At 36.8% G+C, this 144179-nt stretch overlaps 3 protein-coding genes and 1 non-coding gene across 4 annotated transcripts; 2 read left to right on the forward strand and 2 right to left on the reverse strand.

Moving 5' to 3' along the window:
- Positions 1 to 27502: 27502 nt before the first annotated feature.
- Positions 27503 to 64355, reverse strand: LOC105856201 (tripartite motif-containing protein 64-like). The gene is made up of 7 exons (XM_012737694.2): positions 64129 to 64355; positions 37318 to 37604; positions 33755 to 34169; positions 32412 to 32642; positions 31232 to 31254; positions 29142 to 29239; positions 27503 to 28035 (listed from the first exon to the last, which is right to left on the reverse strand). The coding sequence occupies exons 2-7, from the start codon at positions 37362 to 37364 to the stop codon at positions 27542 to 27544; spliced, it is 1308 nt and encodes a 435-aa protein (XP_012593148.2). The 5' UTR covers positions 37365 to 37604; positions 64129 to 64355; the 3' UTR covers positions 27503 to 27541.
- On the forward strand, positions 59390 to 59460 carry LOC142870813 (small nucleolar RNA SNORD56). The gene has a single exon (XR_012919144.1). It is a non-coding gene; the product is annotated as a small nucleolar RNA SNORD56 (small nucleolar RNA).
- On the forward strand, positions 62668 to 108816 carry NAALAD2 (N-acetylated alpha-linked acidic dipeptidase 2). Its single transcript, XM_012737692.3, has 23 exons — positions 62668 to 63240; positions 63368 to 63447; positions 63527 to 63598; positions 65260 to 65381; positions 68237 to 68370; positions 69090 to 69201; positions 73604 to 73790; positions 74949 to 75050; positions 76100 to 76225; positions 77673 to 77859; positions 83252 to 83345; positions 84358 to 84456; positions 87133 to 87218; positions 87528 to 87647; positions 87751 to 87833; positions 92261 to 92324; positions 93296 to 93363; positions 96060 to 96151; positions 97757 to 97847; positions 99448 to 99712; positions 103474 to 103555; positions 105631 to 105723; positions 108583 to 108816. Exons 4-23 carry the CDS (start codon positions 65317 to 65319, stop codon positions 108773 to 108775), a joined length of 2343 nt encoding a protein of 780 aa, XP_012593146.2. The 5' UTR covers positions 62668 to 63240; positions 63368 to 63447; positions 63527 to 63598; positions 65260 to 65316; the 3' UTR covers positions 108776 to 108816.
- An 11549-nt stretch (positions 108817 to 120365) lies between these two features.
- CHORDC1 (cysteine and histidine rich domain containing 1) lies at positions 120366 to 143169 on the reverse strand. Its single transcript, XM_020286649.2, has 11 exons — positions 142967 to 143169; positions 139426 to 139475; positions 135621 to 135677; positions 134512 to 134669; positions 132529 to 132632; positions 131945 to 132003; positions 127826 to 127896; positions 126545 to 126650; positions 124684 to 124803; positions 124164 to 124226; positions 120366 to 123915 (listed from the first exon to the last, which is right to left on the reverse strand). The coding sequence occupies exons 1-11, from the start codon at positions 143028 to 143030 to the stop codon at positions 123769 to 123771; spliced, it is 999 nt and encodes a 332-aa protein (XP_020142238.1). The 5' UTR covers positions 143031 to 143169; the 3' UTR covers positions 120366 to 123768.
- Positions 143170 to 144179: the final 1010 nt, after the last annotated feature.

The following is a 144179-nucleotide window of genomic DNA, read 5'->3' on the forward strand; positions in this document are numbered from 1 at the left end:
CAGGAGAGGGCTGACCACATATAGCAATTAAAACCAATCAAGGAACCATATAAAAATCAGAATTCTTTGAAATCCATTCCCAAATTCCACAAACCTTGCCTGGACAAGGGGCAAAACCTCAATGCCTTCAGCTATTTGCTTTTGTGTGGGGCAACAGAAAGCATGGTCGATTAGTGACATCAACTGAGTGTTACCCCAACAAAGTTAACTTCCCTGGCAACAGTTTTACTCATGTTGGATAATTCTTCAGTGTGGATAGTATTCCTCATGACACTGATGAGAATTTTACCCTATATTATCTACTAAAATGGTAAAAAAAAAAAAAAAAAAAAAAAAAAAAAAAAATCTCCCAAAGATGGGGACACTGTGTAGAAATAAGTGAATCCCACAAACAGAATGGTGGGAGTCAAGGAGCATGTGTCACTCAGCTGAGTGCTGGTATCAGCAGGTAGCATTTCAACATCCTGGCCACATCGCCCAGCAAAGATTCGTGTCTCAGGATGGCCCCTCCCCCCACACCTGCAGCAGCTCCATGTCCGGCTTGTGGCACATCTCAGTCAGCTCTCTGTACATGTCTTTCATCCTTTCTTTCTGTTGGGCCATTCTCACTTCACTGTCTCTGAGTTCCTGGAAAATCTCCTGCGCTTCTCTCTCCAGTGCCTCCATGTGGCTTTGCTCCTCGTCATGGAGAAATTCATGCATCTTCTGATACTGGATGTTGATTACCACCTTCCTCAAGGCCACATAGTCCTACAAGGATATTCAATTCAAAGGATTACATGCGCTCACTCTCAACAGAAAACCTAAAACTTCAAATTATTTCCTTACTATCATCAATCTAGTAATTTGTAAAATTTTTGCCTCACCCCTGCAAACAGTCTTCAATATTTTCTAGTTCTTTCTGTTCATTGTATTTCCACATCCCTATTCTCTCTCCCTGTTTATATCAAAGTGTCTAAAGGGTCTTAGTTTTCTCTCCGTGATACTTCTCAAAGTTTTTACTACATTAATTATTTCCTGATTTACCTGAATCTTCTTCCATTTCTACTGTTACCTTGCCTGATTTTCCTAAATATTAAGAAATATTTAGGCACACACCATATGATACAGATTTTAAAAGTTTACTATATTTTTATTCTAAGTACTCATCTTTTTCTCTCCTCTTCTTCACACCCAAATTTAGCTCAATGTTGTCTTATCTTCTGTGTCTGAGACCTTTCCTCCAAACCTTCAGATTTCTACTAAGAACACTCATCATACCCTGTCCGTATCAGCATTCTTTGCACTAGTTTGTGTTGTCCTGTATATTTTTTCTGATTCGATTTATGAAATCCAGATAGCCTTGCTGTAAGCCTCCATATTTTTTATTCCTGATTCATCATTTGAAATCACTACCTTTTCCTGGGAAGAAATCACTATCAATGTGTACAACTGGTAATATGAATTTAGCTGAAAATGTATCAGCCACTCATATGTCAATCTTTTTTTTCTTTAATTTCTTTTTTTTTCTTTTTATTTGCTTGGGGAGAGATGTAACAGCCATATGTCAATCTACATAAAAATACATTTTCATTCTTACCTCTAATAACTCAGTTTTGCTAGTTTCTTGATTTAGATCATTTTGAGCTTCCTGAGTCATTTGCCATAAATATTCCGTTGTCGTTAAAAGTTCCTCCTACAAAGTAAACAGGACCTTTAGCAATAATAAAGACGATACTGCAGATTTCATCCCCTCCTCTATGGGAAAAGACTATAGTTGAGAGAACAGTAACTTTGAGTTAAAGTGGAATGGTCAGAATTTTCCATGTTAACCAAACTGGATTCTAAAATGTGGGATATCATAGATGACAGAAACCTTTAATAGAAAATTCACAGGGACCCTATGGATAAAACAATCCATATTTCAGAGAAATTCGTTTTAATTTTTCTACCCTAGCTGTGCAGCAGTCTGGCTTACAGCAGAAGTCACTGTTCCTAGTGCTGTCACCTGAGCCACACCTGCACCAACTGAGTACATTTGACAAGTAAGGAAACTTCCTTAGTGTAGGATCAGCACAGTATGATCGGAGTGTCAAATTGGTCAAAATATTTTAAGGACAAATTTAAATCTTGGCATTCAGTTAGAAATCTCCATCCCCACTGTCTCTATTCTCAACTTCATTATAAGCCCTCATCTTTCTCTATGATTTAGGATCCTGTAGATTCCAAATGTCTTCAGGGGCATCACTTACCCGGCACTGCTCAGCAGCCCATTCGACAGGACGGTGGCCATGAGCCGCATGCTCTGGTGTCTCTGAGCAGGGCCCACAGAGCAGCGTCTTCTCAGTCTCACAGAAGAGCCCCTTCACCTCCATGTGTGCCGCACAGATCTGCTCCTCTGAGATGTGGCCCTGGTGAGGTCCGGCCTTCCTGGCAAGGGAAGCCAGATTCTGGAGTACAAAACTGGTTTCGAAGTCTGTCCTCTCCGATATTTCCCTGCACTCAGGGCAGCGCCTTGGAGTCTGGGATTCCTCCCAGCAGAGGCGGAGGCAGGGCCTGCAAAAGCTGTGCCCACAGTCTATGGTGACAGGGTCTATGTAGAAGTTCATGCAGATGGCGCAGGTTAGTTCCTTCTGGAAGGTTTCAAAGCTGTCTAAATCCATGTTTCTGAAAATAAAATCAGAAAAAAAGAAAGATAGGAAGAGAGTTACTCTTCAGTCATGATGAGCTTAAGATAAAGGGGGAAAAAAGGTTTTGGGAAGTTCTGCTTGAGTTCCGTTCAATCTACCTGTTACCTTCCCCCCAACCCCAGTAAAAACATGGACATGGTAAACCTAGACAGGCCGGATTTATACAGACATCCCTCAATAGCCATGGAAGGTTGGTTCCAGGATTCTGTGATAACACATCCCTTATATGAAATGGACTCGGGTTTGCATATTACCTAAGCACATCCTCCCACATGCTTTATACATCATCTCTGGATTACTTCTGCTATTGATACAATGTAAACGCTATGTAAAGAGTTGTTATAAACTGAGTGTGGCAGCTCATGCCTGTAATCCCAGCACTCTGGGAGGCTGAGGAGGGCGGATCATTTGAGCTCAAGAGGTCGAGACCAGCCTGTGCAAGAGGGAGACTCTATCTCTACTAAAATACTAGAAAGAAATTAGCTGGACAACTATACATATATTAGCCAAGCATGCTGGTTCATGCCTTGTCCCAGCTACTTCAGAGGCTGAAGCTGGAGGATCACTTAAGCCCAGGAATTTGAGCTAGACTGATGCCACAGCCCTCTAGCACAGGCAACAGAGTGAAACTCTGTCTCAAAAAAAAAAAAAATAGTTGTCATGCTGTATTGTTTAGGCAAAATGACAAGAACAAAAAGTCTCTACAGGTTCAGTACAGAAATTTTTCCTACAAATATTTATGATCTGTGATTGGTTGAATCCACAGATGTGGAGCCTATAGGTACAAAGGTCAACTGTACCATGATACAAAGGGCAAAAGGAGACAAGGGAGTCCTTGGGGTTCTTTTTGATAAAACAAGCAGGGTTCTCAATCATACCTAAATTATGGACAAGTTTAAAGATTGGGCAGAGGGTCAAAGTGAGGAAGATTCCAGGAGTTACTTATATTAGCTGACTGGTGCAGAAGCACATTCATTATATCTCTGTCTCTCTCTTTCTCTCTCTCTCAATGACTCCATGATTGGAACATACAAAAGACACTTAGTATATGCTCCCTGCCTACCAATTCAGTGATGGACTTTTTGAAGACAGCTAAAATTGACAGGTCTCATCTAAGCTTCACTAATTTATTAGCATTAACTTCAACTTTCAACTTCTATAACTATAAAGAGTTGAATTTATCCTTCTAAGTTCAATGTCAAAACTCTTCCTTTCAAGAGATGAAATGGAAAAATTATCTATTAATTTGAGTTTAGGAAAGTCTTTCCGAAGTCAATCGAGATGACTAGGGAGAACAACTTCACAATCTGAAATGAGGAATATTTCAGCTTACAATGATTAGCAACAATTAATCAACTGTCTTGTAAAACAAAACAAAACAATGAAGATAAGCACTGAGCTTTTCTCTCTACACTATAGAAGCCAGAGATGCAGTTAGTGGAAATGTGACTGACAATTTTGCTTATTTCCAATATTTCTCCATAATGACCAAGGAAACTTCTTGGGAGTCCTTACCATTTAGTTGAATCTATATTGAACACTTTTAAAATCTCATCTGCACACTGAACGTTTTAAAGGGACAAAAAATAGTACCTTTACAAGAAGTCTTTTTCAATTAATTCAACATATTTATCTTTTACTTTGATGTTTATAGAAATTACTATATGTGTTCATTATATTGAACATTTTTGGTGTTTTATTGGCTCCATAATTGCTTAAAACATGTGAAAATATATCTTTTAAGACATGAAAAATCAAGGCTGGATGCAATGGCTCATGGCTATAATCCTAGCACTTTGGGAGGCCAATTAGGGGGATTACTTGAGGCCAGGTCTTTGAGATCATCCCTGAGCAAGAGCGTGACCCCATCTCTACAAAAAGTAGAAAACTTAGCCAGGCATGGTGGTGCATGCCTGTAATCCCAGCTATTCAAGAGGCTGAGGCAGAAGGATTACTTGAGCCCAAGAGTTTGAGGTTGCAGTGAGCTATGATGATGCCACTGTACTCTAGCCCAGGCATTAGAGTGAGACCTTGACAACAAATAAAAACAACAACAACAACAAAAAAAAAAAAACCCAAAGTAAAATATCTGTCAATAGAGAAAGTAGTCAAATAAAAATGATCAAATAACAATTGAAGACAAACCAATACATTACAAATGTTCTAGTTACAGATACTTATTTTGATGTCATTTTTACTAACTATGAAAGCCACTTGTTTGTTGGGATAAAACTTGAGCCAGCTGACAGGTCAAGTTAAAGTAAAATATAAATGTTATAAGAGTCTCTTTCACCTCTTTCCCCTTCCACCACGGGATGATGCAGCAAGAAAGCCCTTGACAGATGCTAGCAATTTTTTGGACTTCCCAGACTCCAGAATTGTAAGCCAACAAATCTATGTTCATTGTAAATTTACAAAAAAATGTTATAAGAGAAAGTAAGCAACAAGAGCTTGACTTTCAATTCCATACGCACCAAAGTCTATTGTCGGTGGTCTCACTTCTGGAAACTCTGAAGAATCTACCAATTTCCAGGTCAGCAGTAACTCTTGGCTCTCCAAAGCCCAGCAGCGACTAATGCAGTGGGTCTTCTCTGGGGAAGTGTCTCCAAGTGTGCACCAGTGGGCTTTTATATGATTGACTCACCTAAAACCACCCCCACTTCCTGTGATTGACTACTGCTTCCAGAAAGGATTATGAACTTTTGCTTAAGTTACGTGGGAAGGTGTGGCATTGATTAATTAGATTAAAAGAGGATAGAAAACCACACCTGGAGGCTAAGAGCCTACCATAATGCAAAGGTGTTTGTCGTGAGATACAAGAAACTTGAGGTGATACATGTTGTTCAAAGAGGAACTTTCACTGAAACAATTATTTCACTAAATAATTTTTTATTCTACATGTGATGACCTCACAATTCTTAAAATTTGGACTCTTCTGCTACTTTTTTTTTTTTTTTTTTTTTGGAGACAGAGTGTCTCACTCTGTTGTCCAGGCTATAGTGCCCTGGCCTCAGCGTAGCTCACAGCAACCTCAAACTCCTGGGCTCCAGCCATCCTCCTAACTCTGCCTCCCAAGTAGCTGGGATGAAAGGTATGCACCACCATTCCTAGCTAATTATATACATATATAGTTGTCCAGCTAATTTCTTTTAACTTTTTTTTTTTTTTTTTTTGAGACAGAGTCTCACTTTTGTTGCCCAGGCTAGAGTGAGTGCCATGGCGTCAGCCTAGCTCATAGCAACCTCAAACTCCTGGGCTAAAGCAATCCTACTGCCTCAGCTTCCCGAGTAGCTGGGACTACAGGCATGCACCACCATGCCCGGCTAATTTTTTGTATATATACTTTTAGTTGGTCAATTAATTTCTTTCTATTTTTAGTAGAGACGGGGTCTTGCTCAAGCTGGTTTCGAACTCCCGACCTTGAGCAATCCAGCCGCCTCCGCCTCCCAGAGTGCTAGGATTACAGGCGTGAGCCACCGCGCCCGGCCTTTAATTTCTTTATATTTTAAGTAGAGACGGGGTTTTCTTCTTGATCAAGCTTGTCTTGACCTCCTGACCTTGAGCTCTCCACCCACCTAGGCCTCCCAGAGTGCTAGGATTAGTTCATCATTCTATTTTTTGAATTTATAATTTCTTGTTAAGTTCTTAGTCATTATTTGTCTGAATATGCCCAACAATGAGACATTAACTGAGATAACCAGCACATCTGTACTGTGTAACTTTCTCATCTAAAAAAGTGCACCAAGGACCTCAATTGTATTTTAAATAATTGTATGTATAATAGTTGGTGAAATTCCTTGTATTACTTAGAAAGAGGTGGTTGTCCTTTTACTAAAGACATAGGGTTATAAATAAAAATGCGTTCTGAAGTTTCATTTGGCCCTCCTTGTACTTCAAATGCGTATCCTTAGGAGATTAAGGAAAGGTTAACATAGAAACATAGGTGAGGACTTTTCATTCTTCAAAAACTGTTTCAAACCTTTCTTAAAATGTTGCATATCATCTACATAAGTCTAAAGAGGAAAGACTTTCCAGTCTTCTCACTTATTAATAAAAATTAAATAATTAGTTGTGTAGGATGCCTCCTTCAGTGCTATTAAATGGTGCTCTCCTGTGAGAGGCACTCATACCATATTTTCTTGCACCATTATTTCCTGGCTTCGGATGGCTTCACGCATTATTTAAAAGTTTTATAAATCAAGCTCTGTGACCTCAGCTCTATCACAAAGATAAAAATAACAGCAATTAGGTGGTTGTGAGCCTTATTGAGTTTTTCTACATGCCATACTAACTTCTCTTTCTACTCCCATTAAACCCAGTCTTCATAGATAAGTAAGACAAAACCATTAGGATCTGGTGATTATACTTTCGTAGGGAAGTTGAAGGCATATATTATAAAAGTTAAAGAATTATAAAGTCTTCAATAAGGAAGAATTGACTGTTTACAACTGCAGAAAAAACAAAGTAGCTAAATATACCTGAGATTTTTCCCTCTCTCTCCCTAATCATTCCCTAGTAAAAGACCCCAGAAAAAGATTGATTTAAAAGGCTTGCATCCGTGCTACGGTACCACTAAGCCTATCAAAAGGAATTTAAAAATCTACTCTTTTGCCAAGTGCTAATTTCAGAATATGTGGCAGATGTAAATTCACCAAGGTATATGGGCTTAGCTTGATATAAATCTAATATGAACATAAATCTAGGCCGGGCGCGGTGGCTCACGCCTGTAATCCTAGCACTTTGGGAGGCCGAGGCGGGTGGATCGCTCAAGGTCAGGAGTTCGAAACCAGCCTGAGCGAGACCCCGTCTCTACTAAAAATAGAAAGAAATTAATTGACCAACTAAAAATATATATACAAAAAATTAGCCGGGCATGGTGGCGCATGCCTGTAGTCCCAGCTACTCGGGAGGCTGAGGCAGAAGGATCGCTGAGCCCAGGAGATTGAGGTTGCTGTGAGCCAGGCTGACGCCACGGCACTCACTCTAGCCTGGGCAACAAAGTGAGACTCTGTCTCAAAAAAAAAAAAAAAAATCTAATATGAACATAAATCTAAAAATGAATAGTTGAAAAAACATATACTTTTGAGGCTAAGGAAATATTAATCTCATAAATAACAGGCAATCAGGAAACAAAGTACAATTGGACCCAAAACTATTTTCAAAAGAACACTCAGAGTCTGAGAGCCCCAGACATTCCCATGGAAGATCAGCTGGCAGCAGGTAGGTGATACAGGCCCTGCAGTTTATTCTTCTCGCTAACAGGGACTGAGACAGATGGAGGACGTTATGAGAAGCCAGGGCATTAGCAGTAACACATCCTTCTGGACTCTTACATGGATTTTGCATGTGTCAGATTGGTGTCAGGCGCCCATTAAATTTTGTCATCTCAAAGTCTTATGTGACACAGCACGAGTTCTCTATTGACAGTCATGAATTCCAGAATTCCCACCAGTGTGGTTGGTGAGATAGAGTTGGAGAGTCACCTTACTGAAAGCTGGATAAAGAGTTTATTAATTGCTGTCAGTGCTACTTAAGACATTTAGAAACACTTGCTTAGGAAAAACATCAAAATCAGGCTCACCTGGTCATTTGCTTTGTGCCTAACGTAGCTTTTAAGCAGAAGGTTTAGAGCAGAAACAGACCTGACAGCCAGTTCTCAGCCTGGCATCATCAGCACCCTGGACAGCGAGAACCTGCATGCAGAAGCCACAGGTCTGTCAGAAAGAGACTTCTAATGTACATTTGAAGGTCTTGTATGGCATAGCCTTCTTCAAAACACAGTGTATGACTTAGCATGTCTGGGATGCAGGTACTGCTTACTATCTTCCTAGGGATCTAGCTTAAAATATTTTAGTGTGAAAGTGCTACTCTTTCAGAGGCACTCAAGACACCTGGCTTAGCTAGAGTGAGGTGGGACAGCGAATGGGAAGCATAGATGCTTTCTGACTTGGGAAAGGCTTGGTGGTTCTCTTTAAATTTTCCATGTTCTCTGAGGATTAAAAAGGATCTCATTATCTTTTAAATCTAGAAATAGTTTCATGAGGTGGGAATGAGTAATGAATACAATTGTGACTTACTGTGAATGTCAGTCTACTGCAGATTTTAAATCCACCATGTTCATTCGAAATGAGCTCAGACTCAGGACTGGACAGAGTGAAAAGCTGACAAGGCTCTTTTAAGACAGACCTTTATGCCCTGTTTCTACTAGAATTTATCACCTCTATGCTACAAATGCCCTTCCCCTCACGGTACAGTAGCAGTTTCATTTGTGTCTTTTAAATATGGAAAGAATTGTGTTAATGAGAATGTTAATGCAGGACTAATTCTTCTGTGGTGTTGTGGTCTGTCTCTTCCTAATTCTCTCAAGTCTAAAACGTCTTCAAGGCCTCCCGCAGTGGCTCACACCTGTAATCCCAGCTCTCTGGGAGGCCAAGCTGGGTGGATCACTCAAGGTCAGGAGTTTGAAACCAGTCTGAGCAAGAGGGAGACCCCATCTCTACTATACATAGAAACAAATTAATTGGCCTACTAAAAAAAATATATAGAAAAAGATTATCTGGGCATGGTGGTGTGTGCCTGTAGTCCCAGCTACTTGGGAGACTGAGGCAGAAGGATTGCTTGAGCCCAGGAGTGTAGGTCGCTGTGAGCTAAGCTGAGGCCATGGCACTCTAGGCCGGGCAACAGAGTGGAACTCTGTCTCAAAAAAAATAAAAATAAAATAAAATGTCTTCAAGGAGCCCCAGCCACACATACATATTTTAAAATCAACTTCTCAATTGACACATACACACACACACACACTAGCTTATATATTTTCAATTTTGTCTTTCAACAATGTTTTATAGTTTATATGCATAGAGGTGTGCATACTGTATTATGTTTATTTCTAGGGATTAGATATTTTTGATATTTTAAATGCATTTTTATTTCATTTTCCACTTTTCATTGCAGTTTATAGCAATATGCTTGATTAGATTTCTTCTTAATTTTACTAATTAATCCCATAGAGTCTAGATTTGAGGAAATTTTCTAAGCATACAGGCATGTTGGTGTAATAATTCCAAGTATGTTAGCTTTATTCCTTTCCAACACTTATATATTTATCCGTTTTTCTTGTCCTACTACATCACTAGGACATCTAAGAACAGTGTTGAACATGGGTGGTAATAATGAATGCCTCATCTCATTCCATTCTTATTGGGATGCTTGACCTGGGGCTGCTTCCTGCCTCTTCCAGCAGTCGTGTGGTGTCATTCCACGTGGGCAACAATGAGACCCACCCAGGGATGTCAACATCTATTACTGAAGATTCTATACTTGTTCCTGAGATCACATCAGAAGAACAAGCACAAGTGCTTTGAGGAGAAGGAAAGAAGAGATATTTATTTGCTAGGAAATGAGGAATTTGGCAGACTCCTGACTCAAAGAACCAACATCCTCAGAGAAAACATTTTGACTTCTCAACACCTTAACTCCTGATAGCCTACTATAAGCCTTACTGATAATACAAACAGTAGGTTAATATACATTTAGTATATTATATATATTATGTACTATATTCTTACAAAAAATCAACTCAAAGAATGGAAATGCTATTAAGATAATCATAAGAAGGAGATAATGTATTTAGTATTTTTTAAATGGAAGAAAACCATCATAAAGTTTTTCATCTTCCCTGTCTTCACACTGAGGAGGCCAAGGAGGAAGAAGAAGAAGAGGGGTTGGTCTTGCTGTCTCAGGGGTGGCAGAGGCAGAAGAAAATCTGTAGAGTTCAAACCCTGTTCATGAGTCAACTGTATTTGTTTTGAGCCATTCTAGTAACATTGTTCTTTTGCCTATTATCCATTTTATTTCAAACAAGACCCTGAGGGCTTCCTCTTTAATCTCAGAAATTTCCTTCTTTTGTAGTTGAATTCAAATAAACCTAACAATAACATGCTATTCTGGACTATTCTTCAGTATCCAAGACAAGCCCCCTACTCTAGAAAGATGGAAGGTGACAAAAGACAAAGGCAAGAGGAGAGAGAGAGAGTCCCTAAGGTGAGAAAGGGAGTGAAATTTTGGTCCCACGAGTAGCCGTGGCCTTGCCCTGCTCCATCACAGCACATCCCTGGTTTAGGCAGGACCACAGAGGACAATGTCTGCCCTCAGGATCCTCAGCATAGGCCGGCAGGCTCAAATTAGATTTCCTTGCTGGTAGAAAAGATCAAAAACTTCTGGCTCACTGGACATTTTGTTTGTTTGTTTGTTTACATATTGTGTTTAATTTTTTAATGAATTTAATTTTTTATATTGGACATTCTTTTTAGATATTGCCTTTTTTCATTGGTGACTGACTCCTGCTGACTGAAGTCCCAAAGGCTTTGCCTGAATTTTCTTCTCTCTGTAAGATACACAGGATCTAAGTTAAATTTAGGAAAAAATAACATTTTTTATAAAAAGTAGTATTTCTTGTATCCCCAAGAGTGTAGAATAAAATGTATAGCCAATTCACTAAAAATGGGAGAATTTTGAGGAAATGCTTTGTATTGAAAACCAGTATCTTTGTAATGATGCGTGATTAACTTTGGCCTGGAGTGTAACAGATGCCATTCTTTACAGAACTGAGTTGGTGCAGGTGCAAAAGCCCCAGCCAGTGAATCCGGAGCTCACTTCATGGCACATCACTGGAATCCTACACGTGCTGAACAGCTTCAGGGGTGAGAGTCGGCTGTTTGGTAGTTAGGCCTCAATAACCTTATGAGTTTCTTGAATGAATCAATTCCCATTGATATTTAGTTCTTACATGAAGGTGATCTATATTTTCCCAAAACTTGTGTAACTCCTCTCCCTGTATAGTCATATTACAATGATAATATTGAACTTTTTTTTTTTTTTTTTTTGAGACAGAGACTCACTCTGTTGCCCAGGCTAGAGTGCCATGGCATCAGCCTACCTCACAGCAACCTCAAATTCCTGGGCTGGAGCAATCCTTCTACCTCAGCCTCCTGAGTAGCTGAGACTACAGGCATGTGCCACCATGCCACCATGCCCAGCTAATTTTTTCTATATATTTTTAGTTGGACAATTAATTTCTTTGTATTTTTAGTAGAGACTAGGTCTTGCTCTTGCTCAGGCTGGTTTTTAACTCCTGACCTTGAGTGATCCTCCTGCCTCAGCCTCCCAGAGTGCTAGGATTACAGGTGTGAGCTACCATGCCCTGTCCAGGATTACCCTCTTATCTCCAGGTAGCTATAACTTTCAGAAGTCTCCACATCCCATCCAACTCCAAACATAGAGGTTCCAGAGAAGAATGAATTAGCTCTTTACATAATGATTTATGCTGCAGGGGTCCCCATATTTTTGGCACTAGGGACTGGTTTCCTGGAAGAGAATTTTTCCATGGATGGGGGTGGGGTTTGGGGGGAGGCAGCCCTCAGGTGGTGATGTCAGTGATGGGGGCTGCAGCAAAGCCAAAGCTCCCCTGGTTTGCCCACTGCTGCAGCTGCTTGCCCCCTGCTGTGCGGCTCCACCCTCTGCCCCGCCCCCTTCCTAACTTCCACAGCAGGGGGCGCTTTAGGGGGTGGGGGTGGGTGGAGCTATGGAGCCTGGTCCCTAATGACCTTGGAGGGGACCACAGGTTTATAGAATCTCTATAACCACCCTTTTCCCTCAAAGTAATTAAGTTACCAAGCCCTTAGAAAGGTGTTGGTAGGTGAGGCACAGTGGCTCAGGTCTGTAATCCTAGCACCCTGGGAGGCCAAGGCAGGTGGATCACTTGAGCTCAGGAGTTCAGACCGACCTGAGCAAGAGGGAGAGTGCTGTCTACTAAAACAGAAAAAATTAACTTTACTAGAAATTGGTCTCCAAGAGACCTGAACAAAATTAAACTCCCACATCAAGAGGTAATGTGGGTTTCTCCATACATCACCAAATCTTCATATTTATATTTTTTTCAATATTCATCTAAAGCTAGTAACTTTTCATTTTGTACTTGCTATTTATCTGATTACCAATGAGTTTGAGCATCTTTTTATATGTATTTCAGACGTTTTTTTTTCCTGTGAATGAATTCCTCTGGACGCTTATAATCGGGAGAGAGGACTGTATGTGTTTGTCTTGTTAGTTTTCAGATTATACATTCTGGATACTTATACTTTGTTGGTTTTGTGTATTATAGTATTTTCCTGGCAGTTATCTTCTATTTTTGTTTCTTAGGTAAAGAAAGCCTTATTTTTTCTAGACAAATTAAATTTATCATTATTTACATTATTTGGTACATGCTTTTTGTTTGTTTGTTTGTTTAGAAACAACTTTGTAATATGAGGTCAAAGGATATACTCCTAATATTCATTTTAGATAAAATGGTGAATTTGCCATTCATGTAAACTAACTCAATGCATCTGAAGTTTTTTTGTGTGGATATCAGGTCAGAATCACAGCATATTTATTATGAAGTCCGTTCTTCTGACACCCATTTGCAATACCTGACTGATCAGTCGTGCATCAGCATCCATATATCAGGAGACTCTGAGCCTTTTTCTTCAGTTTCCGGGGATTTCTTTCTCTGACCCTGCACCAAGGGCCTATGGATGAATTGTAACAGCATCTTGAGACCATATCTGAGACTGATATCTCATATCTTCTGAGACTGATATCTCAGAAGACATATGTCATATTTCAACTCAGAACACTGCTCTGACATTGCTGGCATCCATGTCAAGTAGGACATTTATATGCATACAGCAAGCCCTTGGAATCCTCTTGTAATTCAATGGTATTTTCAGACAGGTAAACAATTTTTTTAAAAGGCCAAGTTTGATGGCCCACACCTGTAATCTCAGCACTTTGGGAGGATGAGGGGAAACAATTGCTTGAGGACAAGAGTTCAAGACCAACCTAGACAAACATAGTTACACTCCCACTGTTATCACCAAAAAGTAAATAACTTTTCTACCTCTGTAATATTTTGAACTTTTAAAAAAGTAAACAATAGGTAAGAAAAAATGTCAGGAAAGTCATATTTGATTGCAATGCCTTCTGTAATATTTAAGAAGGTAAATTGAACTCATTCTTTCTTTGGTCTATTTATATCTGGATTGTTTTTTGACTACTGTGGTTTTCCTATATTTTCTAAACTCAAGAAAGGAGATTTGTAGTAGTATGTGAATGACTCAAAATAGTAAAGACCATGTGTATGCTCTATGAAAACAATCTATTATCCAAAGGGATTCACTTATTTTCTGAATCCCCAAAATTCTATGTAAGAACTTAATCTCTCATATTTTTTTCACTAAGAAATACTTAATCACTCCTATTGATCAAATTGAGTCTAGTGTTATTTTGGTTCTCAGGTGTAAGAAATATACTGAAGCTTTTTCATGTGTAAATCAGCTTAAATCAGAGTTTCTCAAATATTAGCATTCATTAGATTGCTCTGAAGGGTTTGTTAAAGCACAGATTGGGGCCCCTATCCACTTAGTTTCTGATTCAGTAGGTCTTGGGTGTGGCCCCCAAATTTACATTTATAACAAGTTCCAGGAGATATTGATGCTGGTGGAGCTGATAGCAAACTTGGAGAACCACCAGCCTCAACCATTTATTCAAGATTGTCCTTAACATTCTTTACCCAATTGGTTTCCCTGTATTTAATGTGTAATAGCCTTTAATATTTTATAGAAGACTAATGTTTAATATATATCACTTCTTTTTATTACTATTGTCTATTATTAACTGGAAATCTTAGGAACCAGGTTTTTTCAGAAATAACATTCTTTCATTCAGAAATCTAATTCAGTGAAGATACTGTATTTTATGTAACATAGCAGAGACTATGGAGCAACACACTGTAAACTAACATTGTTGAATAGAAACTAGTTTTCATACTCATTTATTCACTTATTCACCCATCAAATGTTTGTTAAGTGCTCATTATGTCCTAGACATTATATTACCTACAGAAAATATAGCCAGAAAATGAAACACTTTCTATCTCTTTTGTAATTTATACTATTAGAAAGTAAGCAGCTTCTCTGTGTCCATATATAGAAGGGCTATACTCTTCTGGAGGGTCAGTGGAGATTTCATCCTAAAATAAATTTTTTTCCCCAAAGGTGAACTGATGTGCAGAATGTGCTAGATTGACAAGAGGGAGACAATATCAGACTGATAAATGTAGTGTGGCTAACCAGGAGGGTCCAGAATGTAGAAACTGTGTTCATTAAATTGGAGTCACACACCCATAGACTTCCAGAACCCCAGTAAGCTCACAAAGCAGGTGAACGAGTACAGTATATATTTAGGTAATAGACCACAAGAGATTATTTTAATTGAAAGAAAATGGACCAAACAAATTTTGCATTTCACACTATCTTCTCATTTAATAACAGCATAATGAATTTACATTAAAGTAGAAAAATTTAGAGGACAGTAAAGTATGATTGATTTGCTTCAACTGAGAATGGGTCCCCAGCACATGGAGTTGCCAGCCTTGCAGGCAGGTTCCTGACTCGTCCCTGCTCATCTGTGGCCAGTGAGAAAGAAAGGCCTGGCAGGGAAACAGAAGAAGCCAGCAGAATACTTCCACATGAGGAAACTCCTGGCAACATTTAAACTCACACTTCCACTCTCAAAATGAAGAAACACACCAACCCTGCCCTGAGGTTTCTCCACATAGTGAGAAATCATTGGGGACGTGGTCAAGAGACTGTAGTGACTGTCCTCCTTCATACATAAAGTAGAAATATGTCCTCAGATTCAAGCAGTGTGCCAAGATTGCTTATCCAGGATCCTTACAGACTCCTACAGCCCAGTCCCAGTAGTAGTTGACATCCAGCTCCCAGGAATGTTTCCCAGAGGTGAAGCCCTGGGCTCCTCACACAGCGAAATAGAGAGACCTACCGGAATGCAAAGATGCATCTTGATTGTAAGATCTAAACCTGAAGTTTCTCATATCGTCAAACATGTTGACATTTGTTACTTCAGTATTGAAGGAAATCTCTGCTGTGGAAAGAAGAGAATATTTCAGTCAAAATCTATTTTTAAAAATAAATTACCTATGAGATAAGAAAGTCTATCTAGATCATCAGTGGAAAAAATTGGCCAAGACCATGAAGGCATTTCTGGCTGAAAAAATATCAGATTCATGTGCTACCCATAAATCTGCAGAACAAAGAAGTACCTAATCATGATGGAAAAAATTCCTTAAAATTCAGAGATTATGAAGAGGGAGGCCGTGCCTATGTCTCCCTGGTTACTTCTCATGGCAAATGAAAAACTTGAGACCTCTGTATAGCTGTAATTCCATAGCAATAAAACTTACCCTCATTTTCCTTCCTAGGGTGGGAAAAGGAGAAGATTCTTAGACCTATCAAAATGGTGTTGGCTTTGCCAGTGTTATTCTATGCTAGTTAATGTACCCTTAAGAAAAAAACCCTAAATATGCCCTTGTGAAAGTGACTTCCTACTAGGAATTTTATTCCTTTCACACCTGGTATATTTAATGCCTCATATTCCTCTACCTGCTGGGCTATCTATTAGGTTTAGATGTGTAATAGAACTCTAGGTCCTGCCTTGTGAATGACCAACTTTATTTTTGTTGTTCATAAAATACTACTGTCTGTCTGCATGTGATTATTTACTTTATTCATGCATTTTTATGATAATATCAATTGAAATACACATTAACAATTCCATTAATACAAAATTTTAAAGGAAATACATTTAAAAATGCAGGATCTTATCTCTATCACTAAATAAATGCATTTATTAATAATTAGAAATTGGAAAAAAAAATAATTAGAAATTGGAGGGTCCTGAATAAATTGACAGTTCTGCAAAACTCATTGTACTGAAAAGGTCTCTAAGCATAATTCTAGTGATCAAGCGCCCCGAATCTCAGTGTTTCTTTGTTCTTGTATTTTTTTTTTACCAGCTTTCTTGTATTTTGTTCACATTACTATAGTATAAATATGACTATAAACTACAATCCTATTGACAGGATTATTTTCTCTCCTAAATGAAAGGTCAATAAAGAAAGAAACACTGGCTACAGAAAAACGCTATGGAAGTGGATGTTACACATTCCCAGTCACACCACAGGCTCACACTCACCTCGAAAGCGCCTGTGTCTGTGGATCAGGCCCGTGATGGGTCTGGCACTGAGCTCTGGATGAAATAGAAGCATAAATAAAATAAAGTACGGATATCTTGCAGGTCTTTTAAAACTAGCAGGCATAATTTTGCATTGTGAAAAAATTATAATTACCATGTAATAAAATTTAATCTTCAAAAAAATTGGGGCCACCATTTCTACACTAGATGATTACATTACTGAGGTTCCTCATGATCACCAATGTCACCCTTTCCCTTGCCTATACATTTTCTGGCTTCTTTAGAATTTAAGTCAGTAAACTGAAGCTTCTAAAGAGGCAAAATTACCACAATCAAAGGCAAAATTTTCCTAATACTGTTATCAATTATTTGACTTTCTCTTCTATGTGTACATGAATATACCACATCTAAAGCAATATGTAATGCATATATGACCTACTTATAGAATAAAATGTTCCTAGCCAATTTATAGGATCTACAAAAAGTATAAAATTATAAGTTATCTGGCAATTATTTTTGCATATTACCATATATAAACAATGAAGAAATATATAAAATAGAGAAAAAAATCATCATATTAACTAAAAAATAGTAAGATGAGATGACAAAAATATTTATAAGTTATAGGAATGGAGTCATTTTTACTAAGCAAACAAAATCAGTTTATAAAAACAATTTCAGTTTGCTCATTTGTAAATTAAAATTATGTTGTTTGTTTCAGTGTCAGAAAGTAGTAGGTAGGAACTCCTATAGGGTGTACTCACCTAAAAAATCTGTGATCTCACCAATACTTGCTGTAGAATCAATATGAGGTCAGTTGAGGGATCAGGACCTCACAGAGTAAGCAGTGGTGGCTTTCTGAAGTGTCAGCAGCCAGGCTAGTTCCAAACTTAACTCTGCCTGTGGTGGAGAAGAATGATCTTGGCTCCTCGAGTGTCGTTTTATGGGCTCTCTGAAGACCACACCCATAACTTCTAAGTCAGGGGTCCTTAAACTTTTTAGACAGGGGACCAGTTCACTGTCCCTCAGACCATTGGAGAGTGCACACTGTTGGCCCGGGACGAGTCAGCTGCTAAGCAGGACAGGCAGCGGTGGCAAAAACACCTGGAGGGCTGGATAAATGTGCTAGGTGGCCTGCATGTGGCCCATGGGCCATAGTTTGAGGACACCTGTTCTAAGTGATTGCCTTTCTGGGCTCCTCAGATGGGTGTTAATATGAATGATTAGGTTTTCTCAAGATTGGTTTACCACCTTGACTAATCTCTATAAACAAATTTCTACAAACAAAATCTCATCAAAAAATCACAAATTTTGCAACAAATGAACTCCCCAGTGGTGACTTAGTATCTAAAAAGTTTTTTTGGATTGATAGTTTTTATTGTTAACTTATTTTAAAAGGTAGAAAAATTATTTCATCAGTTAGTGATTTTGGCAAATATTTCAGAAACTTTGGGATATTTTGTATGAGGTTGACTTTAAATATATTTTGTTACTTTAGGAAGTTTTTTATTTCTTGTATTGATTTACTTTTGTATTTTAATGTAAGAATTTAATATAAATAACTTTGGCCCTTACTTCAGAACAGAGATTTCTTTTGCTCCTCGTACTCCAGATAAAGGCATCTAAGGTTTTCTCTCAAGAGCAGGACACAGAATTCTCTGCCAGGCACTCCTCACCCCTTCTCCAGGGGGGTAAAAGAGACAGACTGGGAAGCCCCAGTTCAGGGAACCCCTGCATCGGATTGGGGAGAAGAGGTTGTATCCAGGTAAATCAGAGTTTATTTCTACCTCAGAATATAATTATGATGGAAGCTTTTTGCCAACAACACATTTAGTTCACTACTTATGGGGTCGGAAGAGATGCCACTTTGGAGTCTTGAGAAAACCCCCTCCTACTTACAATTAACTCCAAATGTCTTTCATGTAGTCTGAGAGAGTCAAACTGTGGATCCTGAAGATGCATCTCAGACTCATGCACAAGAGTTTGTAGAGAACTGCCTTGGCTGCACAGAGAACATTGAGATAGTGGAATGATACAGCAAGACTCTGAGGAGTTGGGGGAACAAATCACTGGGAAGAGAGAGGAAATTGAGGCAGCCTTAGCTTCTACCTTCCCTCAATTTGTGAATAGGCCCAGATAGATGATTCTACCATGAGTTTTTTGCTAGAATCCTCTGAGATCAGGGAGTTGAGGCATCCAGGGGTAGGACAGGAGGTTTGATTCTGGGGCAGAAGGCAGGGATTTGGGAGGGAAAATCCCTATGGGAAGGGAACTCAGGTGAGCAGATGCCTGGATGCACGGGGCAGGGTGGAGGTAAAGTGGGAAATAACTTTGTAGAACTGAAAGTCCCAGAAAACTGGTAAGGATCCATCACCAATGGATGGAGCCAGTCAAATGGGGAAGGAAAAGCCAAGGGAAATCTGGAAGAAGGCAAGTCAGAGACTAGAGGGCACTTTTACTGTTCACTGGACAGATCATCCTCTTAGTTTCAGAAACAAGGAGTACAGGGTGAAAGAGTTGCTCTTACTCTGGGGCCAAAACAGTAGAGCACTTTTCTATGGTTCCTCCAAAAACACCCAATGTAACCCCCAATGCAGAGAAGTCGGGGAGGATTTCTGGCACCTAGAGTCTTAGTTTCAAATCCCAAATTTCCTGTCTGAACCAGGAGCTGCCCAAGCTTTTCTCCCTGGTTTATTTTTCTCAGAGCAGACAAAACAACATGGGCTCTATGCATAGGTTTGACAATTCTAAACTCCAGTCCAGCCTTCTATGTCATGAAGGTATAGAATATTTCTCAAAGCAGAAGGATAAGGTATTTATTGACAGTTTATTACCTATAGTTATGCATTTTAAACATGGGGACATTTGGTATGTGGGCCTCAATTTTTTTATTGCCCTGGCTTCACATATACTAGTATGAGAAGATATCTGTGGAAAAGTCCTGCTGAAAGTTTCTTTTCTGCAAGTTTCTTTTGACACCCACCTCTCCCCAGCATAGTTCCTGTTTCCAGGGTGGCTTCTTTGAAAAAACATTTTTTTCCTTATTTTACTATTTAATTTTATAATTTTCATTGTAACCAAAAGGGTCTAATAATGGGAAAATGACAAATAATACTTTTCAGTGACTAACTCATATCCAAACTCTACCAAAAGTTAATAATTCAATTTGGAAGGCTCCCTTTCCTGAAGCTTTCCCCACCAAAAGCTTTAGCTCCAGCCATAAAGAGTTTTTGATAGGTTGTAATGTGTTCATTAACAAAAAGTTTTTGAAAGGAATGAGAATTATTACCTGGACTCCAGACCTTTCATAACATACCCATATATATTTCAGGTACATGATGTGGTTATATTTCTGCCAGTGTGCTTTTAAAAAGTGACCTTGGATTTCAAAAACTCAAATAATCTCCCCTGGGGCCCATGATCTTTATAACTATTCCCAAGGTCTTCTGTTTGTTTACCAATTATTTTAGCCCCTTATTTTCCTCAGTGAAGTACAGAAATATGTACTTATTACTAAAATAATACATGTTATTCATAACTGTTCATAACTATTCTTTATGATGATGGGTAGAACACAGAAAAGACTTGCGTCAGCAGCAGGGAATAATTATCTCTAGATTGAACTTTTCTCCAGGCCAGGCTAACATATCTTAAAAAGAAGATCCAAAAGGATCAAATTATTATATTTCCCTACAATGTAACAGTGATTCCAAATAACACTCAAAAATATTACGAAGAAAATAAAACTATACAAGACTAATCAAAATATTCACTATATCTGGAATCCAATAAAACATTTATCAATGATGCAAAGAAGCACAAAAATAATATCAGTGAAGGAGAAAAAAACATTCAAACTGAACCAGAATTGACACAAATATCAGAATTAGCAGACAAGGACATTAAAACATTTGTAATAACTCTATTTCACACATTCAGAAAAAGTAAAGATATGGAGGATATAAAAAGATGAACAAATTATAGAGATAAAATCTACAACTTCTGGCTGGGCGTGGTGGCTCACGCCTGTAATCCTAGCACTCCGGGAGGCCGAGGCGGGCGGATTGCTCGAGGTCAGGAGTTCGAAACCAGCAAGAGCAAGACCCTGTCTCTACTATAAATAGAAAGAAATTAATTGGCCAACTAATATATATAGAAAAAATTAGCCGGGTATGGTGGCACATGCCTGTAGTCCCAGCTACTTGGGAGGCTGAGGCAGGAGGACTGCTTGAGCCCAGGAGTTTGAGGTTGCTGTGAGCTAGGCTGACGCCATGGCACTCACTCTAGCCTGGGCAACAAAGTGAGACCCTGTCTCAAAAAAAAAAAAAAAAAATCTACAACTTCTATAATGAGAAATACATTGGGATTAATGAGAGATTATACATTACAGAAGATTAGCTTAGTAAATATAAAGACAAGACATTAATAACAAAAGGAAATAGAGAGAAAGGAGAATTTAAAATATGATCAGAATATCAGTGATCCATAGTCAATTTCCAGTGGCCTAACATGAGTGCTGTTGAAACTTGCAAAGTTTAAAAAATAAAATGAAATAAAATAAAGTCAGGACAGAAAAATATTTAAAGTAGTAATGAGCCAAAATTTTCCAGATTAGATTACAAAGATTGAAGAATCTTTTCAACAACATGGATCAACCTGGAGGCCATTATGTTAAGTGGAATAAACTGAGAACAGAAGGACAAATACTACTTGATCTAACTCATATGTAGTATCAAAATTTTAAGTTCATAGGTGTAAAAAGTAGAATGGTAGTGACCAGATTCGTTTGTAGTTAGGAAGAATGGGGAAGCACTGGTCAAAGGATATATAATTACAATTAGCTAGGAGTTATATTAAAAAAACATCCAGAATAGGCAAATATGTAAGTACAGAAAGCAGATAAGTGATTGCCTGGGACTGGGAAGTGGGGAAGAGGGGATGGGGTTGAGGGAAATGGAAAGTGACTACTCATAAATATGGAATTTTTTTTCTGGGCAATAAAAATACTCTAAAATTAATTGTGGTGATGGCTGTACAACTCTGAACAACCTATAATGATTGGATTGTTTGATTTAAATGTGTGAATTTTATTACATATGAATTATGTCTCAATAAATTTAAGAAAAATGTATAAGATAATGCTCAAGGCCACTGGGAGAGCAGTCAGGACATGGCACTGTATGGTGTCTACCTGATAAGTACACCTCTTCCTAGCTCATACTTCTAGGTTACGGCCCACATGCTTACAGACACAAGGATCTGAGAACGAGCACACAAGTGCTATGGCTGTAGCTGTCCAGAGTTTCAGGAATTCTCAGATTCACCCTAAAGTAAGAAGACAAGCAGATTACCTAAATGTGGCACTGCTTGGCTCTATGTCTATGTTTCTATTTCCCAGCACACCCACATCTGGGACATCTGAAGTTCCACAGTCACCAAGGGTACTGTAGTCTTAGAGGACAAGTGTCAACTGCACTTTCCCACTGTCCCTGAGACTTTCTACTGCCACAGAAAACAGAATCTGCAGCGAGAATTATGCAAAAATTACACTATCCCATCTTTAAATTATTTATATTTTGTAAATGGTTCTTCTTTGTGTCTTCTACATCCACCCTCAGTAACTGTTGTATGAAATCATCCTTTGTGATCATCTTTGACATAGTAGATACTATCAGGAAAGCCTGCAGAAAAAGCTTTGGTGGGGCAGAAAAAAGATGCCTTACTTGGTTTTTTTGGAGTGTTGGGGAGCAAGGTGTCTAATCCTATGATACAAATTAGTGAGAATTAAAATAATACTTTCTTTCACAACACCCAAAACTTGTACTGTGTTCTGCTTATGGCCAAGCAATTCTAAGGGATGAGAAAAACTAGACTTGTGAATATTTCCCCTTCCTCTCCTGTTCTTTCTAACTTTCTTACACAGAATTTAAGATTCTGCATTTGCCCTACTTGAACATATAGTCACTTCTTAGTTGTAGGGCTCTTTGAAGTCTACAAAGATCAACCTATGAAAAACCTCTGAGAGTTATTATTTCTCTGAGATGGACCCTCAAGAGGAAGAAACCTAGTGATAAATTTAATGCAACCTTCACTGTGTATGTGTCCACCCTTGGAGATGTTAAATGAAGAGGGAGGTGGCTTCTCATCTTAATTCTGACCTATATCCATCGTCATAGTCAGGAGCTCAGAGTTCCAGTCTAGCTTAGGCCACTCCTTTTGCCATATGGCTTTGGGTAAATCATTTCCCTCGTGCTGAATTGCAAAACTGAGTCAATATACAGTGTGCTTGCTCTAATGTCTGGACATGACATTATTTAGGGTCACTGAGAATCTATATAAAGCTCAGTCAGGCATTGGAGGTGGGGTTGAGCTAGGTTAATACCCTTTGAGTACCAAGAAACTCCACCCTGCGTGGACCTCCATCTTCAACTCCAACATGTAAATGACTGGTAAATTGTCACTTCAATGTTTACAACAAGATAAATCTAGGCAAAGTAGAAATCACCGATTATACATTGACAATTCAGAAAAATAACTTTTCAGGCCAAAATGCATTTCTGAACACTAGATAACTAGGTGAAGGGAGAGAGCCACAGTGTAGATCTGCTTACTTGGAGCGAAAGCCACTAGAGCCATAAACTGGTAAGAACACTTACATGGTAATTTGGGTGAATTACTGAAGCTGAGTATAGAATGGCATAAGAATGAATTAATTCCTGACTGTTGCAGCCTTAGGACCCCTCCTCCCATCTCCAGGAATTCCACGATTCTCAAAATGAAGACCTGAGATAATCCTCTCATGGATTACAATGAGTAATCATTTTGAAATACACCTGTTCAGAGCCTTCTCAATAATAAAGGCTTACTCTTCGTGGAGAATGACTGTACCTGAGCCATGGCCCAGAGCTGCGGGGAAAGAGCCTTCCTCTGACTCCAGCCTCTGCTAGCTTTTCTATCTCACCTAACTTGTGGGAGGAGGGATTCAGAACTATACAAGAATTAACACCTGTGAAGGTCACAAGCTAGAAATATTAAACTCACCATAAGAAGACTGAGGAATGTCACCACATCTAGGAAGGCTTTGCCACGAGCTACTGTCTGTTCTTCAGCCTCATTCAGTTTTCAAAGAGAATCATTTACAAGCTATCTTCTGTTCTCTGGGCCCATTCATTTCCCTTAAAATCATTTAATCCCCCTTCTAAAATTTCCCAGGTCTCCTACTTCCCTCTCTGCTAAGAAGAGGGTAAGATTCAATCATCTTGCCCTATTTTAAGTTTCTCTCTATATATATTTTTATTATTATTTTTTGAGACAGAGTCTCACTCTGTTGCCCGGGCTTTCACTCTGTCGCCAGTGCAGTGCCCTGGTGTCAGCCTAGCTCACAGTCACCTCAGAGTCTTGGGCTCAAGCGATCCTTCTGCCTAACCTCTCAAGTAGCTGGGACTACAGGTGTGTGCCACCACACCCAGCTAATTTTTTTTCTATTTTTAGTAGAGATGGTATCCCCCTTGTTCAAGCTGGTCTCCAACTCTTTTTTTTTTTTGAGACAGAGTCTCGCTTTGTTGCCCAGGCTAGAGTGAGTGCCATGGCATCAGCCTAGCTCACAGCAACCTCAAACTCCTGGGCTTAAGCAATCCTGCTGCCTCAGCCTCCCCAGTAGCTGGGACTACCGGCATGCGCCACCATGCCCGGCTAATTTTTTCTATATATATTAGTTGGCCAATTAATTTTTCTATTTATAGTAGAGACGGGGTCTCGCTCTTGCTCAGTCTGGTTTCGAACTTCTGACCTCGAGCAATCCTCCCACCTCAGCCTCCCAGAGTGCTAGGATTACAGGTGTGAGCCACCGCGCCCAGCCGGTCTCCAACTCTTGACCTCAAGAGATCCTCTTGCCTTGGCCCCTCAGAGTGCTAGGATTACAGGTGTGACCTACCACGCCTGGCCGAGTTTCATATTTTATATGGCTCTCAAACACATGTGCATGTTAATAAATTTGAACGCTTTATTTCCTGCTAATTTATCTATGCTGGTTTATTTCAGCAGACTTAAAGACCTTCAGAGAGAAGGAGGAATTCCCTTAACATCTAAAGATCAGCATTGTAACCAGGGACCATGCAGCCTAGCCTCAGAGACATTTCTGGCTTTTTGCCACAGAGTTTAGCAGTGGGGTTTAACTGGCAATGGGTTTTTATATTTTTCCTGGGCTGGAGTTCTGGGCCCTTGGCTGTCACCTGTGAGAAAACTCAGTGCCACCATTCCTAACTCTTGAGATTCTCATGATAGTCTTTCCTTGCCTGTAGCTCTTCTTCGCCTGAAACACTAAGGTTCCAGAACTTTTTCAGGGCCTCCGCTGAGCTGAACACCGCAGACACTACTTCCAAGAGCTGCCCTGGCCAGGCTCCTCTGGGTCTGCGGACGCCGAAGGAGAAGGATACAGAGGCTGGGTCCTTCGGGGTAAGAAGACAGGCGCTGGGACCATGCTGCGCCGCTAGGTCCCCTCATGCTGGTCTGCACTTTGCCAGGGTCCTCTTGGCTACGCATGCCTTCCTCCTTCCTCCCAAGAAGCACAGGGGAAAGCAGGCTGCCCGGTCCTTGCCCACCAGCAGAAGCGGGGCACGCGGAGCCCTTAAGGTGTAGGCACCCCTGAGTAGGGTAAGTGTAGGCACCGCTGAGAAGGGGAAGCGTAGGCACCGCTGAGTAGGGTAAGCGTAGGCATCGCTGAGTAGGGTAAGTGTAGGCACCGCTGAGTAGGGTAAGCGTAGGCACCGCTGAGTAGGGTAAGCGTAGGCACCCCTGAGTAGGGTAAGCGTAGGCACCGCTGAGTAGGGTAAGCGTAGGCACCGCTGAGTAGGGTAAGCGTAGGCACCGCTGAGTAGGGTAAGCGTAGGCACCGCTGAGTAGGGTAAGCGTAGGCACCGCTGAGTAGGGTAAGCGTAGGCACCGCTGAGTAGGGTAAGCGTAGGCACCCCTGAGTAGGGTAAGCGTAGGCACCGCTGAGTAGGGTAAGCGTAGGCACCGCTGAGTAGGGTAAGCGTAGGCACCGCTGAGTAGGGTAAGCGTAGGCACCCCTGAGTAGGGTAAGCGTAGGCACCCCTGAGTAGGGTAAGCGTAGGCACCCCTGAGTAGGGTAAGCGTAGGCACCGCTGAGTAGGGTAAGCGTAGGCACCCCTGAGTAGGGTAAGCGTAGGCACCCCTGAGTAGGGTAAGCGTAGGCACCCCTGAGTAGGGTAAGTGTAGGCACCGCTGAGTAGGGTAAGTGTAGGCACCGCTGACTAGGGCCAGGAAGCCCAGGGCTGGCAGCTGCACGGGTTCGCGAATCCCCGCCCGGCTTGGTGGTCCCGCAGGTTTCTTATTTCCAGGGCTAAGCCTCGCGCATCCCGCAGATGGTGCCCACAGAACCACCTCCCTCCAATATTTAAAGGACGGCCGGGACTCGTGGGCACCGCGAAGCACTTCGGAACAAACGGAAGATTTCTGGGACGCTTGAGAGCAGCCCATTCAACTACCAGGGACTTGACTGTCCTTCCTCCCATTTCCGCTCTTCCGACTTCCGACACGGCCACAGCGACCCCTAGATTAACCTAAGGTTTGACCCACAGACCAACGTGGGACCCGGCATACCGGGGGACAGCACCTACCGCGCCCCAGCCCCAAATTCCTGAGAGCCAGAAGCCACGACACCGCCACTTTCCAGAGCGCCTCCTTCCGCCTGCACAACCGGCCCATCGAGGCAGTTGCCCACCGAGCCTGGAGGTGGGAGCTCCGTCGCCGCCAGGTGGCATCGTCGGGAAAAGCACAGCTTCCTCCGGGAAAGCGGGTTTCCTTGGAAGAAGGCTGCTCCAGCTCAGGGAACCGATGCTGCGAAGGTGAGCTGCTCCTTCAGTCCCCGAACCGCCTTAGTTGGAGCCTGTGGTCCCTCTGAGCCGCGAGGATGCTGCACCCAGGACCAAGCCTAACTTCCTACCTGGGCTCCGAAAGGTTGGTAGCTAGCCAGCGACCTGCGTTCTGAAATTTAAAAGTCTTTCTCAAGCACGCAATTATCAGGCCATTATAAGTTGACATGCATATTAAATATATGTGTACTATACTCAGAAGTAACCACACAAATATCTTAGAGACCAATAAAATGTTTTTCCATGAGTAATGAATCTGTATTTTCTACAATAGAAATGCCCCTCCTTAAGGACCATGGCGCGGTGCGCTCACATGAGGACCCTGGTGTTGGCAGTACACTGTTTCACAATGATGCTGCCCCTACCTGCTGAAAAGACATCTTTCACCTCTTCACCATGCTCGAGCTTGTTCACAAGAGCATGGAAACCACAGCACATAGCTCCATTAAATGAAATAAGACACAGAAAGCCTCGTAGTGTATCATCATGATCAGCATGAAATACTTGAGATACACAAATCCACCAAGATCTAAAGTAGACAAGGGGTTGCCAGATTTGGGGAGGGACGAATGGTTTAGGGGGGAGGGGTAAATGAATGATGAATGGAGAGTAAATGTTAAAGGGTACTGGATATCCTTTAGGGTACTGAAAATGTCCTGGAATCAGTCATAATGGTTGTACAACTCTTTATTAAAATAAAATTTAATAAAAAAATTATTCATTCATCATGGTTATAACTACATAGTAATTATGTTTCCTTAAGTTAAAATGAGCTTGAGGACAGAAATGCATAGACCTAACTCTTAACATGAGAAGGTCTCTGGACTGTAGTTTCCTGAGACATGAGACATGGGAGTTCACCAGGCAATCATCACGAAACTTGATACTTCATGGGGAACCAAGGCAAAGGAAAGGCTTTAAAGGGGAAGAGAATGAGGAAGGAAAAAAACTATATATGAGGGAACTTTTACAAACATCATAGAAGCTCACGGTTGCATTGTCATAATCCAGAAAAACCCCAACCCGACCCAGAGGCCTTTGCACATACAAAGCTAAAGGAGGGGAGTTGCTGGAGATACTACAAAGATTGTTCCTCTTCAAAGAAAATAAAAAATATGCTTCCTCAAAGCCAAGAATGTTATTGTTATCTCTTGTCCAGGAATCTTTGCAGACTCCCAGAACCCAGCTGGAGTAGTGTGTCACATCCACTTCCCAATAATGCCTGCCAGTGGTGAAGGTCTGAGCTCCCCATGCAGCAAGGCTCTTGGCTCTCTGGGGCTCCACGGGCACACCATAATGTTCAGCTCCAAATATCACACTTCTCACGTCTTCAGAAAGCCTCATATAGTGACTGGCTGTCTTCTTACTCAGAGAACTGTCTACTACAAAAATAGGCAAAAATCAGATCAGCAAGTACCCTGAAGAGTAAAGACTCTCTGCCCAATTAGCTACTCTATTTCCCTGTCCTCCAAGAAAAAACAGAATGGAGGGAGCAAAGAGAATTCAGATTTTCTCATCTGTGGAGCACAAGGGTTATTATGACCTCTACAATTCATGGAGATCCTTCAAGTCATACACCAAAACAAACAAACCCAACATATCATGAACTATGTGAAGTAGTGATTTGTTGTCTCCCTCTGGATAGTTTATTTCCACACACTTAAAACTTTCTTTTTTCTTTTGTAGAAGATTCCTCTTGTGCTCTTGTCTTCAATCACATCAAAAATAGATAACACTTTGCTATGGTGCAGGTATTTATTGGGATTTAAGTTAAGCCTGTTACATTTTCAAACATCAAAAAATTTGATGGAAATTTACATATGCAGTTTAGAAGTTTCTGTGAAGAAGTTTCTGGCTTTACACTATCTGTTCAGAACCTGCCACATTCAATCTAATCTTGGTTTTAGCCCGCTGCTGCCTAGTGTGTGCCCAACATGATTGGTTCACAGATCCTTCAGCATTTCTCAATGCTATTTGAGATATATCTCATAGCATTACAATTGTTCTGCTTATCAAAACGTTAGTGTTTTCTGGTTGGTCAAAACTTTCTGATTTTATAATGAATAAATGTTATTTGTACAGTACATGGAAAATGCACATGGGATATAGAAGAAATTAAAAACCATCAATGCCAAATCTAAATCTTTTAAATTGGAGTAAACTGAATAAACACAAAATATTGATTGCTACTCAGAGAACTAAGCATCATATCTCTTCATAACCGCATGACCTGAATACTCTTTCTTCTCTTACTCTGCCTGTGTCAGATATAACTGAAATGTGTATCTTGCTTTGCCTTTTCAGCAAACTGTAAATCAAAAAGTTCAGTCTTGATCATTATGATTATTCAGAGAGAGAAGATAGAAACATTTTGGGAAATCATGTACCACCTTCATGTCAGAAAATAATGAAATTTAAATGGGAAATGTTACATTCAATCCACCAAAGAAAGAAATTGAGGCCTGACTACCAAAGAGCCGCCTCTCACCTCTGAACGTGTTCAGCATGTCGAGGAGTCCAGTGATGCGCCAGGACGTGAGCTCTGGGTTCACCGGCTGGGGCTTTTGCGCCTGCACTGACTTGGTCCTGCAAAGAATGGCATCAGTTACACCACAGGGCGAGGGTAATCACGCATCATTACAAAGATACCAGTTTTTAAGTCAAGATATTTTATCAGAATTTTCAGATTTTTATTTAACTGGGTATATATTTTATTCTACACTCTTGGGAATATAAGAAATGTTACTTTTTTAAAAAATTAACTTACATTAAAATCCAATTCCCTATTCTTCTCAGACATTATCCAACTTCTAAAATTATTGAGAATCATTCCCTCCATCTACCTGTCACACCACCTCAGATTATGCAAAGATCCTGAGTCTCTCATAGAGAGCAGAAAACTGAGGCACAGCCTTTGGGACTTCAGCCAGCAGCAGTCACCAATGATAAAGTCAACGTCTAAAAGGGAATGGCCACTGAGCCAGAAGGCTTGGATCTTTTCTACCAGCCAGGGAATGTAATTCCAGCCTGACAGCCTGGTCTTGAGGGTCCTGAAGCAGCCAATGTCCGCTGAGGTCCTGCCTACAACAGGGGTGTGCTGTGATGGAGCAGCACCTGGCCATGGCTACTCTTGGGAACAAAACCTCCCTCCACTTCCCAGTCTTAGGGAATCTTCCCCTTTCTGCTGTCTTTTTTACCTTCCATCTTTTTGAAGACAGGGCTTCTCTTTTATAGCTTAGAATAGGCTCCTTATTAAGGTTTTTTTGGGGGGAAGGGGGCAGTGGGTGGAACAAAGCCCAGAATAACAAATTGTTGTTAAGTATATTTGAATTCTGACACATAAGAAGGAAACTTCTGAGACCCAGAATAAGAAGGCCTCAGGGTCTCATTTGAAACAAAGCAGAAAATAGTTGCAAAGGCCAGGTGTGGTGGCTCACACCTGTAATCCCAGCACTTTGGGTTACCAAGACAGGATGATCACTTGAGCCCAGGAGTTCAAGACCAGTCTGGGCAACATAACAAGACCTGGCTCTATGAAAAAATAAAAGAAAATAACCACAGAGGACAATGTTAGTAGTTCAAAATAGATAGAGTTATCTCTTGAATAACACAGACTTGAAGTGCATGGGTCACTTATATGCCAATTTTTTCAAATAAAAGTTACACGGGTGTGCCTGCCTCTCCTACCTCCCCTTTCACCCCTGCCTTCTCTTCTTCTGCCACCCTTAAGACAGTGAGACCAACCTCTCCTCTTCCTCCTCCTCCTCAGCATTATCAATATGAAGACAACTAAAATGAAGATATTTCTGATGATCCACTTCCACTTAATAAATAGTAAATATATTTTCTCTTCATTACTTACTTTTTTCTTTTTTTGTGAGACAGAGTCTCACTTTGTTGCCCAGGCAAGAGTGAGCTCCATGGCATCAGCCTAGCTCACAGCAACCTCAATCTCCTGGGCTCAAGCAATCCTACTGCCTCAGCCTCCCGAGTAGCTGGGACTACAGGCATGCGCCATCATGCCCGGATAATTTTTTCTATATATAGTTTTAGTTGGTCAATTAATTTCTTTCTGTTTTTAGTAGAGATGGGGTCTCGCTCAGGCTGGTTTCAAACTCCTGACCTCGAGCAATCTGCCCGCCTCGGGCTCCCAGAGTGCTAGGATTATAGGTATGAGCCACCATGCCTGGCCTTCATTACTTTCTTAATAACATTTTTCTCTAGTATACTTTATCATAATAATATAGAATATAATACATATAAAATATGTATTAATAGACTATGTTATTGGTAATGCTACAGTAGTCTATTAATAGTTATGTTTTTGTGAAGTCAAAAGTTATACTCAGTTTGGGGGATGGACATGCTTAAAGCTCTTACTCGAGGGGGATGGGGGGCATGGGCAATATAAGTAACACTTGTACCCCAATAATACGCTAAAATTAAAAAAGTTATATTCAGATTATTGACTACTCAGTGAGGAAGGGGTTGGTATGCCTAATTCCAGAGTTGTTCTAGAGTCAACTGTATAATTATCATCAATAAAAGAATGACATCAGAGATTATTAGTAAACTCACCATTCCAATACATTTCCCATGTCCTGCAAAGAAAAAAAAATATTATTAATCATGAGAATATATCCTTCTGCATCTTCTCTGATATATTTTATTTTTGTGTTTTAATAATATATTTTTTCCTAGTACCCTTTTTTTTTTTTTTTTTTTTTTTTTTTATTAAATTTTTTTTTTTTTTTTTTTTTTTTGAGACAGAGTCTCGCTTTGTTGCCCAGGCTAGAGTGAGTGCCGTGGTGTCAGCCTAGCTCACAGCAACCTCAAACTCCTGGCTCAAGCAATCCTCCTGCCTCAGCCTCCCAAGTAGCTGGGACTACAGGCATTCGCCACCATGCCCGGCTAATTTTTTGTATATATTAGTTGGCCAATTAATTTCTTTCTATTTATAGTAGAGACGGGGTCTCGCTCTTGCTCAGGCTGGTTTCGAACTCCTGACCTTGAGCAATCCGCCCGCCTCGGCCTCCCAGAGAGCTAGGATTACAGGCGTGAGCCACCGCGCCCGGCCCCTAGTACCCTTTAAGGAACCATCCAAGGATATGTTAACAACAGAATCTAAGCTGACCCATGAGGGGCTTCTTCAGTGCACATTAAGAAGGAAGGAGCTCAGGAAGGGGCTGTGTAGTAATGCAAGGAGATTGAAGTCCCCAGTGTCATTCATCTCCCAGTCTTATTCCCAAGGAGAGGGCTTACACATCAGACAAAAATTAAAGCAAAACACAAAACCATATAAAAACAGAGTGTATTGAAATTGCTTACCAAATTGTACAAACCTTACCTAAGTAAGCAAGGGGCAAAGCTTCTATGCCTTCACCAACTTGCTTTTGTGTGGGACAACAGAGAGTGATGATGGATTAGCAGACATAAATTATTACCCCCAAAAGTTAAACTTCTTCTGCCCTAGAGGTTTGCTGATTTTGGATAATCTTTCTATGTGGCTAGTGCTCCTGATCACACTGAGGAGAATTTTGTCCTATGTTATCTATTAATAATACTGCAATGATGAAAATCTCCCCAAAATAAGCAGTATCTGCAGAAATAAGTGGTTGGACAAACAGAATGGTGGGAGTCAAGGAGCATGTGTGATTCAGCTAAGTAAGTACTGGTATCAGCAGGTAACATTTCAACATCCTGGCAAGATCGCCCAGCAAAGGATTCCTGTCTCAGGATGGCCCCTCTCTCTCCATACCTGGAGCAACTCCATGTCTGGCTTGTGGCACATATCAGCCAACAATCTGTATGTGTCTTTCATCCTTTCTTTCTGTTGGGTCATTCTCATTTCACTGTCTCTGAGTTGTTGGAAAACCCCCTCTGCTTCTCTGTTCAGTGTTTCCAGGTGGAGTTGTTCCTCCTCATGGAGAAACTGATGAATCTTCTGATATTCAGCTTCAATCATCACCTTCCTCAAGGCTGCATAGTCCTGCAGAGATATTCAGTTAAAAGGATTACATGCCCTCACTCTCAACAGAAAACTCAAAACTTCTGATATTATTTCTTTAGCATACTGAAGCAAGTAATTTATAAACTTTCTTGCTCACACTTGGAAAGGGTCTTGAACATTTGTTACTCACTTTTTTCCATCCTTTCTCCATTCTTCCTAGTCTCTCCCCCTGTTTACATCAAGATCTCCAAGGGGTCTCAGGCTCTCCTTGCAATCCTTCTTCAGGGATTTTATTCCAACAATTATTTCCTCTTACTTCCCTCTTGTACCATGGACTGATTATTCTAAATATTTTGTAATATTTAGGTATACACTCTTATGCAGATTTTTTTTTAAAAAAAAAATTACTCTATTTTCCTTCTAGGTAGTACTCTATTTCTCTCCTCTCCTTCACAAAAAATCTTAGTGCCATGCTATCTTATCCTCCGTGTCTGAGAAGGTTTATCCAAAACTTCAATGAATACCTATTATGCCTCACTTACACCACATATGTATGAGTAGTTTTTGCACTAGTTTGTGTTGGGCTGTATATCTGTGATTTCTGATATATAATTTGACACCACTATCTTTTTTCCTGTGTCAGCATTATGTTGATCTGCATAAAAACAAATAAAACTTTTTCCTTCTTACCACTAATGAATGGATTTTGCTAATTTCCTGATTTAAATTGCTTTGCATTTACTGAGTCATTTTCCAAAAGGGCCCATTTCCTTTAGCAGTTTCCTCTGTAAAATAACCATTAGCTTTAACGACAGAGAAAATGGTTCTGTAGTTTCCATCCCCTTATTAGAAAAGGTTGTGGCTGACAGAAGTCAAGCTTGCAGAAGAAGCCAGTGTTCCTGGTGCTGCGACCTGCTCCACACATTTGGCAATGTTTCTAGGGAAACTTCCATTAGTGAAGGCTCAACACATCTATGACTGGAGTGTCAAATAGGTCAACAACATTCAAAGCGCACATCATATCTCGGGATTTACAGTGAACAATCACTACTTCCTCCTTTTCCATTCTCATCAACTTCATTGTAAGCCCTCATCTTTCTCTCTGATTTAGGATCCTGTAGATTCCAAATGGCATCAGGGGCAACACTTACCCGGCACTGCTCGGCAGCCCATTCTATTGGAGGGTGGCCATGAGTCGCATGCTCTGGTGCCTCGGAGCAGGGCCCACAGAGCAGCGTCTTGTCAGCCTCACAGAAGAGCCCCTTCACCTCCAGGTGGGCCACACAGATCTGCTCCTCTGAGATGTGGCCCTGGTGAGGTCTGGCCGGCCTGGCAAGGGAAGCCAGCTTCTTGAGTACAAGATTGGTTTTGAAGTTTGTCTTCTCTGATATTTCCCTGCACTCAGGGCAGCTCATTGGAGTAGGGGATTTCTCCCAGTAGAGAGAGAGGCAGGGCCTGCAAAAGCTGTGCCCACAGTCTATGGTGACAGGGTCTATGAAGTAGTTCATGCAAATGGTACAGATAAGTTCACTGTGGAAGGTTTGCAAGGTGTCTGAATCCATGTTTCTGAAAATTAAAAAAATATATAAGGGAAAAGATTATTTTTTTGCCTCCTTGAGGGGAATAAAAAAGCTTCTGGATAGTTCTGTTTATCTGCTTGAGTTCTGTCCAATTTACCTATTAATTTACCCACAGTAATTTTAATAGATAATTTAATTACTATTAATTACCTATCTAATTTAATTACTATTAATTACCATTTACCATGTCTACAAACCTAGACATGGTACATGTAGACAGGCTGAATTTATATAGCTGTCCCATGGTAGCCATGGCAGATTGATTCCAGGACTCCCTGAGATACCCAAATCTAAGGATGCTGAAGTTTCTTATACAATATGATGTAGTATTTACATATAAGCCACACATATCCTCCTGGATACATTAAATCATCTCTAGATTACTTACAATGTAATGCTATAAAACTATTTGTTATACTGTATTGTTTAGGTACAATGACAAGGAAATGTACATGTTTAATACAAATGCTTCCCCTCCTCCTGGATATTTTTGACCCTAGGTTGGTTGAATCCATGGATGTGGAACCCATAGATATAAAGGGCCAACTGTATTGTGATACAAATTAGAAAATAAGACAAAAGATTTCTTGAGATCCTTGTTAAAACAAGCAGTGTTTGCAACCATACTTAAATTAATTAGATAGGCTTAAAGATTGGACGGAGGGTAAAAATGGGAAAGATTCCAGAGTTACTTACATTAGCTGATTGGTCCAGAAGCACATCTAAAATCTCTCTTTGTCTCTCTCTTTTTCCATCTCTCCTAATGACTTCATGATTGTAACATACAAAAAACACTTAGTCTCTATGCTAATAGTCTATGTCACGGATGGACTTTTCTGGGGACAGCTAGAAATTGTTTAGATTCAATTTAAGCTTGATCAATTTAGTCAGAATTAACTTTAACTGTCAACTCCTAAAAGGATAAATAGCTGAATCTATGTTTCTGACTTTAGTATCAAGAACAAATATAAAAATTATCAATTATTTCTGGTTTAGGGAAACGGTTTTATCCACAGTCAGTTCAGATGACCAGACAGAACACTTTCACATTCTTAAATGGTGAATATTCAGCGACAATTAATTGTCTTTTGAAGCAAAAAGAAAATGAAGATAAACATTGAGCTTTCCTCTCCACACGGGAGATTCTAGAGAGGCAGTTAATGGAAACATGACCACCAATTCATCTTTATTTGCTATTTCCCCATAGTGGCCAGCGCCACTTCTTGGGAATCTTAACCAGTTGGTAGAATCTATTTTAAACACTTTTCAAATCTAGTCTGAAAACTGAAGGTTTTAAAGGGACAGCATATAGGACCTTTACAACATCATTTTTAATTAATTGAATACATTTAACTTTTACTTTGATTTCTATATACATAGAAATTATTGCTGCATGCATACATTAGACTGGACATTTTAAGTACATTGTGGTTTCCATAATTCCATAAAAACTTTGGAAATACATCTCGAGATTTAAAAATCTAGTGATATAGTAAGTAATCAAATAAAAATGATCAAACATATAACACAAACCAATATATTACAAATGCTCTAGTTACAGATACTTTACATTGATGTCATTTTAAATAACTAGGAAAGCTACTTGTTTGCTTAGACAAGACACTCGTGTGCTGGCAGGTTAATTTAAAGCATTTTTATAAGCATGAGGGGCTTTATTCTAAATTCCATATGTACCAGAGTCTACTATCAGCGATCTCACCTATGGAAGCTCTGAAAGATCTATCAACATCCAAGTCAGTAGGAATCCCTGGTTTTCCAAAGCCTGGCAACCACAAATTCAGTGAGTTTTCCCTGAAGAATAAGTCTGCTGCAGACAAGCTTGCTTTTCAAGTGATTAGACTCACCTAAGACCACATCCACTTGTGATTGGCTACTGTCTTGAGTAAGGTAGAAACAGCTGATTAGGTTACAAAGAAAGGTGTAAAGTTGGCTGATTAGATTACAAAGTATAAACAACCACACTTGGGGGCCAACATATTAAGAGAATATAGAGGAGTTTGGGAAGAGATGCAACAAAGTTGACCTGACACAGGTGGTTCAAAGAGACATTTAAACTAAAACAAATATTTCAGTAAACAATTTTTTATTCTACAAGCAATGACCTTATGATTTTTATTTATTTTTTTCTTTTTTTTTTTTTTTTGGCTTTTTTCTACCCGTTAATCTGCTTCACTGAGAACAATTTTTAAAATTTGTTATTCTACTTCTTATTCTACTTTTTAAATGTATAATTGCTTGTTATGTCTCTAGCCATATTTACTTCAATATGTCCACAATAAAACATTAACTAGGATAACCCATACAACTGTATTGTGTAACTCTCTCATAAAAAAAAAAGTGTACTAGGGAACTCAATTGTGTTTTAAATAATTGTATATATAAGAGTTAGTAGAATTACTTGTATGAATTTTGTTTTCTTAACTTCACTATTTTATGACTATTTTGTAATACTTGGCATATATAAAAATGAAATCTATTTTTCAACTTATGTACCTAAGTGCATAATTTTAAACTGCATACTCTACATATGTGAATATGTATGCACATATATGATATCTATATCAATATGTATGTCATACTAAAATATAATATGATATAAATACTAAATATATACTAAAATATCATATGATATAACATTACTTAATTATTATATGCACAACTATCTTTAATAAATAGTATATACATTTATTTTTGACAGGGTTACCATACTACCTATATTTTATTTTTACTTCTCCACAGTTTAATAAATCACCAATGTTTACATATAAGTTGTATCAAGAACTTATGTTTTGTGATTTAGGCCCTTTCAATAAACTTAAGAAAATTACTAATCTTACTAGACATTGAAAAAGAGAAAATTAAAATAAATGTCATTATTTAGATATTATGAGACTAAAAAAATTATAAAAGCCATAAAAGCCAGCATATCCTAGAAAAAAGTGAAGTGTTTGTCCTATCACTCAATGCATAGAGTTGTAAGTTAGTATGTATTCTGAAGTATTATTTGACCATCATTATACTTCCAAAAGTTTATCCCAAGGAGATTAGGGAAAGAAAGGTTATTATAAAAACACATGAAGACTATTCCAGAAATTTCATTCTTTGAAAATTACCTCAAATATTTCTTTTTTTTACAATGATTTTGTGCCTTATCAAACATTTCTTAAAATGTCGTATATTGTCTACACAAGTATAGAGAGGAAAGACTTTCTAGTACTTTTACTTTTTAGAAAAACTTCAATGGTCAGTTGTGTAGGATGCTTCCTTAAGTGCTGTAAATGGTGTTCTACCATGAGAGTGGCTTGTCCAACATTTGCTTGCAGCATCATTTCCTGGATTTGTAATTACTTCACACGGTATGTAAAAGTCCTATGAACCAGGCTCTGTGACCTCATCTCTACTGCAAATAAGAAAAATAATAGCAATTAAGTGGTTGTTATTCTTACTGACTTTTACTAAGTACTATACTAACTTCTCATTTTCCTTCCCTTAAACCCAATCTTTAAAGATAAGTAAGACAAAACCCCTTGAATCTGGCAATTATAGATTAGTAGGGAACATGAATTCATATATAAAAAATAAAATTAATAGCAGCTTTCATAAGGAAGAGGAATCTACTGTGCAGAACTGAAGAAGAAAGTAGACTGAACCCCAGATTCTCCCACTCCCCACCCCCAATATTTTCATCGCAAAAGACCCCTAAAGAACAATGATTTAAAAAGGCTTGCACACTAAGCCTACCAAAAAAGAAGAAAATATCTACCCTCTGTCATGTGCTAATTTTAGAACATTTGGCAGATGTGAATTCATTAAAGGGTATGGACTTAGCTTGACACAAACCTAACATAAACATAAATTTAAAAATGAATAGTTGACAAAACATATCTTTCCTAGGCTAAGGAAATATTCACATCACAAATATCAAGCAATTTAGAAACAAATACAGATGAACCAAATATTAACACTATTTTCAGAAAAACATTAACAATCTACTAGGCTAGAGTTTCCCATGGAAGATCAGCTTGCACTAGGTTGGCTAAAAAGGACCTGAAGTTCATCCATCTCATGTAACAGGGCTTGAGACAGGTGGTGGATGTTTCGAGGATATTAGCAGGAATATATCCATCTAGACTGCTATATGGATTTTACATGTGTCAGGCTCCTATCAAATTTCAACACCTCAAAATCATTGCCATTTTGTTACAGGCAAACAGTGATGAATCCTAGGTTCACAACTGTATTTTGGGGGGACATAGGTGAGTCTCTTCACCAGAAGGTGAACAAGAAGTTTTAAAATTGCTGTAAGTACAACTGGACATTTAGAAATAAGTATGAATGCATACTTAGGAAAAACAGTTAAAATCAAGCCCACCTGGTCATGTGGTTTTGGGCTAATTAATATGAGCAACATTTTATCATCATATTTTTATACATGAATGGCACATACACAAAGGGGTAATATTTACTGGAAGATTTACAAAGGAATCAGACCCTAAAGTCAGATATCAACCTGGCATTATCAATATCCTGTATAGCCAGAACCTGAATGCAACAGTCACAAGGTCTTTTAAAACTGAATTTCAATGCACATTTCAAAGTATTTTAGAGAATAGCTATCTTCAGAACATAGTATATCTCCTCATATGTCTGGGATGTGGGTATTGCTAACTATCTTGCTAGAGATGCAATGGAAAATCATTGTTTTTAAGTATTACTCTTTCAGAAGTACTCAAGAAACCCAACTAGGGAGAGGGGTGAGGTGAGGAAGTGGGCAAGAGGGGAAGACTCTGCTGACTTGGTGGAAACTGGGTAGTTCTCTGTAAGTTTTCAATTTTTTCTCAGAATTGAAAAGGAGCTCACTACCTTTTAAAACAAAAAGATAATTCCATATGCTAGGTAATGAATAATGAATAAAATTGTGTTTTATTGAGTATATATGTCCACTGTGGAATATAAGTCCACCAGATCCTAAATGAGCTGACTCACTACTGATGGAGTCAAAAGCTGACAAGGACCTTTGCAGACAGATCTTTACACCCTGTTCCTACTACTAGAATTTACCATCTCTCTTGCACAAATGTCATCCTTCTCCCCAGTATTGTAGTACTTTCATCTATGCCTTTTAGGTGCAAAAATGATTGAGGTGATGAGGCTAATTATGTAGTAGTGAATCCCCTTTAGTATTGTGGTCTGTCTCTTACTCTATAGAGTTTTAACATCTTCTCAAAGCCTCTGCCACACATGTACATTTTAAAATCAACTTCCCAATTTTTACACACATGCAAAAAAAAAAAAAAACAACTCACAGTTTGACTATTTATTGGAATATTTACTTATAAGTGTATTTGGAAAGTATTGATATTTTTACCACAGTCTTCCAATCTACAAACATGGATATCCCTTCAATTACCTATATTTTAAAATGTTTTTTCAGCCAGGCATGGTGGCTCACGCCTGTAATCCTAGAACTCTGGGAGGCCGAGATGGGCAGATCGCTCGAGTTCAGGAGTTCAAAACCAGCCTGAGCAAGACCCCGTCTCTACTAAAAATAGAAAGAAATTAATTGACCAACTAAAACTATATATAGAAAAAATTAGCCGGGCATGGTGGCACATGCCTATAGTCCCAGATACTCAGGAGGCTGAGGCAGTAGGATTGCTTCAGCCCAGGAGATTGAGGTTGCTGTGAGCTAGGCTGATGCCATGGCACTCACTCTTGTCTGGGCAACAAAGTGAGACTCTGTCTTAAAAAATAAAAAAGTTAAAAGTTAAAAAAAAAGTTTTTCAAAAATGTGTTCTACTTTATATACAGAGAGCTGTACAATTTTATGAGATTTATTTCTAGACATATGATGCTTTTGATGTTTTAAATACATTTCAAATTTCATTCCCATTTTTCATTGTTGTTTAAGAAATACACATGATTAAATTTCTACTTTAATTCACTAATTAATCTAATAGTTTATCAAGTTTTGGAAATTTTCCAACCACACAATAGTGTTATGCTGCTAAAGTGAATTATGATAGCTTTATTTCCTCCCAAACCTTACATGATTTCTTTCTTTTTCTTGTCCAGTTGCACTGAAGAGGACATCTAGCACAGTACTGAACACGAATGGTGGTAGCAGGGTTCTTCTCTCATTTCCATTCTAAGGGGGAAGCTTTCAAATTCTCCATTAGATATGGGATTGGCTTTAAGTTCTTATATTCTTACTACATTATAAAACTTTTTAGTTTTGTTTTCTTTTATTTCAGCATATTACGGGGGTACAAATGTTTAGGTTACATATATTCCCTTTGCCTGCCCCAGTCAGAGCTACAAGCATGTCCATCCCCCAGATAGTGCAGCACCCCAACTCTTAGGTGTGAATATACCCATCCTCTTCTCCCCCTTCCATCTGCCCGACACCCCATGAATGTTATTACTACATGTGCACTTAAGTGTTGATCAGTTAATACCAATTTGATGGTAAGTACATGTGGTGTTTGTTTTATTCTTTCAAGTTTTGAGAAAATCTCTAATTTATCAATATTATTTTCATCTACGCTATTTTCCTCAATTTTAATTTCAAATCAGGGAGTTGGCCTCAGAATGCCAATAAATCAGGTTATTAACCACAATAAATGTTTCTCCCATCTGTCCTACCTGGCTGTGCTTTACACAATGAAAAGAGGTTGTGAGTTAGGTCTGACATAAATAAAATTTACAGATTCCTTAAACAAATACTAAAAGTTACTATAGGTAGAGTATATAAAACCACCATAGCTTCATTATGTTTCCCTTTTGTTGTGCAGACAGTGCATATGGATCCACAATAATCTCGGAATTTGCCGCTGGAATCTGCAGGTTGGTTAACGCCTTAATTCCTTTAATGAAGTTTACTTTGATTAAATGTCTCTGTGAAAACAGCCTTTCAAGTTACTGCTTCAAAATAATTTTAGAAGTTTCACTCAATGCCTGTAAAACGACCAATCAGAGTGGGAGGTGAGTGCTAAGACTCCAGCCACAAAGCCCAACATCTGCAGCGCAGGACTCTGGAGAGCACAAAAACGCTCAGGGTTCCGCAGTAGACACCAGAAAGACGCCCGCACATGCGCGTTGCTCTGCTTTCTGAGTGCGCCGCCTCAGAGCTGATGCGTGCGCATCTTCAGTCCCTCACTCTCGCGGTCCGCTGATCCCAGCATCCGGTTATTCAAAAGTTCCGGCAACGCGCATCTTTGTTTTCATTTTGATGGTAAAAGGGAATCTTTCCAAATCAGTTTTTCCAGATTGGCACAAAAGAAAGTTGGGAAGCACGGTCAGTTATAAGACTAGCTGTGGAAACGGGAAGCCTTTTCTTGGAGAAGAATAGTAGTGTTGCCAACCTGTGAAAAGAACTAAATATTGAATGCCAACTAAAATGTTCGGACATAAAATTATTTTACAGATGTCTTTCTGAAAATAAATATGCAAGAATAACATGTTGATGAAATACTACAGATGCCAAGACAAAATGATGTAGAAGTTTGATACGGACCAGAAATGGCAGGAAATAACTGTAGTAAAGAAACTCTTGCAATAGAATTGTTAGGTCAAGCTTTTATTCTGTCAAGGTTGTAGCCTCTGAATGTACCAGTGCTCTCTCTTGGTCCATGTGCTAATTAACAAACAACACTCCCATACTTTTTCATCATTTAAAACCCTAAATCAGGTAGTCACTCTAATAAATGAAATCACCCCAAAATTTCCAAGCTATTTATTGATCAATTAGTAAATATTATTTAATCTCAACAAAAAAAAACTATTTGAGGGGCAATCTGGTAGTATTTATAAACATTTACATGCACAGGTGTGTGTGTATATAGAATATATCTGAGAAGATTGCATTTATTAGGAAGTGGCTACCTGGATTAGAATTAGATTGGGCTTTATTTCTGAAAGAAGTTGGGGGTGTTGTTTTTTAAATATTACATATATGTATATAAATAAATTACAAAATATATACACAAATACACACACATATATAGCCTGGAACATATTTACATAAATATATTAAGCATATATTTTCATTACTATGGAAAATTCTGTAGATGTACACAAGGATTTAGGTACAAACATGTATATTATTGCATCATATTCAATAAAAAAAAGTTTTTTGGAATATGGGAATAGTTTAGCAAACTAGAATACCTTCTACTAAACACTATAAAAACAAACAACTGTATATATTGATAATGAACAATTTTCCTTTATATATTATATAATAACTGCTTCTATTTTCCTCTAGCATTTTTATTATGGATAGATAATGAAACATAGAAATGAAAATAATTCTCTCCACAGAAGGGTAAAACATTAAAGTTGGAAATATGCATTGGTCTCCTGGTGAGTAATCTGTGTGCACTTAATATCAATTTATTAATTTACAATGATATATATTGTTAAATTTAGCAAAATATGGAATCATGAAATAAATACCATATGTATTCCCCTTTTAGAGAGAACTACGTAATAAATTGATTATAATGACTCAAGTTGATTTATTTTATACTTATATATATTTTTATTTCAAAATATCACTGGGGTACAGATGTTGAGATTACATATATTACCTTCGCACTGTCCAAGTCATAACTACAAATGTGCCCATCCCCAGACAATGCATACTGCATCCATTAGGTGTGAATTTACTCACCAACTCCCCCGTCTCTCCTGCCCGACCCTGACGAATACTACTTGAATGTGTGCACTAAGTGTTGATCAATTAGTATCAATTTGATAGTGAGTACATTTGGTACTCCCCCCCCCATATTTGTGATATTTCACTTAGAATAATGGGCTCTAGCTCCATTGAGGATAATACAAGAGGAGTTAGTTCACCATTGTTTTTTGTGACTGAGTAGTAGTACTCCATGGTACACATATATCACATTTTATTAGTCCACTCATGTATCGATGGGCACTTGAGTTGTTTTCACATTGTTGCAACTGTGAATTGTGCTTCTATAAACATTCAAATGCAGATGTCTTTATTAAAGGATAACTTTTTTTTCTTTTGGGGTAGATACCTAGTAGTGGGATTGCTGGATCAAAAGGTAGTTCTACTTTTAGTCCTTTGAGGCATCTCTATAATACTTTCCATAGAGGTTATACTAGTTTTCAGTCTCAGCAGCAGTGTAGGAGTGTTCCTATCTCTCTGCATCCACACCAACATTTATTGTTTGGGGACTTTTTGATAAAAGCCATTGTCACTGGAGTTAAATGATGCCTCATTGTGGTTTTGATTTGCACTTCCCTGATGATTAGAGATGGTGAGCATTTTTTAATATGTTTGTTGGCCACCAGACTATCTTCTTTTGAAAAGTTTTGATTCATGTCCTTTGCCCACTTTTTAATGAGAGATTGTTTGATTTTTTCTTGCTGATTTTCCTGAGTTCTATATAGATGCTAGTTATCAGCCCTTTATCATATATATAGCATGAGAATATTTTCTCCCATTCTGTAGGTTGTCTATTCACTCTAATGATAGCTTCTTTGGCTGTACAGAAGCTTTTTAATTTGATCGGGTCCCATTTATTTACTTTTGTTGTTGCTGTGATTGCTTTTGGGGTCTTCTTCGTAAATTCTTTGCCTAAGCCAATGTCTATAAGATTTTTTCCCAACATTTTCTTCTAGAATTCTTGTGGTTTCATGCTTTAGGTTTAAGTCTGTTATCCATTGTGAGTTGATTTTTATGAGAGGTGAGAGGCGCAGACCCTGTTTCAGTCTTCTACAAGTGGCTATCCAATTGGCCAGCACCATTTATTGAATAGGGTTTCTCTTTCCCAGTTTATGTTCTTGTCTGCTTTGTCAAAAATCATATGGCTATATGAGGATGGTTTTTATCTGGGTTCTCAGTCCTATTACATTAGTCTATATATCTATGAAATTTAATGGCAGATAGTCTAATCCATAAGAAAATAGTAAATCTGAAGTTCCATTTAACAACGCTTCTTTTTGTCAGATAACATTTGTGTATGCAGTCCCAAAATGTTGCTCATTTATTCAGCATTATTATAAAAAGCCACAAAAAGATATTATTTAATAGCTCTTCAACTCAGTAAGAAAAATACAAACTATCTAATTAAAAACGTCCCAAGAGATAAAGATTACGTTCAATGAAAATGAAATAAAACAAGAGATAAAGAGGTTAAACCATTGAAGAAGAAATAAAATAAACAGCTAAATATGGGAGGGGAATTGCTTAGACCTATTTAAAAACATCAAAAAAGGTAACATTTTAATTGCATAATTATAGTTGGCAGTATACAATTTAATGACTGCTTTCTTAGGTGACATTTCTCATAAAAAATATGTGGATTACACAGTTCACAACTGCAAAGGTGTGGGAACAACCCAGGTGCCCATCAATACATGAAGGGATTAATAAAATGTGGTGTATGTGTACCATGGAGTACTATTCAGCTTTAAGAAACAATGGTGATATAGCACCTCTTGTATTTTCCTGGATAGAGCTGGAACCCATTCTACTAAGTGATGTATCTCAAGAATGGAAAACAAGCACTACATGTACTCACCAGCAAATTGGCATTAACGGATCAACACTTAAGTGGACATACAGGAATAACATTTATTAAGTGTCAGGCGTGTGGGAGGGGGGAGGAGGAGCACGGGCAATATATGTAACCTTAACATTTGTACTCCCATAATATGCTGAAATTAAAAAAAAAATATGTGGGTTGAAAGAATCTGGGTTTCAGGAATGTGCTTTCTAATATCTACTCCACAAACACTCTGCATATTCCTATATTAAAGTAGAATTCTTATTTTTTATATTTATGTAACTACCATGTTTCCCCAAAAATAAGACAGGGTCTTATATTTATTTTTACTCAAGAAGACACCCTAGGGCTTATTTTCAGGGGATGTGTTATTTTCCCCTCAAAGCCTCAGTTTGCAGCATGCACAGGATGGCCAGGACCTGACAGGGAAAGCCGACCTTATTGGTGGGGCTGCCCACACCTTTCCGGTCACCTCTGGGATAGTAGCTGTCACGATGGGGCAGATGAGAAGGGCTGCTCATCTTCTTTACCACTCCATGATGAAATGCATGGGTTGTGCTTATACAATGCATAGCCACACCCATCACTAGGTCTTATTTTCTGAGTAGGGCTTATATTGCACAAATGCTTAGAAATCCTGCTAGGGCTTATTTTATGGGTAGGTCTTATTTTGGGGGAAACACGGTATATGTTTGCATCTCCTATTCCTCTTCAAGGAGTCGTTGGCCCTGGGGCTGAACTCTATGGATTACATCACAAGATTTCCCTTCCTTTCTGGTTTATAGTTGTGTTGTGTTATTAGGGAACCCCAGAGGGAGATTGGTAAGAGGAGAATGATATCAGAATGTTTATTTTCTGGGTTCCCTCTTTCCTGTTCACTTGAGTTCCTTAAAAGAAGGTCATACTTTAAAAGAAGGTCAGGACTCTTGTTGAGTAGCCTATATAACTCCCTTTCTAGGCGTCTGCATCCTCTTACTCCACTTGTTTCTTTGTGCCTAAAGGAGGTGAAAACACAAGAGGTGCTAACCCTACTTTCTGCACAATTCCTTGGTGTTTCTATACACAATAGTTATTTAGTTCATAACTTGGATTCCAATACAGGCAAGAGGCTGGGATCATGAGAACTATTAGAATACCTAGCATTAGGTTGGCAGGCATCAGGAAAGAAGATGAGAAATCTACTCCTCAGTACTTATTTCTATCCTGTGCTATAAAAAAATAAATGTTAAATTGAAAAGAAACATTCAAAATTGGCAATCTACTGTGTGAGAAGGAGATAGTAAGCCACATATGGGAAGAGTAAGGGGCAAGGATTTTCTGCCTACTGTATTTAGAGAGTGGTGTAGAAGAAAATGTTCTGTTAACACTTTGCTAAGCAAATGTTTTGAAACCTAGCACCTATGATACTGTTTTGCAATTGCTGGCTTTATTATTTCCTAAAGAAGCTAACCTATTTGATTCTTATTGATATGGGATACCTGTCATATAGCAAATGTCATATGGCAGAGAATGGAATATTTAATTCATGCAAGAGAGAAATAAACCTCAGGAATGTAGGCTTGAACATTAGCTGAGAACACAAACATAGAAGAAATGATATATGTTTCTGTGGTTCTAGGTGAGCCAATATGCTGAAGAAATTGAGGATTTTCAGAGTTGATGACCTGGGATTGATTCCTGACTCCCACCCATACAGGAAATGGGACCATAAAAAAATGTTTGAACTTTATGTGCTTCAGTTGCTCATATATTAAACTGGGACAGTGGTACACATATTTCCCATTGTCTGTGGGGATAATGGAAAGTACCTGGGACATCATAGCCCATGTGTCAAGTTATTTCCTTCCTTTGTCCTAACATATTTCACTTCACACTGAAGTCATAGGGAAGGACTTTGAGGAGAAGATGACTGGAGAAAATGTTTCCAATTTAACATTTATTTTAAATAGCACAGAAGAGTAGATAATAAATGAGGTAAAATAAAAGGTAATAAATGTGAAAGGTATTAAAGAAAAGATGGCCTTGGACATTCAGAGGCCAGGTATCATAATACAGGTAGTCCCCCGGTTACAGACGACTTGATTTATGGCTTTCTGTATTTATGAATGGGCTCCCAAGGATCCTCATAAAGATAATATATAATTAAAGAATTAAATTCATTATTCGGGAACTAGTTTCTTCTGCCCATATAAACAAACCCGCATGCTGTAAGTGGTTTGTTGGTGCAGCATCATTACACGAGGGCTAGTCTCATTGTTTGTATGGTCACTTATGCACAGCATCCCCCCTTTTTAAAAAATTTTTTTTTCTCTTTCTAAATACTATGAAGGAACACAGCATCACTTTTGTCCTAACTTTTTTATTCGATTTTGTGAGTCTGTGTTTACCCTTATGACTATCACCTCCAAAACGAAAGTCCACTGCCAAGTCCAGATGAGCCTGCAGGGAAGAGAAAGGTAATTACAATGAAAACAGAAAGGGAAATAATTAAGTTTTCAGAGAAAGACCAGATGCCATCATTCACTGTGAAAGCATTAGGCTTTTCACTCGCTTGACTATTGGAACAATTATGAAGGATAAAGTAAAAATAATGGAACACGTGAAAGGCAGTACTCCATTGAAAGCTCAGTTATTACTAAGCAGCGTAGTGAATTAATTATTGTAATGGAAAGATTATTATAGATTTGGCTAGAAAATCAAAATAAGCGTAACAATGCTATTGGCCTAGGAATTAAAAGAAAGAGCACAAAAGTTTCTGTAACATATTATTATAGTACAGGGGTATTATTATTACAGTATTACACTGTATTATTATTACCACATATGAGTCATTATAGTATTGTTATTGTTACTATTACCATATGTAAGCTGTTCATCAGGGATCCAAGTTACATACAAATCTGACTTAAAAATGTTCTCAGGACATATCTTGTCCATAACCTGGGGACTGGCTGGCTGTATAATTTATGAGAAAATTAATGAAGTTTAATAGCATGGCTAAGAAATTGTGCAGATGTCTCTTCATGTGAGCAAATAAAACAAGAAAACAGTTAAAATGTCAAAGAAGTTATAATTGGGTTTTAAATGGTATTTATCCTAGAATTGCATTTTCATAAATAAGTATTCAATATTTCAAGAATTAAATAAAGTCAGTTTTCTACATTTATCAAGGAAGTTCAGATAGTTTACTAAACCCAGAACACTAAGCTTTTTGATATTGATCAATATTTCAATCCAACATTGCCTGAACACTAGGCATTGTACTGATTGAACTCAGATTAGGGAGAGAACCTATTGCCAGATTATCAGGCATGGAATTTTTGTTCAGTGAAAAATTTTGTAGTGGCAGTAGATTTGAGTTTCTAGAATGTAAACAGAATGTCAGGTCCAAAAATCTTCTTTATTGACAAAAGAAGCAGTGGGATTTGTGGAAAGGTTCAAAATTGGTTAGTTTTCTTCATTGACATAGTATATTGTTCTTCCTCATAGTCACCTCTATTCCTCTCTGGGTTTTGTTAGAACTTACTTACTTATTTGTTTATGAGATGGATTCTCCCTGTGTTGTCTAGGCTGGTCTTGAACTTTGAGTGATCCCCTGCCTCTGCTTTCTGAGTAACTGGGACTACAGATGTGGTCCACCATGCCTGGTTTGGTTAGGACTTTTTGAACCTAAAATATGTCCACTCTGAAAAAATTTACATCCTCACATTTATTTTATGGATTGAGATTCATGTAGGAAAGTGAGTTTCATTTATAAAGCAATTGTAAACAGAAGTAGGGCTAGAACACAAAATTTCTGATTTCTGATTGCTCCAGACTTTGTCTGCCTGAAGCTGAGTGTTAGGGTGAGTGGATGACTGGGTGCCAAAAGTGGGTGAAATGAGACCGGAAACTACCCTCTCTTTTTTTCTCTCTGTTCCCAAATTCTTTCCTGATACTCTTTTATTTCCTGACTTTTCTAATAGTCACCAGACGTTGTGATGCATTACCCCAGCCCTGCCATGGAGCTCGCCATCTCAGCAGAAAATGTTTGCGTGGTCCAACCCACTACCTAAGGGCCTCGCAGGTTTCCCACTCATGAGTCCAGGACTGAGCCTCCAGGGCTCCCACACATACCTAGGACATATCCAAACTCTTTGTGGACACTTGGATGAACAATATTTGTTGAAAAACAGAATGTAAACCAAAGGCATTCTCTCTTTTTGTGGCCTTACATAGTATGCTAACCAATGCAGCGCAGGCAGCTCGAAATATCAATGAAGTGTTTGGGAAGAATGTGGATAATGAACATGCATCAGTGGTTTGAGATGTTCCATTCTGGTGATTTTTATTTATTTATTTTTTTTTATTTTGGCATATTATGGGGGTACAGATTTTAAGGTTTTGATAAATGCCTCTCTCCCCCTTCCCCCACAAGTCTGAATTTCTAGCATGACCATCCCCCAGATGGTGCACATCTCACTCATTATGTACATATATACCCCCCCCCCGCCCAATACCCTATTACTGTAGTACCTATGTGTCCACTTAGGTGCTACTCAGTTAATACCAGTTTGCTGGAGAATATATCTGGTGCTTGTTTTTCCATTCTTGGGATACTTCACTTAGTAGTATGGGTTCCAGCTCTAACCAGGAAAATATAAGATGTGCTATATCACCATTGTTTCTTAGAGCTGAATAGTACTCCATGGTGTACATATACCACATTTTATTAATCCATTCTTGGATTGATGGGCACTTGGGCTGTTTCCACAGCCTTGCAATTATGAATTGTGCTGCTATAAACATTCGAGTGCAGGTGTCTTTTTTGTAGAGTGTCATTGGATCTTTTGGGTAGATGACCAGTGATGGGATTGCTGGATCAAATGGTAGATTCACTTGTATCGCTTTAAGGTATCTCCATATTGCTTTCCACAGAGGTTGAACTAGTTTGCAGTCTCACCAGCAGTGTAGGAGTGTTCCTCTCTCTCCGCATCCACACCAGCATTTATTGTTCGGAGAATTTTTGATAAAGGCCATTCTCACTGGAGTTAAGTGATATCTCATTGTGGTTTTGATTTGCATTTCCCTGATGATTAGAGATGTTGAGCATTTTTTCATATGTTTGTTGGCCATTCTTCTGTCTTCTTTAGAAAAGTTTCTGTTCAAGTCCTTTGCACACTTTTTAATAGGGTTATTTGATTTTTTCTTGCCGATTTTTGTGAGTTCTAAGTATATTCTAGTTATCAGCCCCTTATCGGATGCGTAGGATGCAAAAATTTTCTCCCATTCTGTAGGTTGTCTGTTTACTTTCATGACTGTTTCTTTGGCTGTGCAGAAGCTTTTTAGTTTGATCATGTCCCATTTATTTATTTTTGTTGCTGCTGTGATTGCCTTTGGAGACTTCCAAACTCTTTGCCTAGGCCAATGTCTAGGAGAGTGTTTCTAACATTTTCTTCTAGAATTCTAATAGTTTCATACCTTAGGTTTAAGTCTGTTATCCAGTGTGAGTTGATTTTTTGTGAGAGGTGAAAGTTATGGGTCCTGCTTTAGCCTTCTACAAGTGCCTATCCAGTTTTCCCAGCACCATTTATTGAAAAGGGATTCTTTTCCCCAGCGTATGTTTTTGTCTGCTTTGTCAAAGATTAGATGGCTATATGAAGATGGATCAGGATTCTCAGATCTGTTCCACTGGTCAATATTCCTATTTTTGTGCCAATACCAGAGTGTTTTAATTACTACAGATTTGTAGTATTATTTGATATCTGGCATATTAATACCTCCCATTCTGGTGATTTTAGTCTTGAAAATGAGCCACGTGGGCCACCTGAGACCAAGGTGGGTAATGATGAGCCAAAAGCTGGAATGGAATGGAAGCAAATCCAAACTCATCCTACACGTGAATTAGCAAGGTTTGACATTACTCTTCCAACAATATTGGACATTTGAAAGAAATTGGCAAACTAAAGCAGCTGGATTCTGCATGAATTAAACGAACATCAGAAGAGAAGTTATCTCAAAGATTGCCTTTCTTTGCTGTCACAACACAAAGGCAAAATATTTGTATAATGTATTGTTAGGTGTGATGAAAAATGGATTCTGTTTGACAATCACAAGTGTTCGGCACAATGTTTGGATAAGGATGAAGTGCTGAAACACAGTCCAAAACCAAATATTCATCAAAAAAAAAAAGGTAATCATGCCTGTTTGGTAGTCTAATGCTGGTATTATTCACTACAGCTTCATGAAACCTGGTCAGTGAATTACAGTGGATGTCTACTGCAACCAGTTGGATGAAATTATGAGGATGCTTGTGAATAAGCACCTGAGATTGCTCAGCAGAGACAGGCCAATCCTCTTGCAAGACAACACTTGACCACATGTCTCACAAACAACACTGCTCAAACTACAGAAGCTGGACTTAGAAACTCTCTGTCATCTGCTTTATTCATGACCAACAAAACTATGGATTGGGTAAAATAATAGCCCCAAGGAATATTTATCATCTAAAAGTCAATATATATTTTGGATTTTTGAAAATTTACAAAATCATAAGTTGTTCATTGACATTTAGGTTAATTCAAAGATGTGGCACAATGGGGAGATTTGGGGTTGTAATCTTGCATTACTGTTATTTTTGGGTCAACCCATTGTGGAAATAAGGCTTGAGAAAAATGACTGAATAGCTTATTCATGATTATAGCAGAGTGTAGAGACTCCCCAGGCTTCTTCCCCCTTCCCTTGCACAAAGAAAATATTCAAGAACCAGACTTACCAGGATATTAATTTGTGACAATACAGTAGATTTTTTTTTTTTTTACTAGACAAGAAATAGAAAATACTTCCCAGGAAGGTAGACAAGAAGGTTATAATATCTTCAGAAACTGAATCAAAATCTAACACTTAGTGGAAGAGGCATCTTGTGGAAAATACTAAAGTTTTCTAGTTTTCTTTTGACAGGATTTTGGAGACATATTACACAGGTGTGTGTACACCTGGATTTCAGCATATGCTCTTTCAGTTTCTACAAATACCAAGCAGATCTACTAAAGTGAAGACACAACTTATTAGGACATTTTCTGTTTCCCCTCTCCCACCCCACATGGATATCTATTTTGTTGCCATACTCAATGATTTTTATTTGGCAGGTGCAATGGAAATGTTGTAAAAAACAAACTAAATGGAAAGAAAGGAAAGGCCTGTCTACTTCTGATTTCCTTCTTATTTCTCAAAAGTCTGCACATATGAAGGAGAAACTATTAAGTTTTGTAGTGGTTAAGAAAATCAACCAAGGGAGAAGAGGGTAGAGAAAGTATCCTGGCAGTGAGAAAATGTTGACGATTTGCTGTGTGTGTGTGTGTGTGTGTGTGTGTGTGTGTGTGTGTGTGTGTGTGTGTGTTGACAGTGTTGAAAAATAATTTAGAGAAACCATCACAGTGCCAGCCCTATGTAGGCCTCTAGGGAAGCTCTGCTATAAGCAAATCTCCCTGCCTACAACAAGTTTCAATACCTCTGCCTTGAAAAGGAAGCAACAGATGCAACAGTCCTCAAAGAACCCCGCTTTTTCAGAGAGATTTCAGAGGAGTCTGGTGAGGGCTAGAATGCAGATTCTCATTTTTTAATATTCTCAGGAGTTTAAGAGACAGAGGATATTTGAGTTTGGGGCAATAAGAAAAAGGATTAGACTGAATTCTGATTCTGCTAAGACTTTTCTGTTACACTTGAAAATTCAGGAACTTGTGGATAAGAATTAATTTGAAAAAGAAAGTGATAACTTTTGAAATTCAAAATTTTTTGAATTAAAAGGATTCTGATGCAGTATCTTTTAAATAAAAATATTTATTTATTTTATTTATTTATTTTATTTTTTGGCTGTAGTTGTGGTAACTGCACCTTTCTCCTTGCAGGAGTGGGTCCGTGCACCTGCACATGTTGCAGGCTCTGAAGCCAGAGCTCAGTGCAATGCCCAAAAGCCGAAGAGAGTGAGCGGCCTTTGGAAGCTGGGAACAACCACAGGTATACAAAAGGGAAGAAAACAGGGATCTCAATCCTACAGCCACAAGGAACTGAATCCTTCCAATAACCCAGATGAGCACGAAACAGAGTCTCTCTTAGAACCTTGAGGAAGGAGCACAGCCTGTTGTCTTGATTTTAGTTCAGTGAGACCCATACTAGACTTCTGACCAAAGCAAGCATAAGATAAATTTGTGTTCTTTTAAGCCACTAAGTTTGTGGTAAATTGTTACAGCAGGCATAGAAAACTGATACAACCCTAGAGAACGTCTTGTACTTGTGCCCTACAAAAATACAGCAGAATTTTTACTTTAGCAATGTTTAGTGTAGAAAAATAAACTGGTACAATCAAATGACAAATGTATCACTGATATAATTTATTATGCTCATGATATGCAATAGCATACAGCTAGAAAAAAGAATAAAATGTGCACAAATAACAGAAAAATTTCAGGAAGATAATTTTATTCAAAAAAGGAAATTATAGGAAACATGGATTCTGTTTGCATAGCATTCAAAAGTTGCAAAAATGAGTAAGCCTATTGTATTAAAATACTAAAATATAAAATGTGAGGTTAATAAAATGATAAAACACAGTTCCATACATATAGAATTCACAGTGGTTGTGAATTCAAGTGTGAAAGGAGATGTAATCAGCAAAGGTTGCACAAGTGACTTCAAAAGCAATCATAAGTTCTAGCTCTTAAACCAGAAAGCTGGAGACACAGGTGTTCATTCTGTGTGCTTATTCTATATTCATTCTAAGTATACTGTTCTTTCCATTCAATATGTAATAAATTATTATAACTAGATAAAAATGAAGAAACAGTGCATACACATTTACAATATTTTTGTGCCAAATTTTATAAAAATTGCTTAGTTATTGTCTTGGTCAATGGTGAATCTTACAATGCGTAAGACACTGATATTGAGAACAGTTCCCCTAGGTATTCACCATGTTTCTGGAGGGTTATAGTCTGCATAGCCTGATGTAGTCTGTATAAGCCTGATTCTATCTCTACATTTACTCTACCCTCCATCCACAACTTGGGGAGGTGAGCATTACTAGGTGAACCTGTGGCCCTCAACATATTTCTAGGTGAAGCAAGCTCCTCAGATATCTGTGGATATCCTCTCATTAGAAGAAAGGGGGAAAATATCATCCTAAATTAATTTGCTTAGTACCTATTTTCAGCATTGATTTTATTTTGACAAAGACACAAAAGTAAACAAAATGTTAAAAATCATGAATTTCAAGCACTCTAACACTAAACCTATCCCTGCTCATATCCCATATCTGTTTAGAAAGGTAATCTGTTTCTCAGCCTGCTCAGGATGCTGTAATATTAATAATTGAAAATAAACTCAGTGCCTGGCTTTCTACTGAAGGGTCATTTTAAATGGGTCAAGGTATAGCTCTCATCACATTCCAGAAATATTATTTATCTAAGACTAAACAAATTATCCAAAACATATAATTGAAATAACATAGCCTCTGGAAAGAGCCAAATATGACCAACAATGACACAACAACTGGATCTAGGTCTGATATTTCATTCTGTGTAGACAGCAATGGCACGCTGACAACAAATTTGTGGGAAGCGAGCACTATTTTTGCAGGATCATACATGATCTCAGCAAGAGGGCAATGACATTCTAGTTGGGAATTGCTTGCCTTATGGTATTGTAATCACTGTGTACCCAGCAAATGGCTCTTTCCTCCCAGCCCTCAGTGTGGAGGTGATTATTTTCTCCTTTTTATCACTATCGCCATTTCTACTTCTAATTATATAAAGGTGTATCATTTATATATTCAAAGTAAACACACTAGTGGTGTAACATCTGTGAGTACAAAAGGGGACAATATATGATGTGTTTATGTACTGCTTTATACTCCTTATGAATAAAGGGAATATTCTTTTATTTATTACCCATACTTTTATTTTAAATTTTTCTAAAACACTTTGTATCTTATATCCATCATAGAATTGAGTCTTTCTTCGTGATTCAATATGATAATATTTTTTATTTTAATAAGAGTCAAGACTAGGCCAGGCACAGTGGCTCACGCCTATAATCCTAGCACTCTGGGAGGCCGAGGTGGGTGGATCGCTCAAGGTCAGGAGTTTGAAACCAGCCTGAGCCAAGAGTGTAGACCCCGTCTCTACTAGAAATAGAAAGAAATTAATTGGACAACTAAAAATATATAGAAAAAACTAGCTGGGCATGGTGGCACATGCCTGTAGTCCCAGCTACTCGGGAGGCTGAGGCAGAAGGATTGCTTGAGCCCAGGAGTTTGAGGTTGCTGTGAGCTAGGCTGATGCCATGGCACTCTAGCCCAGGCAACAGAGTGAGACTCTGTCTCAGAAAAGAAAAGAAAAGAAAAGAAAAGAAAAGAAAAGAAAAGAAAAGAAAAGAAAAGAAAAGAAAAGAAAAGAAAAGAAAAGAAAAGAAGAAAAGAAAAGAAAAAAGAAAAGGAGAAAGAGTCAAGCCTATTTACTTTTATTGATATAAGAATTTTGTTTGGTTATATTTTGGTTATAGTATTTTATTCTACTGATATATATGAATACATCTGTCTTTCACTATCTCATTTATTTTTATTGGTTTTGTTTCGGTGTTGTGATGTTTAGGAAGGTTGGATTTTCGTTCTGATGCCTGCCTTATATAATTCCCTATGTCATCTCTTTCTTTAGACTGTAGCTGTTGTTTTCAAATGGAGAACAATGATACCAGCTGTATTCTATTCCTTCTCCCCATGGGATCTGTCAACCCCCAATTTGATATAATTAACTTTAAGTGTTTCCTTTTGGGGTATTAAATATGCCTACACTTCTTACAAACAAAATTCTTTGACTTCTAGGTATCATAGATGAGCAGTCAGTACATTTTCTCTACAAAATACATTTTCTTTCCCCTTTCCTCCCATTTTTCTTCTCTCATTTCTACGTTGTCAGAGCATCTAACAATTAAATTTCTTTCTGTCAGCTTTATCCTGGATTTGTTTTGCTTTTGAAGTTATATTTTTTTTATTTGGTGTTTCTTTAATTTTTTATTTTTATGTCATTGATATTTAGAATCAACACCCAGAAGATGAAGTTACATTTTAATGAATAAAATATGAAAGCACAAATTATTTAAAAAGAATAAACTTATCACCCATTAATTATAAAACAAAATTCAGTACTCACTACTCTAGTAGGGAAAGAAAGGTTTTTTGTATTTTGTTTATATATTTGGTGTTTTTAATACTGGAGAAAATGATCAAACAAAAACCATATGTTGATGGAATAGAGGTGAGAGAGAGAAAATGACAGAGAATGAGAATGAATATGTTCATTCTGGACTAGGAGGGTGACACCCTGGAGCAGTGTCTACGTTGCAGTAGAGGATGGCTGATTGTGAACAGGTGGAGTTTATCGGTTTCCACAGGTGGAGAGAAGCCCTGCCCTCAACAAGATGAGCAGGATCAAGAACCAGTGTTGGCTCAAACCAATTTATAGACCTAGAAGTAGGAATTTTAAGGAAGCTCTTATAGCACCTATTTTCCTAAGAAAATATTAGATACTATTTGCTAAGCGTCTGTTAGTCTGTCTGTAGTGGGACAGATCTGAGTAGAGGGAAGACTGGATTAGTAACAATGGGTCAGAAGATTATATATATAATATTCAACTGTGATTTCTTATTTTACATATACTGCATTTGGTATTTCTAGAACTAGAAGGTAAAGAAATCATCTATGCTTGAACTAGCTGAGAACTGCCTTTTCCTTCCGCTCTTGCATGTTAACCTGGACCTGCTCTTTTCTTAAGCTTCCGTGTCCTTATCCAACTCAATTTATAATTGACTTGCTGCTGTTTCTCCTAAGGACAGAGCTTTGTCATGGAAGTGGCTTATTTGTAGAGTCCATAGGTTTCAGATCACTCACAGCATCTGCTTTTGCCAACCTCACTCCCTGCCATGAGTTGGGGGACAGGAAGCCCCCTCTCTGCCTCAGCTGCTGGTCTCAAGTTAACCTGCTGAGTTTAGGGTAGGAATCTCTGAATTTAGGAATATATGTGTTAGCACTTGGATTTCTAGGTTTTCCAGTTCTCAGGGCCCTTGAAAATCCTTTTCCTTTCCTTCACTTCCTCCAAGACAGTTGATGATTCTCTTGATTCCTTGTGGTTTGACTTAGCAAGAGGTTCATGGTAATAACTTGCACACTATTTTTTCCTGGATATTACTTTGTTATACCAGTTCCTCTTTAATTTTTTTTGAGAGATTCAGGGTTATTAATAAAACTATGATGCTGCTACTAACATCTTACACAGAAGCCCTATTAATTAAAATGTTTATTTTGCTTATGATTTGAACTGGTAATTTTAATTCAAAGTTATTTGACAGATACAGAAGAAAGTCTACTTGATTTGTATTTTTGTAAATTGCAACATTTTTTATGAAGATAATATGAAAGCATACTTTAAAAAGAATAAATCTATCACCCATTAATTACAAAATGAAATACTATTCAACTATTAGGAGTGAGAGAATCAAAAACTTATGTGGGGTAACTATAAACTTTTAAAAGTAATCTATACATTCATGTGACCATATTACTGTAAAAATATTAATACATGCACACATCCTCAAGAAAATGGATATATGCATTAAGAAATATTTAGATTGAATAAATGGTTCAATAATTTAACTTTATACAATTCTAAGTTCTCTGAATATTTTATATGCTAAAAACAAGCATTACTATTTTATTTTTTTAATTTTTAGACATTTGTAGATTCACAGGTAGTTTAAGTTATAATACAGAGAGGTCCCTTATGCCTATTTTCTAATCAGGTACCTTGTTTTTAGCAAGTTTTGAGAATTCTTTACATATTCTAGATATATAAGTCCTTTGTCAGGTATGTGGTATGCCCATTATTTCTCCCAGTCTGTAATTTATCTTTGAATTCTTTTTACAGTATCTTCACAAGAGAAAAATTTGTATTTTAATGAAGACCAATTTTATTGATTTTTTTTCTTTTTGGGTTTTGCTTTTGATAGCAAGCCTAAAAATTCTTTGTCTAGCCCCAGGTCCCAAGAATTTTCTCTCTTTTTAAAAAAAGTTTTACAATATTATATTTTACATTTAAGTCTGTGATTCATTTGAGGTAATTTTTGTTTAAGGTGTGAATTTAGGTCAGGGTTCATTTTTGTACTTATGGATGTCCAATTGTTCCAGCAACATTTGTTGGAAAAAAATGAGGTGCTTTTGAATCCTTATTAAAATTCAATTGGATATAGTGTGGGTCCATTATTTTTTAATAAAATAAAACAAATCTTAGTTTGGGAAGTTTAAAAATGTTTAAAGGCATATTTCTGAAAATAGAGTAAAAACACCTTCACAATTCAAATCAGTCAGTATGCATAGTACTTATTCCTTTAAATATTTTTAAATTCGAAATAATTTAAGTCACTAAAATGAATCATCTAAGACTGTAAGTTATAAAGACCTACTAAACCAATTGTTGTATTCTAAACACTAGATTGAGTTCAGAAAGGCCTATTTTATCTTCAAATTAGCAAAAGCTTATAGTTTTTCAAGGATAAAATCGATATCGACTACTGCCCCCTTGTGGAAATATTCTCCTAGTACAAGCTATTATAAAAACCATTGCGTGTGTGTAATCCTAACAAGAATCCTAATTTCCTAATTTCTTAAATATGATGCCACTTTAGAGACATTTTCCTTAAGGAATTGATTTGCGGTAATTATTTTATTTTTATTTATTTATTTTTTTTGGAGACAGAGTCTCTCTTTGTTGCCCAGGCTAGCATGAGTGCCATGGCATCAGCCTAGCTCACAGCAACCTCAAACTCCTGGGCTCAAGCCATCCTCCTGCCTCAGCCTCCCAAGTAGCTGGGACTACAGGCATGTGCCACCATGCCCGGCTAATTTTTTCTGTATATATTATTTGGCCAATTAATTTCTTTCTATTTTTAGTAGAGATGGGGTCTTGCTCTTGCTCAGGCTGGTTTTGAACTCCTGACCTCGAGCAATCCACCCACCTCAGCCTCCCAGAGAGCTAGGATTACAGGCGTGAGCCACCGCGCCCGGCAATATATTTTAATAGATGGTTTAATTTGTTAAATAATTTGTCTCATAATACTAATTGATTAAGGTTTTCTTCCCCCTACGGCATTTTTCCATATTTCAATTGGATAATTAAGGTTAAAACTACAAGCAGCTTTTTCTTTTCGTGAAAAATAAAAGTTGATCCAAGGAAAAACACAGGTTTGTTTTTAAAAAGTGAATTCTAAAATTTATATAAAAATTCAAAATGTTAAAGATATCCAATTAATCTTGAAGAATGCATTTGAAAAACTTGGACTCAAAACATCAACTTACTTTAAAAACTTGATTCCCACTGGAGTTTGTATGTTTTCTAGACACCTAGTGCTTCTCTAAAGTTCATTTAGTTCACTTGGGTATCTTATCCACACGTAGATTCTTACTGAGTAAATTTAAAGCGAGGCTGGAGACATAGGTAAACTATACAAAAATGAGCCTGAAAATAACCATAGAGGACATGACAGACGTTTGTATACAACCTGACTCAAATAACATTTAAGGTCAGTTTTCTTCTCAGATCCTAACCAAGAATAAAATCTACTGCAATAGCAACAACATAAATTACCTACAGCAATTCACCTAGTGAGTGTTGATACTTTCAATCTGAGTGAAGCTGAGGGTAGAGGGACTATAGCAGTGGGGGGATAGTTTGTCCCTTCAGAGGCTGACAGAAAATTCTTTTAAAAAGAAAAAAGGAATAAAGTATACTTTTATTAGCAAAGTCTTCTCAGCCAATCTAGGTGGGGCCCATAAGCATCATGCATAGAGACCATGTGATTCATGAAATGGCTCTCGTATGTAGAGAAGATAAGAATTTTCTGAATATTTGTACTGAGTAGGAATTCAGATTTCTAGGTAAAGAAGCAAAATGAAAATCAGTGTCTGAGCCAAGAAGAAAAAAAGAAATTCTCTAATTTTTTCTGTGTGGATTCCATGAACTCAAGACTGTAATTTAGTCTTCAAACATAATAGTGACTCATAATATTGCCTGTATATGCAAGGGAGAAAACGTTGTTTTACTTATCACACAAATTGGGTGAAAAGAAGTTCATATATAAGCCTCAACTTCCAATTAACCTTTCAGATTACTTACTCTCAAATTCATTCCATTAAAATATGCTTGCATGCTAGAAGTAGAGAGTAGGATGGTTACCAGATGTTGGGGGTGGGAATGGGGGTGCGGAGGGAGGGAATGGAGAGTTTTGAACAAACAATACAAAGTTTCAGATAGACACAAGGTATAGGTTTTGAGATCTATTGCATTATAGGGTAACTATAGCCAATAATGTATTACATATTTCAAAATAACTAAGTGTAAATTTCAGATGTCTTAACATAAAACAGGATATATGAGCACAGTGAGGTATATGTTAATGAGTGTGATTCAATCATTTCACATTATATACGTATATCACAATATCCACTGTACCCCATAAATGAATACAATTATTATTTTTCAATCAAAACTAATATTAATACATTTTTAAAATATGCATATACTAATTGAGATATGACTACTAGCATGCATAGAGGAAGAAGTAGGGTCTTGGTCAAGTCCATTTTTTCTGGTTCAAGTGACTGCACATGAAGTTTAGAAAAGCCAACTATCTTCTTTCCTTTTTAAAAAACAGGTTTTTTCAGGCATAATTGATATACAATAAACTGCATATCTTTACAGCTGCACAATTTAAGTTTGGGCACATGCGTACATGTGTAAAACCATCACCACAGTCAAGATAATGAACATCCATCACCTAAAAGCTTCCTTGTGCCACTTTGTAATCCCACCCTCCTGACCTTCTCTGCTGCTCCTCTCTTGGCAACCACTGATCTGCTTCCTGACACTATAGATGAATTTGTGTTTTCTAGAATTTTATACAAATGGTTCGTATATATTTGCTTTTGCCCATCTTCTTTTACTCAGCATTTGTTTTGAGATTCATCCTTGTTATGTGCATACATTCTTATTGAAGAATAATGTTTGATTAAATAGATATGTCACAGTTTGTTTACCTTTTAGAGTACTTGTTAATGAAAATCTTAGTTGTTTCCAGTTTGCAGGCATAATACATAAAGCTGGTGTGAACATTCATGTACAAATCTTTGTAAGGACATACACTTTGATTTCTCTTGGGTAATACCTAGGAATGAAATGGCTGGACCATATGCTTCTGCTTTCTTACAGCACCCAATTAGAGCAAACCCCCTCTATATCAGACCCTCACTCAGATCTCCCTATCAAAGTCCAAATCCCATAATAGATCTAATACCCTACTACTGAGACACCCCTTATTTTCCCTGGGTATGTGTTCTCCCTCATGGAAATAATTAACAAATCCAATTTGCTTAATTATAGGTGTGTTCCTTGTAGTCTTTGGCTAAAATTCCTTTCTGGAGTTTTTTTTTTTTTTTCCTATTTTATCGAAATTGCCTAATATATTGGCATAAAGTTGTTCAAAATATTTTCTTACTATTATTTTAATATCTATAGAATCTACAGCAATGTCACCTTTCTCATTCCTGATAGGTAATTTCTGTCTTCTCTCCTTTATTTCCTTGTCAGTCTGACTAGAGGTTATCAAGTTGATTGACTTTCTCAAAGATCAATAGGTTTTGGTTTTATTAATCTCAATTGCTTCGGTTTTCTGTATCATTGATTTCTGCTCAGATTGTTATTTCTGCGGCTTTGCTTACTTTGGGTTTAATTTATATTATCATTCTAGTTTCTTAGGCTGAAATCTGAAGTCATTGATTTGAGATCTTCCTTTCTAATTTTTGGGCTTTTAGTGCTACAATTTTCTCCCTAAATACCGCATTACTGACATTCTGCAAATTTTTAAATGTTGTGTTTTCAATTTAAATTTAAAAGATTATCTCATTTCTCTTTAGATTTCTTCGAGTTATATGTTATTTTAGAGTATGTTATTAGGTTTGCAAATAATTGGGGATTTTCTGGATATTTTTCTGTTATTGGTGTCTGATTTGATTCCATCGTGCTCCTAAAATATATTCTGTGTGATTTTAATGATTTCAAAGTTGTTTAGACTAGTTTTACAGCACATAATGGAAACTTGTTAACTGGTTTGTGAACAATTGAAAAAATGCATAATCTGCTGTTGTTGGTTGATAGCATTGTACTATCTCATGTCTTATTGATTTCATGTCTACTTTTTCTGTCAATTATTGACAGAGGAGTATCAAACTCTACTATAATTGTGGATTTGTTTGCCTCTTGCAGTTCTACCCATGTTTGCTTCATGTATTTTGAAAGTCTGTTCATAGGTGCATATATGTTTAGGATTGTTATGTCCTCTTGAATTGACCACTTTATGATTCTAAAATAACTTACTTTTATCCTTGCTAGTATTCTTTGCTCTTAAATATATTTTTTCTGATATATTAATAATCACTGGGTTTTTTTGGCTAGTGTTATCAAGTTACATCTTTGACATCTTTTTTATGAGAAAGAGACTTTAAGGAGGAGTAAAAAAAAGTCTATGTTGATTAGAGATTTAGTTTTGTTGCGGATAGGTGAGCTCTGGGTATTTGGGGACTTAAGATAGGTAGTTTGTGACAGTTTTGGTCTTTGTGAAGGCCAGAGAACATTCATTCATTAAACCCGCTATTTCACTTCCGCTTGGGCCCCACCATGATTCCCTGACTCTTTGTCTCTTCTTCTCGTGTTCTTATTCGCCCTCTTTCCATGTACTAACCAGAGTCTGCTGCAAGTTCATCACTTGATCATCTGAAAACCTCTCTCACTCATTCACTAATTGCATTATTTGGGTCTAAGACAAGAAGGCATTTTGCATGAAAGGTGGGATGGTAGTAAGAAAGGATGGCAAATGTCTGCCAGCCTTTTTCAGAGTGATCTGAAACTTAGCTGGGAATAAACATTAAATCCCAAATACTGGCAGTGCAGTTTAGGGATATATGGGGTTATTGTGGATATGGTTTACAGAATAGGGATTATATTTCTATTGTTATGAACTATATTATTCTTGGTCAGTTTAGTTGATCAGGGAGAGTAACTAGTTAATTAAACAGTCTCAACTCACTGGAGTAAAAATATAAAATAATTTTAGTTTTTCCAATAATTTCTTCCAATTATAAAATTGTTGAACACCCTCTTCTTGCTATTAATATCTTGTTTTATTAGGGTTTCTTGTAAAACCCTATAGAAGGCCAGGGGCTTTCTTAGCCATTTACCATGTAACAATGCCTGCTTCATCTGTAGACATATGTACTGGGAGGGCATGTCCCCCAAGGCCTCCCTTTGGGCTTATCAGGTTCTTTGTGATGCTGGTGATCTTTGTTGATTTGTTGGTTGCCTGGTCTGCATGTATTTAGTTTGCATGTATTTCCTTGGTGGAGCCTTCCTTTGAAGAGAGGTGAGATTTAAACCCTAGATCATGTGGGCTTTGGTACCTACTCTAATGAGTCTAAATATTGTTTTTAAGTTTAAAGGGAAGGCTTTAGAGGATGTTAAATAATAACATGATCTGGTTGTTGCCTTAGAAAGAACAAGCTATTGAGTGGAAGATGGACTGCAAGAGTGGAGGCAGAGAGATCAGTTAAGAAGCTTTGCAGAAGTCTAGGTAAGATATTATTGTGGCTAAAATTAGAATGCTGGTGAAGAGGGTGAGCAGCTGTATTCAATATATATTTTGATTGCAGATCCAAAAGACCAACCCAAAGGATTGGATGGGAGAGGTGGAAAAAAATATGAGTAAAGGACCAAAGACTCAGGTACACCCCCATTCTACAATGCAGCTGTTAAAACTCCTGGAGAAGATAGGAGAATATCTTGGAGCTCAATTGGGAACCATGATGAAAAGAGGAAGCAAATTATATAATCAGAGGGAAGTGACTTCAGAAGAGAAAGCATAGAGAACAGTGGCAGAGCAAGGGTCTCTCCTTCCCCTCTGATCAATAGAGAAGCAAAATAGAAAATGTTCACTTACCTGGTTCTCAGAGAAAGTGGTATCATCAAGTGAAAATAGGTGTCAGACAAGATGGGGTAGAAACAGGTCTGCTAGAAAATTAGGAGTATACAGGGATTTATTCACAATCAAATGATACTGAAAGAATACAGAGACTGCAGTTATAAATGAGGCTAGAGGATGGTAGTATTAGAAGAAAAAGAACCAAGGTGCCCTGACCCTGGCACTATTAGTTAGAGCTATCACAGGTGATAGGGTAAAGGCATGTGTTAATTATAAGGGTTAAGCAATGTTCAGTAGGAAAATCTAGTTTAAAGGCCAAATTATATAACTTACCAGTGTCAGTTCCAACCAGAATGTTAGCATGAGAGGAGGCACATCCTGTGTTGATGGGAAGGCATGGGTGGGGGTCCTCCCTCTATTTTACACTTTAACTTGGTGGGTCTTTTCTAATTTTTACATTTACTGTTGAGTAGAGTAATTGTGACATCAGAAGGAAATCATCCAATCATGGTTTCTGCTTTTCTTTCAAAATTTCTTCTCCCTTTTATTAGTCTTTTACCCTTTCTCACTTTCTATATTCTTTCTGTCTCACCTTTAATATAGTTTTTGATATACTGTTTAATGTACTAATGTTCTAACATCTTATTTCATGTTTGAAACTGATTTTTGACAATTTGGGAGCCCAGAATCTCAACTTGAATGTATCTTTTGTCATGAATAATGGCTATCATGACATAAACCATACACTTTTTTTTGGAAAGTAAACATTTGCTGTCTAGATGACCATATCATGTGGGCCCACTGTCACTTTCCTAGTAATCCCACCTTGTGACATCATTAATGGCATAATGTCTATATCTATACAGTGAACCTCCCATATGAAGGGTAAGGCAACATCTTCAAACAAAACATATTCGTGACACAGCAGCTAGTGAGACTATGGGTTTGACAAATCAGCAAGCTAATCATTCCTTTTTTATTAAAGCTTAGTAATTAAATCTTAATTCTATAAGCAGAATTTACATATACTGCTTTGTTAGTACATTTGTCACACTTTGTTTTTGAACCTTCTTGCCACAACCCATTTGAAAGGACTTAAACTTCAGAGTTACCAAGCTGCCTCTTCTATGATGTTATATGAGGTTATATAAAAACAATTTAATTTGAATGGAGAAAATGGTGAGTTCTGTCATGTTAGAGGTTTACTGAATCATGAGTAGGTCAAATGTGTCAAATAGTTTTATTGAGAGACTGGTTTTCCAATACTAAACTTTTTTTTTTTGTAATATACTTTTAGCTTTGAAAGAGAAATTGAAAAGAGTTAGCCTAAATCAACAATGTTGTTTTATTAAGTGTGCTTTGCAAGGTGCAATTATCTGCCAAGGTGGTAATAATTAGAAACTATTTTTTGATAGCAGCCTTCTGTTACAAGCTTAATTAAGATGGAATTCTGAATACTTTCAGCTTCTGTATTAACAAAAGGCCACAGACTTGGTGAACCAGCTAACTGGACTTTTCACAATGGATTATCAAGATACAGATTGCAGATGCCGCCTACTGAGGTATAGACAACGTTCATATTTGAGGTAATACTGCTCCTTCTTGGAATTCTTTACATTTAATTATTCAATATATGCCTTCTTGTTTTATTGTAGGTTTTGTAAAGGCAAAGATCATATCCTCAGAATTTGTCACAATGTGTGGCATGCGATAGCCTCTCAATAAATGTTGATTGAATGATGAATAATATAATTTTAATGTGGGAAGATTAATCAAACTGGCAAGCTGTGCTAAATAATACATTGATTCTTCTATTAGCCAAATTTCAAGTAGCTATAAAAATTGGGATAAGAGTAGAAAAAACAAATTTCACAAATAACTTAGTCATTTTATTCCTTACCTTCTACCTTCTTTCTCCAACAAACCTTTTTCTAGAGATAATTATGACCTGCCTTTTGAGAAATATGTAGTCAATAAAAAACTGTCCCATGCATAACAGAAAAAGCCAAGAGCCTAGGAATTAACAAATTATATAATCAAGCCTAAAAATGTTAATATGTCCACAAATATGATTTGATATTGTTTGGCATAGAGAAGACCCTTGTCTTCCAACCGTTAGACACTGGATAGTTATTAAAATCTCAATATTCTTTAATAATATAACATAAAAATAATCCTCTAGGGGAGTGTTTCTTAGATCATGTTTCAGGAGTATTGTTACTTCATTGGCTATTGAACCTTTTGAGTAATTCCATTCTAATTTCCTATATATTCTGCTATATGTGTGTGGGGGGGAGAATTTATTTTATTATGAAAATATTGTTTAAAAAATATTTATCTCTAAGATACAAAACACTGGGTAATCACTCAAGAAATGTCCAACAGACCAGTAGCTGAAAGAGTTGACATTAGTGAGGACTTAAACAACATTCAAACATTTTTAAATCAATTAGTTCACTAGATATATGTCTACAAACAATTACCTCCAGGAAAAACAAATCAGAATCTTCCAGCAACTTCGTAGGAGCAAAGGTGCATAACCATCAGGGCCCCAGACAATTCTGTGAAGGCTGGAGTATAACTCTAGATGTCCCATCATCTTCAAAGCCCATTCAGTAGTTTTGTTGTGGCTGCAATACTGCTTTTGCTTAGATTTAAGAAGACAATCATAAATTGCTAAAATTTTCCTCTGGGGTGAGATGGATGGATGTAGGAGTTCTACTGAAGAGGACCACTGTTTTGTAAATCTTCTAAACATCTTTAAATAGAAATGCTTTATAAATGTAATAGGGGACTGGGAACAAGGGAATGACATTTGTTAATGTAGGGGCCAAGGAAAAGCTTCCATTTTGCCTTCTGGGCCGGGCGCGGTGGCTCACGCCTGTAATCCTAGCTCTCTGGGAGGCCGAGGCGGGCGGATTGCTCAAGGTCAGGAGTTCAAAACCAACCTGAGCAAGAGCGAGACCCCGTCTCTACTATAAAATAGAAAGAAATTAATTGGCCAACTGATATGTATATATAAAAAAAAAATTAGCCGGGCATGGTGGCGCATGCCTGTAGTCCCAGCTACTTGGGAGGCTGAGGCAGTAGGATCGCTGAGCCCTGGAGTTTGAGGTTGCTGTGAGCCAGGCTGACGCCACAGCACTCACTCTAGCCTGGGCAACAAAGTGAGACTCTGTCTCAAAAAAAAAAAAAAAAAAAAAGAAATCAACTCACAAAAGGCAGATTAATAGGAGGAAAGGAATTATAGAATGATTTTTCCAATAACTCAATGAGGTACAGATGGTTATATACCCTTCTCAGAGAAAGGGAGATGAAGAAGTGTGGATGATTTTAGGCGGGTAGCAAATGATTTTTAGGGGGATTCAATGAGCTTGAAGAACATACAATGGCCTGAGATAAAGTCTCCTGGGCCCTCAGAGCAGACAATGGTTGGTGACAAAAATCTTCCCAGTTGTGTTGATAGACTTCAGTCTTTCTTCCTATGGCAGGAGTTCAGTTAATGAAAACCCAGGGAGGAGACCACAGGTAATTGTTTTATTCCTTTGGCAGGTTTGGACTTTAAGTAGATAAGGGAACTTCAGAGAACAACTTTATCTTGTGCTTTGGGAGAGACAAAGGATTGAGAAGCAGGAGGCAAGGGGTGGAGAGGGGGAAGGTCAGGGAGACCTTGAGATTGCTCCTTCAGTTCAGCATGTCAAAGGCCCATATTTTGGGGTGTTGGTTTCTGAGCCCCTAATACTAAGAACCTCCTGTCAGGAACTATTGGAAGTGCAAGGCCCTTTTCCATGGTTAATGTTATTAATTTGAACCTACACCATTCTAATGAGGTAGGTAAAAAAAACCCTCAGTTAAAGGAGAGAAAACAGATTGACAGAAATTTGAACACTTGTTTAGGTAAGGGGGAAGACAAATTCAATGCCATCAATTTTGATGTGGATGCCTGGTTGAGGTACTAACGTGTTAACAGTGCAGCAGCCAGGACCACAAATTCTTCCTGAGTTTGTAAAAAACTGGAACAGAGAACCTGGAAGCCGAGTAGCCAACAGGGCAGGAAAAGCAGTACTTAAATGCACTTTGCAGCTGAAATCCGGCAGTGCTTTGGAAGAGGGTGGCAAGCAGGCAGTAAGTAGGTGAGGTCTTCAGACAACAGGGGCGTTTTTCGGCAGTTCCGGCTGCCTACTTCGTCCGGGTTACTGCGGCATCCACAGAACCAGAGTTTCCTGCCAACAGGAAGAATGCGTGCTCCCTCTGCAGGGTGCTCCCTCTGCAGGCTTCCTCTCGCTGCTCCGGCGCCCCGGGGACCTGACAGGGGCCGGGAGGGGCCTGGCGCGCGCTCGTTTTCATTAGTCTGGGCAGGCGGGGAGGGCGGAGGCGGGCGGGCGGGCCTTGGGGCAGGTCTGCGGTGACCGTCGCCGCGCTCCTCTCTGTTGGTCCGCAGCCCCGAGGCCCGCGAAGGTAGCCGGCGCCCCAAACTCAGCTCCGAAGAAGCCATGGCGAAGTCCAGGGGCCGTCTGTACCTTTGGATGTGCTTGGCTGCAGCGCTGGCATCTTTCCTGGTGGGATTTATGGTTGGTGAGTATACGGGACGCTTTCTTCCGACCCCGGGGCTCGCGCTCCTCCGCAGGGCTGCAGGGAGAACGCCTGGAGCTGGAGGGCGCTGGGCTGTTTGCGCTCGCCCGCGCGCGCGCTGCGCTAGATGCCGCGAGCTCCGCGCGTTTCAGCGCAGCTGGAAACCCAATGGGGATGTATATCTGGCCTTCCTAATAGGCAAAGTGTGAAAGAAATTCGAATTAATTAAATGCTCTAGGAGTTCAGGCTACTGTTAGGGGCTGTTGAATAAACAACTTACAGCTGTCATTCTCTGCAGAGATGAAAACAAAAATGTGTTTATTTCCAAGCAGTATTAATGAGTCGGAACTTTCAACTAATATGGGCTTCACTGCAAAGAACTGCTCTTGATTTAAATAAATATTTGTGGAATGCCCCCTGGGTGTCAGGCACTGTGCTAAGAACTAGATATGCCCAGGGGAGAATGAGAAAGGCCAGGCCTTGAGTTTAATGTGAGAAAATTAAAGAACATTCTCACATAAAACTTGTTTTAACCAGCTCAGAATTTAAAAATTTTCTGCATTTAGTGTGAACATTTTTTTATTAATACTCCTACTATTCTAATGAACATTTTTTTTTAAAGCTCACTGTGAATGGTCTGTTAGGTAATTGCCTTTTTTTCCCCCTTTAGTTTTAATAAAGTCAAAAGTGATTATGTGTATGTATGTATATTTTCCCCTCAGGCTGGTTTATTAAGCCTCTCAAAGAAACAGCCACTTCAGTGCGCTATCATCAAAGTATACGGTGGAAACTGGTATCCGAAATGAAAGCTGAAAACATTAAATCATTTCTTCGGTAAGTTGATTTTGCATATTTGATCTTTAAAATAGTGTTTTAAATATTGCAGAGTAAGAAGTGTATTATAACTGCTTGTATGTATGTGGGCAGTCTTCGTGTGCAATTATATATTACTCATTAATTTATGATAGCTTAAAGTGTCTATTTAAATCACTCAGGGTGAAATCCATTAGAATATTACAGAAGTAGGTCTTGTGGTTCCCTAACTTCATCTACAAAAAAGTATCTTTTTGGCTTATTGAGAGGTGTTTCAACTTCATGTAACTTTGGACTGCAAATGAATGTTACTCTTTGTTCCTCGTGCTAGGGTTCAATCAGCAATTTTATTTAGACATCATATTCTCTCAGCAAGAGTTAGATGCTTTTTGATTCAGTGATTTAGTGGAAATGAGATCAAAGTTTCAGATTCTGTCTGCCAAAAGTTAAACTTTTATTCCATCTTGCAAATATAAATTTGTTGTTTACAAATAGGACAAAATGAAAGCAAAAAGGATCAGTGCAAATTCTCTAGCTTCTAAGCAAGAAAAAAGAGTGAAATTCAGAGGAATGATTATGAACTCCCTAAGGCCAATGACCATAGCATTTATTTTCTGTATCCAGACTCTTTCAAAGGATTGTCGTTAAAAAAAAAAATCAGCTTTGTTGAAGTATAATTTACATAAAATAAACTGTATCCTTATAGAGCCTACAATTTGAGAGTTTTGGCAGTGGTATACTATACTGAACAAACCACAAACCACCTCTTCAATCATGATAGAAAAAAATTCCATCTTGCCCTTTGCAGTTTATTCCTTCCTTCACTCCTGGCCTTAGGCAATCACAGATCATTTTTATGTCACTTTAGATTCATTTGCATTTTCTAGAATTTTATATAAATGGAATCATACAGTAAATACTCTTTTGTGTCTGACTTCCTTTACTCAATAATGATTTTGAGATTCATCCAAGTTAAGTTGTTGAAGGTGTCAGTAGTTCATTACTTTTTTTAATTAATAATTTAAAGAGGTTTTTTCTGAGCTGAGTGTGTGTGACCCATGGTCCAGAGCACATGGCCTCAAGAGGTCCTGAAAAAATGTGCCCCATTCATTACTTTTTATTTCTGAGTAGAATTCCATTGTATACATACACTACAATATATAGTTGAGGGACATTTGGATTGTTTCCAGTTTTTTACTATTGTGAATAAAGCTGTTATGAACATATGCTTACCTGTCTTTGTATGGATGTATGTTTTTGTTTCTCTTGACATGGCTGGGTTGTACGATAAGCATATGTTTAACTTTTTAAGAAAATTCCAAGGAGAATTCAGAAGTGTTTATACCATTTTGCATTCCTACCTATTATGCTTCAGGCTTTCAGTTGCATCCTAACCTGTTTTGGCATTATCACTACTTTTAATTTTACCCATTCCTATAGGTGTATTGATATCTCATTGTGGAATTTATTTATTTATTTATTTATTTATTTATTAATTATGTGGGGGCTTGGGCTTGCAGGTGAGCAGGGTCCTCAGAGGAAACAAGTTAAAACAAGGAGATCAAGCAAACATTCAGAAAAGGGGCTGAGGATATAGAAGAGTTGTTGAGCACATATCTAAAAGGTTTACGAGCACAGCAAAAGAGTTTAAGAGCCAAAGAGGGGTTCAAGATTAGGATAAAGGGGTAATGGTGAGAATGACTTGACTTATTCCAGCCACTGTCTTATTGGCAGAGCCTCAACTGAGAATGATTGTTCTCCTCCGGGGGACATGTGTGTTCAGTAAAGGTTCCCTTCTTCCCAGCCTAAGAATCTCTTGATAAGTCTATAAACCAATCACTATAATTCTCATCCCTCTGGCAATGATCAGTTTGAGAAGGAGTAGATGATCCTAATTTGTGTAATGAAACGGAAGACAACTTTAGCTAAGATCTTTTACAAAAAGTTTTTCCTTATTAAAAAAAAAGAAACACAAAAGAGGGAATAGGTATTCTTGTTTGTACTTGTTTCTCCTGAACATTGCTAAATATGTGATGCCTGGAGCTGTATTGTTCATCTCAGAACCATAAGGAGAACATAAATGTAAAGGATGTAATACTCTGCTGCTCTTTTTTTTTTTTTTTTGTACGTCTGTATTTTATTTCATTGAGTTCTCTAAAAGATTGGTGGCAAAAATTTGTGGTTAATCTTCCCTCTTAATTTAAGAAACTATATTTATTTTTTCTCATTGCAAGAATAGTGTCTGTTCTTTGTAGAAAAAAAACAATAATGAATTGTATAAAGTAGAAAATAAATATCCCCAGCCTCTCTAGTTTTTTTCGATGCATATAAAATAATCTGTCTGAACACATTTGTAGATTTCTTAAACAAGATAAGATACTAGACATTAGTTACCTATAGTTTTCATCTAGTGGTATAGAGAGGGAAAACTTCACAGAGAAGATGATGCCTGGGGAGTCCTAATGGATGATTGGTAGTTTAAAGGTGGGAAAGGGTGGATAAGTCGAAGTGGTGATGGAGGAAGATTCAGGGAGATGGGGAAATATCTGTGTCTGAGAAAAGACCTTGTACAGAGGCCAAAAGGTATAAAAGAACATAAATCATTTCAGGAGAAAAATGAGGATACTCAGTGACAGAACAGAAAAGTTTATAAAGAGTGATGGGGCATGAAGCTGAAGAGGTGGAAGGGTAGACCACATCTAAAAGTGCTTTAGGTGCCATCTTGGAGTGTGAACTTTATAATGCAGGGTGTAGGCAGCTGTAGAAGGATTTTAAGCAGTTGGGTAATGATTAGATGAATTATTTATTTATTTGAGACAGAGTCTTGCTTTGTTGCCCAGGCTAGAGTGAGTGCCGTGGAGTCAGCCTAGCTCACAGCAACCTCAAACTCCTGGGCTCAAGCGATCCTGCTGCCTCAGCCTCTGGAGTAGCTGGGACTACAGGCATGCGCCACCCTGCCAGGCTAATTTTTTGTATATATTTTTAGTTGGCCAATTAATTTCTTTCCATTTATAGTAGAGACAGGGTCTTGCTCTTGCTCAGGCTGGTTTCGAACTCCTGACCTTGAGCGATCCGCCCGCCTCGGCCTCCCAGAGTGCTAGAATTACAGGCGTGAGCCACCGCGCCAGCCAAGCTGAATTATTTAGAAACATCACTTTTAAGATCAGACAACTATAATTTCAGATTCTAGCTCTAGCATTTATTAGCTGTGAAATTATGAACAAATTATTCAGCCACTCTTTCAGTGTCCTCATTTGCAAAATGGGGACAATGGAAGAAGGATTGTGAGGATTAAATGAGATAACACATGTGAAAGTGTAGAGCGCTTGGCACATTACAAGTTTTTATTAAATGCTAATTTCCCTAACTGCTGTATATTTTATGGATGTCCTCTGGTTGACTAAAATACAAATTTATAAAAGTATTTATTATTGCTCTAGTGCTGTGGGGAGGAGGGTTGTTTTAAAATAGTTTTCACCTCAAGTAAAATGAATCTCATTAAGAACTATGTGCAGTCACTTAAAGGCTATAATTTGGGATGGACACAGTGTCTCATACCTGTAATCCCAGCACTCTGAGAGGTCAAGGTGGGGGAAATTACTTGAGGCCAGGAGTTTGAGACCAGCCTGGACAACGTAGTGAGACCTTGTCTCTGTAAAAAAAATTTTAAAAATTACCTGGGTGTGGTGGTGTGTACATTTAGTCCCAGCTACTAGGAAAGCTGAGGAAGGAGGATCTCTTGAACCCAGGAGTTACAGTAAGCTATAATCATGCAATTGCACTCCAGCCTAGGTGACAGAATGAGATACCATCTCTTAAAAAAAAAAAAAAGTTATGGCTCATTTACACCCAGAACTAGGAGAACATTGCCCAAATTCAATTCAACAAGCCTATACTTCTGTACTTTTTGGGTAACAGGCAAGAGCTAAGCACTAGGGGATATAGAATTTAAAAAGGCATGGACTTTTACCTCAGTAAGATAGATAAGCAACCATATAGATGATACAATCAGCAGTAGAAATTATAAGTTAAAAAAAAAAGAAAATACAAGTTAAATGTAGAAGTACCCACTAGTGCTGCCAGATATTAAGACCTTTTTCCCAAAATGTCTGACAAGCAGCAAGGAATATCATCGGTATAGAAGTATGATATTCTTCCAGGGTGCCTTCTCATATCTGCTGATTGCACTGACTGTGGAATGCATTCTTTTCTGAGGGAGCATAATATGAAAACTGCAATTGCACACAAATAATTTAAAAATTAGCCTATTTACAGGTTGGTAACACTAGGTGGGTTTCTTATATTTTTCATATAGATACAATATCTTAATACCTAAGGGATTAGTAAGTAACGCATTTAAAATAGTTTTTAGGCATAGCTGAATATCGTCTTTAACTCCTACTTGTATTTTTTTTTTTTTGAGTTCTTTTACAAAGCTTCCTCATCTGGCAGGAACAGAACAAAATTTGCTGCTTGCCAAGAAAATCCAAACCCAGTGGAAGAAATTTGGACTAGATTCAGCCAAGTTGGTTCATTATGATGTCCTCTTATCATACCCTAATGAGACAAATGCCAACTATATATCAATTGTGGATGAACATGGAATTGAGGTGATAATGAAATTGTTGCTACTTTTTATATTTTATGATCCTATCCTTTTATGTTGATCGGAACATAGGGTCAAGTAAAAGAAATTTGTTCATAGTGCAATAGAACTCACATTTTTTTTTGAAAAGTTAATATGTTATAAACGAATCATTCAGTGTCTACTGTGTATTAGACATGGTATTAGGTCATGAGGCCAGAATGAAAATAAGGAGTTGATCCCTTTGCTTAAGTAAGGTGAGGCAGACAATGAATATTTCAAATTTCAAATCAATATGATAAATGCTGTTGACGATTATGATTAGAGCTCTGTATCTACAAAGAAAAGGGTCATTCAGACCAGGCTGGGAGTTAGAGAAGGCTTTCTGAAAATGTTATGTGAGTCATGAAAGACCATAAAGGATTAACCACACAAAATAAGGTAAGAGATTTTAGGCAGAAGACAAAATATTGGCAGTGGCTTGGAAACATATACTATCTTAGTATTAATGGGGGAGCTTAAAGACTTTCAATATTTCAAGAGCAGAAAATACAAAGTATGCCATGATAAGACATAAACCAATAGATATATTCTGGGGACAGATTGTAGAAGAGTTTATATGCTGTCCTAAAGAGACTTTAACTTCAGAGATTAGACTTTAACTTCAGTCTGTGGGAATCAATGACAAGTCTTAAGCAGGAGGAAGGTGTGGGTAGAGGAGGTATTTTAGATAGATTGGACAGTCACGTCCATAGATTATACCTAGATTAGGCAGATAAAGTTGCAATCCTAAAACAATAGTTCAGGTGAAAGATAATGAAGTTTCGAATTAGGGTGCTAGCAGAAATGAGGAAGATGAAAGAAAAGGAGCCCACAAAAGAAGCTGAAAAGGCTTAGTGAAAAAGGGAGAGTCACAAGAGTGCCATCTTTGAAGTCCTATTGCTACACTTTATAAGGAAACTTTTAGTTACTGGGATAGTATGTATTTATAAAAGTTTCTGTTATTTTGAAGACAATAATAATGATAAAGCTCTTGCTCATTGTCAGTGTTATTTACCTGTTTAATTATTGAACCTAGTTCCAAGATGTTTAATCATAAGTGTATACTTGCAGGTAAAATGAATTATAGTAATAATAATCTGGAATCACTTTCTCCAATATGATATGTTTCAACTCTTACTAGATTTTCAACACATCATACCTTGAACCACTACCACATGGATATGAGAATGTTACAAATATTGTACCACCATATAATGCTTTCTCAGCCCAAGGCATACCAGAGGTAAAATAAAAGACAATTTTTTCATTCAAGTCTTTAGATGTTTCTTTGCTATCTAAAACCTGTATAGAGAACTAAAACCAAGGAGATTAGGTGAATCATACATGTTATTTCATTGTTCTGTGTTCAGTACTATGAGTACCTCCTCCTTAAAATTAAAAATACCGTTACTAATAAAATAAAACAGAAAAGAACACTAGAAAAAGAAAAAAAAAGAAAACAAATTCATTAAAAATAGACCCCAGGAAGCAAATGCCACTCTGAAATAACAAACTACTGAACATAACTTTATTTATTTTTTTTTTTTTGAGACAGAGTCACACTGTTGCCCAGGCTAGAGTGAGTGCCGTGGCGTCAGCCTAGCTCACAGCAACCTCAAACTCCTGGGCTCAAGCGATCCTACTGCCTCAGCCTCCCAAGTAGCTGGGACTACAGGCATGCGCCACCATGCCCGGCTAATTTTTTAGTTGGTCAATTAATTTATTTCTATTTTTGGTAGAGACAGGGTCTCGCTCAGGCTGGTTTCGAACTCCTGACCTTGAGCAATCCGCCCGCCTCGGCCTCCCAAAGTGCTAGGATTACAGGCGTGAGCCACCGTGCCCGGCCTGAACATAACTTTAATTCAGTAAAAGAAATAGATGTTTTTATGAGCTTCCTTCCATTGTTCATAATCTGAATTTTTTTATATATTTATATGTCTGATTTTAGAGGTCATACCACAGAGTTTTTAAATTAATATCATGGTTAGAAATTAAACATAGTTAAGATTTTCAGAATGATACTTATTCTATTTCCTGTGGTTTTGTATACATTGATAATTTCTTCAAAACAGAGTACACTGTTTAAACAAGTCTTATATATTGTCTTTTTTTTTAACTTTTCTAGATTTTGAAAGATTCTCTAAAGCCTTTTGTAGAGTTACCATGGATCTGTTTATTAATTCCAGATAAGGAAAGGAAACTTTTGATGATACCATATTGTAGAACAAACTTATTTTTTTGTTTTCTTTTTAATTTTAGCAGTAGTATGTACTTGTTTTCTTTTCCCTATAGGGAGATCTTGTATATGTGAATTATGCTCGTACTGAAGACTTTTTCAAACTAGAAAGAGAGATGAACATTAACTGCACTGGGAAGATTGTTATTGCAAGATATGGAAAAATCTTCAGAGGAAATAAAGTACAGTATTATTTGTTTTTCTAAGGGGAATGAGAGAGAATATATCCTATAAATGCAAATGATCAGTTTGCTTCATAGTTTCCAAAACTGCTTTCAAAATTTTTCTTTTCTTTTTGTTTTATTTTTTGCTACTTGCCATGGTGCACAGAAAATCCTGTTTTTATGTTACCTTACATATCTGGAAAGGAAAATTATTTTTAATTTATATTACAAAAGTAATATTCGGGCCCCTCTTCTCTCTAGATCATGTACTGTGAGCAAATTGCTTAACCTCTCTGTGGCAAAGTTTCATCATATGGGAGTACTCATAATAGCACCAATCTCATAGAGTTCTTATTAGGGTTAAATGACTTTATGTTTGAAAGTACTTAGGGTAATGGCTGGTATTTAGTAATTTCTATAACTCCTCATTAAATATTTCACTATTTTAAATGGTAGCATAATATTTCACAGAATTGATAAGAAATTTATGTAACCATTCCCCTATTGATGGATGCTTGTCTTGTCTTGAATTTGTTATTACTACAAATAATTCCATTTTTGGAATTATTGGCTAAGGAATACATCCTTAGCCATACATACTTCAAACATTTGTGTGAAGATTTTTATAGTATAGATTCCTAAATATTGAATGGCTGAATCATAGTGTATGTTCTTTCAAAATTTTGATAGGCATCATCAAATTGCCCTTCAAAAATGTCATGACAGATTATACTTCCACTGATATAATAGAGTACTCTCTGAATGTTGGAGTGTATTTTAGTGAATAAAGACTAATAGTTATCTATCTTTTGCTACAATACTTTTGATAATGAAGAATCAGTATCTCACATGTTCAATTTTCTTATTCTTGGCAGTTTGGATTGTTAGAAAGATGTTTACAAAACACTATGGACAGCTTTTCACACACTATGACTGCTCTGCATAAAATTTTAAATCAGTTTAGTTCGCACATATATGAAGAGTGCTTACTCTATGATATACAAGATTTTGGAAAGCCATAGTTAAAAATGAATAAGACATGATCCATGTTCTCAAAACACCATCAGTCTAGTAGGAAAGACAGACATTTAAAAGATATTTTAATATACTATGGTCTATCCTAGAAAAAATAAAGAAAAAAATATATATACTATGGTCTATCCTATAATAGAAATATATACAAAATACAGAAGTACAAAGAAGGGAGAGATTAATTTTGCAGTTTGGGGGACAATAGGATTGTTTCATAGAAGAAGTGATAACTTGTTTAGAATTTTGTAAAATACATGGAAATTTATTCCTACAAAGAGAGAAATTGTATTCAAGGCCAGGGGAACTGAATATATAATAGCATGATAAAATGCAGTGTTTAAATTTTCTCACATCATGAAATTAATCTTTTTCTTATATGAATAAATTAATCAATTGCCATTTCTGTGTTATGGATTGCACGTTGCCTCTGCAGGTTAAAAATGCCATGTTAGCAGGAGCTATAGGAATTATCTTGTACTCAGATCCAGCTGACTACTTTGCCCCTGAGGTACAGCCATATCCCAAAGGATGGAATCTTCCTGGTACTGCAGCCCAGAGAGGAAATGTGTTAAATTTGAATGGAGCTGGTGACCCACTCACTCCAGGCTATCCAGCTAAAGGTAATGGATGAGCTTGTCAGTCTACCATTTTTGCAAAAATACTCCTTGCCCTTTTGGATAGGATAAAAGCAAAGATCTACAAAATAACATTAAAACTAATATTGCGTATAGTTAAATCATTTTGTTTTTATTTTTTATTTTATTTTATTTTCTGTTTTATCATTTTGTTTTACTATTGCTGGGAATTCAAAAGCATTCCTCTTGTATTACTTTGGGCATGGGGAGGGAACACTTAGTTCATGCTCTCTGTCTTCCTTTAGTAGAGTAGAGATTCAGAAATACTGATCCTCATACCCCAAGTAATATTGCAAACTTATCAGACTAGAATTTATGTTTGCTGAGTTACCTAGGGTTTTTATCCTTCTTTAGCTCATGTATTTCTACTTTAAAAATTATTAATGAGTTTTGTGTTTTTTAAAATGTCAAATTTGAAAACTTATGGCATATGGGAAATGATCTTCACAATCGAGATAATGAACGTATCCATTATTTCAAGATGTTTCCTCTTATCTCTTTGTATTCCCTTCTTCCCAACTCTTCCTGTCTCCTCCATGCCAATCCCTAGGCAACTACTGATCTGCTTTCTACTGCCAGCATAATTATTTTGAGATCTATCCATGTTGACATCTATGCCAATAGTTTCTTTCTTCCTTCCCTCCCTCCCTCCCCCTTCTTTTCTTCCTTCCTTCCTTCCTTCTTCCCTCCCTTTCCATTTCCATCTCTGTCTCTCTCTGTCTCTCTCTCTTTCTCTTTCTCTCTCTCAGCAGTATTCCATTGAATAGCTATAGCATAGTTTGTTTATTCATTTACTTGTTGATGGACGTTTGGGTTGTTTTCAGTTTTGGGGCCATTACACATAAAGGTGTTATGAAAAGTTGTACAAGCCCCCCCTTTTTTTTTTAAAGAAGAATCTTTATATTTTAGTACTTTTTTTTAAAGACAGTGTCTTGCTCTGTTGCCTGAGCTAGAGAGTAGTGGCATGATCATGGCTTGAATTCCTGGGCTCCAGGTATATAAGTCTTTGCATGTACATATACTTTTATTTCTCTTGGGTAAATACTTGAAAGTGGAATGGCTGGATAATATAGTAGATGGATGTTTAACTTTTAAAGAAATTTAAATTTTTTTTTCTAAAATAGTTGTTTCGTTTTATATTCCAACAGCAAGGTATGCCTATTCTAGTTGCTACATCCTTACCAACACTTACTATGCCAATTTTTTTATTAAATAATTCTGCATTCTAACAGATATGTAAGTCCTTCAAGTTGAAACTCTTTCAAAATTGTCATGTCTATTTTTTGTCCTTTCCACATGAATTTTAGAAGCAGTTTGCTAATTTCCATAAAAACGCTGCCTGGGAGTTTGGGATTAAATGAAATCTGAGATCAATTTGGGGAGAATTGACATCTTAAAAACATTGAATTTTCTAATCCATGAATAAGATACAAGTCTCTGTTCTTTACTTTCTCCCAGCAATGTTTTATAGTTTCACTGTATGAATTATGCACATCTTTTGTCAGATTTATTCATAACCATTTCATAATTTTATATTATAAAATTTCAATTCCAATTTTTTATTACTAGTAAATAGAAACACTGTTGTATTCATAGAGGAAATACATTGATCTTGTATCCTGCAAACTTGTTAAATTTACCAATTAGTTCTGCTGGGTTTTTGTAGATCCCATCAGAGTTTTTACATAGATGATCATGTCATTTGCAAATAAGGGCCATTTTATTTCTTTGTTTCTAATCTGGATATGTTTTATTCTCTTTTCTTCCCCTTTTGTACTGACTAGAATCTCCAGTACAATCTTAAATAGAAGTTGTTAGAGCAGACATCTTTGCCTTTTTTCTGTTCCAAAGAAAGCATCATGTCTTTCTCTGTTAAATATTATACTAGCTTTAGGTTCTTTATAGGTTCTTTTTGTCACACTGAGAAAGTTTACTTCTTTCCTAATGTGGTGAGAATTTTTAACCTAGAATGTATGTTGTATTTGTCAAATGCTTTTTCTGTGTATACTGAGATAATCATATGTTATCTACTTAGTTAAATTATTTTGATTTTTTTTTAGTGTTAAACCAACTCTGCCACTCTGAGATAAAATTGGCGACAATTTATTATCCTTTTATGTATTATTGAATTTTTGTTAAATTTTTCTTAAAAATATCTGTTAAGAATATCTATAGGTTCATAAGGGATATTGATGTGTATGTTTAATTCCTTGTGGTATCTTTGGTATCAGAGTAATGCTGGCCTCTTGGAATGAGTTGGAAACTGTTCTTTTTCATCTTTCTGCAGTATTTCATGTGGGGATGAGTTTAATTTTGTCTGAAAATGTTTGGTAGAATTCCCCAGGAATCTACCTCTGCCTGAAATTATTTTTGGAAGATTGCTTTTCATGACAAATTGAATTTCTTTAATAGCTATATGGCTGTGCAGATTACCTATTTATTCTTGAGTGAGCTTTGGTAGTTTCTGTTTTTCAAGGATTTTAACCATTTTATATAAATTTTTGAGTTTATGAGCATAGAGTTCATAATATTTTCTTATTCTTATCTGCAGATACTGGAGTAATACTCTCCTTTGTTCCTGATATTGGAAATTTATATCTTCTTTATTTTTATTTTTTTGATCTATTTAGCTAGAGACAGACATTAGTTTTATTGATCTTGACAAAGAACCAGCTTTGGATTTCATTGATTATCTCCATTTTTTTTTTACCTTCCTTTTCTTAGCTTTCTGCCCTGCTCTTTATTATGTCCTTCCTCCTGCTTATTTTTGCCTTTGTTTATTCTTTTTCTAGGTCTTAAGGCAGAATCCAGAGTCATTTGTTTGAAACTTTTCTCTTTTTGTAAGATAGGTGACTTAGTGCTATAACTCTTTCTCTAAGTTCTCCTTAGAACATAGCTGCATCCTACAACTTTTAATATATGGCATTTTATTTTTTTTAGCTCCAAGTATCAATACTTTCCAATTTTCCTTTTCATTTCTACTTTGACCCATGGTTTATTTACAAGTGTATTATTTGGTTTTCAAATACTTGGAGATTTTCTAGGTGTCTATTTAATACTGGTTTCTGATTTAATTCCACTGTGGTCAGAGAACATACTTTGTATGATTTTTACATTTTTGTCTTTTTTTTCCTTTTATTTCATCATATTATGGGGGTATAAATATTGTTAGGGTTACATATATTGCCCCTGCGATTCCTCCCCACACCTTGTCAAAATATCAAGCATGTCCAACCCCCAGGTGGTGTGCATCGCACCTATTTTGTAAGTATATATCCTTCCCTCCTCCCCCCTCCTATCCTCCCAACACCCAATAAAAGTTTTCTTTTCTTTTCTTTTTTATATCTTTGGCTTTCCCTACGAAGGGTCAGAAGTATTCCCTTCCCCTCCAACGATGAACGCCACAACCCTAAGATGTGTATCTCCCCCCCCCCAAACCTTGGTGAACACTACCACCATTTAAGCACCATATTTTTAATTAGTCAATACCAATTTGATGTAGAGTAGATGTGGAGCCCATTTTCTTGATCTTGTGTCACCTCACTTTGGATAACGGGCTTAAGCTTAATCCAGGATAGCATAAACGGTGCTAGCTCACTGTCATTTCTTAGAATTGAGTAGTATTCCATTGTGAGCATATACCAAATTTTAATTATCCACTCATGAATTGATGGACACTTGGGTTGTTTCCATGATCTTGCAATAGTGAATTGTGCTGCCATAAACATTCTAGAGCAGATGTCTTTATAATAGAATGTCTTACGTTCTTTTGGGTAGATGCCCAACAATGCTATTGCTGGGTCGAATGGTATTTCTATATCTTTGAGGTATTTCTATATATTTGAGGTATCTCCAAATTCTTTTCCACAGAGGTTGCACTAATTTGCAGTCCCACCAGCAGTGCAAGAGTGTTCCTGTCTCTCCACATCCTCGCCAGCATTTGTTGTTTTGGGATTTCTTGATACAAGGCATTCTCTCTGGTGTTAGATGGTATCTCATTGTGGTTTTGATTTCATTTCTCTAATGATTAGAGATGTTGAACATTTTTTTATATGTTTGCAGGCCATTATTCCGTCGTCTTTGGAGAAGTTTCTGTTTATTTCTGTTGCCCATTTCTTGATGGGGTTGTTTGATTTTTTTCTTGTTTATTCTTTTAAGTTCTAGATAGATTCTTGTTATTAGACCTTTATCAGAAGTGTGGAGAACAAATATTTTCTCCTACTCTGTGGGCTGTCTATTTGCTGTAATGATGATTTCCTTAGCTGTGCAGAAACTTTTTAATTTGATGAGATCCCATTTGTTTATTTTTGGTGCAGTGGTGATTGCCTTGGGAGTCTTCCTCGAAAATTTTTTGCCTAGACCAATGTCTGATAGAGTTTTCCCAACATCTTCTAGGATTCTTAAGGTTTCATGCCTTAGGATTAAGTCTGTAATCCATCTTGAGTGAATTTTTGTGTGGTCAGAGAACATACTTTGTATGATTTTTACATTTTTTGTCTTTTTATAAAGGTCCAAACAAAACTATTTATATTTATTAAGATGTGTTCTATGGCCCAGAATATGGTCTATCTAATATATGTTATATGTGCACTTGAAAAGAATGTATATTCTGCTATTTTTGGGTGGAGTATTCAATAAGTGAAAAAAAAGGGCAGGTCAAGTTAGTTGTTAGTGTTACTGAAGTCTTATACACTTAAAATTTTTCTGACTAATTGTATTGTTAAGATTTTTTATTTCAAAAGTCAATTATTTTATAAAAATACTTAATGAGAAAAAAATCTTATGGAAAAACTATTTTTTCATTTTGTCATTTTTAAATTGTTTCAGGTATAAAGATAAATTCTGTCCATCTTAATTTATCTTGGCTGAAATCCAAGATTCTAATGAGGTTTTAAGGCTGGCAGGACTTTTCAGTATTCCCTTAAAGAGAATATTACATTATTGTTGAATGTTTATCTTTTTTCTAAAAATCTTATATATTCCTTTTGAAGTTTTTCCCCCCTATTACTTTATAATTTCAAAATCTGAGACAGATTCTAGTCATCTAGTTAATGAAGCTTCTCTAAGAAGGACTGACAATATGCTTGAGGAAATAAATTATTCTTGTAAATTCAAGAGAATTATGTGAAATGTCAAAGCAAATCTGGGACTCTATAATCTCTATGATCAATTTAACTTTAAAATATAAATGATTTAATTCTTACTGTTGAATCAAATAGGCCATAATAGATAAAACAATTGTTTGACTTTGGGGACCTTTTAATTTTGGTATAATTATAAATGTATAGCAAACCTGTAACAGTAATACAAAAAATTCCTGTATGCTACTTGCTCAGATTCTTTCATTGTTTTCATTTTATGCACTTGATTTTTGCAGAGTACACCTTTAGACTTAATATTGAAGAAGGAGTGGGAATCCCCAAAATACCTGTACATCCCATTGGATATAATGATGCAGAAATATTATTACGGTATAGTTTTCTAGTTGGATATGAGATTAAGATATTTTGCATTAAGGTGTCTATTTTCTAATATAAAACCAATATCAAAAACCTAATTATTTAAAAAGTAAAGTCTTGTATCAAAATAACTTCTGGAGTAGGAATAACAGAACCTACCATGTTTTTATTCCATAAGAGAAAAGCAGTCAGTCTGGTGACTAAAAAATAATAGGAAAACATTATCCTGTTTGCTACAAAAGAAATTCTCAAATAAAAAACTATGTCCAAAAGAAAATTAATACTCATTTGAGATTTTTCAAGTAGTCGGATATTCTTAGATATATTCATTAGATATTTATACTTGATACGTAGTTTAAAAGTATAATAATGCCCACCACTTATTAGATGTATAGCCTTGGACAAGTTACTTAATCTTTCTCTGACTTAGTTTCCTTATCTGTAAAATGAACACCATAATCATTTCTCTTTTGTAGGGTTATTATAAGATCATGTATGTAACGTAGTTAGCCCAGTATCTAGAATATGGTAAATAATTAATGTTTACTATTATTGTATTTTAAATGTCTGTATTAGCACAACTTAATAATTGCTTATGAGTTCCTACTATGTAGCCAGCAGCTTCTTTACAAATTTCTCATTTTTAACATAGTCATGAGTCTCCTATTTCAGGATTTCTTTCACACAGTGCTTCCCCACATAAATAACTAGGTCAAAAAAGAAAGGAGGCTAATGCCTCCTATCTCCCTTCAGTATTTTATTTTTTCTCCTTAGCTTTTATCTCTAACATATTACATATTTTACTTATTCATTTCAATTATGGCTGTCTCACTAGAGTGTAAGCTCCACAAGGGAAGGGATTTTTGATAGTACCTGGCACCTTGTAGATACTTGATATTTCTTAGATATATGTATCAACTATTATCTCTTCATCAAATTTTATTATTTCTTCTTGGAAATTGTGATGCTCAAGCTTTTTCTGTCATTTTCTTTTCTTTTTCTTTTTCTTCTCTTTTTTTGACAGCCATTTGGGAGGAACTGCTCCACCAGATGACAGCTGGAAGGGAAGTCTTAATGTGGGCTACAATATTGGACCTGGCTTTACAGGGAGTAATTCTTTCAGGTAAGTTTGCATTACTTTCGTAGCCTGGAAAAGTTTTATATTTTTAATGGAAACATTGTCAAGATAACTGTTCTGCCAGATGTATTTTTCTTGTCTCTTTTTCTCATTTCACTAGTAAATAAATGATCATTTTATATTACTTAAGAAGTACTTACACAATGAACTGTTGAATTTTTCCATTAGTGATATCTCATTATTTTCATAGTCTCAAAAATTACTATGTTTGAGTTATAGGTTTATTTTCAAGCAGTATTTTTTTCTTCAACTTTTCTTTCCAAACCGTTTTTCAAAATGCTACACATGTGAAACACTAGGTTAAATTAAGGGAGGGAGTAAAGGAGAAGAGAGAAAGGAACCAACACTTATTGATCACTAACTGTGTGGGTTAAATGAGTTAAAATGGGTAAGTTATGTAGCTACTATAAGGTTCAATAGACTGATCTTTCCATTGTTGTTGTTATTAATGTATTACAGCACTATTGCAGATGAGTGATCACAGAATATATGATTATTGAGCTTAGTCTTACAGAAAGTGTAAAAGTTTTCGGCTGGGCGCGGTGGCTCATGCCTGTAATCCTAGCACTCTGGGAGGCTGAGGCGGGAGGATCGCTCAAGGTCAGGAGTTCGAAAGCAGCCCGAGCAAGAGTGAGACCCTCGTCTCTACTAAAAATAGAAAGAAATTAATTGGCCAGCTAAAAAAATATATAGAAAAAATTAGCTGGTCATGGTGGCTCATGCTTGTAGTCCCAGCTACTTGGGAGGCTGAGGCAGAAGGATTGCTTGAACCTAGAAATTTGAGGTTGCTGTGAGCTAGGCTGATGCCACAGCACTCTAGCCCAGGCAACAAAGTGAGACTCTGTCTCAAAAAAAAAAAAAAAAAAAAAGTTTTCCACCAGGTCAAAGCAGGCAGCAAATGCCACTTAGAGAAATCATCCTGTACAGAGTCATGAAACAGCATGGTGTGATCAGAACTTTAAGAAATTTGATTTGCCTGAAATGTAGCAGGAGAGGGAAATATAACTGATAAATCAGAGAAGACATAGCTATATTTATTAAACCAAAGTTATTTCATCAGTCTTGTTTGCTAACAATTTACCTTAACTATGTGAACGTGGATTCTCTCAGCGTTTTTTAGTTTCTGTAGGAATTTTTTTTTATTGCAGAAATTTTAAAGTATTAGAAGTTCAGGCTGGACATGGTGGCTCATGCCTGTAATCTCAGTGTTTTGAGAGCTTGAGGTGGGAGGATTGCTTGAGGCCAGAAGTTGAGACCATGGCCTGAGTGAGACCATGTCTATATAAAAAGTAAAAAAAAAAAAAGGTGAGAATGGTGGTAAAGTCCCAGCTACTCAGTGAGACAGGAGGATTGTTTGAGTCCAGGGGTTTCAGGCTGCAGTTAGCTATGATCACACCACTGTACTTCACCTTGGGTGGCAGAGAGACCTTGTCTCCAAAAAAAAAAGTTCAATTTTCTTATTTTATAAGAATTTAGAGGCCGGGCGTGGTGGCTCATGCCTGTAATCCTAGCACTGTGGGAGGCCGAGGCGGGTGGATCACTCAAGGTCAGGAGTTCAAAACCAGCCTGATCAAGAGCGAGACCTCATCTCTACTAAAAATAGGAATTAATTGGCCAACTAAAAATACATTAAAAAAATTACCCAAGCACGGTGGCGCATGCCTGTAGTCCCAGCTACTTGGGAGGCTGAGGCAGGAGGATCGCCTGAGCCCAGGAGTTTGAGGTTGCTGTGAGCTAGGCTGATGCCATGGCACTCTAACCTGGGCAACACAGTGAGACTCTGTCTCTAAAAAATAATTTAGAAATATTTGATTTTTTTTATTTTAAGGAGTGGTTCTTGCTGTGTTGCCCAGGCTGTTCTCAATCTCCTGGCCTCAAGTGATCCTCCTGCCTCAGTGTCTCAAAGAGCTGAGATTACAGGCATGAGTCACTATGCCTAGTCCAGAAATATTTGATTGATGTAAGTGTTTATCTCTATGTTGAATGAGAACAGTGTTAAAGCATGGCTCAAATCAGAATCAAGAATGAAAGCCTGGGAATGTTTCATTATGTAGTTGTGCATTTTAGCAGGAGCTTCCCAAAATCTCACTTAACAATAGAATTTATTGTCTTTGTTATATGCAGCACTCAGCCAACTCTTTAACAAGGAACTTATATAGTACTTCCATAATCATGAAGAAAGTTACTGAATAGCAGGATTTAATATAAATATAAACACAAATATTCAAATAATATGATTATACTTTTGCCTTTATTACATAATGGGCTGTCTTCCTTGATTTTGTAGTTAAGGTATATTTCAAAATTTTAGAATAAACAACTAAGACACTGAATAATAGAATATTTTTAATTTTAAATAAATAACAATATAGCTATAAGGGAAGAGAAATATAAAATAGTTTTAAAATTTGACTTTAAGGTGCATGTTTAGGTACTTAGGAGTAAATGGAATGATATCTAAAACTTGCTTACACTTGGTTTAACAGTGTTAACGATTATTGAATTTAGGTGGTGGATACATATGACTCCATTGTCCTGTTTTATAGTTTTTCATAATAAACTTTCATTATGAAAATAGTTTTTCATAATAAAACATTGGAAGAAAACTATAGACATAATGAATGCTCTATACTAAGTAGTTTATTCCTTTTGAAATTCTAGGAAGGTTAGAATGCACGTTTATAACACCAATAAAATTACAAGGATTTACAATGTAATTGGAACTATCAGAGGATCTGTGGAACCTGGTGAGTCAGTGAATATTTTTAAACATATTGTTTGTATGAAGATTAAAAACTAAAAGAAAAATTTCATCAAGAATTGATTTCTTGTTTTTGCTGGCTGATTTGAAACTACTAAATTTGGGGGAAAAATTGTACAACTCTAAAAGGAAACTTACTTTACAGCATTGATTTTCTATGGAGGAAATTTAAACAAGCATTTCCTAGGGAGATTATTTTCTATAGAGGAAACTTAATCAGAAGGAAGTTTCATTTAAAAACATAAATTATATTTATATTCAAAGTTGTAATGGCTTTGAACATATTCTTTTCCAGACAGGTATGTTATTCTGGGAGGTCACCGGGACTCCTGGGTGTTTGGAGCTATTGACCCAACCAGTGGGACTTCTGTTTTGCAAGAAATTGCCCAGAGTTTTGGAAAACTGATGAGTAGAGGTAAATAACATTTCTTTCCTAGGTAATGACAAAAAATGTGACTTACTTAATGTTCCTTTATTTTTAGGTGGTACCTAACCATGTATGTTAACAATGATTACAGGCTGGAGACCTAGAAGAACTATCATTTTTGCAAGCTGGGATGCAGAAGAATTTGGACTTCTGGGTTCCACAGAATGGGCAGAGGTAAATACAGCAGAGAAGATTCTTGTTATTTTTTTTGGTTAACAAGGAACAAATGAATATGTATCTCAAGATGGTCACAAATAGATTCCATTATTTAATATGGTTTTAATTTGGAGAATGACTCAAGAGAATTTAAGAAATTGTTTATATTAATACTTTCACATCACTTTGGCAAAAGAGAATAACCTCTTATTACTAGACTATAAACAAATTTGTTTATTCTTGTCAAAATATTTCAGTTTCCTACTGTATTTGTTTTGTGAAAAATCAGTAAGTTCAGAAAATAATCAAAATTAGCCAGTTCTTTATAAGTGGATTAACTTATCTAAAAACTGACACAAATCTTTGGAGTGAATTTTTAAATTTTTGAAGTTTCCTCAGAGTTCTTCCATCTGAGAAAATATAAGATACTCTATTAGGATAGCTATATTTTGATTTTAATTTCACATTTACAGATTCCTTATAAAATTAGAACTGTAAAATAAAAAGTAAGTATACAAAATATACTTTATATACTTATATAAAATAAGTATATTTTACCATTCACAAAATATGTGCTTAATTGTTATGAATAAGATGATAATTTTGTAAAATGAATTACTTTACTAAATTGACTTGCTTTACAATTTGAGGTGTTTTTTTCTTCAGCTATGATCGATTTTCAATAGCTCTTAGTTCTTAAAGTATCTCTCCTAGGCCCTCATTCTTTCATTTCTTCCCTCAGTCTCTCTGTTGAGTAATCTCTAAATTCTTAAATGTGTAAGGTATGCTCATATGTTTCATACAGATAGGTGTACTATATAACTACTTACTTTCTCTCCACCGTCGGCTTTTTATCACTTGTAAGTCCAGATTTTATAGACTTGTTTTAAAGCATGGCATACCTGTCTTGTCATTGTGTTTAGTTTTAAAAATGCTTTCCTTCTGACTCAGTTCCTCTTACCTTATTTTAACATACTATAATAAAAATAATAGGAATCAAATAAATATGGGAGCAGTAAAAAAATCATGCACACAGATACTTATCTGGTATCACTTGTCCTTTGTTGTTTTATTTCAATAGATTTAGTGGGTTTAAGTGGTGTTTTGTTACATGGATGAAGTGTATAGTGGAGAAGTCAGGGCTTTTAGTGTACCTGTCACCTGCATAGTGTACATTGTACCTGATACCTCACCTTCTTCCCAGCCTCCCCACTCCTGAGACTCCAAAATCCTTTCTAACACTCTGTGTGACCATGTATACCCATCATTCAGCTCCCACTTATAAGTGAGTGTATGTGGTATTCATTTTTCCATTCCCAGGATACTTCATGTAGGATAAGGGCTTCCAGTTCCATCCAAGTTGCTCTGGAAGATAGTATTTCATTTCTTTTTATGGCTTAGTAGTACTCCATGGTGTGTGTGTGTGTGTGTGTGTGTGTGTGTGTGTGTGTGTGTGTATACACCATGTTTTCTTTATCCACTCATCAGTTGATGGGCACTTAGGTCGATTCCATATCTTTGCAATTGAGAACTATGCAAGTACATGTGTCTTTTTAGAATAATGACTTTTTTTTCTTTGGGTAGATACCCAGTAGTGGGATTGCTGGATCAAATGGTAGGTCTATTTTTAGTTCTTTGAGAAATCTCCATACTGTTTTCCATAGAGGTTGTACTAATGTACAGTTCTACCAACAGTGAATAAGCATTCCCTTTTCATTGCATGCAAGCTAACATCTATCATTTTTTGACTTTTTAATAATGGCCATTCTGACATGGGTAAGGTGGTATCTCATTGTGGTTTTAATTTGCATAGAGATGTTGAACATTTTTTCATATTTTCATTGATCATTTGTATATCTTCTTTTGAAAATGTTCTGTTCATGTCTTTTGCCCACTTTCTTTTTTGACTCAAAAATTGCCTTTTAATAGTTCATTCATTGCAATCAAGATTTAAAAAAGGTTTACACATTGTATTTGGTAATTATGTCTCTTAAGTCTCCTTTATTTTCTAATCATGTCCCCTTCCCCCCACCTTTTAATACCATTGACTTGTTAGAGAAATCAGTCTTTTGTAGATTGGGTTATTTGTTTTTTACCTGGTAATTTGTTTGAGTTCTTTGTAGATTCTGATATTAGTCCTTTGATGTATACTTTCTGGATATTTTCTCCCATTTTATAGGTTCTCTGTTGATTTTTTCTTTGGCAGTGCAGAATCATTTTAGTTTAATTAAGTACCGTTTATTTATTTTTGTTGTTGTTGTATTTGCTTTTGGGGTCTTAGTCAGGCCAGTGTCCAGAAGAGTTTTTCTGAAGTTTTCTTCTAGAATTTTTATGGTATCAGGTCTTATATTTAAGTCTTTAATCCATCTCGAGTTAATTTTTATATATGGTGAGAGATAGGGATCAAGTTTCATTCTTCTGCACATGGCTCTCCAATTTTCCCAGCACCATTTATTGAATAGGGTGTCTTTTCCCCAGTGTATGTTTTGGTTTGCTTTATCAAAGATCAGTTGGTTGTAGGTATATGGTTTTTTTTCTGGATTCTCTATTCTGTTCCATTGATCTATGTGTACTTTTATACCAATCCCATGCTGTTTTGGTTACTATAGCCTGGTAGTATAATTTGAAGTTGGATAATGTGATGCCTCTAGATTTACTCTTTTTGCTTAGAATTGCTTTGGCTATTTGGGCTCTTTTTTTATTCCATATGAAATTTAGGATTGTTTTCCCTAATTCTGTGAAAATACCAATGATGTTGGTATTTTGATTGGCATTGCATTGAATATGTAAATCATTTTGGGCAGTATGGACATTTTTTTTTTTTTAATTTCGGCATATTATGGGAGTACAGATTTTAAGGTTTCAATAAATGCCCATTTCCCTCCCTCCCCCCACAAGTCTGAGTAACAATACTGATTCTTCCGATCCATGTGCATGGGATGTTTTTCCATTTGTGTCATCAACAATTTCTTTCTTCAGTGTTTTGTAGTTCTCCTTATAGAGATCTTTTACCACCTTGGTTAAATATATCTCTAAGTATTTTTTTTACTTTTCGCAGCTATTGTAAATGGTTTTGAGTTTTTGATTTGATTCTGAGTTTGACTGTTATTAGTGTATAGAAATGCTACTGATTTATGTACATTATTTTTGATTATGTTTACATTGCAACTTTTTATTACATTTGTATTATGAATATACTCTTTGGAAATAGAATATTAATTTAGATGAATCAAATTTCATTTTTAGGTCAGCTACTTTTTTTCTCCTAATTATCTGTAGTGGTGGAAGGCCATTTACCTTTGGAAATATGTAATTTCTAAATACATGTGTCTTTTTAAAAAATTTCAGCAGCTTAAAATAAAGATAAAAGAAATCTATGATATAAAATAATAAATATGCTTTGCATTAATTTATATGCATGTGCATTAAAAGATAATTTTAATACTTTTTCCAGTTTTGTACCAGATTCTTGATCATATTCAGCAGCATACTTCCTTTCTTTAAATACACATAAGGAATATTTCTTATTTCTACTATAAATCTATTATAATGGAAACTCTGATTTTATATTTATCTATAATGGAGGCAACTATCATCTGGCCTGTGCAGGCAAGTGCAAAGAGTTGACAGTTTTTATCTGTGCTGTAACTATACACAGCTTTAAGTGATTTTACTATAACGTGTTCTCATAGGTGATTAGCTAGAGAAAGAGAGAAGTGAAGGATTCTTGCATGTTCCCATCTGTGTGCAACTACATTAGTCTTCCTCTACTTGATCTTTCTTGAACTGGGTAGTGTGAGTGTCTTGTTTTTGTCCTAACTGTCCCTTCTTCTCTCCCTCTAACTTTTTCTGTCTTCCACTCCTTTTTTTATTCTTTAACTTCTCCATATATATATATATATATAGTAAATATAGATAAATGAAAATTTTATATTTCTCACTTTTAAAATGGTAAATTTACATGAGTGTACCCTCTCAGTGCATCTCAAACTTGTTGTATGTAATAATCAATTACTGGTGATATCTATTAGGAAATAATTGATTTCCAGTCCTTTCAGCAGTTCTGATTCAGCAGATCTGGGTAGGGTTCTGCTGAATCAGAATTGATGATAATCCCTGCATCAGAATATGCCACACCCCTGCATATTCTTATGCAGGGAATCAAGGAACCACTCTTTAAAATGTTTTTTTTCTTCAGGGCTATCTGTTATTGCTATTAAATAGTAGCTACTATTTCATAGTATTCTTCATGATTTAATTGCATTAATTTGTCAACCAACCAGCTATCAGTATTTTCTCAGAAATTATGGTAATAGGCAGACATAGGTATTTGATTCATAAAGGTATTTGTAAACCACTTTTCCATAAAATTAATTTGCTTATCTTGTTAACGTTTCACAATTGTAAATATTGTGACTTATGTAACAACTTTGCTTCAACGATAGGAGAATGCAAAAATACTCCAAGAGAGAAGCATTGCTTATATCAACTCAGATTCATCTATAGAAGGTATGTTTCATTTCAGGTCATTTTTATTTATTGTTGAGCAGTATACCATCCTTTAAGCCTAGAAATTCCAAGTTGTTGACTACCTCCCCTAAATTCGTGGTGCTTGTTTTCAACAGGAGACAGAACGTAGTTGACTCATATAAATAACAAGTCAAAACAAAATCTTTAGTACACTGTTTACTTATGTGACACCTCTTCCTGTGAGATGCCTTAATAACACCTTATTTTCCAATTTTACCACAAAGAAAATAATTATCATTCATATGAATCAATATGATTTCATGATTAAGCTATTGTTCCTAATTTTTTTGGTATTTATCAGGTCTTTATTAGATTGCTGCTTAAAACTATAGTATTAACCACATTCTTTCTATGAGATATTAAAGGAATTAGGCCAAAATATTTCAAAAGAAATATTTTACAAAAAATTTCATACAGAAATAGTTCCTGTTTTATTGTAAGAAATTTAAAGTAAACACAAACTAAAAACTTCCTTTTGAATCTTACATATGAGATTTGTGTATCTAGACTTTTACTGCATTGCCATTATTTTGAGATACATGTCAGAGCATACTTACTGGTTACTGACATGCTCTTGTCTAGTGTCTTGATATATACTATTGAATTGAATGAAAAAAAAAAAAAGAAATGAATGTTATAGCCTTACCATTTCCTTTGCCAAAGTCCCCCTAAGAAATGTTGCCATAAAGATGACTCTTAAAATTGCTATGGAAGCTTCTGCCTTAGCAACCAAAGTCTACCTAGACCTTCTTCTGTCTAAAATATGCGCTGTAGCCTCTCTTGCTCCTGATTAATTATTTCCACCCTGTTTTGTTTCATGGGAATGGTGTCTTTGATTTGAAGATCATTATGTCTTGTTTAAAATTAGAAACTAAAGTTAGAGTTAAACATAAATGGAATTTCATTTGGAAGTATGAAATAATACTCTTTGTGTCTTATTTGTTTTTCAGGCAATTACACTCTAAGAGTTGACTGTACACCCCTTCTTTACCAATTGGTGTATAAACTGACAAAAGAGGTATATAAGGAGATCTATTGTAATATGTTTGCTGATGAATAGACAAAAGAATATTATTATTTCCCCTAAATTTCTGGAGCTTATTATTAACAGGTGATAGAACATAGTTGATAGGTGACAGGACATATAACATGACAAAACAAAATCTTTAATATGCAATTTACTTATATGACATAACTATGAAGATAGTATCACCAGTCTCTTTGTTCTAATAATACCTCTTATTAATAATTGTATGCATAGTTATATAGGGTATAAAATATTAACATTTATCTGGCAGAGGCATTTTGATAAAGCAGAAAGTACACTGAGATGGAATGGAAAACTTAGGGTTCAAAAACTGCCTTAGCTGCTCATTCATTCAAGAAATAATGAGTTGTTACTATGTGTCAGGCCTTGTAAAATGAATTATAGCAGCAACAATGATAAAAGGACAGGGTCACTGAATTCGAAGACTTTGTAATCTGGAGAGGACACAGAGCTGTAAATGAGGAATTATAGTTCACTAGAATATTTGATATTGTATGCAATGGTGAACAATTATGGAATAATGAATCTAAAATTCTAGGGTCGCTGGGGGAAGTTGGGAAGCATGGAAGATGTTTACAGAATAGTTAATGCTTATAGTAGTAATTAGTGACTATTAAATGAAAGGATATGGAAGTCAGGGAAAAGGCATTCTAAGCAGAGGACACAATACCTTAAAAAAGATGTGGAGGTATGGAAGAACATTTTCACTGACCTGTAGGTAGCTCAGTATGGCCTAAGCAAAAGGTGTTGGTGGAAAGATGATAAGAAATAGGGCATAACAAATAGGCCAAGGAGTTCAGAAATCTGGTGATGGAGAAATTGTTAAAGAATTTCTGACAAGGTTGCTCATTATTGTATGTCCATGTAGTGAATAAATAAGTAGGAAGCCTAAAGGCAAAATGGAAATAATTCTACATGCTTACTGACCACACAAGTGTTTTATAAATATTAAATGAGTTTTAGAAGTAAAAAATACTCTGAAAGCTAAAGCACTCTGAATCTCTAAAAGTTATGTAGTCAACTCATTTAATATGTGTGCCCTTCATTTAAATAGTTCCCTGCTATAAAATTTACTTATAGAAATGTTTGCTTTGAGGTCAGCTTTAGATAACAATGTGAAGTAGGTATCACTTTTCTCTAGGTACTTTTTCCTAATCTCCTTTAATCTTGTTCCTCCCTTTTTACTGTTAGTGTCTTTAAAAACTTATTCTCCCAAATAAGTCCTCTTATCCTCATCACCACTCTCTCACCATCTTGGGTAGCTGATGTCCTTGATCCTTTTCTTGGAATGTCCATAAAAAAAGCATCTTATCTAAAAATTAGCTTAAAGAAAATCCTTATTGGGAGAACTCTTTTCAGGATAGGAATTTGTGATTTGTGCTGTCCTAGGGAAATGGCAGTTCTGCCTTTGATGTCAGTAATGATAGGAATTTGGGGGCCATAAGGGAGTGGTGTATGTGTATGCCCGTTTGTACAAAGGTGAGTGCTTATCTATGGCCATGCCACGACCCAGTAGACAAAGGAGATGTTTTTTTACTGTCCTATAAACTGATTATTACAGTTTTGTCTTCCTCTAGTGTGTACTGGCACAAATAATCAAACTATGCTGGTGACATGAGGGGAGAGTAGGGTTGAGGGAAAGGGCTGAGCTTATAGAGAAGAACAGCTGCCTGATGGAGCAAGAAATGGGACAAAGTGTTGATAAGTCAGAAGAGGGCTATTTGTTCTGATAATACATATAACTAAAGCAGTTAAGACTGATCTGGCCAGGCATTGTAGAATGCGCCTGTAGTTACAGCAACTTGGGAGGCTGAGGCAGGATAGGTAGCTTGAGCCCAGCACGTCAATGCATAGACCCTATCTCTCTCTCTCTCTCTCTATCTCTCTCTCTCTCTCTCTCTCTCTCTCTCTCTCTTTATTTTTATAAGAGACTGATCTAAATTGTATGGGACACAGTTCTAGTTAGATGATTCCAGAAAATGACAGGATTTTGCTGGGAATTCAGTCCAAGCAAGATGTAGGAAATGGAACAGACTCTGTCTCAGCCATTGCCAATAGAAGCAGAGTAGAGCAGTCAGCTGTCTGGAAAAATGAGCAGAAAACCTCTGTAGCTGCAACATGCTGGTGGCGGAAGGGAATGGTTCTGTGGTGTGTCACGACTGTTTCTAAGCCGAGGACTTTGTATGCAGTGATGAAGTACCATCTCATCCATATTAAGCTCAGGAAAAGTGACTACTTCTCAGCCCTGCCATTACTCTGAGATTCGCCACTGTTAACTTTTACTTGATGGAGTGGTAAGGGCCTATGTTAACAGAAAACACAGTGCTTTTGTGCATCTCAGTAGAGGTGGGATGAGATTGACGCAGGACAAGTATTCAAAACCGTGACAGTATCCAGCATCTTTATTAATATATTAGATGCTCTTAAATTTCATTGTCATTTTCTCAGCCTGGGCAACATAGAAAAACTCTAAGAAATAAAAGAATTTGGGCTAGATTATTTCTTGCCATTTTTTTTGTAAAAAATATATTTCTATAAATGAACATGACACATATATCCACATATAGGTAGAAGTACAAGTTGATGACAAATAATATATGGTTTTATTTTGGCATGAATTTAGTTGTTTCTGTCTCTAATACCCAGTATTTGATTTATCTTTCTAGATCTCCAGCCCTGATGATGGTTTTGATGGTAAATCACTTTATGAAAGCTGGTTGGAAAAAGACCCTTCACCTGAAAATAAAAATTTTCCTAGGTAAATTACTTATATTCATTTTTTCTACCATAGGATAAATTATGATATCTCATTTTCCCCTTGTTTCTCCAAATGTGCAATTCTCAGATGTCTCATCAATAGTTTGAGTAAAGAAAAGATAATAAAGTTCCTCTTGTCCAGCCAACACAGCTAAATCTTTTAGCGTGCAATAGAGCATAGATAGATCTAGTTTTGCAAATTTTTAGCAATAATGATTTTGCTACATTTTTGGCCATTAATAAATAATATACATTACTAAATAATATATTATAACTTCAAATGATAATGATGAAGTAAAAATCTCATGATGAATTATTTCCTTCTAAATTTATTATGGGGCATTATTAATAACCGCCTGTCTTTACAATTTAGATTTTATATAAATACTAATTTCTTCGTCTTCTCATTCATACTACTCAAGCTTCCTTGAGTTTATTTTATATTTTTCTACTGCAATGCTATTTCTAATATACAGATTTCCTTAATCTGAGAATCTTAAATCCAAAATGCTCCAGAAGCCGAAACTTTTTGAGTACCAACATAATATAACAAGTGGAAAATTCCACAAATAAGTATTTAACACAAACTTTATTTCATACACAAAATTATTAAAAATATTGTATGAAATTACCTTCAGGCTATGTGTATAAGGTATATATGAAACATATATGAATTTTATGGTTAGACTTGAGTCCTACCCCTAAGATATCTCATTATGTATATGCAAATATTCAAAATCTCAAAAAATCTGAAATCTGAAATAGTTTTAGTCCTCAGCATTTTGGATAAGAGATACTCAAGTTGTACCAGCTGATGATGGTAGCAATTTATATATTTATTCCATATTCCAAATTATTCTTACGAAAGTTTACATTTCCATTACAAAAGTTTCATATGCTAATTTAACAAAAATAGTAGAATACCAAAAAGATTTTAAAAACATCGAAGGTCTCAATCTCAGAAACACATCTAATGAACTAATAGTTTGGAAATATATAGTTCTTAATTCATGTGCAACTTTATATGCTGCTTTACTGACTTATATCACAAGTAATTTTCCATGTCATTACATTTTATATATCCATATGTATGTATACATGGATAGGTTGATTGAGGTTTCTTAATTATATGCAAGGAAATATGATTAAATTTATTTCTGCAATGAATTAAGGCACATTTTTAGATTCTTCATGGTCTTAAATACAGACTTTGTGGCAATTTCTTACTAGATGATAGGTCTCTGAGGGCAGGGCTGATGTCTTTGTTGTTTTCCTCTCTATATAAAACTATAAATGCCGGAAATATCGAAGAGAGCATCGTTACCAGGTTGCAGTCTTTGGTGATACTGCCAAACTTCTTGTATTTAATGTAGCTTTATAGGTTTATCATGGCAGTTTTTCAGCAGATGATAGGAAAGTGTCTTGAGGATGGTTAAACTTTACTTAATTCTTAGAAGAGTACATATAATTCTTTGCTATTCTTGGGACAAGATTTATTGTCCCATCTATTTAACATTGTCATTTACTTCTTTGTGTGTGTGTTTGTGTGTGTGTGTGTGTGTGTGTGTGTGTGTGTGTGTGTGTGTCTGCTATATTTTACATCTAGAATCAATAAGCTGGGATCAGGAAGTGATTTTGAAGCTTATTTTCAGAGACTTGGAATTGCTTCAGGCAGAGCCCGTTACACTAAGAATAAGGTAAACCATTTTATCATTTTGAATATACAGCATTTCATCCACATTCCTTTGGTGAGAACTCCGTCACTGAGTTGTTTGGCACCAGACATCTGATGGACATGTGGCCTGGAAAGAGTTCCAGGAACAGAGATAGATGGCATGTCCCTTTGAAGACAGACTAGGAAATAATTTGAATTATTTCGTGAATACTTCATTACCAGAGTTATTCAGTGAAATGACAGTTCACACAGTAATGCCAGATACTTAGCTGGTTATCAGCACTGAGTAGTTCATATCCTTTTCCTGATGCAGGATTTGCCAGAAAAATCTCATTTTGTAGAAGAGTCTTGTAGGTGGTGAAATACTCTTTTTGAGGAAAAATGCAATTGAAGAACATATTTTAGTTAAGGGGAACACTAGACTAAGATTCTTTATTGTAAGCAGCCCCACTTCATATTGCTTCTCTTGACTGTCATCTGAGGTAAGGGCTCTTGGTTAGGCAGTAAAGAAATTTTCTTTTTTTAACCTTATCCTCTTTTGTGTTCTGCCCTGACTGGTGTGTACCATTGTCACACAAGCAACCTGAATGGATATGCACGTACTTGTAATATAACCAACATATATGTTTGCTTGTCAATGTTGTAAGTTATTTCATAAACCAAACTGCAGATTACATTAGTAGATACAGGTTTGTTGTAAACTTTAATCAATTTTCAAATCATAATTCAATACATCATATTGTTTGCCCATATATATATAATATGGCATAATATATATATCACTTATAAATTTGACTATTCAGAATATGAAATAAAGAAAATCAACTTAGAATAACCCAAAATGTTTATAAATGCTGTATACTAACATTTTTTACATTTAATACATAAATGATGTGTTAACATTTATTACACTTAATACATAAAAGATGTTTTAAATCTTTCTCAAGGCCTGTTCACTTTTATACTGTGTCAATTTGAACAAAATTATCTAGTTTTGAAGACCACTGTAGATTAGAAGCAGACAATTAGATAAAAGGAGAGGGCTGATATAGGGATTGCTTTTTAATGATACTAAAATCAGTAAGAATGATATCCCTATAAAACAAGGTAGTAGATGGTAAAAACAAAAATTATAATAGGTAGACATAAGAATTCAAAAGATATTTATATAGGATACTGCTGTGTAATAATTCATGTTCATAATTTTAGCCCTGAATTATATAATAAAGGTTAAATGGCATTTGGCTATATACTGTTTGGGAAGTAAGGGAAGATACTTACCAGTCAACTGATAGATAATTTTGAACTGTGCTGAGGTGCAACTGAATATATATTTCCTAATAAAATTATAAAAGTTATCAAAAATACAATAAGAAAAATTTTCAAGGAGCAGCATTTTGAATGAAGGTTACATGAATTATAAAACAAATAATGGTAAAATTTTAAGTCAGTGCATATTTGGTTGTATTTTAATTAGATTTTAACTTTTTGCTTCATTGTGATAAAACTCAGGGTGCTATATGGTTGTATTTTTTCTATAGTTATTTTTATGATTATATAAAATATTATAATTTAAATAGTTAATGTTTATTTATACTTGCCTCTCTCCATTTTCTTTTTAGAAAACGGAAAAGTACAGCAGCTACCCAGTATACCACACAATTTATGAGACATTTGAAGTGGTAGAGAATTTTTATGACCCCACATTTAAAAAACAACTTTCTGTGGCTCAATTACGAGGAGCACTGGTATATGAACTTGCAGACTCTAAAATCATTCCTTTTAATATTAAAGACTATGCAAAAGCTTTGCAGAATTATGCAACAAGTATCTACAATTTATCCAAGAAGCATGACCAACAATTGAGAGAACATGGAGTATCATTTGGTAAGAAATGGTTGGACAGATATCTTAAACAGTGTTTAAGATAGAGCTTTAAGATATTATCTTTTTCATGATTAATGCATATTGTTTCATCCTAGAATATATCCCTTTCTCACTAATTCTGACTTCTAAACAAAATCTTTTAAACAAACGCCTATTAAAGAATAGGATTTAATCTCATCTATGTAATATGAATCCATATGGCCAAGTTACTGCTACAAACATTGGGGTGGTAAATATTTTTCCTATATTACTGCCTTTAAGAACATTTTTACTGTTACAGAAACAATACTAGAAAAATGCAGCATTATTATAAAAGATTGAAAAGTAGAGAAAACCACAAATTCCATTACAGATGTATTTTTAATTATTATTATTACTGCACATATCTTTTATGTGTTTCTACATGAAAGATTTCTACGTAGTTATAAGTATTCTTTCCTTTTATTACTGGCCATTTGGTGGTTGCTGTGCTATACTATGTATCTCCTATAGGGTAGGGATGAAATAATAATGTAGTACAGTAGCATTGAGCGTTGGGCCTGGAAGCAGTTTGCCTGGTTCAGCTATTGGCTCTACCATTTGATCACTGTGTGACCTTGGGAAAATTACTTAACTTCTCTGTGTGTCAGATTCCATTTGAGTGAAATGGTGAAAAAATAAAAATAAAAAAGAATATAACATGTTTCAAAGATTATTCTAGAGATTTAGTTAGGTAATATATAGAAGCAGTGGTGGCTGGCACTTACTGCTCAGTAAGTGTAACCTATTATTACTGTTTTATTGTAACTATTTTCCTTTATTCTGGGGAAACATATTCTTAGCATATACCCAAATTATCATATATATACTGAATGTCTGCTGTGTACCAAGTACTATGTTTTTCTTGGGAGATATAAAGATGTATAAGACATAGTCCTAGTCCTCAAAGGGCTTAAAGTCTCCTATTGGAATGGAGAAGGCAAAATGCAGAGGGCAAGTTATTATGGGGGTACATAAAAGTACTGTAAGAGCACAGAGAATAGGTATGGAGTGGTCAGTGATGACTGTTGAATATTATTACATAAAGGATTAGTAATCTTTATGAAGTTATGAAGATCAGGTACTATGATCTAGAAAATAAGATGAAGCAAAGAAAATGTAGGAAACTGTGTTTATATCTATATGATTGGAGTATCTCTGCAAAGATAGGGGAAATGAAGAGAGATCGAACTGAAGAAATAAGCAGAGCCTACAGCAAAATGGACATTTATAGATCTGTGGCTATCCATTATCCAGATATCATCCTAAATACTCTGATTTCTGTTTGGTGAATTACCTATTATTAGTTTGTATAAGTCAGGATCCAACCAAGGGACAGAAACTACACAGTTATACCGTGTTTTCCCGAAAATAAGACAGAGTCTTATAATTATTTTTCCTCAAGAAGACACCGTAGGGCTTATTTTCAGGTGATATGTTATTTTCCCCTCAAAGCTTCAGCTTGCAGCATGCACAGGATGGCTGGGACCCAACAAGGGGAGCCGACAAGGGGAGCTGACCTTGTTGGTGGGGCTGCCCGCACCTTTCCAGTTACCTATGGGATAGTAGCTGTCACAATGGGGCAGATGAGAAGTGCTGCTCATCTTCTTTACTCCTCCACTACGAAATGCATGGGTTGTGCAGATATGCTGCGTAGCCACGCCCATCACTAGGTCTTATTTTCTTTCGGGGTAGGGCTTATATTGAGCAAATGCTTAGAAATCCTGCTAAGGTTTATTTTATGGGTAGGTCTCATTTTTGGGGAAACACGGTAGTAGAAGGTCTCTCTTTATGCAAGTTTAATTCCTCTACCTGCTTACCTTCTTCTAAGGTTTGATCTGTTAATGCCTTTCTCTGCCATATTTTCAAAATCTCTGTTACTATTGGTGACTATGCATCAGATTAAATATTCTCATATCTGTTCTTTTTTTTCTTTCTTAAGCTGTCATAGGAAGAAATCTTTTCTATTTTAACATTTCTTCTATCTGATGTGCTCCACTTCCTTTACAAATTCTTCATTTAGTGCCAGACAAAAACTGTTCCTGAGAAAATGTATTGACAAAGGAATGGAGGTATGATTGGGTAAATGAATGGATGAATACATACTCAATACTCCCTGTCTACAGTTCTTTACTTCCTACTAACCAATCCTCTGTGCTGTGTTATGAAGCTCTAGAGAAACTGCTCTTGCCAAAGTTGTCATTGACCCGTGTCACTGAATCCCAGGACACATTTCATTTATTATCTAGACATCTGTACTGAATTTGAAATTTAAAATTCAATCTTCAATACTCTCTTCTCTTAGCTTCCATTCCATCTATTATTAGATTATTTTATTTGAACGAGGTTTAAAAAATGACAGTTAAAGCTTAAGGAAATATCTAGGACTAAAAGCCCCTGTTTTTTACACTGAATATACTTAGACTGAATGTACCATTCACTACCTATGTGACCTAAAAGGAATCCCATGCCCTGATCTGTAAGTACTTTATCTGTAAAATGAATATTATATCTCCTGGCTTTGCTTGCACCACAGGATTGATACAAACAGCAAATCAATAATGTATGTTAAAGTCCCTTTAAGAAAATATGGAAAACAATAAGTGGGGGGTTGTAATGAAAAATACAATATATTGTTGGCCCTTTCTATGTATGGGTTCTGCCTCTGTGGATTCAACCAACCATGGGTCAAAAATAATTGGCAAGGATTCCACAAAGTTCAAAAAAGCAAAACTTGAATTTGCTGTGTGCGGAATACTACATGAATGAAGTGATGTGTAGGCATTGTGTTAGGTATTATAAGTAATCTAGAGATGGTTTAAAGCAGACGTCCTCACACTATGGCCCGTGGGCCACATGCGGCCTGTGGCCCATATCCCACCCGCCGGGTGTTTTTGCCACTGCCTGTCCTGCTTAGCAACCGACTCATCCTGGGCCCACAGTGCACATGTGTGAAATGTGTGCTGCACTCTCTCCAATGGCCCTCTAATGGTCTGAGGGACAGTGAACTGGTCCCCTGTTTAAAAAGTTTGAGGACCCCTGGTTTAAAGTATAGAGGAGGATGTGTGTAGGTTATAGGCAAATACTACACCATTTTATATCAGAAACTTGAGCATCTGCAGATTTTGATACACGTAGGGGTCCTGGAACTAATCCCCAAAAGAGACTGAGGGATAAGTTTACTGAGCACCTAATTACTTTCCTTAGAAATTTTGTGAACTAAAGAAAAGTCAGAGCAGGCCACACCTGATCCTCTTTCTCAGAGTCTAATATATCAGATTGTCACAGGTTGTCATTCAAACAAGATCTTAAATGCACTATTTGAAAACAAATAAAGTTGTTTTATTCCATAATAATTATGGAATCATAGTTTATTTATAGTTGTATCCAGTGTCTAGCATATAGTAGTTGTCCCAATAAATATGTATTGAATGAATGAATAAAGAAATGAATGCTGGCTTTCTGGTGAACCATAGGTCAAGGAATTATATATCCTAGATTTCTGAAAGTTATTTCCTTAAAAACCAAAGTAGCCATTTTTTGTTTTCATATAGTATTTCTTTGTTGTGATATTTTCTAATAAATTTTCATGGATCTCCAAGAAGGCTTAGTAGAAAATATGGTTTCAGCATCTATTCAGTCATATCAGTCTGGAATGGGAAGGGCAGGAAAGTGAGCCTCTGAAATATGAAGCACTTGTGCTTACTAATTTATCTTCTACTTTTCTGTTTTTTTAAAAAAAGACTCCTTATTTTCTGCTGTGAAAAACTTCTCAGAAGCTGCTTCAGATTTTCATAGAAGACTTACTCAAGTTGATCTTAATAAGTAAGTTTCAGATGCCTACTGTTTGAAAAGCAATCTTGTTACTATAAGGAACTGTTTTCACTGATATAAGAATTCACCTCTAAATCACTGAAATTAGAGTTTGCAGACTACCAGCAGCCGCACCACCTGGGAACTTGTTACAAAGGCAGAATATCAGGCCCCACTCAAGACATATTGAACTAGAATTTTGCATTTTAATAAGACCCCTAGGTGATTTATACTAACATTAAAGTTTGAGGAGCATTGCTTTGAATGATAGACTAAAAGCTCATCCTGACTTTGGCCCCAAGTCAAGGGCCAAAGAGACATGTCTTTAGGAGTTCTTTAGTGGCATGTTGAGAATTCTGACTATAGCTTGGTAATTCATAGCTCTGTAGGTTTAGTGTCTTTATAATATATTTCATTATAGTCCCTTGTCTGATACTCCTGTGTATCAGTTTAGAAATGCTTTTTGTTTTGGCCGCGTGTGATGGCTCATGCCTGTGATCCCAGAGCTTTGGGAGGCTGAGGTGCAGAAGATCATTGGAGGCCAGGAATTCAAGATCAGCCTGGGCAACATATTAAGACCGTCTCTACAAAAATGTTTTTTAAAAATTAGCTGGGCCTGGTGGCACATGCCTGTAGTCCTAGCTGTTTGGAGTTGGATGTTGCACTGAACTGTGATCACCCACTGCACTTCAGCCTGGACAATAGAGACCCTGTGTTCTTATCACTGAAAAAAAAAGAAAAATTCTTTTTTATCGATACTTTTTTGCATTTCATTTAACTTCTTACAACTTTTAGGTTGAAAATAGTTTAAAAGCAAGCTGTTCACTGGCTGTGGCCCTCATGGCACAGTCACCAGGTTAGTGACATGTTTCAGATTGACCTATGCAACTGTTAGACTCACTTATATCCACAAATTAAGAAATGATATATTTTAACTAGTTCTTTAGAAGAATTCTACTATAGGAATGTGTAGATTTTCCATAGGTTGCTGTAAAGTGACTTGAATTTTAGTCTTGGCACTGCTTCTTTCTTCCATATTGATTTATCCTCATTCTTCTAAAGCTAACCTTTCTTTCTTAAAAAAAAAAAGAAAGAAAATAGCTTAAAAGGTATATTCAAAGCAAAACATTACATAACAAGCATAAATTGGTCCAGTCCATGTCACATTTATCTTTTCAGACTTAATCAGAATAATTTGCATATTGACAGAAAAGCTGTGTCAGTCATTTTGAAGGGCCTCGCCCTGAGATTGTAGGAGAACCCAGCAAACTTATTAAGCTCCCCGGAGATAGAGTGTGAAAGAGAATCCCCTGTCCTGCACTATGTGCAGCTGTCTCCTACCCTTCTTACAGACTCCATAAACCTTCATTTACTTTTTATTGCCCAGCCCTTCCTTATCTGCTCTTTTCTTCCACAGAACTCAATGGCTTATCAGGAACAACTTGATAGTTCACTTTGTCTACCTTTCCAGGAAGTTTGGCTACCCTCCTAGAAATAAGTAAAGAATGTCTTTTAGTTCCTTTTCTTTTTTTGAGATAAAATCTGTTGCCCGGGCTAAAGTGCTGTTGTGTCAGCTTAGCTCACAGCAACCTGAAACTCCTAGGCACAAGCAATCCTCCTGCCTCAGCCTCCCGAGTAGCTGGGACTACAGGCATCCACCACCACCTCCAGCTAATTTTTTAAATATTTTTACTTGTCCAGCTAATTTCTTTTTATTTTTTTAATAGAGATAGGGTCTCCTCCTTGCAGAGGCTGGTCTCGAACTCCTGATCTCAAGTGATGCTCCCTTCTCAGCCTCCCAGAGTGCTAGGATTATAGGCATGAACCATCACACCTGGCCTTTCAGTTCTTTTTGATTAGTCTGTGATCTAGAAAAATAAAACCAACCATTTCCAATGGGTCTTTCTGCTTATTAAAAATGTCAGGATGACCTTGCTGTTATATGTAGCTTAATATGTTAATATGCATTTTGTTTAAAATCTATTGATTTTAGAAGTTTATTTTCCCATACTTTGTCTTTATTTAATGTTATTTTAAAACATGGTTCCATGGTAAGTGTTATAATTATATGTATCTTGTTCTCAAAGTCCCATTGCAGTGAGAATCATGAATGATCAATTGATGCTGCTGGAAAGAGCATTCATCGATCCTCTTGGTTTACCAGGGAGGCAGTTCTATAGGTAAGTAAACAACAGGTGTTCCACTAAAGGGTACACATCACTATGACCAAAAGCAGCATACCCAAAGTCGTCTTTAATGCCATCAGATGAGTGGAAGGTGAATATGTAGACTGAAGGGAATATGGGCAAGATCTAATAGTAGTACAATATGTATATTAGAAAAATAAATTTCATAGTTTATTGCTTTGCTGTGAGTGAAAATGGTAAATGATAGTTGAAAAAGAACTCTTTCTAAAAAAAATCTTCAAGCTGTAGAATCTTAAAGGGAATCTTAGAGCTCATCTAGTTCAATCGTCTACCTGAATCCTTTCTGTAGATTCTCAGATAAGTAGTTATTCAGTCTCTGTTTTGAATCTTCTAGTGATAGAAAGCTTACTACTTCCTGAGGAAGCCCATTCCATTTTAGGGAAGGTCTAATTAGTATAAAGTTTTCTTCATAAAGATCTGAAATCTATTTTCCTGTAACTTTCTCCCTTTGACTCTATTCTCTACAGTCAAGTAGAATAAGTCTAGCTCTATTTCTGTATAACATTTTTGGTTTTCAAAGATGTTATGTCATGTTTCACCTAAAGAAATGTAGATGATCCCCAACTTAAAAATGGTTCAACTTACAATTTTTCAACTTTATGATGGTGCAAAAGTAACATGCATCGAGTAGAAACTGTACTTTGAGTACCCATACAACCATTCTTTTTTTTTCAAGTTCAGTACAGTATTCAATAAATTACAAGATAATAAACATTTTATTATAAAATAGGCTTTGTGTTAGATGATTTTGCCCAACTATAAGCTAATATAAGTGTTCTGAGCACATTTAAGGTAGGCTAGGCTAAGCTAAGATCTTCAGTTGTTTAGGTGTATTAAATGCATTTCTGATTTATGGTATTTTCAGTTTATGATGGGTTTATTAGGACCTAACCCCATTGTCAAGATGAAAAGCATCTGCATCTTGTTTTTCTGTCTGTATCTTTACATCATGTTTTATTTCACTTGGACATATGCCTCTATTTTCTAAAGATCCCTTTTAAACTATAGTTTGTTGATGGAAATTAGAAACATCCTAGCATTTAAAATCAGAAAATCTGTGTTCTTGTTCACTTATAGCTGTGTGATTTAGAGCAAGTCACTTCTAAGGTTTTCCCATCTGAATTAAGGTGATGATAATTTGCTACTTTACAAGGCTATTTATCATCAAATAACATCAAAAAATAGTTCTATATGTTATCTTTCTTATAAATGTTAGTGATTAGTATTAACATTTAAGTAATTATAAGCACAGGCTTTTAGAGCCCAGCTCTGCTCTAAAAGCCTAAGTGTGACCTGGGAAAATTATGTCTCTAAACCTCAGATTCCTCAGCTCTTAAGTGGAGATTATAATTGCTTTTACCCCATAGGTTTGTATATTTAAAGTAAATTGAAGATTTATCTCAGTAAGGGATATACTCAGAAAAACAGCGGCCATTTTTATAAATTATAAATAAGAACACAAATGTTTGTTTCTTCATTGATACAAAGGAAATAGCAACCATCAGTTAAGTATTTATATAAACCAAAAAGTTGAAAGTAATACCTACATTAGTGTTATTAATTACACTTACTAATTAATAAATTAGAGTTATTAATCTAAGTATAAGAAAAATATCTGTATTTTATAATTATAAAAAATTGACTCTATAGAAACATATAGAATAAAAAGGGACAGTGCCACTCCTACATCCCACACCCACTTTTGTTGTTCTCTTCCGAGAAAATCAATGCCAAGTGTTTTGGGCCACGCACGGTGGCTCATGCCTATAGTATCAACACTTTGGGAGGCAGAGGCAGGAGAACCCTTGAAGTCAGAAGATTGAGACCAGCCTGAGGAACATATTGAAACCTCGTCTCTAAAAAAAATTTTCTTTTTAATTAGAAAGACAGTTTAGCATGAAATTTTTAATGCATTTATATGTGTGTATAAAAATACATACATATAATATGTATGTGTGTGTATAGGCAGGAGGATCACTACTGAGTAGGCTTAGGCAGGAGGATTGCTTTTAAACCCAGGAGTTAGAGGTTACAGTGAGTTATGATTGTACCACTGCACTCCTGTCTGGGCAACAGAATGAGAACTTATCTCTAAAAAATAAATATATAAATTAGAAAAAATCAAAGTATATACGAGTATATGCTTAGATTATATGCACATACTGTCATTTTATGTAAGGGACTTGAGCATTTGTGGACTTTGGTATCATGGAGGGTCCTGAAACTAATCCCTCACAGATACTGAGAGATGACCATATATATTTCTCTATGTGTATGTGTTTACATATAAATATATTATATTTAAATGTAAAATGTATATTTATATTGTATATATGTGTATATAAATGTATATGCACATTTATGTTCATATATATTTACATTTTGTATAAATCTATAAATACATTTATATATACGTAAATAGGACCATACATTATTTTACAACTTGCTTTTGTTCCTTAAGAATATACCTTAGAGATATTTCCATGTCAGTATATTTTATATAGTTTTAGCTCTTTCTTCTCATCTGCCATGTAGTATTACCAAAAGCTTGGCAGTTTTCCTCAAAGCTGCATCAGAACGAGACGAGTGGTTTGAGGAGAAGGAAAGGGAAGTTTATTACTTGAGGAGAAAACATAGTAATATAATAAGTATATATATAAGATGTGGTCTAACCAAAAACTAAAAACCTATAAAAATGTGCTGTCTGGAAAGTATCCAGCTATTGTTAATACAATGAGAACATATTACACGGATGGATACTTTCCGGACAGCCCTTATAGATATACTGTTTAGTTGAACTTGCCATATTTTTTTTTTTTTCTTTTCTTTTAGGCACATTATCTTTGCTCCAAGTAGCCACAACAAATATGCTGGAGAATCATTTCCTGGGATCTATGACGCCATGTTTGATATTGAAAATAAAGCAGACCCACATTGGGCCTGGACAGAAGTAAAGAAACATATTTCTATTGCAGCTTTTACAATTCAAGCAGCAGCAGGGACTCTGAAAGAAGTGTTAGAATAAGGTCTTAGCTAAGTGGCTAGCCATTAAAGGTGTTGCTGAAAGTCTGATGATAAAATTTATCTTTCTTTTTGATAACTTATTAAGCCAGAGTATTCTAAAATCTTGCTTTTCATGTCGTGTTTTGATTATAGACTTGTCTTACTTGTCTGTAAAGAGTTTTTTGGCTCTTTAAAAATTCCTATCTAACCAAAGTGTTACTCTAACGAACTAAAAATATCCTGTCATGTAGCAGAAAGAAGGTAACAGAAAATTCCGTAAAGTAAATTATGGCAAGGAATTTGAATTCTCACACATTGCTGGTGGTAATGAAAAATGGTAAAACCACTTTGGAAGACAGTTTGGCACTTTCTTATAAAGTTAAATATATACTTACTTTATGACCCCCAAATTCTGCTTCTACATATTTACTCAAGAAAAGCAAAAACAATCATCACAAAAAGACTCTTGAATGCATATTCACATTCATGGGAACTTAGGTTGGAAACAACTCAAAGGTCAATCAGCAGATGAATGGATGTAGTGTGGCATATCCACAATGGATTACTACTCAGCAGTAAAAATAGCTGTCAATACATGACATATCACTGGCAGACATTGTTGAGAGAAAGAAGCCAGACACAAAACAAGTACATAATATATGATCCTATTTATATGGAAAAGTGGCAAAATGTGGTAGATAGGAAATGATGACACAGAGAAGCATGAGGAAACCCTCTCCTATAGATGGGAATTTTCAATATCTTGATCTGGGTGATAGTTACACAGGTGTATACATATGTCAAACCTCATCAAACTGTACATTTAAATGATTACATAAGAACCACAAAAAGTCTGGCAAGGATTTTTGCCAGAATAACATACCCTGTCTTGTGAAATCACCATGGAATGTTAAAGTCAGGAAAAAGTCAGTAATATTTGTATTTTTGATAACTTCAACTCTACTGAATAAAAATGTAGCATAGGGATTACTTGAGGCCAGAAGTTTAGACCGCCTGAGCAAGAGTGAGACCCTATCTCAAAATAAAAGCTGCCGCAAATCCTCATATTCTAACTCCTATAAATTTATCAGCAACTTCAACTACATACTTTTATGCAGAGCATATTGACTCAGAATTATAGGTAAACTGAAAGCTTCAATAAATTTGGCTGTTCAACTACTTTACCAAAAAGAATAAGCCATAAATTCTTATAATACAATTATTTTAATCATTTAAAAACTCTTAACATGTTCAATCAGAAGTTGTCTAATAGAAAACTACTAAACAAAAAAACATGAAATGTAATGAAATACTTTAACCCACAAATTGTAAAAATTAGTTCTATAGACAAAACTGGGCAGAATGGTAATATATATGACACAGTGTTTACTGCAGCATTTATCATAGTGAAAATTAACAAAGTAAATATCAGTGGGGAATTGATTAACTTATAGCATAATATAAAAATAATCATAAAACTGATGTTTACATTTTTCATTTATATGGTAAATTGTCCATGACTTAGTGATAAAACTAAATATACAAATATCAAACAAAATATCAACAGTGCTTACATTGGGATGGTGGACTTTATTGTACTCTTATTTTTTCTAAATTGCTTGAATTTTTTATATGAATATAATCCTTTTGTAAGAGGAAAATAATATAGTTATAATAAAAACTTTTCATTTTAAACAAAAAAAGTGTAGCATTCTGGGATGCAATACAGTTCACAAATAGTAATCCTATTTTGCATTTTTGTAATTTATTAGTTTTTCTATTCTGAGCATATAAATAACTTATTTACATATGCATACATTGGCCATCTTAACATTTCTTATATTTAGTTCAGAATTTCAAAATTATCGACTAATTGATTCTTGAGCTTTCAATTATAGAAATGACATTAGAGTAAAATAGTAACCTTTGAGACATCTGTAATACTAAAACAGGTTTTAGCCTTTTTCTTGTCATTGCTACTTAACTTTATGAAGTAATTTGCTTTTTTTCTTGTCCTTTCAATAATTATATTCTTCCACTCCTCCCACTCCCCAATGTGATTACTCTAAATTCAGAGGAGCAGTATCTTATCTTTCACTTAAATGATGCAAAACTTCCTTTCATATTGTCTCACTTCCTTTCCCCCTTTGTGTTACAATTATACTATCTATAGCCAAAATGTGATCATGCTAAATGCTATTTAAAAACCCTTCAATAGGGACTTTCACTCCCAGAAATGTAATAGTCCTGGTAGACAATCAGACCAGTTGCAATATCTAGGGAAAAAATGGACCAAATGCAAAATACTTTATACATTAAAAGAGCTGTGGAAGCACTGAAGACTAGGTGTCTTAAAAGTCTCTGTGTCCTTCCTAGATAGCAGAGATTACCAACTGTTTTCTTTCCTGGGGGCATTTACCAATTCTGGGGATGGGCTAAATATCAGGCTTGGCATGAATTAAGACATTTTATTGGGGGAAATCAGCAGAGCTTTTGATGGCTGCATTAATTACCTTGATGAAATGGAATCTAGAGGAGCTCCAACCCCCAATACTGAGGGGATAGGGTAGAAAGTTTGGGGGGCTGAGCAGTTTTTTAACAGGCCAATGCCATCTCTCAACTCCAGCCTTTTTCACATCCTAGTCTTTTCCCATGAAACCCTTCCTCTCTCTTCTATTTGTCTGGCTAGCTCCCTTTTCTTTTTTTCAGGACTCTGCTATCCTTCATTTAAGAAATCTGTAAGATCTACCAAATATGTTCCAAACCATCTTTTTACAGGCTTATTTTTAGCATTTTTATTGAATGACTTATTTTGCTTGTTGGAAACTTTCTTGGAAGCACACACTCCATGTTTGGCCAGTAATCCCCAGCAAATACAGAAGTGGCCAAGTATTTTTTGAATCACACAAAGTAATTAAGGGATGGCTATAATATTAAAGATGCTTAATCATTAAAAGTTCTGAACTTTTAAGAAATTGTCTTTCCCTTGTAATGTGATGGGACATTTTCCCTTTCTACAACTGAGAACCTAATTTTACATGATTGAAATGAGACAATCTGTTTGCCTAATACACTAATACTTAATTATAACTCATTTAGCTCAACCCATTGTAGTGACTTATTTGCCTATGTACATGGTCCTTTAATAATCCACGTCTAAGTATACAGACATGCAGAATAATTCAGAGCCTTGAAGATAAGGCCTTAAGGCTTATATGCACAAGCCTTTAGAACAAACTGCCTGCAAGGGACAAATTCATTACCATGGCATTTTGCTTTGAATCAGTCCTACAGCTGCACTGCGGAATCCATCTCTAATTCTTGTCAACTATCCTTTAAAGGTTCTTAAGAAAATCAGTAGCTCAACTGACTACTACAAAAATTGAAAGCACAGAATCTTTTATTGTAATTTAATCATTTGGTGCTAAGAAAAACACTAAGCAATGGCAGTTTCAATTTGGGGTCTCACATTGTGACTTGAATGTCTTCAGTGTCACGGGTAAGGGTTTAAGAACTTTGGAGTCAGTCTCACATTTTAAAATCAAATTTCATCGTTTATTATTTGATCTGAGGCAAGTCATGCAGCTTTCCTTTGCCTCCATTTCTCCTTCTGTAGTAGTAATATACTCGTACTTTATGTAATCATGGGGATATTCTGCAGAGTAAATGAAAAGTCATTATAAAGCACTTAGCTAAGTGTTTGCCATATTCTAATTGTGCAAAAAAAAAAAAGCTGTTAATATATTTACAGCATCGAGTTGATTCTTGTAACTAATAATTTCTAAATCCCTATGGTTAACCAAATAGTTTTTGAAATGTCCTCTAATCTAATCAAGTGAATTAAGTCCTGTGATCAGACACCTACTTTTCCTGAAGGTTTTAAATTATTTGCCTGAAAAAAATGGGACTAGAATTCCATCTAAGGATCTTCAGGTTCTGGTTTTCATTATCTTGCTGTTGGCTTCCTGCTCCCTTAAATTTGTTCCACTCCTCCGCCCCCCTACTTAGTTGACTTTTTCCAGCTTTAAGTAGCTTTATAGTTAGGAGAGAGGAATGGGGACTTGAAAGAATCTCTAAGGCATCAGTAACAGCCCAAGTTGGCCTCTAAAATAAAGTAGGCAGTCTGGGCCCAATCTGTTATAGGGAATCTTTAAAGTTTTACATACAATTATAATGAACCCATTAAAAAGTATCAAACATTTAAAACGCATGCATTTTCTTGTACCTTAAGAACACATGCCTAAATAAACTGTTTTACTAGATTTACTTATTCCCATACCTGTGTACTCATACTTACATCATACTCAAAAGCAGAGATTTTAATTCTTTTCTGAACAAAAGGAGGATGCCCACAAAGTTCAGAATGCTATCAATTTTGCATTCTCGAAGTTATTTTACAACTCACTAGTTTCAACTCTGGGTAAATTATTAATACTTTAACAGTGTCACAAAGTAGTTTACCATAAAATAATAATAGATCCCACCTCAAAGAGTTTCATGAGGATTAATTTTCATTAAAGTTCTTATAACAGTAACCAGCCAATAAATGCTACATGTCTGATATTTTTAAGAGCCAACCAATATGCCAAGTACTAGAAAATGGGGATACAATGGTCCGCGAAAATATAAAGTCAAATATACATGCAGTTTACAAGGGGATACAGACACTAACAAGTTCATCATATAAATAAATATGAATAAATATGAAACTACAAACTGAAATAAACATTATGAAGGATCATACTGTTTTAAAACATTAGAATGTCCATTTAATTACTTTTTTGGAGGAGAGGAGAGTACCTCAAGTTCAGGGAGATCTCATTTTAATAGCAAAGTTTTAAAAAAGGATAATCTAACAATCAAATTATTTGAACAGCATCTCTTAGTCAAAAACTAATGGCAGGTCCTTGCCTGCGAGAGTGGCCACTGCGTTGGTGCTCTGGGGCGTGGACCCTGGCTAGCCAGAAAATAAACCTCCTCTTGTGTGACTGCATCCTTAATGTCTCTGCTTTTCTGTCCAGTGGGGCTGTGGAAGGTCGGTCCCTAACATTTGGGGGCTCGTCCGGGATTTGCCTTCCCCACAGACTACCGGATAGAATTCAGGGCTGAGGGAGGAGTGTGAAAATCCATCCCGGACTAGCCGGGTGTGGTGTTGGGCAAGGGACGCGGAATCCCCTTGCAGGACCCCAAATCAGGACGCCGGCACAGGACCTAGGCGGATGCGCTGGTGGGTCGCTGGTCGGAGCCAGGCGGAGACGTCCTCTGGCCCCGTTTGGACTCCAGAGCTGACCTTGTAGCCAAGGGCTCAGTCAGGAGGAGACCGGGGAGTAGGTCCGGACTAGGTTAGGTTGTCTGTTTACCTCACTGTCCACTTGTCTATTGTCTGCTTTGTTTGTCGCCGGCTTTCTGTGTGTGTGTGTGTGTGTGTGTATGTGTGTGAGTGAGTGTGACATCTCTCATTGGCTTGTTGGAGTCTCTGGGTTCTGTGGTTTCAGCCCAAGAACTCATCAGGGTTGCATGGGTTTTTGGGCTGGGGCCGTGGAATCAGGGGACCCACGAAAAGATCCGCAGGGGCGACTGGAACCTCCAGGTGAGTATTCCCCTGCATGGGCTGGCAGCACACAGTGTATCTCCTGCCACCCGTGCCAGGAGTGGCTAGTGCGGGAGGGGCACGGCCGTTACCTCTGTAGGGAGTGTGAAAGGCTAGGGATTCAGATCCTTGTCCCCAGTGCCCCAACTGTGGAATATCAGTTTGCACATCTGTCTATTATTGACTAGCCATGGGACAGGCTCTAACAACGCCGTTGTCCATCCTGGTGAGCAAGGGCACACAACCTGTCCCTGGAGGTCAAGAAGGGAAATTTTGTTACCCTTTGTGAGGCCGAGTGGCCCACGTTTGGAGTGGGGTGGCCCAGGGAGGGCTCGTTTGATGCCTCCTTGATCGAAAAGGTAAAAGGGGTGCTATTTGGCCACCACGGCCACCCTGATCAGATCCCCTATATTGTGGTCTGGCAAGACTTGGTTCTAGACCCACCACCCTGGCTGAAGGCCCTCCTACCTGCCCCGAGGGGAAAGGCGGAAGTTCTGGCAGTTAAAGAGGCCAGAAAGGAGAGGGCACACGGTCCTACGCCAGTGTTGCCGGACTCCAATCTCTGAGAATCTGAGAGACCTAATTAATCTTTTAGACTCTGTTCTTTTTACTCATCAGCCCACCTGAGATGATTGCAGCAGTTGCTTAAGGTGCTCTTCACAATGGAGGAAAGAGAAAGGATTCAGGGGGAGGCGAGGAAGCTGGTTCTGGGGGAGGATGGCAGACCTACTACAAACCCGCCAACCATCAACCAAACTTTTCCCCTTGAACAGCCGCTTTGGGACTACAATGAGGCTAAAGGTAGGGAGCGTCTCCGGGTCTACCGCCAGACTCTGATGGCTGGTCTCCATATGGGGGCACGAAAGCCGACCAATTTGGCCAAGGTAGGAGATGTTCATCAGGGGCCAGAGAGCCCAGCAGCATACTTACAGAGGATCATAGAGGCCTTCCGGCAGCACACCCCCATAGATCCCACAATGGAGGAGAGTAAGGCAGCAGTTATGATGGCGTTTGTCAATCAGGCGGCCCCCAACATTAGGCGCAAGGTGCAGAGAATAGATAGATTGGGCGAGAAGACTCTGCAGGACCTGTTAGAAGTGGCGGAGAAGGTCTATAACAATAGAGAGACGCTAGAAGAGAGGTTAGAGAGGATCAGGATAGAAGATAGAAAATTCCAAGCTAGGGAAGCACAGAAAGCAAACAGAGATGGCTAAAATCTTGCTAGCCGCCACAAGAGGGGGGCAGATAGGGTCAGAGGATAGGGAAAGGCCCGGGCGGGAAAGGCTAGGCAAGGATCAATGTGCCAATTGCAAGGAGCATGCACATTGGGCCCAAGAGTGCCCCAAAAGAAAGGGGGGCGTGTCGCGCCTGCCTCGCCAGCAAGGAAGACGCGGCAACTGGAGTTCTTCTGACAGTGCTTTAATGGGGTTCCCTTTAGACTTACATGATGCGGAAGACCCTGAGCACAAGCTCTCACACACTTATATACTCTAAGGAAGGAGGGAAGTGATGGGGATAGGTTAAAAGCGCGCGAGGGTTATTACTGATAGGCCAAGCTAAGATCCTTCATATGCATACTTATAGAACAGGCCAGGACTTACTCTGCGCATGCGCTGAACTTGTTTACTACAGGCGGGCCACCGGAAATCGGCGCCATCTTGTAATGGCGTTGTCACCGCGCCCCTCAGGGGCGAAGACTTGGAGGTCCTGAAAAAGTCATGGTTGCAGGACAGGTGATAGACGAATAGGGAAGATGGGGTTCGGTCCCCTCCCGAAACCTAGGGTAACTTTGCAAGTGGAAGGGAACCCGGTCAACTGCCTCATAGATACAGGAGCAGAACATTTGGTACTAACGGAAGACACAGGAAAATTGTCCAGTAAGACCAGGTGGGTGCAGGGGGCAACAGGAGCCAAACTATATCAGTGGACCACATGGCAGAGATCGGATTTGGGTTCAGGAAAAACTCGCCTACCCTGTTCAACAAGGCCCTCCATGATGACCTTGGGTTTGCGGAAAAGGCTCCACCTCTGTATGAAGGGCGTAAGGTGGGGCGAGCATGGGAGTGGACTGTGCAAATGGAAGACGCTTTTCAGGCCCTGAGGGCAGCCATGCTGGAAGCCCCGGCCCTAGCACTCCCTGATCCTACAAAAGAGTTTCACCTGTTCATAGACGAGAAGAGGGGAATAGCCAAGGGGGTACTCACGCAGGCCCTGGGACCCTGGAAGAGACCGGTGGCGTACTTGTCAAAAAAAACACTAGATCCGGTGGCGGCGGAGTGGCCAGCGTGCTTGCGAATCATCGCAGCCACGGCCCTGTTGGTCAAAGACGCTGATAAGCTCACCCTAGGGCAGCGGCTGCAGATCACCACCCCGCACACCATAGAGGGGGTTCTGAAGCAGCCACCGGGACGGTGGATCACAAATGTGAGGCTGACTCATTACCAAGGACTTTTGCTGGACGTACCCTGCATCGAGTTCCGGGCCCCTGCCGCCTTGAATCCGGCTACACTTCTGCCAACCCCCGATGCAGCTGCACCTGAATGTGATTGCCTTGAGATCCTAGCCGAGACCCAGACGACCCGTAGATACTTGAAGAATCGCCCCCTTCCAGGTAGCGACTTGACCTGGTTCACGGACGAAAGCAGTTTCATCCAGGACGGACGCAGGTACACAGGGGCGGCCATAGTAGATGACCAAGGTAAACTTATCTGGGCGGCACGCCTTCCACAAGGGACATCTGCTCAGAAGGCAGAACTAATAGCGCTGACGGAGGCTCTTAGCCAGGCCCGAGGAAAAAGGCTGACGGTGTACACTGACAGCCACTTTGCCTTTGGGACTGTGCACATACATAGGGCCCTCTACAGGGAAAGGGGCTTCATCATGGCAGAGGGAAAGGAAATTAAGCACAAGTCTGAAATACTCCACCTACTAGAGGCTGTTTTGCTGCCAAAGGCAGTGGCGGTAGTCCATACCCCCAGACACCAGAGCGGGGATTCCGTGGAAGCACGGGGCAATCGGAGAGCGGACGCTGAAGCTAAGAAGGCTGCAGAAGACACTCCGCAGCCAAACATCCTGCACCTTAGCCTGCCACCCCCAGGCATGGGACGGTTGCCTCCTCTGCTGGACTATTCCAGTGTAGATGAGGTCTGGGCCTCAGAGCAGCTACGTGAAGATGGCTGGTTGTGGGACGAAGGGCATCGCCTAATAGTGCCAGAACTCTTAAGACGCCACCTGTTAGAACACCTGCATCAGACCACACATCTAGGGAAGAGAAAGATGCTGCAACTGCTGGACACTGCTCAACTAAGGTTCAAGTCACAAGGACGAGTTCCAGATGACATCATCAAAAGTTGCCGAGCCTGTCAGGTCATGCAGCCGGGGAGGACCGGAGGGACCCACGCAGGTACGAGGGAAAGGGGGAGGCAGCCAGGACTATTTTGGGAAGTGGATTTCACAGAGGTCAAGCCTGGGAAGTATGGGTATCGTTATTTACTAGTCATGGTAGATACGTTTTCCAGATGGGTAGAAGCCTTCCCTATGAAAGGAGAAACAGCTTTGACAGTAGCTAAGAAAATATTAGAAGAAACAGTCCCCAGGTATGGACTGCTGAAAGGGATAGGATCAGATAATGGACCTGTGTTTGTCTGTCAAGTTAGTCTAGGGCTGGCCCAGGCTATGGGGATAGATTGGAAATTACATTGTGCATATAATCCCCAGAGCTCTGGGCAGGTAGAGCAAATGAATAGAACAATAAAAGAGAACCTGACTAAATTGGCCCTAGAGACTGGAGGAGACTGGGTGACCCTCCTTCCCTTCGCCCTGTTCCGAGCCCGGAACACCCCTTATCACTTGGGTTTAACCCCTTTTAAAATCATGTACGGCACACCCCCTCCTGTAGTTCCTAGGATGAGCCCTGAGGCTCTTCCGGGACATCCCAAAGAAGTGTTACAAGCGGTGCAGGCTCTGCAACGTGTCCACAGTCAAGTATGGCCGGCCCTCCATGCTATCTACCGGCCTGAGGAGGAGGGTGCCGGACACCGTTTCACCCACACCAGCAGGGGACTGGGTGTGGGTGAAACGGCATAACAGCAGAACCCTCAAGCCGAGGTGGAAGGGCCCCTATCAAATTATTCTTGTTACCCCCACTGCTCTTAAGGTCGATAGAATAGTAGCGACTTGGATACACCACTCCCACGTGAGACCTGCTAATAAAAAAGACCAGGAGCGGTGCCAGGACCAGTGGAAAGCAACTGCAGACCCGAAGAATCCTCTGAAGACCAGACTGACCCCCGTGGCGGCGACAGCCCAGGACCGCTGACACAGACTTGGACTGGGGTTGTGGCATCTAAAGATTGAACTGGGTGACAACATGGACGGATCGCGGTGGGGGTTGGTTGTTGTGTTCTTGGAATGTTGTGTTTTTGGTCTAATGTTTTTGGGATGGAGACCTACAGCTGTACTCACTGCCCCAAACCCTCACCAACCCCTTAACCTTACATGGGTCTAAAGATTACTGTATAATGGTGTTAGTGTTCCCAAAAATAATATACCACACTGAGGAGACAATGTATGAGGGCATAGTAGGGCGAAGAGTCACCAACCTAATTTTTGAAAGAAAAAGAGAGATCTTCACAGCCATAACCCTGGCTACTCTTTTTGGCTTAGGGGCAATAGGAGCAGGAACTAGTATCTCTTCTCTGGCAATGCAGCAAAGAGGGTTTAATACTCTGAGGGCAGCTGTTGATGAAGATATTGCAAGGATAGAAGATTCAATTTCACACCTAGAAAAGTCACTAACCTCCCTATCCGAGGTAGTGCTCCAGAACCAGAGGGGGTTAGATCTAGTATTCCTCCAGCAAGGAGGACTGTGTGCTACCCTCAAAGAAGAATGTTGTTTCTATGCAGACCATACGGGAGTTGTTAGAGAATCTATAGCTAAGGTCAGGGAAGGGCTTGCCCGCCACAAACGGGAATATGAACAGCAAGCAGGTTGGTTTGAGTCTTGGTTTAACAGTTCCCCCTGGTTAACAACGCTACTATCCACTCTATTAGGCCCACTCGCTATGCTAATCTTAGTCCTTACTTTCACGCCATGTGTAATTAATAGACTAGTAGCTTTTGTAACGGATAAACTGTCCAGCTACTAGTATTGCAAAAATATCAGCAGCTATGGTCAAGAGCTATAGAACTAGAGCACCTAAGAGACCTTGAGGACGAGCAAGAGTGCTCATCTGCTACCTAGAGAAAGGGGGGAATGTACGGCAGAGGAATTTGTAGGACAGAGGAATTCTTCCAATTGTCGGGAATTTACTTGGGTGGGGCAATGAGCTAACCGCAAACCTTTGCTTCTGGTCATTGCTTGCTTGCTACACCGCTGTATGGGGAATTATGGGATGAGGTCATTGAAGCATGGGCGACTGGCCCATCAGGCAATAGAGGGCAACCAACCCGCCGATTATTTCAAAAGGCAATAGTGGGCAACCAATCATTTTAAAGGTCAACGCATGATCCATGCGTAGTGAGCTTGTGCACCATGGGGATAAAAGGCATGCCGTTGTGTTGTTCCAGTCGGGGTCCTTGCCTGCGAGAGTGGCCACTGCGTTGGTGCTCTGGTGCTTGGACCCTGGCTAGCCAGAAAATAAACCTCCTCTTGTGTGATTGCAAAAAAAAAAAAAAAAAAAAACTAATGGCAGATTAAATTATTTTGACACACTGCTGGGTGTGGTGGCTTACACATGTAATCCTAGCACTTAGGAAGGCCCAGGTAGAAGAATCACTTGAGGCCCAGAGTTAGAGACTAGCAAAATAACAAGACTCCCTTTCTACAAAAAATAGAAAAATTAGCTAGGTGTCATGGTGTGTACCTATAGTCCCAACTACATGGGAAGCTGAGGCAGGAGGATTGCTTGAGCCCAGGAGTTTGAGGTTGCACTATAATCATGCTACTGCACTCTATCCTGGACCACAGGGAAGACCCTGTCTCTAAAAGTGAAAAATAAATAATTTTGACAAACAAGAAACATAAAAATGTTTACGACTGGAAGTTTTATTTCGTTTCAATGGATATTAAAGATGGCCCAGTAAACTAGAAAACTAAGAAGTCACACCAATGAGCATTTCAGTCTTTAGAAACACTTTTTTTCCCAAAACTAAGAATTTTATAAAAACTTAGAATCAAACAATAACTATGTAGGAGAAAAAATTTGTGAGTTTGGTATTTAGAGATAATGCTACATGTATAAAACCATAGGCATCTACAATTAACTAACAAAGACAAGCCATGCAACACTACTAGATAAATTTAAGTTGATACCTGGGCAGTAGGGAAGCAGTAAAGGACAGATCAAAAACAAAAACAACCTCCCACTTACAAAACAAAAGAATTGAAACAAAAATCCTATCAACAAAACCTAAAAAAAAGCTGAACTTAGCTTGCATTTCAGAACCAAGGACATGAAATTATGATATTGGCAAAAGAGAACAAAGCAAATAACAAATATGAATGCCAGGTCTAAATAACTTACAATAAAACAACACCAACAAAAAATAACTTGTTAATGTTCAAATAGGTAACTTAAAATTATTTGTTAAAAAAAAAAAAATGAGTACATAACCAAATGACCTAAAACAGACACCAGCTCTCATAGTTTTTAAAAAGTTTCCTTATTGCAGGTACATGCATGACATGATTTTTAGGCTAAGGAATGACTGATTTCTTAAATATGGGGTTGGGAGGCAATAACTCAAAGCCCCCTTAGAGTATCTGAAAGAATTAAAACTTTTTTTACTCTGATAGTTGAAGAATTTCTAAAGAAAATCAAAAAAGTTACACTTAGTAAGAATTAAAATCCCTGGCATAATATAAATTAATAATAAAGTAAAGTAATTATAGTCCTTTGCCAGTTATACCAAAAGTTACCTGTAAACATTTGTTGATTCCAATTCATATTTTTAATTGTTTATAAATTACTAGCTCAAATTATACCAAAAAAGTAGGGGTGGTCTCAAGACCTAACCCTCAAGAGTTCCACTAAAAATAGACAGTTAAAAACTAAATGTTCTACTTCATTTAACAGTACTGTATGAAGGTTAATTTCTTAGTTTTGTAAATGTTTTATGGTAATGTAAGATTTTAACATAAGGAAAACATTAATATAGGATATAAGAATTGTTGTAATACTGTCTGTACAACTCTTCTGTAAATCTAAAATTTATCTCAAAATAAGATGTTAAAAGCTCAACTTCTTAGGAAATGACTTCCTTCAAACAAGTAAATGTGGTAGGCAAGAAAATAGCATTTTAGGTTTCTCATGTTGAGTTTAGTTACCAAGTTCATGATACACCTAGCTGTGACTGGTTTGCTACAGTAAGTTCTCTGAATGTTAAGAAAGACAAAGCATATTTCTAGAGAAATGATTCAATAAAATTAAATATTTTTATTAACTTTTTGACAAATTGAAAGTAAAACATATTCTACCTAACTATAACTGTGTCCCTTTATGGATAAATCTAAGATAAATATCATTCAGATTTTTACCTGGACAACAAATTCAAAGACTCTTAGGAATAAAAAACAAAATAAGATGGTTACTAATGTAACCAAACTAAATACGCAAGCTGTATATAAAAAAGAAATCAGTGCTTTGTAACTGAATCTGAGGTTACAATAATCCACTTGCTTTAAATAATAGTTCAATTACATATAATGGATTAAGACATTGTTTAAGGGAAAACAGCCTCAAAAAGGAAGCATTAAAAAAGGTATATTAATCATTACCTTTAATCAAAGTATCAACCTTCTGCTCTCCCGAAATAAACAAGACTTTATCTCTAAAATGAACCCAGGTTCCTAAATCATAAAAGATAACTTTTAAAAATACATCTTGAAGTACTAGACATTTATGCATTCTATTTGAGTACAACTTTTGCTGCCAAAAATTTGTAATGGCATTTTAATGTCATGAAAGTCTGGTTGCCAGATGTTGTCTTTATTTATAATAGAGCTTAACCTTTTAATAATTATATAACTACATCTGTCATTTGCTAAGGGTAATAGAATGATATATACACTTTATTAACTAGCACTTCTGCAAATTTTTCTTTACGAGAATGCCATTAATACCAAGAAAATGAAAAGGGGTTTGAGAATCATCATCAATCATCAAGGGGTTTGAGAAATAAACCACCCTTTTCATTTTTAATTTATATAAGCCTAATTAATTCCCAAAGTTATTAAGTTCTGTCAGAGTCTGGCCGTCATAACATGTCTTAATTTTTTTTGAGTTCTGCACTGCCTCAAAAAGTAACTTATCAAAGGATAAGTCCAATTAGCATAAACAATCTAATTCTATGTTACTTGTATTTAATAAATAAAATACAATATATAATCAACATTGTATCACTAAAATTGTGAAGCTCTTCATGAAAACCTTAATGAAAAAAAAATCCAAAAGAATTAAGCTGTTTTATTTAACATGTAGTAGACAACTGTCATAAAGTTTGTATATTTAGTTTTCTCATCCCCTAATGTATTTCCACAAACCTTTAAGTCTATAATTTTACAGATATAGCTTTCCATCAGGGAGCTGAGATATAATTTCTTTTTATATGGATCTAAAAATTTTTAAGAGGATTTAATCTGTAAATCAGGTACAATTTAGTCATATACCATACAAAGACATTTAAATAATCAGAAAAGATTTTTAACATTATTGCTTACTCTTATAAAATGGTGACTTTTAACCAAATTGACGCCCCTGTACTTGTATTTATGTTTCCCATACTCTTAAATCATAATGCTTGGCAAGTAATTCAAGTTTTGATGTAATTTTTAAATTCAATTCGTTGTAAACAAATTCTCATTTGTTAACCAATCCATACATTCCCCTTTACTTACTATATACTACCTTAGAATTAATCCTCCTAAAAAAAGTAATCATGCCACATGGAAAAAAACAATACAAAGCTTCATCTCTTCCTTATTTTCAAGTATTATAGGAACACAAATCCATGAAAAAACTGATTAAAATTTTGACATTTCATCTTGCTTTACTAATTATGGCATAATAATTAGTAAAATGTGATGTGAAAAAAAATGGTTCTTAATATTTCTCTGCTTACCATAGTATTATACTAAGAAATACTGCAATTATGTTTATGAGCTATTTTCCAGCTTCCTCAAGTACAGGACAAACCATGGTTCTATCAGTGAGGAGATATGAATAATCAATGTTACATAACTCAAAAGGAAGATAGGAGGCACAAAAAAATAAACCGACTTTGGTTTTTAAAAACCTCATCTTGACCCTGAAATGCCAGATTTAGCAACAACACAAGAACAAAAAAAGATTACAGCAGCAAGCCACCACTTCATCACACATTAAGAATTTTGAAATAGCTAAAAGCTTCCCCCCTTTCTTTCCCACTCAATCTGTTATATCTTCTTTTTGTTTTTCCTGCTTTTTGTTTGCAGGCAGTTCAAGGCTTGCCCATTGCATAGGTTCAGCTTTTCTCATGGTAATCTCAATCTTCGTTGCAGTCATAGTTACATAACTTCTCTTTACATCAATCACCTGAAACTCATAAAAAAGAATTACAGTAAACCTGGGCAGTTTTATTAGTTTCAGACAAAAACAAAAGTCTTGTTTATGCTAATAACCCCCAATCCAAACTTCTAAGGCCATTTTTATATCTAGACAAACTTTTGGGGAAGATATAATGTTAAGTTATATTGTACTGTGCATTAATGCTTACTGCTTTTTATTCTACAAATGGTATTATAAATTATTAGAAAAAATTCATACGGATTCATAATACTTACACCCCATAATTTCACATTTTGATGAAATTCCTTCTCTCTTTCAAATACAATGTGCACATTTAACTGAAAAAGATACAGAAAGTTAACTGATCAAATTCAAATTAAAAGTTTATAATTGCTGATTATAAAAATAAGACATTGATAAAACCAGTTAAGCTATTTTAAGAAACTGCTATTTATGAGAAAACCATTAGCACTAAAGAAAAACTGACTTGAAGTTTCATACTGAGAAATAAGTACCGTATTATTTTCAATTTTTTAAACTATAGCTCTCAGATCTTACATATGTTACTTGACAAATCTTCCTAAGCTACTATGTCTCTAGAATGCTTCACAAGTAACTATTATGCATAGATTTTCATTTAAAATAGAATTTCATGAATTTAATTTTTTCATATAGAAGAGATTGTAAGATCTTAAAATCAGCTGAAGTATGAACAATATTTTATTACATAATACATTAACATAAAGGACAATGTATAGAAAAGAATTTTTACTCCAAGTTATTTATCGTACTTACCAATGTACTATTTGCTTCTACTCGACTAAGTTCTGGAAGTGAATTTTTAGCATATACTGAAATGGTGACTTCACCTCCAGTTTGATGCCAGTCATGCCTACATGGAACAACTTTTTTCCCCTGTAATAGAAGAACTTTGTAAGTTTAAAAAGTGTCACAAAAATTAACTTCTTAAAAAGAGAAACTTGACCTATCCAATTGAGAAAAAATTACCATGCCCAAGTAAACACTTTGTTTTTACAGCAAACATCAAGAAGTTTAAACAACAAAATACACCGTGATACAAAAATTCCTCATAGTTTTATAATTTGAGAACAAAGTTTATCCCTTCCATTTGTTTACTCTCTTTTACGACCACAGTATTAATATGCAGTTAAAAAGACAATTTAAGAATTCCTACTAAACTTTATCCAATTTTAACACTCTATAATCCACTAAGTACTGTCCCTCAACACAGACTTTGAAATGAAAAAGAGATCTGCTTAGTGGGATCAGACAACACCTTAACCTCATGCACAGGAAATTTCAACTTATATTTTCTACAAATCAGAATTTTGGGGGAAACATGACCACTTTTAACTCTCTACTACTGGTACTGAATACTCATTTTCCTGTCATGCTAACATTAAGAAAAAAATGAGAATTTGTGGAATGTTTTGTTACTATTATGGAAATAATCATTACATAACAGTGGTATATTTCTACATTCTTTTTCTAAAAGCAGCAAATGGTGATTTGTTTTATAAATGAGAAAAATTTATTTACTAATTCAGGAAACATTCTGAGAAGCTACCTTTATAAAGACACTATTTACATTTTGGTACAATTACACTAGTTGAATTTAAATTACATATAGCATCCACATTTTGCCCTTAGTTCCTAGCTTAAAAACTGCACTTGATAACTGCATATATGAAATAAAAAATAGATCATTATTCCTTCAAGGGTTATACTCTGAAAACTTTTTAACATAATAGAAAAAATTTTGTTATTCTGAACTACAACTTTCAAACTTTTGAACCTTGGAAAAAATATACAGACAGACCTCACTTTTTGCTAATAAAACATCCCTGGAACTTCTGTGGTAGATGTAATATTATAACTTTAGGGGTATATTTATAATATCCAACCATGTATTACTGAAAAGCAAGTATAGAATACTCAAATGTTGAATAAATATCTAAACTATTAAATTTGAAAAGTTAAAACATTTTAAAATACATTAACCATAGCTAACAGATAAAAATCTATTTAGTAATAAATTGCTTGTCTTCTTACAATTTAATGGGCTTTGGGGGCATTATTTGCATAGCTCCAAATCTTTTTAAAAATTTGCATAACTCCAAATCTTTGTGCAGGGAAGTAGGAACTGATGCTTTCTTTTTTCTCTTGATAAATTTCCTGCAGCAAAGCAGAGGCATTCAAAAGAATTCCACCAAAAACAAGCCTGCAATCCTCCGTTTTGGCCACTAGACCGAGTGTTTGTGCACTTGCAGATGGCTAAATAAAGTTTTAAGCAGCCAAAAGAGAAATAGAGGTCTAAATGAAATAAATAGAAAAGTAATTTTTACAAAACAAACAGTAGAGACAGACTTTTGAGTTAATTTTAGTAAAAGAAAAAGACAAGGATACTTCAATTTTGGCAGGCTTAAGTATTTCACAAAAACTCATATACCTGTATCATTATACACAATGGCTATCATGCTCAAGGGCAGTGTGTACTGGAAGCTTGACTCAGATTAATTTTACTTTATAGGCATGTCAGAACTTTACTGTGTGAGGAAGAAAGCTTTTTAAAAAAATCTCAAATTAAAAATGACTCAGATGAATATAACCCAGGGTTATTCTGAAAGTTACTTACAGCATCCTTTTTAGTCCACATGTGTTTCCCTGTTGTACAACCCTCTTGGGCTAAGAATGTATTAAAATCTGATGTTTTTCTTCTACAACAGCTCCAGTATTTCATCCTTTAAATTATCATAAAAAATTTAATTAGTACAATTTCACAATTAACACACAGACTGCCACACTAAAAAATTTTTTTTTCCTTGAGGCCATGGTGTTTATTATGAAAATAGAATAAAACCTTCAAAACAAAACGATCCTTTCTAATTTAATGAAAAATTTGTTATTTATTGTTTTCTGTGTGTCAGTTACATGCAACTTGAACAACAGTTCACACCGCTCAAGGTAAAGAGACTTGTGAGTTACATATGCTTCACGAGGTCCTGGGCTCAAAACCAGTGTGAGTTAAATACTACTCACATGGCAGTTAGTGTGTTAAATTCAGCAATATTATGGTGACAAGTGTGAGTTTTTAAAAAATCAACAAGTGTACAACTTTAATATCTTGCAAGTTATTAAATAGCTAAAAACGGTTATACGGTGTGAGGGAACAGTAGTAATTTTAAAACCAGAACGCCATTTTATAGTAATTTTGGAGCTCCTAAAGACATATAAAATCATCACAAAATTCTAATCAACTTTTCACTGATAGATCATACTCCAATTTCCTCATGAAACTACCAAAAAGTAGTATTACCAAAGATTTATAAGAATCACATTTCAATAAATCAGTAAAGAGCATGTAAACATATTAACAACTAATGAAACCCATTATTATTTGAGAAAAATCCAACACAGCAAGTAAAAAATTACAGTAAAACTTCAGGTTTGAGTCCTGAAGAATATAAAACCAGTGAAGATTTCAACACAGTACTGTGTTTCTATAAACTACAGGGTAATATAGAAGAGAGGCTCTCAACTGAGGGCCTTGGAAAAGTAAGGGTCTTCTTGGATAATTAGTACCCATGGTCAAAAATTCTAAATGCCCCTCAATGTGCAAGACAGTCCTTCAAACAAAAAACTAATTTAGCCCAAATAAAAACAGCATCACACTGAAATACACAGTATAAATAAAAACATGGGGCTTGAAGTATAATGACCACTTAATAACTGTAATGTTGTTTGTTTACTCATATATAAGACAAGAAGACAAAGCCTACATTTCTAGGTTACTGTAAAGATTAAATGGCAATGTAAGCAAACTGCCTTATAACACTGCATGGCAAATAATTTTTAAACATAGTTAACTTTCCTAAACTCTACCACAAAGTATTTTAGTAAGTCATGCATAGGTTACCCCTCATGGAAAATAGGTACTCCAGAATGATATATACAGACTTCTTCTAGACTCTGTAGCCCCTGATATGTCTAAAAGAGAAAAAAGAGGGGAAAAAAATTAGCTGCACATCTCACAGTTACATCTTGTACATATTTGTAGTACTGGTGACCACTATGAAAATAACTCAAGAAATAATAACAGTAACCTAGAACATTCATAAATTCATCCCAGGACGTTATGTTAAGAAATAAAAAATGACTCCCTTTTGGGATCTGGTTAAGTTTTAGGTCCCTATGAGAAAGTCAAATAATCAAAAAGTGGGTATGAAGATGTTTTCACCCTTTTGAGTATGAGGTCCCATCCAATCATATTCAGGTATTTAAATTTACAGAACAATATTGAAAGCAAGGGATTAGTACTCTAAACAGAAATAGAGTTACAGTAAGATTTATGTGTATATTGTATACTTCATGTGGGCACTATCAATTAATCTGGGAAAATTAACAGGGAATTCTGGAAGTTCCAGAGTGATGGTGATTTCTTATCCCTATAAAGGGTAAAATGAGCTGCAGACCTATATATATATCCAGGGTTTGTCTGGAAGATTCCGGGCCCCACTGCTGTAGTAGGTGAAGGCTCTACAGATGAATTCACAAAAAGTTATGTTAATAAAACATGGATGTAGCCAATAGTATATTTTCCTTCTATTTTTGTATTTATAGCAACTACCTACAAGTACACAAAATAAAACCGTTTATTTTTTGTAAATCCAAAGCATTGTACTAGACATGTATATATCCTAAAGAAATAACAAGGTCTGTGGAGTTTGGGAAAGGGTGTGAAAGTATAGGGTAAGACACGTAGGCAAGAGACATAAGCACATAAAACTCAGTGTATTAGATTCTAAAGTTATCACTGTTAACCCCCAAACCTATTCTTCATCCCACTGTATTTGATGGCATCATATCCACTCAGTCTCCCAAAACAAAATTCCGTAAGTTGTCTTCAGTTTCTCCTCTCACTTCATCTGTATGTAGTTTATCATGAAATCCTGTCAACCTGACTTAAAAATACCTGTCAGTTTAATTTGTTGTCCTTCCACATGAACTAGCAAATTTTAGGCAATCAGACTATACTAATACACGTTTCTACTAATTCATTTCTCAGCCTTCAATTTCTGTTCTCTACTATCAATGATATTATCTGATTACTATCACTCTCTTTTTCAAATTCCATAATTATGTTTAACTCACACTTTATAAAATAATCCATTCCAGATGGTTTGTATATTTAAATGTCCCCACCCTTTCCCTCTATTTATTTATTTGGTTTAAATGTCCATCTATATGAGAAAATCCTCATGGCTCTAAAAGTAAACTAAGATTTCTTAAATAGAACACAATATTTAGAAAGGAAAAGATGGACAAATTGGATTTCATTAAAATTAAAGAGCCTCTATTTATCAAAGCCATTAAGACAGTGAAAAGGCAATGGTATCTGACAAATGACTTGTAGCTAAAATATACAAAGAATTCCTACAAATCAGTAAGATAAAGATATTAGAAAAACAGGTATAAGATTTTGGACATTTTTCAAAAGAAGATATACAAATGGCTAATCAATATACATAAAGGTACTCAACCTCACCATCAGGAAAGTACAAATCAAAACTACAATGAGAGCACTACACACACCAGAATGACTGAAAATATAAAACTGATATAACAAAGTGTTGCTGACACATGGGACAAGTGAAAATAGCCTCATATACTGCTGGCAGGAGTGTAAAGTAATGCAATCACTTTGGAAAACTATGTAGATTATCTGTTAAAGCTAACATACAGAGATTAAATACCCCTTATTCAAAAATTCTGAAATTCAAAATGCTCCAAAACATGAAACTTTCTGAGCAGTGACATGATGCTCACAGGAAATGCTCACTGGATCATTCTGGATTTCTGGATTAGGGATGCTGAACAAGTATATAACCAAATATTCCAAAATCCAAAAAAAAAACCCTGAATATTAATATTTCTGGTCCCAAGCATTTCAGGTAAGGGACATTCAACTTTATGTCCCAAAAGTCATGTCCAAGAATGTCGATAGTAGCATTATTCAAAGAAAATTTTATAAAGGGCAAACAAAGAAAAAATAAATTGTGGCACATTCAATCAATGGCATACCTTAAAGCAATGAAAGGAGAAGAAAACTACATCTACATGCAACAAGGTTAACTATAGCAAACATATTCATTAAGCAGAATACGACAAATATAAGAGTACATATTCTATAATTCTTTTTACATTAAATTCAAAAATAGGTAAAACAAATTTATGTTGATAGAAAAATGTGGGTTACCTTTCGGGAAGGGAATAATGAATGACAAGACAAAAATGAGTGCACTGTAATGCTGTAATTACTTTGTGAAACTCTCTTGAGCTATAAAACTTACACTTGTACAACTTTTAACAAATTTCAATGTTGTACTTCAATGAAAAAGATTAGCAATTTCTTTAATGGCCTCCATAACCTAAGATAAGGTCTAACTTCTCAGCACTAGTAAAGCCTTCTAGGATTCGGTCCCTACTTAATTCTATTAATCACAACTCCATAGCATTAAATTTCGTACTATTACTATTGACTACTGTTTTCTTTACACTACTGCTATCACACCTATGCTTGAAATATCCTTTCCTTGTTTTTCCATTTACAAAACAGTCATTCATTTTTCAAAACTCATCTGATGCTTTCTTCATCTTCTTCCATTACCCTGCCATTTATACTGCCTTCCTCACTCCAACAATTACTCATTCCCTTGTATCTACGACTTCTACCTCACATACATGTAAATACATTTATATTTCCATTGCTTAATGAGCAAGGTGATATCAAACTTAACATGTGGGAAAAATACAGAGCTGCTCTCACTCCATTTTCACCTTGTCAGTTAGTGCTGTCACCAATCACTCAGATGCTGGACCACAAGTTTCCTTCACAGTCAATCCATTAACAAATCCTAATACAGATGCTCTTTTGTTTATGATGGGGAGTTACATCCCAATAAACTCATCTATAAGTTGAAAAATCATAAGTTGAATCATCATAAGTTGGAAACCATCTGTACTTCCAAATTGTATCATTCATTTTATATGCACTGTTCTAAGCATTCAAGATACAACAAAGAACAAAATAAATAAAACCCTATCCTCATAAACCTTATACTAGTAGGTAGTGGGGGGAAAGATAGATTATAAGCAAAATAAATGACAAATGAATATAAGGTAAAAAGGGCTATAAAGAAAAAAAGAAGAAGAGAGAAAATGTTGAAGAGTATGCAATTTTACATAGAGTAGGCAAGAATATGTAGAAAAAGGCCTCACTGAGATGTTTGATTACATCCCACATTTAATCACTTCCTAACAAACTTCTACTCTCCAATCCCACTGCCTAGTTTTCCTTAATAGCATTCTAGCTGGTTTTTCTTTTCCCAATTCCACTCCTACTCTACTACCAGTTGAAAATCCCTCCCTAAAAAAGGTAATGGCTTCCCATGATACTCAAAGCCCAAATCTCTGTGGCTTATAAGAACCTCCATAATCTTGCCTGCATCTCTTACCTGACATTTTCACACCCTTGCCCAAACTCCATAGACCTTATTATTTCTTTAATAGCCAAATTCTAAAGCCTCTCTCTACTCTCGCTGCTCCCACTATCTATAGCACATTTTCCCCTCCAGGTTCACTCTAGCTCCTTAGTCTGTTTTTCTTCATATCTACCTGAATTCGTAATATTTAATTACCTATTTACTGTCCTCCCCATACTAGAATATCAGCTCTACAGGAACATAAATTTTTCCTTTGTTTTATTCTATATATCTAACCCTAAAACAATGCCTGGTACACAGTGAGTGCTCAGTAAATGTTGACTAAATTGAAATTATTTATTCCCATGATTCTATCAGGTATGATGCTCCTCAGAGAAAGAGGCTTCTATCCATGTTCATAGCCCTGGTCCATAGCATAATGTCCAACATATAATAGGCATGCAAATGTTTGCTGAACTGAGTCAGTGAACTGCACTTTTTCTTCACAATTAATATTTTACTTCATAACACATCATAAATTTTGTAATATATACCTTTGAACACCCTCCATTTTTACATGAGGTCCCAATCTTAATTTCGTCATTATCTTCCTCTGAAACAAAAAAATCAAATTAGAAAGTTAAAATAAAACTTTTCACTGCAGCATCATTCTTAAAAAGTAATCTTTTCCATAAAACAATACTTTTAAAAAACCTACTACTGTGATGAGCTTTTGCCTATATCCCCAGAATGATATATGATGTATTTCTATTCTATAATAAAATGTTGTATCTTAATTTTGTAAAACAGAAACCATGAAAGGATGTTTTCCTCCCATGGTATCAGGTACAGGTCAGAGCATATTGAATATGCTCTATATCACACACAAGTAAATATTTTCAATTATCAAAGAAATTTAACTTACTGTTAAAAAACAATAAACCATAAAACAATTTTACATAGGTTATTTTTAATAGACACATAATGAAAATTAACCATATATTTATTCTGTAGTATTATTGGTTTTTTACCACAATGTGCTCTTTCATATTTATATTCAGCAAACTCCTGCTGTCTCTTTTGGATGACTGCTTAGTTGTACAGAAAATAATTAAAATAAAACAAAATAAAATCTTACCTTTTTTATCTTCTTCATTCCCTGATGACAGTTTAAGTTTATCAAGTGCTTGTTTTAGGGAGGCAGATATTTTTAATTCCAAATTTGTCATTGGTTCATCTGGGCTAGAGAATTTTGAAACTTTATTACCACATTAATATGTACTAAAATATTTCTTTGTACTCCAAATTAATAACCTTAAAAGCTTTGTTTTGAGAAGCCAAATGTTTCATGAATCAAGTGATTCCCATTAGAAAGTATTTTATAAATAATTGTTATAATGTATCTGCTTTCTAAGAAAAAGTAGAAAAGCTTCACATATTAAAATAATAAATCTCAAATAATCATGTTATTGGCAGCACATTTCATTATCAGTTGCACTAACGGTAAGGGAATAAAGACTAGAAATCCAAGTTTGTCAAAACGAGTAACTCCGAGGAAAGAACCAGAAAGTACTTCTAAGAAAGAACCACAAAGAACCACATGTACTTCTACATTCCATGCCAAACAGAATGCTGAGCACATAATAAACAGGCAATAAATATGTACTAAGTGTATCCATACTCAATTCTACCAGTGGAGATAATTTACATTATGTGGACACTAGTATATGGATCTGTAAATTGAGATACAATAGTATCGCAAGGCAATTTTAGCAGGGTTAAAAAAAAAGCCCTCTAACATTTTTTAATAGTTAAGTTTTATATATATAATTGTTAAGAATTTAATAAATGCAGCAATAAAATAGAAGTCCTAGGTTATTCACTCTACATTAACAATGAAAAAAATGGACATAGAAGGCATTTAAAAAGCACATAAAACCCATTATCTTCATACTCTATAGTCACCACCAAATGAACTGAAGATAAAGTACTTAATTTCTGTCTTTAAATAAAATTACTAGTCCATCATTTAAAGAAAATATTAATTCATAGTACTATAGAAGATTCTACTTTATTACTGAAGAGATTAAGAGTGAGCCATGACAGACTTTTGTATTTTTCTAATAATTTATTTAACTGCCAAATCAGTCAGCAAGGCATTTAATAGTATAATTATGAAAAATGTGGAGATGGAATAAAATCATTCTGAATAGTTCCTTTAACAAATGATCTGTATCCAGAGTGTTAATGAACAAATAAACATCTAAAGTCTCTGAACATTATCTTGGTCCTGGATCATCCAATACTATATAAATTTATTTAAGTAGGATCAAAGAGCAAAAGTTGGGAATACTGTGAGTTCATAGCAAAAATAAACATTTCGACAGAGCTCAATTTTAAAGCCCCAAATCAGTTTTTTTGTTTTTTTTAAGATCGAGAGTTTGGTTCTAAAATAATTCAGTACTCAAAGCCAGTTATGAAGAAGAGCTGGTGTAACAGAGGTACCCAATATACATGTGTGGGAACACAGAGAGAGTCTGGTTATCAAAAGCAAGGATGAAGGATCTCTAACATTTTACTGCAAAATGAGCAAAAGCTATTTTAAGACTACTTTAACAGATAAGTCATCAAAATCAAATACATCAAAAATTCACCAGTATTAATGAGATTAACAGCAGGTTTTTTTTTTTTCAGGCATCTGAAAGTAAAGATGAGTGATTAGGTCTCTGTGCTCCTTTTTTTTTTTCTTTTCTGTGCTCTTTTTCAATTCAAACTGATCTCATGACGAGGACAACTCCTTCAAAGAATTTCACTGTGCCACAGTGAAAACAAATACATGCCAAAAGACAAGATAGATATTTGACTCCTCTACCTTGTAGGTACATGTGCCTGTAATTATGATAATACAAAAAGCACACCAGCCATGAAGTTTTTCTGTGTATATGTTTCTCATGTAGATGGGGAATAAACTTAAAGGCAGATTTCAGGAAAGAACTAAACAGTTCAAAATTTGGTGGCTTACAGTAGCTACAAATGGTATTACGCTAAATCATAAAAGGAAATACCATGAACAAATGCTATTATTCAAGTGTATTGAAATATGCAACTGTATAAATTATACCTGGGCCTTTTTATTGCTTCTACTGGTTTGGGGGCTTGAATGATGTGCTCCTGAAATTTAGGTTTCAATTCAGATAGTTCTTTCTTCTCAGAAGTCTTGACTTCAGGTTTGACTGCCTCAGGTGGCTTCTCACTGTTATGTCTACCTTTTGTACAGCCCTGTTAGTGAAAGGTATTCATTAAGAGTTATTTTATATGCCATGATAGAAATACTGTATTTTTGTTTCTTTACTGATACATTTTACATTTTTCTCCAGTTTTATATTTTAAGAAACTAAAAAATAGGACTACAAATGTGCTGTATTTTTAAGTGAATTCTTACTTCTGATTAGTTTTTTCCCTTAAAAAAAACCTTTTGAATTATACTTCACAAATATCTACTTATTCTATTAAACATATAGCATAAACTTGTTCATAGAAAATGAATTCTGGAGAAACTCACAAAGAGAATTCTAAAAATTATTTACATACAAAAGTCTGTTACTCATAAATGCCTCAATCTGAACCCCAATTCTTCTACTTACTAGCTATATGACTTTGAACAAGATAGTTAATCTTTTTAAACCTCAATTTCTTTATCTGTAAAATAGAGGTAAATGGCATTTAAAATATTTTTTGAGAGGATTAAATAAAATAGAATACTTGGCACATAGAGCAGGGGTAAACATTTAAATGTTAGCTATTTTTATACCACACTCCACAGAGTTATATACAAATTTTAACACCTCACCTCTGAAATCATACAGTCAATGACGTGTCAGTTTATTAGCAGCTTTAGTTTTGTTTCTTAGTGGTACATAAAATCATGCTGCACCTCAATGGTATCTTAGATTTGGCAAAAATTTATTGTTCCTAATTGAAAATGTCTTTGACTGTTGCCTACCAGTCCCTACTTATTGATTTTCTTTCAATATTAACATCAAGAATAAACCTTTGTCCTTAAGAGTCTTAAACAGTGGAAAGAGAAAGATAAACTCCATTTTAAAAATAAGAAGCTACCTACAAGTTGACAAGGACCAGTCAAGAGATATCAGAAATCAGATTCCTCAAATCTGAAGCTTCTTATAGGTACTTTAGGGACATAATCTAGAAAAAAAAATTAGTACTTACCACAATGCTTAAGAAATCAGTAAAATCAGTTGTTCTTCTCTTACAGCAAGACCAACCCTATAAAAGATAAGAGAAAAAAACTGAAAACCATATTTGTATGAGAACCACAACCCCTTTACTAAAACACTCGTATTAATATTTTTTCCTTGAGTCCTAAGTAACTTGTATATATATATCTTTCAGTTTTAGTGCTGTATATGATTCACTGAATCAAGTAAATTGATTTTTAAAAACAATAATTAACCACTGTTAAGGTGATTTGTGTTGTGATGTACCATCAAGAGGAAGCACTTTAAACTGCTTCTGTTTACGTGAAAGTGCTTTACTTTAAAAATCTCCTAAGGATAATAACTATAATAATTTAGTTTCTAAACAAAACCCATTATAGTTCAACAATAAGCCCTCTATTTTCAGAATAACAGATTAATTAACATAGTAGCCTAAACACTGTTAAATCTGTGAAGGTGATCTTTATAGTGAGAAGCATGAAAGTACAGAAATTGTACCAGTGTTTATGATTTCTAACAAAATATAAGTAGGTTACCAAAAATGGTTATCATCTCTAATTAAATTGTCATCTCTAATTCCAATGTACAGTAGAGAATACTGAAACAGAAATTTAGCAGTCTAAAGACTTGAGAAGTCCCAAATTCAAGTTAAGGGCAAACTTTGCACATATCCACTCGGACTTCACTGTTTCTCAATATGCTACAGAAAAAGGTATTTAATTCTTTTATTTTGCATTGAGATATAGATGAATCAACTGCTACCTTAAATATAGGATTTAAATAGTACTGATAATATAGTTACCAGAAAAGTTACTCTATAAGAGAAAAGCTTTACTGTCTTAATCACATACACAGAATTATGCCAGATACTGGGAAACATACACCTAAACCATGATAGAGGCCAGCTATTCCCAGACCCCAATCTGGATTCTACATTAGTCCTCAGTAAAATGAGAAAAAGAAGGATAAATGTAAGCATGCGAGTATGAGGTTGCTTACTGTCTTTTCTTGAGCAGGACTGTCCCTTTCTATGAATATGCCCCTTCTAATATTAAAATGGTCTTTCTTTTGTTAATGCAATATTTGACTTCTTATTTGGTCAAATACAAAAGTAGTGTCCCTGTATTGACGTACACATTTTGTCTGAAATCTACTGGGCTGTGAAACTCAATAGTCTTGGAAAATCTAGGTTTTCAAGAAATGTTTGTAGAATAGAGACAATAATAAACACTGGAACTGCAGAAAAGAAACAAAAATACTTCTAAGTAAAATCATTAAAATTTAGAGTAATTAACAGTGGGGTAAGAACAATAACAAAAAAACCCTGAGCAATGGACAGAATAACTAGGAACAGTAAAGTTTTGAGAAGCGGACTATTTTTAGAATAAGTGTTCACCTTAAAAACTGGTTTGAGTTTGCCAATGAGACACATGAATGGAAATATGTTGTAAGAGCCACTGGAATAGGGGCAGCATTTGAGGACATGAATGAATGAACTGAAAGAGAGAAAATAGCAAGCCAAAGATCATGGTTGGGAGATAGGAGAAAAATAGCATAGAGAAAAAAAGAAAAAGAAAAAGGTAGACAAAGAAAAATAATCATAATAATGGCAGCCTAGGAAAGATAAAATTCCCAAAAAAGAAAAATAAATCTTCCCTACAGAACCACAGTTTCTACCCCCATAAAGGTTTGTAAAGAGTCTAAAAAAAGATATTGGGAGGAATAAGGTTTCAACTTTCCCTGTTGAATGTTTATTCTGTTTTCTTCACTGACAACTAATCAGAATAACATCAACTTTTTATCTAATGTATTATCTGTGGCTAGATTTGGTTGTATAACACTTAAGGACCAAAAGAGTCCAACTACTTTCTGGAAGGATAATTAAGACATTGGAAGGGCATGAACAATATTTAAACATGTAAGACTGTTTACGTTCCTGAGAACAAAGGTAGTACCTAAAACCATGGCTGCCCCACTGCAGGATTTTCTTTTTTAGATATACAAAGTTAACTCTCTAAATGTACTATAATATCATGAACATAAAAAAGGTCAGGCCACGCATGGTGGTTCACCCCTGTAATTCCAGCACTTTGAGAGGCTTAAGTGAGAGGACTGCTTGAGCTCAGGAGACCACCCAAGGCAACACAGCAGATGCTGTCTCTTAAAAAAAATAAAAACAAAACAACAAAAAAATGAGCAGAGTGTAATAGAGTGTGCTTGTAGTCCCAGCTACTCAGAGCTGAGATAGGAGGATTGCTGAAGCCAAGGAATTTGAGGTTACACTGAGATATGATTGGTCCACCCTGGACAACAGAGCAAGACCCTATCTCTAAAAAAATAATATAAAATCAATAAAAAGATCACCATCAAAAATCTGGACATTCTATTATTTCTCTAATTCTACAGATCAAGGAAGTATAGTTGGAAAACTGTCAACATTTCTTTTCAATAAAAACACTTTATTCTTACATGTCTGCCTTAAAATTAGCATCATTGTAACAATCTTTCCTTAAATTCAAAGCTGTTTTTATTAGCCAGCAGTGAGAGACTGAGATTGAATACAACTACTTCTATCTCGTCTTGAAATTAGGAAACTGAAGAAAGAGGGTATAGAAAATGAGAACTGAAATGGAAATAATATAATTTATAACTAGAAAAGACTTCAAGATCACCACCTACTACCGTATTTCTCTGAAAATAAGACCTACCCATAAAATAAGCCCTAGCAGGATTTCTAAGCATTTGTGCTTAGAAATATAAGCCCTACCCCCAATTTGCAATAGGGAGTATTATATTACAAAAAAAAAAAAAAAATCACATAATAGACACACTTATTCCCAGTATATAGTATCCTGAGCTTAGAAATCCTGAGCTTAGTATCCTGTGCTTAGAAATATAAGCCCTACCCCCAAAATAAGACCTAGTGATGGGCATGGCTATGCAGCAGCATATCTGCACAAACCATGCATTTCCTCCTGGACCAGTAAAGAAGACGAGCAGCCCTTCTCATCTGCCCCATGAGAATTCTATTGCTCGACATGAGAGATTGGGGCCAATGGTTCTAAAAAAAATAGAGTCACAAGAAATCAGGATGGAATTTGGGGTTTGGAGAGTTATGATGATGTTCCAGAAGAAGACGACTTAACTATATTTGAATAAATGTAGATTGTTGTACCATACTTAAAAATTAACACATCCCCTGAAAGTAAGCCCTAGGGTGTCTTCTTTTCTTTTCTTTTTTTTGAGACAGAGTCTCACTTTGTTGCCCAGGCTAGAGTGAGTGCCATGGCGTCAGCCTAGCTCACAGCAACCTCAAACTCCTGGGCTCAAGCAATCCTGATGCCTCAGCCTCCCGAGTAGCTGGCACTACAAGCATGCGCCACTATGCCCGGCCAATTTTATATATATATATTAGTTGGCCAATTAATTTCTTTTTATTTATAGTAGAGACAGGGTCTCGCTCTTGCTCAGGCTGGTTTTGAACTCCTGACCTCGAGCAATCCGCCCGCCTGGGCCTCCCAGAGTGCTAGCATTACAGGTGTAAGCCACCAGGTCCGGCCCCCTAGGGTGTCTTCTTGATGAAAAACAAATATAAGACCCTGTCTTATTTCCGGGGAAACACGGTATCTTCTTTTTCTTTAGTGGAGTACCTGCTTAAAGCACCTTACAATGATCAGGAAGAAAGAAGAAAGTCACAAGCTGAGGGGGAAAAAAGATAAGACTAATAAAGATTTAGTATTACATCTCTCATTTTACTATACAGATATGAAGAAACTGAAAATATATCTAGTTCCTACCTTTAATGCATCATGAAAGACTGGAACACCTGGGTGGTATGTACAAGCATCTGGTGAAAAAAAGAGAAGGAAAAAAGTGTCATTCTTTATAATTCAGTAAAATGTATACATCATTATTTCAGGTGTTAACCTTCAATCCTTTCCCCAAAGGTAGGTAATATTGTTCCTTTAAAATTTACTAATGCTTGAGTTTGATGCATAACAAAGTGCATTGTATTAAAGTAGTTAATAGTTAAAACTTTAATTCAAGAGTGTAATAGCTATAGATAAAAACAATACAGAATGGTTTAAGCATGACATATTATATATTTCTTTAATCTTTGTAGCAAAATTTGTTTAGTACCCAAACTTGAATTCCCAAGATTTTGACTGTCATCTTTCAATTCTTTTACAAAATACTATCAAAATTAAATGTTCTTAAGTGCACTGATACACAAAGGTTTCTCAAGAGATTCCATAAAAAGATATTTTGGAAGAAGAGGATCAAAATCTTAAAAACTGTTGTATTATCTTATTGCTAATTTCACTTGGTTGTTATTCTGTACTTTCCTCCCACTATACCATCAATCTTGACTATTAACTCTCATGAAAATGGGTTTATTACAATTTGCAATAGGGAGTATTATATTACAAAAAAAAAAATCACATAATAGACACACTTATTCCCAGTATATAGTATCCTGAGCTTAGAGAAACGAGGTCAGTTCCTCTGCAATTTTCTTACAAGGCTACCTCACTCAGCCTTTTGAGTTTGTTCAGCTTTCAGTTCTCTATAACCTGCTTAGATTTGTTGTGTTGCCTTAAAATGATTAATTCCTGGTACTCAGAGGAATCTCCCTATCCCATATTAATAGCCAGCATTTGCTTCCTTAGTAACCATGTGTTGCATAGATACTATGCTAGCTAGTATAGTAAGAAAGTATTAGATATTTTCCTCATACAGTGAGTAAACCCATGGATCAGAAAGACACTATTAATTAAGGTGAATAATAGAATTAAGGGCTGAAAAATAAGTAGGAAGTAGAAATGTACATACAGAGGGAAAGGAAGTAGGAGAATGGACAGGAGAATGGAAGTAAAGGATACAGTATTTCTGAATACCAACTTGAATGTAGTCCAAGGCATAAAAAGCACAATGTGTAACACAGTCAGAAGCATAAAATGTCATAATACTAGTCAACTAGGACAGAATAGCAGCAGGAATGAATCAGATCTTAACCAACAACTAGTATGAACAAAATTTGAAAAACACTACTTTCAAAAGCAATTAGCCATTCTTTATTAGCTTTTATCATGTTTACCAGTTTTGCTTAAATTATTTTATGAATAGGAAAGCTACAACACAGTCAAGTATCAAGGGTTTTAACATTGAGTCTGACCTTGGCTAAAATCTCCCTCTGCCACTAGCAGTTGCTTCAGTTTTCCTCATATGTGTAAATTAAATAACTGCTTTTGAAGTTGTTTTTTTCTAGAATAAGTGTTTAACATATGGAGTTACCAACCTAACCGTGTTTACTTTAAATACCCACTTAACTTGCTAAAATGATAGAACAAAGTAAAATGTTCTATCAGCTTAGAAGGGAGTACAGTTTTTGTCTATAGGGAAAAAAATCACCAGACTAAGTCAGTAAACATGGTAATTATGTCACAGCACCAATTTAGAAAGTATTTAGTGTAGATTAACAGATTTTTAAGGATAATGGATCCAGCATCTGACTCCATGCATGATGGAACTTGCTTGCATATTCAACTTCATCCCTTTAATTTACTTTAGTCAAAGTACAAGCTCAAACCTCTTCCATTCTAGAAAACTTTTCCCTAACTAAATCCACAGTTTGCTATTAGTTTTTGTGTTCCACTCTATCTCCATTTTCTTCACTTTCCATTCATTCACTCAACCAATTTACTTCAGTATTTATACTAAGTCTCAAAAACAACCTTCACCTAAGATTGATGAATAAACTTTCATCAATCTTAATGGAGTTTCCCTACTATATCTGGTACTGTTGACCACCCAATCCTTAAGACTGTCTATTCACATGGATGTCCTGGCCTCCCCTTCTCTCTCTCTTTCCTAGGCACTGGATCACTTAACATATACCGACTTGCAACAAATGGCTGCATCTCCCTTGAACTTTAGACAGTACTAAACACCCCCAAATAAACATGTTTTCCCATACACACACCATCAGCCTTTCCTCTGTATTTGATACTAAAGTAGAAGATATCTATAGACACCAAGGCTACCAACACCAAAGAGTTTTACAATCCCTCATTTCTCAAATCTGCTATCTACTGAAATCTCACAATTTTCTCTTTAACATCATAAAAATGTCAACACTAACTTGAACATTGTACAGACTGGATTTTTCTCTTCCTTAAAACCCTGTAAATCAATAGCCTTATTTTAAATGACATCACCAATTTATCTGTGTGCAAAGATAAGTATTTCAAACATTTCAAAGATGAAAAAGCTTTAAAAGGCACTGGTTCTAATCTCCTCCACAATACTGAACCACGTTACTACCATACTGAACTTGGCTTCTCTATTAATGGCTGGAATACTGCATACTTTCCACAGCTGCTGTGAAGATTAAATGAGATGACAAAGTCTGGCATATAGGATATACTGGCTGGCAATGCCAATTTATTGCCAACGTCTGGCATACACAAAATATACAATAAATGCTAGTTGAATCTGAGAAAAGTGTTGTCACTTCCCACAAAACTGAAGGAAATCAACTCACTTCTTTATCTCACTCATCAATCAAAATTCAAACTCACTGGGCATTTCCCATCGTTCACCTGGCGTAGCCACTTTATCTTTACATCCTTAACCCTAGGTAAGTGTTGTAAAGGACATTCGCTCAGTTTATACTAAACACAGCAAGGTCTAAAACCGACGAGGCCATTTCAAAAATAAGCAACAAACGCTGCTGCCAAGCAGAGGACAACGAATGCACCCCAGGGGGCAAACGTTATCAAAACTGAGCATAAAGACGGAGTAACTTCCCTGACCAAGAACACTTCCAAAAGTAAGTAAGTTTTTTAACAGCGGGTCGACTGAACAAGCGACAAGCTTCCACACTGAGACGAGGCAGAACTTAACTGCTAGGATAACCCGCTGCCCGTCCATCCTCCTCCTCCATCTCTCACTCCACACACGAAATCACAGCCAATACTATCTGGAGAACTGCACAGCGAGCTTAGCAGTGCCTTAACTTTTGCTTCCCCAAAGAGACCGGGGAGATGGGGGGATCAGAGTGTCTTGCTCTACATTCCAGGCAGAATTAAAAAAAGAGCGCGGGGGCGACCCAGGAAACACGTGGGTCGAGGGAAAGTCTCTCGCGGGCGCGCGCCGAGGTCAGACGCCGCTCCCGGGCGCTCGCCGAGGGGCCGCGGCGCACAGCGGGGGCGGCCAACGCAGGCCCCCGAGGGACCTCCGGCCGGAGCCTCACGGAGCCGGCTCGCAGGAGGGACCCCGAGCCCAAAGGGCCTGCTGCGGGCAGACGAGGTGGCGAGCGGCGGGCGCGCCTCTTACCATCGGAATTGCTCTCGGGATCGAAGCGCTGACCGCAGCCCCGGTTGTAGCACAGCAAGGCCATTTTCCTTTCCCACCGTTACAGACACGCAAGGCCCAGACTCCGGGAAACGCAACGCGGCGCGTCCAACACTGCCCTGTCTCAAGCACCGGTCTGACGGCTGAGGCGGCTGCCGGCTTCCGGAAATGACTAGTTGCGTTTCAAGAACCTTCGCGAATTTTCCGGTCGCGCAGGCGCAGAGGAGATGGGAAGAGGCGTTCAGGAAGCGGCGAGGGAGGCCGGGCGCTGGCGGAGCCGCGATAGGTCGGACTCCTGGGAGTGGCAGTAGCGGGTCGGAGCCGCAGCCGGGACTTTGGTGAAGGAGAAAGTTAAAGAACCGCAAACGAAGGCGGGACTGACAGGCTGTCTCCAGACTTCGTCACTCTTTTATTGGCTGTGGGTCTCTCCTCAGCAAAGCGGCCGCCCTGCCCTGTTGTCCCGCGGGGCCCAGCATCTTTCCTACCTCTTCAGAGGCTGTGGCTACGCGGCTTGCTCGGTATCTGTTACCCGCTAGCTGCTCGAGAAAAAGTGCAGAATCGTACAGTATTTCCAGATCCTGCGCATAGAGCGTGAGAACTTAGTAAATGAGGAAAGGAATGGTGGAGGCATCCCTTGTGCGTGTGTGTTTGTCTCCGGTGTCCTGATCTCCGGAGCGTTGAAGAAATGCGGGCTTCCCGAGCGGTCCGAGTAACCCAACAGTTGCAATCAAATTACTTTGCAAATGTTAAAGCACGTCAAAATCAGAGTGGCAAAGAAAAGTGTGGATTAAACACCGTGCTACAAACGGTCACAATTGCTGTAAGAATTTGGTGTAATCGTTAATATTTCTTATTAGCTTTCACTTAACCAATTTGTCGATGCTCAATTGTCCAATCCTGGAACATCTAGTAAAATCTCAAGTGCGTTATAAAAAGTACAGGAATACACTTAACAGGCGCGCGCAAACAGTACTAGCTTCAACTTGCACATTTCCCAAACTCGGGGCATTGACAACTGAAGCAAACGCTTTTTGATAACATACTGGGCGATCGTAAAATATTAAAAATCGGTAGTTTGTAAGTGAAAGTAAAAAGGTATACAATGTTTCCAGTGATCACAAGTTTGTTAATGGAAGATCTGCTCGCAGTCCTCTTACCCCTAGAAACAGACTTCTCTGTTTTCCATACTCTCTAC

Source organism: Microcebus murinus, chromosome 4, assembly GCF_040939455.1.
Source record: "Microcebus murinus isolate Inina chromosome 4, M.murinus_Inina_mat1.0, whole genome shotgun sequence".
NCBI classification, from domain to species: domain Eukaryota; kingdom Metazoa; phylum Chordata; class Mammalia; order Primates; family Cheirogaleidae; genus Microcebus; species Microcebus murinus.

Coding starts and splice junctions, on each gene's coding strand:
- NAALAD2 (XM_012737692.3), top strand. CDS start 65,317: ATGGATTATCAAGATACAGATTGCAGATGCCGCCTACTGAGGTATAGA. Junction 73,791..74,948: donor TGGATGAACATGGAATTGAG/GTGATAATGAAA, acceptor AACTCTTACTAG/ATTTTCAACACATCATACCT. Junction 92,325..93,295: donor CTCAGATTCATCTATAGAAG/GTATGTTTCATT, acceptor TTTGTTTTTCAG/GCAATTACACTCTAAGAGTT.
- CHORDC1 (XM_020286649.2), bottom strand. CDS start 143,030: ATGGCCTTGCTGTGCTACAACCGGGGCTGCGGTCAGCGCTTCGATCCC. Junction 132,633..134,511: donor GAAGCAATAAAAAGGCCCAG/GTATAATTTATA, acceptor AAAATTCTCTAG/CCCAGATGAACCAATGACAA. Junction 132,004..132,528: donor GAATGAAGAAGATAAAAAAG/GTAAGATTTTAT, acceptor TTTTTGTTTCAG/AGGAAGATAATGACGAAATT.
- LOC105856201 (XM_012737694.2), bottom strand. CDS start 37,364: ATGTTTGATAAGGCACAAAATCATTGTAAAAAAAAGAAATATTTGAG. Junction 29,240..31,231: donor ATGGGAAATGTATTGGAATG/GTGAGTTTACTA, acceptor CATTCTTTGCAG/GACCAAGTCAGTGCAGGCGC. Junction 28,036..29,141: donor CATGCTGAACACGTTCAGAG/GTGAGAGGCGGC, acceptor CTATTTTTGTAG/TAGACAGTTCTCTGAGTAAG.